General features: G+C 42.3%; 3 protein-coding genes, 1 long non-coding RNA gene and 1 pseudogene across 12 annotated transcripts; 3 read left to right on the top strand and 2 right to left on the bottom strand.

Moving 5' to 3' along the window:
• Nucleotides 1-13,829: 13,829 nt before the first annotated feature.
• Prkaa1 (protein kinase AMP-activated catalytic subunit alpha 1) lies at nt 13,830-51,387 on the top strand. Its single transcript, NM_019142.4, is given in 9 exon segments — nt 13,830-13,956; nt 29,577-29,718; nt 31,562-31,655; nt 35,535-35,679; nt 36,703-36,790; nt 43,032-43,256; nt 46,014-46,500; nt 46,604-46,730; nt 48,149-51,387. Coding segments are annotated over 9 exon segments (1,680 nt in total). The 3' UTR covers nt 48,394-51,387.
• A 3,854-nt stretch (nt 51,388-55,241) lies between these two features.
• Ttc33 (tetratricopeptide repeat domain 33) lies at nt 55,242-99,443 on the top strand. 8 transcript variants are annotated; one of them, XR_015660049.1, is made up of 6 exons: nt 55,242-55,383; nt 60,684-60,905; nt 79,878-79,959; nt 84,812-84,943; nt 96,442-97,942; nt 98,003-99,443. XR_015660049.1 is itself a non-coding variant. In XM_087618283.1 (5 exons), the coding sequence occupies exons 1-5, from the start codon at nt 55,349-55,351 to the stop codon at nt 96,793-96,795; spliced, it is 825 nt and encodes a 274-aa protein (XP_087474409.1). In that variant the 5' UTR covers nt 55,242-55,348; the 3' UTR covers nt 96,796-99,443.
• Nucleotides 77,003-77,323, bottom strand: LOC147996097 (small nuclear ribonucleoprotein G pseudogene; annotated as a pseudogene).
• Nucleotides 99,444-104,696: 5,253 nt separating the features above from the next.
• LOC148006654 (uncharacterized) lies at nt 104,697-108,103 on the top strand. Its single transcript, XR_015674129.1, has 3 exons — nt 104,697-105,416; nt 105,622-105,907; nt 105,981-108,103. It is a non-coding gene; the product is annotated as an uncharacterized LOC148006654 (long non-coding RNA).
• A 1,730-nt stretch (nt 108,104-109,833) lies between these two features.
• Nucleotides 109,834-122,701, bottom strand: Ptger4 (prostaglandin E receptor 4). 2 transcript variants are annotated; one of them, XM_087635590.1, is made up of 3 exons: nt 122,635-122,701; nt 120,784-121,715; nt 109,834-111,620 (listed from the first exon to the last, which is right to left on the bottom strand). In XM_087635590.1, exons 2-3 carry the CDS (start codon nt 121,657-121,659, stop codon nt 111,030-111,032), a joined length of 1,467 nt encoding a protein of 488 aa, XP_087491716.1. In that variant the 5' UTR covers nt 121,660-121,715; nt 122,635-122,701; the 3' UTR covers nt 109,834-111,029.
• Between the last annotated feature and the right edge of the window lie 12,539 nt (nt 122,702-135,240).

A 135,240-nucleotide genomic window follows, 5' to 3' on the forward strand; every position in this document is an offset into this window, starting at 1 on the left:
CTTCTGAGAAGCCTGAAGCTGTTTTATGTTGTGTACCTTTCTGCTTAAGAAACACACCTATAGGATAGAATGTTTCAATTTCAGAAGAAACTGTTACACAACATGATCTAAAGTTATGCTAAAGGAAAAGACATTCTGAAAGAGGCAAGACTGTAACAACAGAGCTTTTTAAAACTGAGAATTTGGATGAGTGACGAAAGTACTCTATATTCATAGCTCACTCCTCCACTGGTACTGTACGTAATAAATTTACTGAACAATCTCTAAAACATCCTAAATGTTGTTCCTTATACCCAGACAAGTGTTTTCATGTCACATCAAGGGAACTTTTCTTTGCAGCAGACAGAGACCATTATAAAAACATTACAACCAATTAGAATGCAGAGTTGTGGAGCTGATGTATCTACAACACAGCTCCCTGCACCTAAGGCTCAGGGATCATTGCAGAAGAGGGGCAGGAAGGTTGCAAGAACCAGAGGAGTGGGGAGTTTGTTTGAGATAGTGTCTCCTAATAATGTCAGAAGCTGTACAGGTAAAGTTTCACCAACATGACTGCCTAAGCATGAGCTGAATCCAGACAGTAGACACTCTAATTTGGAAGAGGAAAAGCCCCAAAGGCCTCAACCCTACACAAAGGCAACTAAGGAATGCTCAGAGGGGGGAAAATAGTCTTCACCAGGAAAGCACACCAACTGATGATCTAATACCAAATAGCCCTGCAAGCATACGTACAAGTAACATTATACAGACTGAGCAGAGTGTATTTATGTATTTCGGAATATATATACACATATGTAACAGGCATACACATATATATGTATATATGTATATTCACATTGTCTTAGGGTTTTCGTTGCTATGAGGAGACACCATGACCAAGGCAACTCTTATAAAGGACAGCACTTAATTGGGGCGGGCTTACAGGTCCTGAGGTTCAGTCTATTAGCATCATGTCAGGAATCACAGCATGATCCAGGAAGTCATGGTGCTGGAGGAGCTGAGAGTTCTACATCTTCATCCAAAGGAATCCAGGAACAGACTGAATCTCTCTTCCCCACTGGGTGGAGTTTCAGCTTTAGGAGTCTCAAAGCCCACCCCTACAGTGACACACTTCCTCTAACAAGGCTACACCTCCTAATAGTGTCACTTCCCATTGGCAAAGTGTATTCAAACCACTATACACATATATGTGTATATGTATAGTAAATATGTATATATGTATGTATTATACATATATTTATATATGCATGTAACAACAATATTTTTCAAAGGCTATGAATTTTTAAAAAAGCAAGGAGGAGTATATGGGAGGATTTTGAGGGAGAAGGGAATATAATATATTTTAATTATATAATTAAAACATACTACATTATATTATTATATTTAAAAATAAAATAAATAAATAAATCTTAAAATTAAATAAACTCACCAAGGTTCTGAGTTGTTACATAGTTGACATGGCTCCGTCAGAGCAAGTGCATCCCATGTGATCCCAGCTTTTCTGGATGTAGAGCAGTCCTTTCTTCATTCCCTTTTCATGCTAGTCAGGTTTCTCGGACCAAGCTGTACAGGATGTGCATTGAAGGATTGAGTGGGGCAGCCTTGCCGGAGGAAGTATGGCAAGCTTTTCTTGTTTTCAGAAGACTGCTGCCATTTTGAACTAGCTCCCTCGCTTCCTGTTTGAGTTAAAGATGTGACCTCTCAGCTGCTCTTCAGCTGCATGTGTGCTTGATGCTTCTGGCACATCATGGACTCTAACCCTCTGGAACCATAAGCCCCAAATAATTCTTTCTTCTATAAACTATGTTTATTATGGTATTTTACTGCAGGAATTCAAAAGTTGATAATACAAGAAAATGTGAAAGTTAGCAATTCTATCCACTGATTACAAATGTTCCTTTCCATTCACACTGCTGTAACTAGTGAATTTAGTCTGTCTGGGAGCTGGTCTTGTTGACTTGATGGAATTTAGAATCAGGAGACACACCCAGAGCTGTGGGTTGGTCAAGGTGCTTCTAAGGCAAGATTGAGTGTTGTGCAGAAGGCCTAGTTATAAGGGGTAAAAGCAGTGCATCAGTACTGCTGGCATCTTCTGCTGAGACCAGACTTCAGGTTATTTGACTTTCCAACATGGGATCAATCCCAACAACTCTCCAGAGATCTCCAGGCCTTGAGTGACAGATTTGAACTGCCTCATTGACTATGAAGCTTGCCAGTTCTCTTACTCTCTAGAATGTAGATAGCCACTATCAACTACCCAGCCCCTATCCTATAAACCAACCTAGTATTATAACCTTTTACAATATGTTCATGTACACTCTATAGGTTCTGTTCCTCTCAAGAATGCTAGCTAACACACACTGCATTTTACAGATAGGAGAAATGTATTATCGGCATTGCAGAGGCTGGAAAAGCCAAGATCCAGAGAGCATGATGGTGATAAGAGTTTACTACTTCAGAAAAGCAGCACCTTCTTGTTCTCACATAACAGAAGAAAAAAATAGCTGTCTGGGGACTTGTGGCCTAATCACCTTACAAAGGTGTCATTGGGAGTTAGGTTTCTATATGTGAATACTGAATGAAAAGAATGTTCCTGATGGAAAAATGAAAGTCATTAAATCTTTATGTATTTAGGGTTTTTTGTTTTGTGTTGCTTTGCTTTTCATACAAACTGTGTGAGCTACCTATGAAATCAAAACTATGTGTACTGGCTGGTTTTCTGTGTGTCAATTTGACATAAGCTAGAGTCATCAGAGAGGAAGGAGCCTCAGTGGAGGAAATGCCTCCATGAGATCCTGCTGTAAGGCATTTTGTCAATTAGTGATTGATGGGGAGAGCTCAGCCCATTGTGAGTGGCTCCCTCGCTTTGCTGGTAATCTTGATTTCTCTAAGACAGCAGACCGAGTCAACCATGAAAAGTAAGCCAGTAAGTGGCAGCCCTCCATGACTCTGCATCAGCTCCTGCCTCTGGGTTCCGGGCCTACTTGATTTCCTGCCCTGACTTCCTCAGGTGGGGACTATGATCTGGAAGTATAAATCAAATAAGCCTTTTCCCAACTTGCTTTTGATCATGGTGCTTTTGTTGCAGCAAAAGAAACCCTAACTATGAATATGTATATATAACATATAATATTAGAAACATATTTCCTGATCCACAGTTGGTTTCACTCTATGGGAAGGGTATGGAACCTTTAGGAGGTGCAATATTGCTGGCGAAAGTCCATCACTGGAGGCAGGATTTAAAGATGTATAGCCTTGCCACCATTCTTTTCCCTCTTGTTGTCCCACCTTCCCCAGGATGGTACTGTAATTCAAACCAAACCCTTTGATCTTTAAGTTGCTTTTGTTGGGCTATATTATTAGAACAACAGAAAAGTAACTAAGACAAAAATTGGCACCCAGAGTGGAGTGTTGATTGATGAAACTGACTGTTATTTGTGGGGGTGGTGGGGATGTAAAAATATTTAGAATCTTAAGTTGGAAAAGTCATTGAGTGCTCAGGGAGTAATGGGTTGTTTGTGTGGGAGCTTGGAAGATAAGAATGTTGAGTTCAAAGGGCTGGAGAGATGGCTCAGCAGTTAAGAGCACCCGACTGCTCTTCCAGACATCCTGAGTTCAATTCCCAGCAGCCACATGATGACTCACAACCATCTGTAAGGAGATCTGATACCCTCTTCTGGTGTGTCTGAAGACAGCTACAGTGTACTTATATATAATAAAGGGATAAATCTTTTTTTTTCTTTTTCTTTTTTCTTTTTTTGTGGAGCTGGGGATCGAACCCAGGGCCTTGCGCTTGCTAGGCAAGTGCTCTACCGCTGAGCTAAATTCCCAGCCCCGGGATAAATCTTTAAAAACTAAAAAACAAAATAAAAAAAATTTGGAGGGGTTGGGGATTTAGCTCAGCGGTAGAGTACTTGCCTAGCAAGCGCAAGGCCCTGGGTTCGGTCCCCAGCTCCAAAAAAAAAAAAAAAAAAAAAAAAAAAAAGAATGTAAGAATGTTGAGTTCAATACAGATGATGCCCACTAGGCTGTACACTGTGAATTTCAGAGGAAAAGGAAAACTCTGGACTTGCTAGTGGCTGTATTGTTGCAGTTTTCCTCTTAACTAGGTTAGCACCCAAATAATTGAGACTAGTATATTTATTTAACAAGCTTTAAGGACACAACAACTGAGCAGTATTACCCCATTTTAATCCTCTAAACTAATCTGGCTTCTTCCTAGTCAAAATCCCAGTGATAATTGCATTTTAGGACTGATCTGGCTCTTTGGGCTCCAGGTGTCTCCCGAACTCTCTCCCTGTGGGGAATCTGCACCTAGTTTACTCTCCTTCCTTCCTCCCCCTGGCTGGGAGGAAGTCCAGCCCTATTCTCTTCACCACCCAGTCATTGACTAATCAGCGTTATTGACCGATCAGAGAGTAACAATCCTCCATCATGAAGGTTTTTTCAATTTTACAATGGTCTTTTTTTTTTCATCTTTATTAACTTGACTATTTCTTATTTACATTTTGAATGTTATTCCCCTTCCCGGTTTCCGGGCCAACATCCCCCTAACCCTTCCCCCTCCTCTCCTAGGGCTTCCCTTCCCCATCCTCCCCCATTACCGCCCTTCCCCCAACAATCCCGTTCACTGGGGGTTCAGTCTTGGCAGGACCAAGGGCTTCCCCTTCCACTGGTGCTCTTACTAGGCTATTCATTGCTACCTATGAGGTCAGAGCCCAGGGTCAGTCCATGTATAGTCTTTGGGTAGTGGCTTAGTCCCTGGAAGCTCTGGTTGGTTGGCATTGTTGTCATATGGGGTCTCGAGCCCCTTCAAGCTATGAAGAAGAAACTTTAGTTGAAGAACTGCCCATATCAAGTTGGCCTGTGCATATTTATGTGGGCAGAGTCTCTTGATTAGTAATTTTTGCAAGAAGGCCCAGTCACAGAGGGCCATCTCTAGGGAGGTAGTCCTGGGCTGTGCCAAAACAAAACAAAACAAAACAAAAAACAAATAAAAAAAAACTAGATAAGCATAAGCAGCAAGCCGTAGGGTAATAGGAATTATTCCTTCATGATTCTGCTTCAGTCCCTGTTTGACTCTCTGCCCTAACTTCTCTCAATGATGGATTGTGTCCTGGAAGCAGAAACTAAACCAACTCCTTCCTTCCCCAGTTGGTCAAGGTGTTAGTCACACTGGCAGGACGCAAATTCTGTCATTTTTCAGATCCTTAGAATATTTTTTCTTGGAAGAGGTATTTAGTGTAACTTTGATCAATTACACCATTGTAATATGTCAATTAGATTGTTGTGAATAGGTGTAGTGGTCGGAAGGCAAATGGAATTTGATTTAAATATCCTGAGGTTAATAACTAATGCTGGAAATCAATATGGCATGGCGGCAGTTCCTTTTTAACCAGCTATTTCCCAAATAAAAGACACGGAAACCTTTAGAATTATAATAAGGTTTAATGCACAGGAGCTAGGCAGATATCAACCCTGTACACTATTTCTCTCTGTTTTCATGCCTTGAACCCCAATATGTCACTTGTCATATATTTTGTTTGCACTGCTCCTAGTTCAGACCAGCCCTTATGGTCATATCACCTCATGGTGACTGACTTCCTTCTTCTCTTTCCTCTCCCCTGTGGTCCCTACCTCCAACCCTGAGCCTGGGAGTCTTTGCCCCATGTACCACTTTTCTGTCCAGCTACAGGCTGTCAGCCACTTTTATTAACCAATCAGGGATAATTTTTGGGGGAAGGTTTACACGACAAAGGCTGGCATGGTGAGAATCTGCTCATCTTGACACAACCAGATCTTGGGATACAGAATTTAGTATTTGAATACATAGCAACAGACCAAACCCAACAGATAAGGATTGTGGTCTCTGAAAGAGAAATGTCCCTCATAGGCTCCCATATTTGAATACGTGATTCCCATTAGTGCCACTGTTTCCTAAGGCTAGGGTAACATGAGGAGCTGGAGCCTAGCTAGTGGAAGTATATGATTTGGGGCAGGCCTTGAGGTTTCTTTGTAGCCTGGCCCTACTTCCTGTTCTGTTTGCTTCTTATGTGCAGATGATGAAACACGGGAGCTTCCTGTTCCCTTTGCCATGACTTCCTTGCCTATTGCTATGTCGTCTCTGCCATAGAATACTCTATTCTCCTGGAACTGTGAGGCAAAGAACCCCTTTCTTCCATAAGTTACTTTTTGTTGGGGTATTTTGTTACAACAAAAGAAAAGTAACTACCGTAATGTCATATATGCTGAATATGTGGATCTCTCTATAACTTACATGTTGAAGTCTAATGACCAGTGCTCCAGTGATTTGGAGGGAGTGGTTGGGCCATGAGAGTGAAGTCCTTAAGAATGGTATCCCTGCCTCTATGGAAGTTCCAGATGGCTCTTGGCCATTTCTACCATGTGAAACAATAGCAAGAAGTCATCAACTGAGAATCAGGAAACAGGCTCTTGCCACACAGTGAATGTGCTGGCGTTCTAGAGCCATGAACAATGAACTTTTGATACTTGTTAGTCACCTAGTTTGTAGTGGTTTGGTAACAGCAATTTGCCTTCATGTTTGAAGACAATGGGTATCTACATAGACTATTGAGATATGGGTAGATTTATGAGTTAATATACTTATTATACACCTATTTCCCCGCTCTTTTAGCTGACAGGCAATGAGCATGCTCAGTACCAAATACCAGTCTACAAAAGAAGTGACTAAGACTGTCCAAGAAATAGATGATTCTAAGCCAATTGCAAGAACTACAAAAGATGAGTCTGAAGCATCCCAGAACAGCAGAAAGTGAAAAAGTGGGAAACTATTAAAACTAGTGAAGGACATAAAAAGGATATAAAAGTCTCCAGTGAAAGCTGAAACAATCTGAGCAACAAAAAATAATATTGAATTTAAATAACCATCAATTCACACTGTTGTCAATAAATAACTAGACAGGCACGGTGATGCACGAGTGTCATACTGGGACTAGAAGGCAGAGGCAGGAGGACCACTGCCACATCAAGGCCAGCTTGGTTGTCTTAGTTACTTCTCCATCGCTGTGACAAAACATCATGACCACAGCAACTTCTAAAAAACAGCATTTGATTTGAGGTCCCATGGCTCTGGAGGGTTAAAGGCCGGGTTAAAGGCCGTGACCGTCATGTTGGGGAGCATGGCAGGCAGGTGTGGTGCTAGAGCAGTGGCTGAGAGCTGACAACTCCCAGTGACACACCTACTCCAACCAGGCCACACCTCCTAATCTTCCCCAAACAATTCTACCATCTGGGTAACAAGTATTCAAATATATGAGCTTCTGGGGGCCATCCCCATTTAAACCACTACACTGGGGAACAAACTGGGTTCAAGGACAATCAAAGTCACACAGTGGGACTCTGCTTCAATAGTGGGTCAGGAGAGTGCTTGCTTAAGTAATAAGTAGATGGGAGAGAGGAGAGAAAGAATTCCAAAACAATTTATGTATGATAATCCACCTTTTTTTTTTAAGATGCCATCTCAAAAAAACCATTTTCTGTAATCCAAACTGGTCTGAGTCCTGCTTGTGATCTTTCCCATTCAGCCTCCCACATGCTCAGTGGATACTAAAAGCTACACAAGAAAGAGTACAAGTTTCCAATTTTTTGAATACTTTACTTTAGTGTGTGTGTGTGTGTGTGTGTGTGTGTGTGTGTGTGTGTGTGTGTGTGTGTATACTTAGGTGCTCTCAAAGACCAGAAGAAGGCATCAGATTCCTTGAAATTGCAATACAGATACAGGTCTAGGCAACCTTGTGAGTGTGCTGGGTCCTGAATTCAAGTCGTCTGGAAGGGCAGCAAATGCTCTTAATCTCCGGGCATGCCATCCTGCTATGGGTGTTGGGAGCTGAACTTGAGTCCTCTGGAAGACCAGTATGCTTCCTTACCCAATTATTCGCTGAGCCATTCCTCCAGCCCTCTGTTTCCAGTTCTTGAGTATGAACTTTAATTAATGATTTCTTTCCAGACATTGGAAAGAGGAAACAGAGTAATTTTATAAGAAGGAATGTGACAAAGCCAGGTAACCAAGGTCAAGGTTAACAGGACAAATCCCGCTGACAAGATGTGATTTTAACATGTGCGATGAGGCAAAACACGTTCCTCCAAGCTTTCCAGCAGTTTAGCTGTGAGAAGAGCACCAGGTGAATTTTAGTGAGATATTCTAAACATACCAGAGTCCACAACACTGGCAAGGATACCAAAACTAGGAAATGCCTGAGAGAGCATCACAACAGAGAGAAGACTAAGGGGGCACAGCCAGCTCCGTGGTGGGGGCTACTGCAATGGTGAACTAGGAGGTATTTGGTATTTGCACTTAGTTCCTGGCTCACAGCTTCTAACCCTTCTGTAGAAAAAGGCACCAGAAAGATCTTTTGTCTAATATTTGGTTATGAACCCCGTTCCTTACTGAGCTCCTGTCACCTCCACAATCTCCCATGTATATGATCTTAACAGTTTTTTGTTCTAATAAAGGGATTTTGGGATAATCTAATGATGGAGCATGCTAACCAAAGGAACAAACCCTACAATCAGAAAATTGACACTATCCACCCTTCTCCCAGCCTCTGTGGAGCACAAAGAGATAGCAGTTGAACCCATTGCTCCTGCCCATGTAATAAAGAATCCAGGAAAGTGTAAAGCACATGGTATGGATTGCTGAACATTTATGGTTTCCCTGAGGCAGTACGCTAGGAGCGGGACTGGGTACCCCTTCCTGAATTCTTTGCCGGATCTGTCGCTTGCATCTGAATGGGTCCTTTGTGATATCATTTATAATTAACTGCTAAGTAAACTGCTTTCTTTGGTGAGCTGTGGAAAACTAACAACTAGAGGAAGGGATTGTAGGCTATGGTTCTAATGTATAGAAATACAAGCCCTAACCTAAGTTGTATGGCTGGCAACTGGGAAGGGAGGTGGTCCAATGAGACTGAGCTTTTTACTTATGGTATCTGATACTATTTTCAAAAAGAAATTGTGAAAAATTGAATTAACTTATAAGGCGCCAGTTGGTGTATGCTGGAGAATCTAGTCAAAACTGTTTGATGCAGGGAACAAAACAAGTTGAAGAAATTCATTTTTATAAGCAAATATCACTAGGTCAGGTTGCTTATGAACAACAGAAATTTATCTTTTACTGTTCTGGAGACTAGAGGTCTGACATCCAAGTTCTGGTAAGGACCCACTGCTAAAAAGTAGACTGTAAGATTGTGTAGTCATCTTACATGGTGGCCCTCTGTGGACTTTATGGGCATGGATCCTATTACTGTGGAATTTACCCCCATGGCCTAATTGCCTCTTGAATTATAATCACAGTAAAGGTAGAATTTCAAAAGATAAAATTTGGGCATACATACATTTAGTCAGTAATATCTAAATGTAGTGAAACATCCTGGGGCTTATCTGACAACAAAAGTAGGAAGCAGCCTTAGTGACTGTTCTCATTGTTGAGACAAAATACCCAAGACAAGCATCTTAGGGAAGAAAGTTCATTTTGGTTCTCATGTTGGAGGTACAGCCTACTAGGCTTTGAACGCAAGGTAGCAGGAGCACCAGGCAGCTGGTTACATTGTGTCCACGATTAGCAGAGAGGGTTGGATGCTGGTGTCAGCTGGCTCTCTACTCTGACAGACAATAAGTACTTTTAACAAGGAACCATCTCTCAGGCACATCCTGCTTTTTTTTTTTTTTCACATCCTGCTTTTTATCAAACTTGGGTTATCAGGCTTAGGTCGCTAATGCCCTCATCAGGGAGCCATCTCTACAGTCCCTTTTCCTATCTTACTGTCCTGTCTCAGCTACTACAGTTACTGACAGACACTGAGGTAATATAAAAAGCAACATACTATAGAGTCTTAATATTTATTGTTATTAACTATAAGTTTACTAACTATAGAGTGATTAAGAAAAGACCAAGAAGAGGCAGGATGTCTTAGAAGCACCAATAGGTTCGAGAGTAAGAGAGAGAAACCGTCGAGTAAGCAGCCAGTCTCTGTGCTCTTCCACTGTGCTCCCCCAGTGCTGGGTCATCCCTGTGTGTTTTCATCAGGACCCATCTCATTTGAGTTAATAAATGCCATAGTACTAAAGCAGGCTTGCAGTTTATAGCATCTTCTCTTAAACTAGAGTGGATTCAAGCCACTTCTATGTAATTCCTGCTGGCTTATACTCCAATATGCTTTGCTGAAACGGGCTGGAGTTAAACTGATAGGTCAGCAGCTGGATGTTAGCCACAGGCTAACTTATCTTTGCCTCCAAGCTGGAAGACTGTTGAGCAGAAGCCCTCATGGTTGAAGGCAGGGAAATACAAAGCACTCTTTCAGTAAAATATCATACCGTTCACCATCTTCAACGGTAGGGACCATGACTTTTCATATCGTTGAAAAATGTCAATCTTCATAGTGACTGTAATTAAAAAGAGTTGAAAGAAAGTGAAGCTTTGGAGATGGATTGGCGAGAGAATGAGTGAAAGGAAGGTAGATGAAGGTGTTAGTAACTTTTTTTTTAAACCAGAAAGGAAAGAGAAGAAAGGAGTTATAGAAGGCTTATTTACTATTTCAGACACTCAGTTGGATGCAAGTTTTAACCCAGAAGAAGAGAAACAAAACAACACATACACACACACACAGAGAGAGAGGGAGGTGGGGAGGGAGAGAGAACCTTAACAACAACAAAGTCCCTCCAAACAAAACCTTCAAAACCCTGAGCATGTAAAGCTGCTTAAGTCTGAGCTGTGGTGAATAGATAAGACAATCTCTAAGTTCCTGCCTAACCGTCTGACTTACTATTTCAGACCTTCTACACAATTAGAAAATGTAGGCTTGATTAAAGACATTTTTTAAAAAGTAGGGTCTGGAGAGATGGCTCAGGGGTTAAGAGTACTGGCTGCTCTTCCAAGAGAGCCTATGTTCAATCCCCAACACCTTCATGGCAGCTCACAACTGTCTATAACTCCAGTTCCTGAGGACCTGGTACCCTCTCACAGACATACATGCAGGCAAAACACCAATGCACATAAAATAAAAATAAATAAATCTTAAAAAAAACCCAAACTAAGAATGAGCATAAAATTAGATTACAATAAAACATAATAAATGAAAATAAAAATAAACCATAACTGTGTTTCAGCAATAAAAGCAATAATCCAAACGTGAAAATAATACCAGGATACACTTATTAATTTATTTTAACTTAAGTATCTTTTACTTAGACAGATTAAACAACAAAATGTTATTGAATTACAAATTTTAAAATGTATTATTTATTAGATTCATTTTTGTAACTGAGACTATGGAAAGGCAAATCAAAGTGTCAAATTGACGTAAGATGTTTCGAAGGAAAGCCAAAGGTTTTTGATAAACATTTGTTTTTTTTTTTTGGTTCTTTTTTTTTTTTTTTTTTTTCCGGAGCTGGGGACCTAACCCAGGGCCTTGCGCTTCCTAGGCAAGCGCTCTACCACTGAGCTAAATCCCCAACCCCTAAACATTTGTTTTTATACTTTCTCAGAGTATTTTATTTTGATCCTAGGATTTTTGAGACTTTGTACTCTATGTGTTAAGTATTATTGTGTCTGATAATAACATTTTGTAAAAAAACCAAACCAACCCAAATCTAAAACCAAAATCTAAATCCAGACTCCCCAGAAACTTGCTTTTCCTTTGAGACAGTCTCAGTCCTGCTAACCCGGAGCTCTCCATGTAGTCCCATCTGCTTCTGCTCCGGAGTGCTGGAGCTAAACAAGTGTGCCTCTGTGCTTGATGCAGTAGCACAGCCTAAGGCTTCACAGTTTCAGGAAAAATTGGCAAGTGGTTTTACCAAAAATTTCCTTCTGCTCCTTGACACCATCCTGTTGATGTAACTGGACTGTTTTGTGATTATTTCTCTTTGTAAGCATTTACTTATTGTGCGCAAGTGTATCGTAGGCACACATGTGGACGTCAGAGGATAACCTAACTGGGAGTCCATTTTCACCTTCAACCATGTGAATTCCAGGTTCCAATTCAGGTCTTCAGGCTCTATGCTGTGTTCCTGTAACTACTGAGCCACTTATCCTGCCTTAGTTTGTGTTCGTTTTGGGAATCTCATGTAGTTCAAATCAGCCTCAATGTCCCTAGGTAGCAGGGGATGACCTTGAACATTTGATCTCACTGGTGATAATCTCCAGTGCTGGAATTGCAGGCATGAGCTATCATGCTCACTTTTCATGCTACTGGGGATCAAACCCAGGGTTTAGCCCATGCCAGGCCAGCACCCTACCAAAAGCTACAGCCTGAGACCACTTATTTCTTGTAGATTAAAATAAACAGTAGAACCTTCCTGGGTTAAATCTTATCCAGGATGCAAATGTGAAGTAATTTAAAATGTCAGTTCATGGGGTGGGAGAATTTAAAGGGTTTCCCCCTCCTTAAGAGAATCCAGAGCTATTTCTGCCTAATAGTAATACCTGTAAAATAGGGAATTGATTAGCCACGACTGTTCTCAGTTACTGGTTTCTACTTAGAAGAAGTTGTTTCTCAGCCCGTGGCTCGCGACCCCCTACTGTATCAATCCCCTTAGATCATCAGAAAACACAGATGTTTACATTGTGATTACTAAAAGTAGCAAAAATTGTTATGAAGTAGCGTTGAAAATAATTTTATGGTGGGAGAGGGGTCACCACCACCGCATTAAAGGGTCATAGCATTAAGAAGGTTGAGAACCACTCACTGCTCTAAGCTTAAAGTGGATTTCTTTCCCCTGAAGAGGTTTCCTTGGAACAAAGTGCTTAATATTACATTGCTTTAATGTCATAAGCCAGAAGATGGGAAAACTGGGAGTTTTTGCATCCCAAAGAAAAATGACATTTCTAGGCTCTTAAAAAAAGTACACCGTCATGGAGACTGACCTTTCTCTCCATTGGCAACGACAGAAATTCAAACTAAAAAATCGAAGGGTGGCATCTGTTTATATACGTTTATGATAATACCCTTATTTTGCCTATCGTTAGAACCGAGTAACAGATTCACTTCAAAATCCTATTTCAAATAAACATACTTTTCGGTGAAATGCTATGGCCCCATTTATAAAAACAACATACTCTCTTTTTTTAGTGCACTGAAAATATACATTTTATTGAAAATGTAACAATATTAATTTCGATACACCATAATTTCGGGATAACACGTCTCTTTCCGGAGTACACATAACTCACACACATTCCATCGGGGAAATTTGAGGGTAGTAAATTTCCTAGGAAGACCCTCTAGGCTGCTTGAGCTGTGCGGTGTCCAATAGTAATTTACTGGCTCAGAGTTTTCTTTTTTTAAACAGTGGGAAGTATTAAAAGTGCAAGTGGAAACATCCTTGGCTTCCAGATGACAGGGAGATGAAAATCAAGATTAGAAGACAGTGGTAGGGCGGTGTCCCCTGTCTTGTTTCAAAGCACGCCGCACTATCCCCGGGCAAGAGTACGCATGGTCCTCCTGGGAACTACAGAGGGGCTGTATCTTCTTCACCCGCAGACCCTCGAGTGAACTAGGGGAGACGGCGGCCCGCTCCGCTGCAGGGGAGGCCCTCCCGCGCGCAGGTGGGCAGGCGCGCGCAGAGGGATGCGGGGCGCCGAGGCGAGTACCGGCGCCGCTCCCGCCGCCCCGCCGCCTAGCCCGCCAGGGGGAGCGAGTGCGCTCGGCGGCCGGCTGCGGGGACTGCGGGGCCTGCGCGGGCGGCGGCCGGCGACTGCGCCCCACCGCGGCGCACCCGCGTCCCCACCCCCTCGGCGCCCGCCCGCCCCCGGCGCGGCCCTGCCCGCCCCCTCCGCCCCCTCCCGCGGCGCCATGCGCAGACTCAGTTCCTGGAGAAAGATGGCGACGGCCGAGAAGCAGAAGCACGACGGGCGGGTGAAGATCGGCCACTACATCCTGGGGGACACGCTGGGCGTCGGCACCTTCGGGAAAGTGAAGGGTGAGGACGCCCGGGCCAGCGCGGACCCCGCGAACGGCGGGCGACCGCGCCTTTTCGCACTCCGCATCCTTCCCCGCGCCCGCCTTCCGGGTGTCTGGGCTCCGTATTCCCGATCCCGGCGGCGCTGGGAGCGGAGCCCGAGGCCACCGCGGGCTGCAGAGCTATGGGGTCCGTCGCGGTGGGGTGGGGGCGGTCGCCATGGCGACGGCGCGGCGCCCGAGGGGCGGGGATGGCTCTGGGTGCAACTTTCCCAGGCGAGGGAGTTGGACACTGCGCGCGCGGGGGAGCCCGGCGCGGACGAGAGGGTCTCTTCTTCGGATCCCCTGTGCGCCCTCGGCGCAGAGCCAGCCCATCGCGCCCTGGCGGTCCTTGGAGTTGTCGCTGCCTTGCTTTTAGGAGGTTGTCGACTTATGTGCTTCTTCATTTTCCTGAATCGAAATGTGTTCTTCCAAAAGTAAGGTAGCTGTGAAGATATCTTTCAGAAATAATAATGCCCTTGTAAGGACTATTGATCTCCATCAGGACTTTTGATGGCTATGCATGCGAACTGGCGCTGTGTTTCCTATGCGTGGTTTACAGTTGGATGCAGACTCTGCTTTAAGTGTTTTCGTTTTCAGAAGTTTTGCGGTTTCTGAGAGCCGTACCTGGTAGGTAGGGCTTATGTTAGCCCAGATGGTATTTATTAGCTTATAGGTACAGTTTCCATTCATTCTCAAATATATTTATATTTTAGTAATTCAGAGCCCATGTTTTGAACTTTTTGTTTGTTTTGGTAGAATCCCCTGCCTTAGCAAAAGCACAAGTATTGTCTTCAAACTTGTAGTCTAGCCCACCGTCTGTGACAAGGACATTTCTGATTACAACCTTTGTGAGTGGACTTTTTTTTCCCCTTTAAAATATTTAAGCCTGCTATTAAGTATTTAGAGGACGGAAGTTTGGAGCTGATAAGAAATAATTCATGCATTGGTTTTGGAGAAATAATAGACTAAGACCTGCACATACTGAGCTCTTAGTAGATATTTGATTGAAATGAAGTTTGTCAAATTACACAGCAAGCTATCTGAGCTTCGTTCTCCCAGGAGGAGCAGAAGACCCCTTCCTTCTCTTTCCCAGTCCTAGAACTGAAAGATGCTGTGTAACTCTTAGCAGAGCAAATGCATAAATCTTCCTAAGGAAAATCAGTAAGCTAGACAGTGTGAATGAGGAGGGGGAGTACAGTCTAGGGCAGGAGCACTGATCACGGTAAGCCAGTGAAATGTTTGTGAACACTTTGAAGTTTCAGCTTTGTCTCTTTTTATGTATGTATGTATGTATGTATGTATGCATGCATGCATGCATGCATACGTGCATTCGAGAGACTGTTACAATGCTGTCCAGGCTGGCTTTGAACTTGTCATTCTTCCTGCCTCAGCTTCTCTTCCAGTGTTTTGTTTAGCTTTAACTAGGCATGTTCCTTGTTTGCCATCATAGTGCTTTTTAGTTGACACGTGCTGGTAAGAAAAGCTTATTAAGGCTCTGATTGAAATGATAAGGCAGGCTTGGACTCAGAAGGCTCCTTCCGAAGGTCCTGCTTGGAATGTGGCGTCCGGTCTGCCATTTCTTTGACATGGACGAGAGTGGATCAAGCAGAAAGGAAAGGAAGAGGAGATTGTTTTCAGTTCTGGGCCTTGACCTGTGAAGTAGCAGTGACTCGAATCTCCCTCCCAGTGACTCTGCTTTTCCCTAACCTTCACCGCTCCACCCACCCACACAGTCTTCTCTTGAAATACTATACTGTCAGTCATAAACCTCCTCAAACACAGAGGGCCAGTGTGAGTCAGAGGTTATATTCATGGTTATAATTAAACTTGTCCTTGAACCTGTTAGTTGATGTGGGTCTAAATATTCAGTCATTTCATTTAAAACTGTTAAACGGGATGCTTTTTTTTTTGACATTAGTAATAGAAACCATGATTTTTGCTATGATCCTCTCTTTACTAAGGAATGGCTGGACTGCCATATGTCATTTTATTGCATCAGAAAGGGGTTAGCATGACTGCCTTAGTTAGGGTTTTACTGCTCTGAAGAGACACCATGACCAAGGCAACTCTTATAAGGACAACATTTAATTGGGGCTGGCTTACCGGTTCAGAGGTTCAGTCCCTTTTCATTAAGGTGGGAACATGGCGGCAGGCAATGTGCAGGAGGAGCTGAGGGTTCTACATCTTCATCTGAAGGCTGCTAGCAGAATACTGGCTTCCAGGTAGTTAGGATAAGGGTCCTAAAGCCCACACCCACAGTGACACACCTACTCCAACAGGGCCACATTTTCTATTAGTGCCACTCCCTGGGCCAAGCATATACAAACCATCTTAATGACCATAGGATGACCCAGGTTTGGATGTGTATGTGTGTTGGGGAGGGAGGGGCATTTTCCTTTTTTTAGTCTCTGGCTACAGTGCACAGTTATGTGTATGCTTGCTCTTCCTATTGCGACACTATGAAGGAGGACTATTAGGTAGGAGAGGAAGCAGAAGGCAGGAAAGTGCAGAAAGGGGGTAAAAATAACCACGGTGTCTGGTCATATTGGAAATTTTTTAAAATTAGTTTTATTTTATGTGCATTGGTATTTGCCAGCATGTGTGTCTGTGTGAAGGTGTCAGATCCCCTGGAACTAGAGTCACAGACAGTTGTGAGCTGCCATTTGGGTGCTGGGAGTTGAACTCAGGACCTCTGGAAGAACAGCCAGTGCTCTTAACCACGGAGCCACCTCTCCAACCTCCCCCATCTCTAAGAATTTTTAGAGATAATTGCATCAGTCATAAATTCTATGTATGTATGTATGTATGTATGTATGTATGTATGTAGGATCGATCTATCTTTTTTTTTCTTTCTTTTTTTTTTTTTTTTTTTTTTTTTTTTTTGAGACAGAGTTTTTTCTTGGTAGCCCTGCTCCTGGAACTCACTCTGTAGACCAGGCTACACTTACACTCAAAGATCTATCTGCCTCTGCCTGGCTCGAAAGGTGTGTGCCACCACCACCCTAGCCTTAAATTCTAATTGAGAAAATGTACTTATTTTTTGAAAATTTTATTGAAAAAATATTTTTCAATTATTATGTATGTTGGTAAATTTAACATAAGAGAATTTAACAGAAATGTGATACTTATAGATGGATAAATCACCCATATGATATTTAGTGCTTCCGGGGGATATACGTGTGTTTGGTTTTCTTTTTTTTTTTTTTTATTTCTTTTTATTTTTTTAAGATAGTGTCTCATTTAGCCAGATTGTTCTCAAACTTGCTGTGTAACTGAGAACAGCTTTGGGCTTCGGATCCTTCTGTTTCTACCACCCTGGTGCTGGGACTACCAGCCTACGTGCTAACATGCCTGGTTTTATATAGCGTTAAGGATTGAACCCAGGGCTTCATTCTGCTAAGCCAAATGCTCTACCAACTGAGCCACATCCCCAGTCTTAGAAATTTAATTTTGGGGCTAAGTTGATAGTGGTTGTCTTGTTATGAAATAAACAGTAATGAAAATAATTGGGTTACTTAATGATAGCATTTGGAGGGGAAAGTTTAAGCAGAAAACTAAGGGTTGGGATAATGCTTGAATTATTTCTGAGGTATCCTTTTCTGTGTTTATTAAGGTGTTAGTCTCTCCCCCTTGTTGTCTCCCATCCCCCATAAACAGTTACAGAAGCATGGACTAAGAGAGTCCTGCTTCCGTGCGAATAGTACAGTGAAATTGTGACTTCATGAAGCAAATGAGTCACTTCTACATATAACATGTTAGTTGGTGAGCATTTCTACTTTAAGCCATTATTTCAGGCAAATAGATAATTTTCTCTCCCTCTGGAAGAGTATCTAGTGCTCCTAATCACTGAGCCATCCCTCCAGCTTGTCATAGTCGTTTTTAAGTACCTAAATTTTATGAAAAGTATGAGGTATTACGGTAGTTTTATAGATTTATGCATACATAATAGAAATATGTTAGTGTGTGGGAGAGGGACACTGTAATGAGAGTTAGTTGTCACCTCTGAGGAGAGATGCTCTGGGAGGAATCATCTAAGACTTCACATATGTCTGTAATGTGTTGCTTAAGTGGTTGGTATTGAGTATTTTTGTTTGGTTTAAAAAAAGCAACTTTGCCTTTTAATTTAGTGTGTGTGTGTGTGTGTGTGTGTGTGTGTGTGTGTGTGTGTGTCTGTCTGTCTGTCTGTCTGTCTTGTGTAGATCTTAGAGCAGAACTTGCTGCTGGAGATGGTTTTCTTTGCTTCTACCCTGTGGGTCCTGAGGTGTGAACTCAGGAAACCAGGTTTGGAGTCTGCTGCCTTACAGAGCAGCCTGGTGTTTTCTCACTGGCCCTTGTATGTTTTGGTATGCCTAAAAGAAATCCTTTAAGCTCCCATCTCAATAGGATTAAGCTATTTCCTTACACTTTTATTAGTGGAATTTTCTTCTAATTTTAGAAAGGAGACGGAAATGGCTCGGCAGCCAGAATGCTTTCAGGGGATATTTCCATCTCTGTGGCATCTCTAGCCTGTTAAAATCCTTTGTTTAAAAATAGGATCTTGTTGCACTCTGTATATGGTTAGATCATTTGTTGACAATGTTTTGTCGTTAAACAGAGGCCAAGGTAGAGAGAACAGTGAGTTTCTAGTTAGCTCATCTTTAGTTGAGTAACCTGCTGCTTTTTGGAGGTGGACCTTGTAGATGTGGTTAAAGCGGGTGTTGCAATTTGCTTAAAAGCAACATTTTAGCACTGTTGAAAACATAGTAACAGTCTGAAAAATACCACTTAAGCTTTGATAAAGGGCAGGGCCCTTAGGGAATATATACTCTTGGCAAAGTCCTTTTATTACATTCACTGATTGATGGGAACAGCAATTCTGGGGAGCAGCAATTACTTTGACTCCGCCTAAGTTTGCTCAATAGAGAATCTTTAGCCCAGTTTTGAGAAAAACAGTTTCTGATTCTGACATGATGCCATTCCCTCCCCTCTTCTCACTGCATATGGTTGGTAGGAAAGAGTGGATAGGTTAAAAGACTTAACAGTCAGAAGAGCTGTAGAACTTGATCAGAATAGCTATCTGTACCTTGACAAATTACAGACCCTGAGAGTTCCCGATTTCTTCATCCTTAAAATCACAGACTTTGAAGACATTTCTTGAGGCCTGGGATACTATGTTTTAAAAGTGTTACACTGTTGAAATGTTAATGTTGCCAATCATGTTCAAAGCAAACATTTCTGTGTTCCTACAGGTTAACATTGGCAACATTGTAACACTGTAGCTTTAAATGACTGAGTTAACTGGGAAGAAGGAAGGTGGGAAGGATGGGTAAATGGAAGGAGCTAATATCTAGACGTTGTTTGTTTGATTTTTGAAACAGGGTTCCTCTGTGGTGTAGGCCTGGCTGTCCAGGAATTCTCTGCAGACAAAGGTAGCCTTGAACTCTGCCTCTGAGTGCTGAGATTAAAGGCATGAACCAGCTGAGATAAGGCCTATGCTGAAAGAGAAAATATTTTATGATCATCAAGGTTGAGACATTGTTTTATTACCTCTATCTGTCTGTCTGTCTATCTGTCTCTGTGTATGTTAGTGCACCTTTTGTGGGGGAGGCAGGATCTCTCATCTTAAGTCAGAGCTCACACCTTTGGCTTGTGTAGCTAACCAGCTTGCTCTAGGGGATCAGAGCCAGTCAAAACAAGTGTAGGAGGACCTACTCCTCACTTGGCTAACTAGTGTGCGAGTTGAGGTCTAGCAAATGCCATCCCATTAGTCTAGTTTTGTTCTCTCTGATAAACCATGAAGGGGTAAAATGAGAACAAACCAGAGGGAAAATGCTGCAGTTCTTTCCAGGGGGGTCAATGCTCACACCCAGATCAAATGCCTTAGTGGCTGGGATGGGGAAGTAGGAGTGGCTTAGTTACTGTCTAGTCTCTTTCAGAGACGCCAAGACCAAGGCAGTTAATAAAGGAAATATTTTATTGAGTTTGAGACTCAGGTGAGAGGATGATTCACGACCATGGTGGTGGAGAACATGGCAGCAGGCAGGCAGGGCACTGGAGCAATAGCTGAGAGCTTATATTTGATTATAAGCAAGAGGTAAGGAGGCAGGGACAGAGATAAGACAGATAGACAGACAGACACGCTGGGCCTGTTATGGGTTTTTGAAACCTTAAAGCCCAACCCAGTGACACACCTTCACCAACATAGCCATATCTATTAATCCTTCCGAAACCATCCACCAAGAACCAAACATTCAAACTATCACAAAGAAATACTGTTTTTGTTTTTTTAAAAATAAACTATAGGGTGTCTCAGAGCCTTGTTAGTCTGTAGAAGGGAGAATGCATATCTTTTCCTGGGTTTGAGAAGTCTCTGTGGAGGCTCTAGTCCTCCACGTATTGTATGCATATATTGTACATAAAAAAAGCAATATACTGTATACTTGAACAATGTGACTCAAGAAACTCAGTTCCAGTACTTTTAGCTGTATGACTTTTTCCAGCCAATAGGAAGTACTTAGAGCATCAGAAAAGGGGCTGTGGAAGGTGACTCCTGATAGGCTGTGAAGGATGCCAATTAACCTCAAAAGCAAAACACCACAGGATCATCCACTTCCATAGGAAATCCTGTGGGTGAAACAGCTCCCTGAGAAGAATCATATGCAGGCGCCTTGTATGTCTTTACTTAAGAGGAACATTTGCATCCCTGTCCTCATGAATGCTATATTTTTGAAAACTTGGAAGTATATAATCCAGCGTAGAAAGCCTTTTTAATCTGACTGTTGTTATTAATGCGATTTTTAAAACTTATTATTTTTTAAGGTATGTTTGTGTATGTGTTTGTATATATGCATCTGACTGAAGGTGCCCATAACGGTCAAAGGTATTGGACTGATCCTGCTGAAGCTGGAGTAACAGATGGCTGTATGCCTCCTGTTGTCAGTGGTCCTATGGAGGAGCAGTCTGTGCTCTGAACTGCTGAGCCATCTCTGTAACTATCCCCCTTGCGTCCTATAGCTTGGTTTGGCCTTGGCCTCCCAGTTCTTTTGGCTCCTCCTCCAGAACGCTGGCTTTTTCAGTCAATAAGCCTATCATCACCTTGCTAGGGCTACAGCGGCAGCACTAAAGATTGGTGGCTTAAAACAAGAGAAAGTTCTCTTACAATCTGAAGGTCAGAGGAGTGAAAACTGGGGTCCGTAGGGCTGTGCTCCTTTTAATAGTCAGTGGCATATGTGTCCCTTACCTCTTAGTTTCTGATTATTCCTGGTTTTGCCTGGCTTGTAGCATAACTCCACTCTCTGCTTGCTGCTGCTGCTGCTGCTGTTGTTGCTGCTGCCGCTGCCGCCGCCACCGCCACCGCCACCGTATGGCTAGTCAACTGTTTCTGTGCTCCTCGTAAGAGAGCAAGCCCTTAGATGATTATGCTCACCCTGAATCTACCATCATACCATTTTGAGACCCTTTACTAATTCTATTTTTAAAATTTTTTTATTTTTATGTATATGTGTACACTGTCCCTGTCTTCAGACACACCAGAAGAGGGCCTCGGATCCCATTACAGATGGTTGTGAGATTTGAACTCAGGAACTCTGGAGGAGCAGTCAGTGCTCTTAACCACTGAGCCCTCTCTCCAGCCCTTACTAATTCTACTTTTTTTTTTTTTTTTTTTGGTTCTTTTTTTCGGAGCTGGGGACCGAACCCAGGGCCTTGCGCTTCCTAGGTAAGCACTCTATCACTGAGCTAAATCCCCAGCCCCACTAATTCTACTTTTAAAGAACTGTTTATAAGTGAGATATGTTCTGAGGTTTCAGATTGACATGGATTTCAGCTCGCCAGACTCTCTGTACTGTTTCATGTTTTATTATTTATTTGTGGACACAGGCATCAGTGTCGAGCATTTTCCTATATTGCTCTCTGTTGTTCAGGGTCCCCACTGAACCTGAAGCTAAGTCACTCTTGGGGCTAGGCTGACTGGCATCCTGGGATCTGCCTGCCTCCACCCTCTGGATGCTGAGATGACAGTGGGAGCTGAGGCTTTGAATTCAGGTTCTCTCACTTCCTTATCAGGAAGGTCTCTCTCACCTTTTAAGTTGTATGGTTTTTCAAAGGATTCTTGAAAGGATTTAGTTAATTTATTGTGTTGACTTTTTGGGAGGGGTGTTAGGGGGAAGGGCTTTCTATACAGATCTGGATGCCTTGGAGCTTATTCTGTAAAGGTCAAATTGTCCTTGAACTCATAGAGATCAACTGCCTTTAATCTCAAATTCTGGGATTAAAATTGTGTGCCTTCATGCCCCTTTTCTAAATTTTAGGATAACTTTTTTAAAAATACATTTAAGATTATCATTATTTAATGCTAATTTTTAAAATTTATTCTTTTCTCATACATTATATCCCACTGTACTTTCCCTTCTTTCTTCCCAGTCCCTCCTCTCCTCCTTACCTCCCGTCTTCCCCAGATGTCCTCTCCCCCATCAGGTTTCCCTTCAGAAAGGGCCGGTCATCCAGGGATGTCAACCAAACGTTATATCATCATGTTGCAAAGGCATACCTTGAGGGTAACTTTTAAGTTGATTTGAGAGAATGTATTAACCAAATGTCTCTATAATATGTCTTAAGATTTTTAAGCTTAAAAAGCTAGAATAAAAAGAATTGAAATTGAAAAAAACTAGAATAAAAATTTGAAATTGATCGGTGGGTTTTTAGTAGATCAGGCTTATGTTCTAATATAGGAAAATGATCAAATGAAAGAGTAAAATTTTAGAGTGATTTTCTTTTTTTAATTATGGAAAAATTCAATCTCTTGTTTTCAAATTTTCACCATAAAGCATGAGAAGATATTTCTGATATGTTCAACTTTCATATGTTTTAGTAGAAGGATGTATACATATACGTTATGCTATACAAGTTCTGCTTTGATTTATCTTGTTTTAAAGGTTAATTTTATTATTATCACCATTATTTGAGTTAGGATTTCATTCTGTTCAGGAGGCCTTGAACTCAGAGATCCACCTGCCCCTGCCTTCTGGGTCGTGGGACTGAAGGTGGGCATTACAGACCTGGTTATTTTATTATTTTTAATTCATGTACATGTGTGTGGGTCTGTGTATGCCTGTACTTGTGAGCGCTGGTGTCTGCAGAGGCCTCAAGTCTTGGGTCTCTCTGGAGCTGGAGCTACTGGGAGTCGTGAAGCAGTCCAGTGTAGGCGCTAGGAAAAAGCTGTTGTGGGTGCTGGGTACTGAACTCAGATCTTTTGCAGAAGCATTCTGAGTTCCTAACTCCTGAGTGATCTCTCCAGCTCCCAGAGTGTTTATAAAAATATATCATTACAGTCTGACAAGAGGGCTCAGTGGGTACCAACCCTTACTGTGCAGTGCAAGCTCATTGATCCTGAATTCCGTCCCTGGAGCCTGCCTGTGTGTTGTGGCACAAGGGTCCCCACACGCACACCCGGGTACCATGCATACAGTAATAATACACAAAATAAAGAATTTTAGAATGTCTAAAGAATGTTCTCACGTTTCCTCTCCTGGAAGGAGCATCAAGTTTTTAACCCAGTCTGAGTTGAGCTTTTGGCTGTGCCACTCACCAGCCATGTCCTTGTGGATAAGTTGTGTCTTTGTGTGCCTCAGTGCCCTGTAGAAGGTTGTTCAGAATGCCAGTCTTCCAAGGTTGCTGAGAGTCAGAGCATGTTTGTGTGCAAAGTGGATGTGCCATTGACTTAAGAGGTTTATGGCTTCATTGTATTACACAATACAAATCAGCTAGACTCATATTATAGCAAACAGTATTTGTTTAAGAAGAACTCGCATGATTTAAACTATAGTCAAATGGCTGTGCTGTGAAACACAGAAGTGGACCTTTCCCAACTGTGGCCATAGGAACGTTTTTGACAATTTTAGATGGAAAGCAGCCCCGTTGTAAAGGACTTGCTGCCATGTGTATGAGTGACCTGTTGAATATTAACTGTCGAGGAAATGGGCTGAACTTTGGAATCCAGAAGTTGTAGGTTTGGTGTTTGGAGTGGTGGGTTGGGATGGTGGGATTTATGCTGAGGAGAGGGTGATGTCCAAGGCTCTTGATAAGGGCAGGCTATTGAATACAAGTGAAGAGAAGGCACTGTTTGAAGAGTTAAGATCCAAAATGGCTATCCTGGCATCCAAATGGGTAGTTCAGGGCTGATTAAATAGGGATGAAGGATTGACTGGTTTGGGAATAATGGAAACTTATCCCTCAGTACCAATAGCTACATTGTCTGGTCACTTACTATGTGCTGGCAGGGTAGAAAATCTTTTACAAACACTGTTTCATGTATCCTATGGCTACTCTTTTTTTTTTTAAGATTTATTTATTTATTATATATAAGTACACTGTAGCTGTCTTCAGATACATCAGAAGAGGGCATCAGATCTCTTTACAGATGGTTGTGAGCCACCATGTGGTTGCTGGGAATTGAACTCATGACCTCTGAAAGAGCAGTCAGGTGCTCTTAACCGCTGAGCCATGTCTCCAGCCCTCCTATGGCTACTCTTATAGAGCAGGAGATTGTATTTACAGAGGGTTTTAAACTTGCAAGTCTGAAGTCTGCTAAGTACCTTCCGAGGGGGAACAACACCTGGGACACACTGCCTTCTGGGTTGGAAGGTATCTGGGTGTTCAGTCTGCTCCTGTGAAAGGCTGGATCTGCCAGTGCCTAGTATTGATGTCCTCTCCTTGGGCTGTCTCCCTCCCTCCCTCCCTCCCTCCCTCCCTCCCTCCCTCCCTTCCTTCCTTTTCTCCTTTCTTTATTTCTTTAAACTGAAAAAGAGTTTAAAACAATACAATTTGAAAGACAGTAGCTATAGGATCCCCTTCTTATTCTTTTCTGTAGCCAGCACTGTGGAAGCCTGTGTAACTTTATTCTCCATGTTGATAGGAAGGAACTTTTCTCATAGTCTTCCTACAAGAGTGCTGTATTGGAACAATACAATGGATGAATTAGTCATTAGGAGATACAGTCTTTTGTTCTTACATAATAAGCTGTAGTAAACGGAAACACATTTATGCATGTTTTCAGTTTACTTTCTAGTTCAATTTGGAGACCTGGTATTTTTCTTTTTAAGTGTGATGTCACCTTTAACTCAAGACTTTTTTTTTTTTTTTTTTTTGGTTCCCTAAAGTGTTCCATTGGTTCTTTCTGCCAGCCCCCTCACAAACAGCAACGAAAGGAATTACTATGTTAATTTTCTGTTAAGCAAACAGGAAAACCAATCATATCACTCTTTCTTTGTTGCTTCCTGACTGTTTAGTTCTGTGTGCTGGGAGGTTTGAATGACTTGCTGACTTGCTCTATGATTGCTAATTAGCTTCCTTCCACCCCCAGTTAACTGTCCTTAGTTTTTGTTTGAACACAGTTGAACTTAATGTGATTTTTTTGTTTTTTGGCATTTAAATCAGTAGACCCACCCTCCATTTTTATTGATATATGTGTGCAGGGACATATGGAATGGAGAGGACAACTTTGTGCGTGCTGCAGAAGCCTTTCTCCCTGCCCACGTATGTGAGAACAGGGGTTGAGCAAGGGTCCTCGTGCTTGGAGGCCTCAGGAGGCAGCGGTTTGCCCATGGAAGGCTCTCTGGAGTTTTCAAAGTGAGAACTTACATCTAAGCGCTCCTAACTATTTGTAGTTTGGTCAAATATTCAAGTATGAGAACGAACTGTGGTGAGCTTGATTGGTCGTTGGCCTCATTCATTTTGCCTTTTTAACCGAGGAACTTCTAGTGTTTGCAGGCAAAATACTGAAATACTCCTTGCTTGATTCCTCTCCCGTGGCACCCTTTATTGTTAAATTCTCAGTTTTTAGTATCCTACCATGAAATATGCCATATTACTGCCGAGTAGCACTGACTTTTAAGTGATGTGAACTATTCCGTTGTAGAATTTTTTTTAAGACTTATTTTATTTATATGAATACACTGTAGCTGTCTCCAGACACACCAGAAGAGGGCATCAGATCTCATTACAGATGGCTGTGAGCCACCATGTGGTTGCTGGGAATTGAACTCAGGATCCCTGGAAGAGCAGTCAGTGCTCTTAACCTCTGAGCCATCTCTCCAGCCCATGTTGTAGAATTTTTATTGTACCCTTTGTATTTGTGTATTCTTAAAAAAATAGTGTATGTTTGTGGGTATGTATGTATATGGGTGTGCACATGGGTATGTGTGTATGGATGTGTGCATGTATATGTGTGTATATGGGTGTGCACATGGGTATGTGTGTATGGATGTGTGCATGTATATGTGTGTATATGGGTGTGCACACCATGTTGTGTTGGTGCAGATCAGAGGACAACTTTGAAGAGTTGGTTTTTTTTTTTTTCCTTCCACTTTGTGGTCCCAGGAATTAAACTTAGGTCATCAGGCTGAGTCTAGCTAGATTTTTTTTTTTTTTTTTTTTTTTTTTTTTTTTTTTTGAGAAAGAGTCTTACCTAAACCAGTTGGCCTTAAACTCATGGTAATCCTCCTGTCTCAGACTTCTAAGTGTTGAAGTCTTATGTATCCCAGGCTGACCTTGAACTGACTATACATTGGAGGATGACTCAGAACTTGTAATCCTCCTGCCTCTACCTTCTGTGGGCTGGTGCTTCAGGGGTGCACCATCACACTCAGTTACACAGTACCGGGGTTCAAACCCAGTGCTTTGGTCTGTGTTGTGCAAATACTTTACCAACTGAGCTACACCTGCAACTCTGCTTTGTTACTTTGAGACAGGGTCTTGCCCTGTAGCCCAGAGTAGCCTCAAATCCTTGGCAGTCTTCTTGCCTCAGCCCCTAGTGCGAGAATTACAGGTGTCTGCCAACACTCTGGTTGCTTTCCCTATTTATTAGTTTGTTTATCCACTTTACATCCTACCACAGCATTGCCTTCTTCTCTCAGCCCCGCTTCCCTTCACCTCAGAGAAGGGGGAAGTCCCTCCTGGGGAACCAACCGACCCTGGCACCTCTCATTGCTGCAGGACTAGGCACATCCTCTTCCACTGAGGCCAGACAAGGCAGCCTACTTAGGGGAACAGGATCCCCAGTCAGGATAAGCTCCTGCCCCAGTTTTGGGGGGACCTGCTTGAAGACCAAGTGGCAGCAGCCCTAGGTTGATTCGTGGTTCAGTCTCTGGGGTCCCCCATGGTCCAGGTTAGTTGACTCTGCTGGTTTTCTTGTGGAGTCCCTGTGCCCTCTGATTTCCTCAGTTCTTCCCACTTCGAAAGCTCTGTCTAACGTTTGGCTGTGGGTCTCTGCATCTGTTTCTGCCAGATGCTGGGTGGAGCCTCTCAGAGGACAGTTATGCTAGGCTCCTGTCTGTGAATCCAGGCTGACAGATACAAGCATAGCCTGGAGCTCCAAGGTAGTTGAAGGAGGAAGGCAGGCCAGCAAAGTGTCTAGCCTGGGTCAGCTTAGACTCACTGTGTAGATCAGGCTAGCCTGCCTCTGTCTCTGAGTTGCTGAGATTAAAGATGTCCACCTAGTTTTTTGAGATAGGGCTTCTCACGGGCCTGGAACTCATGGACTAGGTTAGATTGGCTGGTTTTATATATTAAATGCTAAGTACGTAATCTCAAATGAGTCAAAGAGAATGTTCAGAGCCTCCTACCCTTCTTCCTTACTTGATGAAATAAATCATACCTGCAGTTCTGGACAAACCTCAAGTGTTTTTGAAAAACATTTATTAATGTGTGTGTATATGTGTGTGTATGTAGGGGCATGTGTGCCACAGTGTGCTTGTGAGAGGATGGCCTTAGGGAGTAATTTCTCTTCTTCCACTGTATGGACCCCATACTTTGAAAGGTATAGGATTATCTCTGTTCTCTCAAAATAACCACGTTGCCTCCTTTATATGTTGTGCCTACATCTGCTGCTGTCCTGACCAGTACATCTGTCACTTTTGGGAGGTTTCTTAATTTTCCTCCTGCATTAGATTCCTGCTTTTTTAGGGTGGTGGGGTAGGGTGGGGTGGGCTCTTTTGGTGTTAGAGTCTATGTCACCAAGGCTGGTCTTGAGCTACCATTGTATCTAAACTGACCTGAAGCTCCCTGTCCTCCCTCACATGCTGGCAATCCAGGCATGCAGTACCACAGCTGGCTTTGTTTGCTGTAGACAGTGTTGAGGCAGTGTCCCTGTCCCATGCTGCAGCCCTCGATGGCCTGGAGTTAGCTAGCAGCAGTGTTCCCAAGACCAGGAAAAGAAGTCTGAGCTGGCACGCTCAGACGTGAAGCCTCTCTGTTGGTGCTCTGGTGTCCGTTCTGATTTTGATAGGCTCTGTGTTTTCCCATAGGTCCCTGAGAAAGGGCACACAGATACTAGACTTTTGGAGCCTTTGCCTCAGTGGTAGTATCTGAATTCTTCTGTGCCCATCAACTGTCTGGGTGGTCATGGGCAAGATGGAATCCCTTTAAACATGATTTATTTATTACTATGTTGCATGGGTGTTTTGTCTCTCTTTCTATATATCTGTGCACTATGCATGTACTTAGTGTCCAAAAAGGCTAGAGGAGGTTCTCGTCTCCCCTGGAACTGGTTACAGATGACCAAAGGCCACCATGTGAGTGCCAGGAATCTAACCTGGGCCCTCTCGAAGTGCAGCTGATACCACTGAGCCGTCTCTTTAGCCTAAAATCACTTATTTTTAAATTTGCTGTTTGAAAATGGAAACTGCGTCCCATTGATCCAAAACTGAAAGCAGACCAAAACAACAGCAGCCAATCACAGGGGCTGTTAATGATAAGGAATCATGTGGGTGTCATAGGGAGTTCATTTACGTAGTCTTGTGCATGTGTGTGTTCCGTGCGACCCGTCAGGCCTGAGGACATGGCCTGCTTTACCATTCTCTGCCTTGTTTCCCCGAGATGAGATCTCGTACTGAATCTAGGTAGTGAGCCAGTAAGCACAGTAGTCCCCATCTCTGCCCGCCTGCCCTCTCTCTCCCAGCGTTGGGCACATAGGATGGCTCGTGCTAGGTTCTTTTCCTTTTTGTTTTCAAAGCGTGGGCTGTGGGGATTTGAATGTTGGGCTTCCTGCTTGTGTAGCTCTTACTCTGTGAACCATCATCTCCTTTGGCCCTGCAGGGCACCTATTCTATGTCATGGCTTTTCCTTGATTTTCTTGTAAAAAATAGCCCAGGCTTCCCCTTAGTTCTCAGTCCCCTGCCTCTGCTTCTGACTATTGCAGGCATAAGACACCATGTCTGGATCCTTACCATAGGATTTCAGTGGTGGCATAATACTTTCTCTGTGTGTGAACACCTATAGAAAGTTTCCAAACAAAAGCTAGTTTGAACTTATGTGTACAGAAGTTTAAACATTAATAGTAAGTTAAAAGGGTTTGAATACCTGAAGGCATACAGGAAGAACAAAGACATTTTTCTTTCTCTCTCTTATAATAACTGTTCCAAATTCCCTTTTCCCCAAATCTACTTCTAGTGAGCAGTTCCCTGCCTGTGTCTCCTCCTGACTTAAGGCTAAACTTTCAAGGGTAAAATTGGGGAGGGGGGCAGCAAATGTGCTCCAGTATTTTGAGTGTTAGCTTACTATTATAACACACAGAGGATATTATCAGTCAGAACTGGTACTAACATTTTAAAATTATTCCTTCTGTAGTGGGCAAGCACGAGTTGACTGGACATAAAGTTGCTGTGAAGATACTCAACCGGCAGAAGATTCGAAGCCTGGACGTGGTCGGGAAAATCCGCAGAGAGATCCAGAACCTGAAGCTTTTCAGGCACCCTCATATAATCAAACTGTAAGCCTGGCTCGTTAACCTGGTCCTGCTACCGCTCAGCCCTTTAGTTAACCAGCACAGCTCGTTAGCCTGGTCCTGCCTCCGCTCAGCCCTTTAGTTCACCTGCCTGACCTGGCAAACAGACAGGGGCCTGGCCTTCTTCCTGTTTCCAAGGCTGGAGGTTTCGTCCTGCTCCCATATTTGACCCCGGTTCACAACAGTTACAGAGCCCGCCCTCCTGTTTTAACAAGGTTCATATCTCCCCTATTCCTGTTCTTCCTGTTGTCTGGAAAGAGGCCCTTCTGACAGTACTCTGGGCTACCGTGTTTTCTTTTTCTTTTTTCTTTTTCTAAAGATTTATTTATTATGTATACAGAGTTCCACCTGCATGTGTGCCTGTAGGCCAGAAGGGGGCGTCAGATCTCATTACAGACGGTTATGAACCACCATGTGGTTGCTGGGAACTGAACTCAGGACCTCTGGAAGGGCAGACAGTGCCCTTAACCTCTGAGACATCTCTCCAGCCCTGTGCTACTGTTTTTATGGACAGTACCAACTGTTGGGTTTCTAATAAAAGTTTCTGTACCAGGTGCCAGGCCCTGTTTGGGCTCCAGTACCACCTGGAAAGGAAAAAAAAGAAAGGCAAAAAATTCTTGAGCTACAAATTTCAATTCTTTTTTACTTGCTGGGAATTAGGCTCACGAGAGACTGTACACTAGCAATGCTTTTCCCCCTACCCTGCTTGTACTTGACCATACTCACACCAGACGTTGAGGACTCCAGTTTCTCAGAAGGATAGTAATCCTAACGGTTGTTTGGAGGAAGCCCCAGTTAGGCTTATTTCTTACCTCCTGTGTTATCATGTAGGCTATAATTTAAACCTGCTGGGACCTCTCTATTGAACCAGCTGGTTCAAAAATTGTTTCGCTTTTATCTCTCATTTATTGAAATGTTTTGATATATCATACCTAGTGATGGCCCCTAACTGTACACTCCTTGCTTGAGACCCATTCTCTGAACTCTAGGCCCCATGCCTGCTCCTTACTCATTGGGCTGTCCATGGGGTCTCTCAAAGAACCCCGTCAGGTCTCATCTCCCCACCATCTCCTCAGCTCTGCTTGCCACACCATCCCAGTCAATTGTCACTAAACCCCGGGGGAGTAGGGGCATCGTTAATAATCCTGTTTATCCCTTGCCCCTCCGTCTCTTCCACCAGAATGTGTCTCTGACCTTTGCTCCTTTATCACCATCACACTGGCCTGAAGTACCACACGTCTCACTGGCTTCTTCTGAGCGTCCACTCTGCGCTCCATGCCACCACTGCTTACGCTTTGACTATGCAGATGGCGTGACTGCTAGCCTAAGAACGCTCTTGGCTTTCCATACTCCTGTAAATAAAAAACGAAGGTTTCTTCCCAGCCTGTGGGGTTCTGCGTCTTTGGTCTCTAACGACTGGCTTCACATCCTGTTTCTCTCCAGCTTCTTTTGCTCTTCCTTACCACGAGTGCACCGGGCAGGCTCCCAGCTGGGCCCTGGCCCCTGCTCTCCCTTCCCTCTGCCCATTCCACCTTCTTCTTCCCAGGAAAGGTGGTCCGCTCCTTCCTTCCTTCGGGCTCCGTTCTGGTGTACTCTGTATAGAAGAAGGGGTTGCTTTCTTTGCTTCATCGCATGCTCTGCCACTTACTATCTGTCTGTCTGTCTGCTGGCACCAGGTTCAAGTCCATAACAAAACCAGGAGATTGGCTTTGCTCCCCACAGACTTGTAGCAGCCAGCACAGCGCCTGGTGTATTACATGCTTAGTCAATCTTCACTGAATGGTGAACACACGTTTTAACGTTAGTAGATCATGTTTTCTCTCGCCAGGTACCAGGTCATCAGTACACCGTCTGATATTTTCATGGTCATGGAATATGTCTCAGGAGGAGAGCTATTTGATTATATCTGTAAAAATGGAAGGGTAAGCAGTTCTTGTTTAATCCTGTACATATTTTGGTAACTCCTCAGTAACCCTTATCGCACTAAAACGTCAGTGAGCAGTTTCCAGAGGTTTGTTTAGTAAGCAGCTCCCTTAGCATGGATTTGTGCAGACTCACAGGGAAAGGATCTCAAAGATGGTCCCTGAGCCCATTTACATAGACGTGGATATCAAGCCCACCTGTTAAGTATTTCTTCAAGGTCACATGACTCATCAGTCCCACACAGAGTTCAAGTAAGTCCCTAAAACTCACAAATCCTTAGATTTATGTTTCTGGCTATATAAACTTTTTTTTTTTTTTTTTGAGACAGGTTACACTATGCCACTGCGGCTGCCATGTAGATCAGGCTGGCCTCCAATGAATGCGTAGAGATCTCCCTGCCTCTGCCTCCCGACTGCTGGGATTAAAGGTGTTCCTGGCCTGTGCACACTCTTTTTTTTTTTTTTTTAAAGATTTATTTATTTACTATATATAAGTACACTGTTGCTATCTTCAGACACACCAGAAGAGGGCTTCAGATCTCATTACAGATGGTTGTGAGCCACCATGTGGTTGCTGGGATTTGAACTTAGGACCTCTGGAAGTGTTCTTAACCTCTGAGCCATCTCTCCGTCCCTGTGCACACTCTTAATATGTTTTCCTAAGTGTTCCTTACGCCATAACTCATTGAGTATTTAAAAGATGTAGGCCTTGTTGTTCAACCCTGGTCACATTTAGGTTGCATTATGTTTTGGTCTGTGAACTCTGATGTACCTGGAGTAGTAAGAAATAGGGATTCTGAAGGAGCTAGAAATTAGACCTAAAGAGTTTAGTGTTTAAAGGAACCTTGGAGACATTGAAGTTATAAATACAAATCCTGAGCACTGTCTCCGCCCACCCTGACTCCCAGGTTATCTGACGGGCATAGGCCCTTCTAAAAGACCCACATCTGGCAGAGGAAAGAGCTCCCCTCGATTTCAGTCTAAGTTATTTGCATTGTTCATTCTTTCATATTATGTAGTGTGTCTCTTTAATCAGATCAGACTCATTGAGCACGTTAATCTTTATTTTTCAATGTGGTTAATTTCTGTTTAGTTTTCCCTTTCCCATTCTCCCAGGCCCCATTCCTATGCATGGAAGGAATTCTTCCTGAATTAGTCAGTACCTGCCTCTCTCTCTTTTTCCCCTCCTGTTTGTCATTTCTAGTCATTTGCTATGCATTGTGGAGGTGGATTTAGTGTTACCTTTTGAATGCTGAATTTTGAGCTGTCACGTTTATATTTCAGACTTCTGCCATATTTTCTGAAATTCTCTTTGGATAGCTGCTGTTTGGCTTCACAGACATAGCCTTAATTTCTTGAGACGACATTTTGGTTTTAAATGTCTTTTGGTTCCTGCACTGCTCCGTTTTCCGTGCTTCTGCTCACCTCACTCTTTCTTCTGCTCATTTTACCCCCCCCCCCCCCATGACTCACTCTTCCTGGTGATTCTTAGCTGTCCACTTAAATTTCAGAACAAAGTTCCAAATGTCAAGCTCATGTATGTGTGCCATTTATGGTTTTCCCAATTTGGTAGGGTAAATTCTTTGCTAACGAGAACAGGGATTTTTCTTCTTTGTTTAACTTAGCGTCTGCGTTTTCCTATTTTCTTGAAGGTATTGGTTTAGCTGTTGGAACTGAGTTGGGAGGTGGGGTCAGGTCTCTTCTGTTCGTGTGCGCAGTCTACATCTTCCTTACAGTGCCCTATTCCTGCCACGGAGGCCTTGAGGCCGACCTGGCTTTGCCTCGCCTTTGTAGCCAGAGGTCTCACTCCCCATTGGTGAGGAATCCAAAGCTTCCTGCAGAGGCCTGCTGGCTTGTTTCTGGCCCGCCCCTTACTCTGCCTCAAAGAGTTGAGGCCCTCCTACTTCCTCAGCTTTCCCAGGGATCCACGTGCAGATGAGTTTATTTTCCTCTAGGACTTGGTTTTGCTTTTCTGTTTTTGCTGAGTTTTCATCTGCTGTCCACACACTCCTCTTGATGGCTGCTGTCTCTCTCTCCATCCTTTTGTTTTATGGGCCCTGTGTGCTGCTGACAGCACCCTAGTGCTGTTTCCGGGAGTGACACAAGAGAGTCAGTGTGTACTGCTTGTCAGCTGGGAGTATGCTTTGCCTTGGCCCATCTTCCTTCAGTCCCTGCCATTCTTTATTTTAGTAAAGAAAATTCTCTCCACCTTTGCAGCCCCTCTGTTACTTCTTATCGTTGGTTAAATTTTCTCTTCCTCTTGCATAGTTAAAAAAATAAACACCTATAGAGCAAATAAAGGTGTGAGATTGCCAAAGTATCGATGTACTTTTCTTCAGGAAGGGCATGTGAGACTTCAGTGTAAGGGGCTGCTACCCTTCAGCAGCAGGTTTCACTTTGTACTCAGAGCACTGACTGCTTTCTCCTGTCCCCACATTATCCATCATCAAGGTGGAGCATTCCGGATCTAGAATGTTCACTCATGACCTACCGGAGGAGCGCATGGGAGAGTCCTTGCTTATGGAATCCGTAGTTTACCTGTTAAATACTCTGTCCTGGAGCATGTGTAAAGCCGTGCCACTTATCCCTTGTTGAGCAAACATCAGAAAATACAGAGATTTGAAGATTATTTTTAAAAGATTATGCTTAAAAATTTTAATTGTAGTATAAGCTTTTTATACCCCCCTTCCCCCCATTCAGTAAACAGGCAAAATGTAAATGTGCTTTTGTTTAAATGAAAGCATCTTGGGCCTAGAGAGATGGCTCAGAGAGTCTGCTGTTTTTTTGTTTTTTTGTTTTTTCCCCAGAGGGCTGGGTTCCTGGCACCCATGTTAGGGGGGCTCACAAATGCCTCCAACTCCAGGTCCAGAGGATCCAGTGTCCTCAGCATTCTTGCCTTTGTGGGAACCTGCATGCATATGCGCACACACGCGCACGCTCGCACACACAAACACACACACACACACACACACACACACACACACGCACACAAAACTTAAAAAATAGCTTAAATTTCAGAGCACAGGCCATCATTGCGTTGTGGTTCAATTACAGTACTTACTGTCACTTGTTTACAGTCTGTAGCTGTCCCCCATACTAGCGTCACTTTCTGTATCCTCTTTTTCTTTCCCTTCTCACTGATTAGATTGGCTCTTTGACAGCTTCACCCATGTATTCCTCGCCCTCTCTTTACTCTCCCTCCCTGTCCCCTCTTGTCTCCCACTCCTGCCTTCCCTCCTTACAGATCCCTCTTTACCTGCATCACTTTGTTCTGCTCTGTGGCCCACTGAGGTTGACAAAGAGCCTCTGCTTGACCGTGGGTTTGGATCTCCCCATTGGAGCACTTTCTGTATTACTTTGTGACTTTCTCCCCACTTGTTAGGCTGATGGGTTTTTTTGTTTGTTTGTTTGTTTTGTTTTTGTTTTTTTTGCTTTTGGGAGGGGCTTATTTTTGTCTGCAGGAATAAGACCTTCCTTTTATTCATTTCTGTATTGGGAATGTCTCACCTGTATAGCATATCAAATGTGCTCAATAAATATTTATTGAAGGAGGGAAGGATTAAACATCACTAATTGGAAAACACGCCCAGATTCAGGTAGCAGTTGAAAGTACTAGAATAGCCCATGAGCTACAGAAGAAGATGGGTTTCTCAGTGTACTTTATACACATAGGGTTAGAAAGCTGAGTCGCTGGTTGATCCTTTGAGCCCTTGCTGTTTAGTGTAGTGTTGTGTGCCTTACTTGTCCATTTCAAAAGTACCTCCTGGGTGGAGTTCGCCTGGAAGTTTCCATGCTTTGACAGGTTGTAGGCTGGAGAATTATAAGTGAGAATGTTTCCAGTGAGAGGCACAGCTTAGAGTGCTTTTCTGCTTTTCCTAGTTGGACGAAAAGGAGAGTCGACGTCTGTTCCAGCAGATCCTTTCTGGTGTGGACTATTGTCACAGGCATATGGTGGTCCACAGAGATTTGAAACCTGAAAACGTCCTGCTTGATGCACACATGAATGCAAAGATAGCCGACTTCGGTAAGGACGGTTGTAACCTATTTAATGAGTATAAATAACAGTCTTCTGATAGTGTTTATGGGATAGACCAGAAACCCACTCTGCAAATGAGCATTCAAAAGGGAGAACAGTAAGGTATGCACTTAATCTTATGTCTTCAAAGCTGGTCATAAAGAGATTTAATTATTTTGTGTGTGCACGCTCTCGCACACACGCACACACACACACACACACACATGTCAGAGGATAGCTTTTGGGGGATGTTTCTGTTCTTCCACCACGTGGGTCTTAGGGTTGAATTCAGGTTGCTGAGCCTACTTGCCAGCCATGGAATTCAGTGTTGTGGTCATAAATATTTCAACCTGTAAACATTAGAGAGATCACTTGAGAAGAAGTGACTGTTATTTGTCAAGAAGGTGGCAACTTAATTTCTAATATATTCTTTTTGGTCAAGTATGGTGAAAATGGGAAGCGGGATGGAATTACTGAGATAAAATTGAAATCTAGAAAGATGAATTCTATGAGGAAATTATTTTTAAAAAATTTAACATTTAAATGCTGTAAAGTTGGTTTTCAGATGTGGCAGCACATGCCTTTAGTCTAAGAATCCCAGAGATGGAGGCCGGTAGACATCTTTATGTTCATCTGAGTGTATTTTGCCTAACAATGTCTGTATTAAAATGTAAACATTTCAAGGTTATGCTAGTACTCAAAACCACCACTAGTTTGGTACCTACACATTAAACTGTAGATATTGAAATATGTTGTACATTTTTTTATAAGGTCAGACTATTTCGGAAATAAAGACTGATCACGTTAAAGTTTTTTTTTTTTTTTTTTTCCGGAGCTGGGGACTGAACCCAGGGCCTTGAGCTTGCTAGGCAAGCGCTCTACCACTGAGCTAAATCCCCAACCCCTTGTTTTGTTTTTTTAACAGAAAAATGATGGCTGATCTTGTTAATACAAATTTAGGTGTATTGTTTAATGGACTTACTTTCTTTCTGTTCTTGGGAAATCTTGAGTGGCCATGTTTTGTCATTTCAGGTCTTTCAAACATGATGTCAGATGGTGAATTTTTAAGAACGAGCTGTGGCTCGCCCAATTATGCTGCACCAGAAGTAATTTCAGGAAGGTAGTGTTTGACATTATGCTACTTGTGATGCATTTGTGCTTATTTCTCTCAGCTTTTGATAGTCTGTAGGGTCATCTGGAGTACCAATGAGGATGTAAAAGAAACTTTTATGTACCTGCATTAACTGTCATCTCTACTGCTTCCTGCCTCAGTCGGCTAACCTAGGCCCAGTCCTGGAAGCTTCTAGCCTCAGCTTCTGAGACTTACTGCTGAAAAAGCTCACCCCTTCCTTGTTCCTTCTGATCTATGGCTAGTTTCAGCTCAGCCGTTCTGACTCAAACTCCTTTCCACAATAACTGATTCAACCTGGCTTCTCTGGGCTTCTCGTGAATTGCTCTGTATGACCTCAAACTAGCTCTGTCCATCTGTTCTAATCTTCTGGTTCCTTCTCAGGCTCTGGCTCGTTCTCCTCTGTACCCTGTCTCTGTTTGGCTGTCCTGGTAAAATGGCCTCCTCTCTCTGCACTGCCCTTAAGTACTTCCTCTCCCTCCTTGTGAGAGTTTGGCATATCTTATTTTGTCAGTTCTTTCTCTGATTTGTTATTTTGTCTGCCACTTAATTAGAAGTTACTTTTAAACACGGGTGCTTCCTTCCATAAACTAACTTTGCCTTCGTTGTTTGGGATTAAAGGTGTGTACTAAGGGCATGCCTGAATTCCAAGCACAGGAAGTAAAGGTGTGCGCTGAGGCTGGGCCATGCCACAGCTGGAAGCAGCTTATTTTCAGGAAAGAACACAATCTTGGGGTTCACAGTGTGATAAAATACCTTGCAACAGAAAGAAGGGAACGCATTTTCGTACTTGCAGATTGTCTGTTTTAAGAATAATACACAAGGAGCTGGAGCGATGGCTTGATGGTTAAGAGTACTTGCTGCTCTTCTGGAGGACTGGGGTTTGAGACCCAGCAATAACATTTGAGTGACTCACAGTTGTCTGTAACTTTACCTTCAGGAGACCCAACACTCTTGGTTTCTACAAGCAATTGCATACATGGGTGTGTGCATACATACCCCAATGCACACGCACATGCACATGTACACAAATAATATAATAATAATAATAATAATAATAATAATAATAATAATAATAATATAATAACAATAGAGATAGAAAAAACAGGGGTATAAACTAACAAATCCATATATAGAGAGGGGAATGTTGGTTTGTAAGTTATGTTAAAGTAGTTAGAATTTAAAGCTAATCAGTTGTAAAGTAGATAGGTAACTCATTGAAAACCTGACTATTGAAATACTCTCGATAAATGGTGTTCTTAGACAAAAAATCATCTCCTCTATCACAAATGAGTATAATTCATTATTTCTACTTTTTATTAATTTAACCTGAAATTTTAATGAAATTTTTTATGTGTTTTTGATCTTTATTTTATTAAAGTAAAATGTAAAGCTTAACTAAAATAAGTAGATTTTTGTTATTTTGTCTTTTTTTTTTTTTATCCTCTGGAGCTGAGGACTGAACCCAGGGCCTTGCGCTTGCTAGGCAAGCGCTCTACCACTGAGCTAAATCCCCAACCCCTAAGTGAATTTTTAAATTATTGACTTACATCTACTTTGCATGGTTCAATTAATGTACAAGTTAATACTCAAAGGAATGAGTATTTAAGTGACATTTGATCTTAAGAACTTCAAGTCTCTGAAGAAAAAAAACCAAATTAGATCTCAGAAGATGATAAGATCTCCCATGGTCATGGATTGGCAGGATTAACATAGTAAAAATGGCCATCTTGCCTAAAGCAATCTAAAGATTCAATGCAATCCCCATCAAAATTCCAAATCAATTCTTCATAGAGTTAGGAAGAGCAATTTGCAAATTCATTTGGAATACCAAAAATCCTAGGATATCGAAAACTCTTCTTAACAATAAAAGAACTTCTGAGGAAGTCACCATCCCTGATCTCAAGCAGTATTACAGAGCAATAGTGATAAAAAACTGTACTGTATTGGTACAGAGTCAGGCAGGTAGATCAATGGAATAGAATTAAAGACCCATAAATGAACCCACACACCTATGGCCACTTGATATGAGGGGAAGAGCCTGGAACACATGGGCACAGGGAATTTCCTGAACAGAACACCAATGGCTCATGCTCAAAGATCAAGAATCAACAAATGGGTCCTTATAAAATTGCAAAGCTTTTGTAAGGAAGAAGACACTGTCAATAGGACAAACCAGCAACCAAAAAGATCTTTACTAATCCTACATCCAATAGAGGCCTCATATCCAAGATATACAAAGAACTCAAGAAGATAGACTCCAGAGAGACAACCCTATTAAAAATGGGGTACAGAACTAATCAAAGAATTCTCAATTGAGGAATACTGAATGGCTGAGAGGCTTCTAAAGAAATGTTCAACATCCTTAGTCATTAGCGAAATGTAAACCAAAACAACACTGAGATTCCACCTCACACCAGTCAGAATGGCTAAGATCAAAAACTCAGTGACGACAGCAGATGCTGAGGAGGATGTGGAAAAAGAGGAACACTCCTCCATTGTTGTGATACAACCACTTTAGAAATCAGTCTCGCAGTTCCTCAGAAAATTGGACATTGAACTACCTGAGGATCCAGCTATACCTCTCTTGGGCATATACCCAAAAGATGCTCCAACATATAACAAAGATACATGCTCCACTATGTTCATAGCAGCCTTATTTATAATAGCCAGAAGCTGGAAAGAACCCGGATGCCTTTCAACAGAGGAAGGATTACAATAATGTGGTACATCTACACAATGGAGTACTACTTAGCTATCAAAAACAATGACTTCATGAAATTCATAAGCAAATGGATAAGATTAGAAAATATCATCCTGAGTGAGGTAATCCAGTCACAAAAGACCATACATGGTATGCACTCACTGATGAGTGGATATTAGCCCAAAAGCTCGGATTACCCAAGATACAATTCACAGACCACATGAAGTTCAAGAAGAAGAAGAAGAAGAAGAAGAAGAGGAGGAGGAGGAGGAGGAGGAGGAGGAGGAGGAGGAGGAGGAGGAGGAGGAGAAGAAGAAGAAGAAGAAGAAGAAGAAGAAGAAGAAGAAGAAGAAGAAGAAGAAGAAGAAGAAGAAGAAGAAGAAGAAGAAGAAGAAGAAGACCAAAGCACGGATGCTTTAGTCCTTAGAAGGGGGAACAAAATACTCAAGGGAGGAAATATGAGACAAAGTGTAGAGCAGAGACTGAAGGAAAGGCCATGCAGATACTGCCCCACCTGGGCATTCATCCCATATACGTACACCAAATCCAGACACTATTGTGTATGCCAAGAAGTGCTTGCTGACAGGAGCATGGTGTAGCTGTCTCCTGAGAGACTGCCAGAGTCTGACAAGTATACAGAGGTGAATGCTAGCAGCCAACCATTGAACTGAGAGTGGGGTCCGCAATGGAGGAGTTAGAGAAAGGACTGAAGGAGCTGAAGGGATTTGCAACCCCAGCAGAAGTACAATAATATCAACCAACCAGAGCTCCCAGAGCCCCCAGGGACTAAACCACCTACCAAAGAGTACTCATGGAGTGACCCATGGCTCTAACCGCATATGTGACAGAAAATGGCCTTGTCGAGCATCAATGGGATGAGAGACTCTTGGTCATCTCCAATGTAGGGAATGTCAGGGCTGGGAGGCAGGAGTGGGTGGGTGGGTGGGGGAGCACCCTCATAGAAGCAGGGCAAGGGAGGATGGGAGAGGGGGTTTGCCGAGGGGAAACCAGGAAAGGGGATAACATTTGAAATGTAAATAAATAAAATATCCAATAAAAAAATGTAACGTGCTGGGTATTGCTTGCTGGTAATTCTAGACCTTGAGAGGCTGAGGTCACTCTGCTATCTCTCAAGACACCATCTCAAAAAACCAAACCAAGCCAAACCAAACCACACAGAAAGCAGAACAGTTACAAGTGTAACAATGTGTAGTGTCATCACAAATAGATGGCATTCATGTGGTGGCTTCATGTTTTTGTTTTTTTTTTCCCCATCTTTATTAACTTGGGTATTTCTTATTTACATTTTGATTGTTATTCCCTTTCCTGGTTTCCGGGCTAACATCTCCCTAACCCTTTCCCCTCCCCTTCTCCCCCCATTGCCACCCTCCCCCCAATAATCACGTTCACTGGGGGTTCAGTCTTGGCAGGACCAAGGGCTTCCCCTTCCACTGGTGCTCTTACTAGGCTATTCATTGCTACCTATGCAGTTGGAGACCAGGGACAGTCCATGTGTAGTCTTTAGGTAGTGGCTTAGTCCCTGGAAGCTCTGGTTGCTAGGCATTGTTGTACATATGGAGTCTCAAGCCCCTTCAAGCTCTTTTAGTCCTTTCTAAGATTCCTTCAACGACTTCATGTTTTATGAGGAAGGAAAGTGTCTTAGAAACTGAATTAAAGATGTGTTCCTCTAAAGGTTAAATGTGTCGTATGCCTGTGGCCTGAGCCGCACATGGATGCTGAGGCAGAGCCACATAGGTAGACCTGGTATGGAGGAAAAGCGAGGTCGGGGAGGGAAGAGGGTTTTAACAAGGGAGATGGAGAGAGAGAGACTCAATTTATGTTCAGTCTTGGCCTAGATCTGCTAGAGACTGCAGTGTAAGACTTGAACTCTGAACTACCCTCTAGCACTGAAATAGGGATCTATTCTCACCAGTTAGCTTTTAAATCGTGCGAAAACAAAATTTAATTCTTGTTTTGCTGGCTCAAGTTTGTTCTTTTGTTTTTTTTTTTTCCTTCTATTTTAGTGATAGAAATAGAGACCGTTTGTTAACAAAGAGAAAGGCATGCCCAAATTTGGAAGTTGGGTAGCAGTCTGGGAAAAGATATTTGCTCAGAAGTTGTAAAATTTAATTTAAAAAGCAGACTTGAAGTCATATATGTATGGTGTTTGTGTGAGGGTATGTGGACATTCGTGTTGGTGCTGACAGAGGTCACAGCCACCCCACCCCACCCCTCAGAGGCAGTGCTGCAAGGCACCTCTGTAAGAACAGCCTCAGTGGCTGGGACATCCTCCAGCCCAAAGGATTTGTTTTTTAAAATCAATGCCATGGAGAGCCTGGGTGATGCACCTCTGTCATCTCTTTACCCAGGAGGTTAGACAGCAGGCTGATGTGAGCGCAGGCCACATCCTGAGACAGGGCTGGCTTGGCTAAAAAGCAAAATGCAGTTGCAAAACAAACAAGCAGACAAAGAAATAAAAAACAAGTAGAAATCAAAGCAAACTTAAAAAGACAACGCTTCATCATTACCGGGAAAGCCTCACCAATGTTCACAATCACATTTTAACAAACTGTTCAAAGAAAAAGGTAATTAAAAAAAGGTAATTTTGAGAATTCATTTGTGTTTTCTATCTAAATTCCTTTGGTATGAAAAAAATCAAGAAGAAAAGAGATAACTCTCTAGCATGCATAAAATGGGCCCTTACGGAAATGTAATTTGTTCGGTTTGGATAGTGGTTCATTGAGGTCTGCGTGAGTAGGAGCTCTGGTTTTGAAAACAGTGTTTACTGCTGTCCATAGGAAGCACCTTCGTCACTTTAAGGATCCATTTGCCCCCTGAAGGCAGACTCAGGATGGTTCATCTTGTTTGCAGCTAGTTAAGATTCTTGTCTAGAGTGCCTCGTGTAGAAGCACTCACGTAGAGTATTCTGTGAACTCCACTTCCCTTGCCTCACTTCTGCAGCTCTAGCTTCTTGAACTTTGATGTGAGGGTTTTAGGAGACATGGGCTCAGAGTGTATCTACAGACTTGAATCTTGGGTCCAGCCAGACGGTCAGACATTTGCTGCCAAGTGACCAGAGTCTGACCTCTGAAGCCTGTGTAAAGGGAGGAGAACTGAGTCCACATGGCTGTCCTCTCAGCTCCACACCCACGGTGGCACACGCACATGCACATGTACACATCCACAATAGCATTTACTTAAAAAAAATTATCTCTGTGGCTCTAATTCAGCACTGATCATGATGGCTCAGGGTTTGAGCTTATTGGTAGGAACTTTGAGGGTCATAGTAAGGTAGTGCAACAATTTGACCCGTGCGTCACAAGTTATAAAACAGCTTATTTTTAAAAAGTTAATACTGGTAAGACTAGAATCTTTATGTGCTGTGTTCAGCGGTTGCTATAGATACCATATTCTGACCACTGGTTTCTTTAAAAATTATTTTCTTGTATTCCTCATAAAGTATTTGTATTGAAGACCGTTGATGGATGGTGTTGTTATTGTGATTAATAGTTAGCATTCTCTATGCAGATTGTACGCAGGCCCTGAAGTAGACATCTGGAGCAGCGGGGTCATTCTCTATGCTTTGCTGTGTGGAACTCTCCCTTTTGATGATGACCACGTGCCAACTCTTTTTAAGAAGATATGTGACGGGATATTTTATACCCCTCAGTATTTGAATCCCTCTGTAATAAGCCTTTTGAAGCATATGCTGCAGGTAGATCCTATGAAGAGGGCCACAATAAAAGATATCAGGTAACTCACTTTACCTATCCACCTATCTACCCATCCACCCATCCACCCACCCATCCATCCACCCATCCATCCACCCACCCATCCATCCACCTATCTACCCATCCACCCATCCACCCATCCACCCACCCATCCACCCACCTATCCATCCATCCATCCATCTATCCGTCCATCCATCCATCCATCCATCCATCCATCCATCCATCCATCCATCCATCCATCCATCTATCCATTCACCCATCTACTCACCTACCCACCCACCCATCCACCCACCCATCCACCCATCCACCCACCCATCCATCCATCCACCCACCCATCCATCCTTCCATCCATAGTTCTGTTGAGACTATGTAGCCCTGGCTGTCCTGGAGCTCACTCTACAGACAAGGCTGGCTCTGTCTGCCTTTGCCTTTTGAGTGCTGGGATTAAAGGCATGTGCTGTCACCACTGCCCAGCAATATCAGATAATTTTAAACCAATGTATTTTTCTACCTTTTCAAATCTCAAGACACAAGAAAAATTTCATTTTATTAATGAGATGTTTTTCTTGTAGCAATACACATTGAGTCATAGGAGATTGCGTTTTACAGCTCATGCTGCATTGTGTATGATGGTTTAACCTAATAGCTTAAATAAGGCAGGGCTGATGGTGGCCGCTGTGCTGCTCAGGTTGTGGTAAGTCACATCTCAGGAACACTCCGTCCTCCCTGGACACCTTATTTTGTCACCAATATACCTTTGTTTTTCTTCTTAATTCTTTCATCTTTTGATGTTTTTATTTTCCTTAATTCTTTGATCTTCTGATGGCTAGTGCCTTAGTTAGGGTCTTATTGCTGTGAACAGACACCATGACCAGTGTAAGTTTTATAAAGGACAACATTTAATTGGGGCTGGCCTATAGGTTTAGAGGTTCAGTCCATTATCATCAAGGCAGGAGCATGGCAGCATCCAGGCAGGCATGGTGCAGGAGGAGCTGAGCTCTACATCTTCACCGGAAGGAAGCCAGAAACAGACTGAGCATCTCCAGGCAGCTAGGAGGAGGGTCTCCAAGCCCACCTCACAGTGACACACTTCCTCCAACAAGGCCACACCTTCTGATAGTGCCACTCTCTGGGCTAAACTTATACAAACCATCACAGCTAGACTGTACATTTTCCTGATATCGGAAGTGGAAAGAACTAAAGACAGACCATGCATATACGAGTAGCAAGTAGGAAGCCTTAAGGCACATGGAACTTTCAGTTGGTTCTTTCCCACTTACTTCTTATGCTAGAAGTCCTGTTGAAGCTGGGTATGGTGGTGCACACCTTTAACCCCAGCACTTGGGAGGTGGAGCCAGGGAGATGCCTGCGAGTTCAAAGCCAACATGGTTTACATAGTTCAGGGCAGTCAGAGCTATGTAATGTCGCCTGCACTCACCTGCATATAGACAGCAATTACAATGTAAAGAGAGACTTTGTTTCAAAAAACAAACACAGAAAGACCTGCTGAAAAGGAGAGCCCAAGTGGCAGCACATGGCAGATGGGAAGGGGAACTCAGGCTATTAAATCAATAAAATGCTGTACATGGTGGTGCACACCCATGATCCCAGTACTTGAGAAGCTGAAAGAGAATGACAATGAGTCTGATTCCAGCCTGGGCTACAGTGAGGATTCTGTCTCAAAAAACCAGTCACCAGTTGGAAACAAATTATTATTCTTTTCTGTTTCCTTTGTTTTTGTTTTTAATGTTTGTTTATTTATTTATTGTATATGGGTGCACTGTAGCTGTTTTTAGACACCCCGGAAGAGGGCATCAGATCCCATTACAGATGGTTGTGAGCCACCATGTGGTTGCTGGGAATTGAACTCAGGACCTCTGGAAGAGCAGTGAGTGCTCTTAACCTCTTGAGCCATCTCTCCAGCCCTGTTTTTATTTTTTGTTAAAAGTTTAAGTTTTAGTATAGTTCTTGTTATGGTTCCATATCCTTTTATATACACAATTATATAATACAAATCGTCCAGAGGATGGTCTTTTGAGTCATATGCAGCTGGGTTGTAAGGATGAGGATAGATTTTCCATGGGTGAATGGTTTGTTGTAAAGCTAAGCTTGCATAAGAACCCATAGGATATTGCACACTTTTTGTTGGTAACATGAAACAGTGTAAACAGTGAAGCCACACAACACAGTTTCTTTGTGGGCTGGAAAAAGACTGTACTCTGTCATTGTCATTTGGGTAGACATACATGCCTTTTCTTTTTTTCTTTTTTCTTTTTTTTGGAGCTGGGGATCGAACCCAGGGCTTTGCGCTTGCTAGGCAAGTGCTCTACCACTGAGCTAAATCCCCAACCCCCATACATGCCTTTTCATTTGACTGCCTCGATCCTTAAACATTAGTGGCAGGGGCTGGAGGGATGGCTCAGTGATTAACACCACTGGCTGCTCTTCCAGAGGTCCTGAGTTCAATTCCTAGCACCCACATGGTGGCTCACACCCATCTGTAATTGTAGTCCCATGGGATCCAATGCCTTCTTCTGGTGTGCAAATTGTACAAAGTACCCATACACATAAAAGTACATAAATAAAAAATTAGTGGCAGATTTTAATGTTTTTCTCAGCATATTCAATGAAGTATGAGCTAGAAGGGAAAACAGTTTAAAGAGAAAAGCTGTAGTAACGTAGCGTGAGTATTAATTCATATCCTAAACTCTTGAAACTACTACTTTTATTTTCTTGGTTTTACTGAAAATTCTTCTTCCAACATTGCTGTCTCTCTTAGGGAACATGAATGGTTTAAGCAGGACCTTCCAAAATATCTCTTTCCTGAAGACCCGTCTTATAGTTCAACCATGATTGATGATGAAGCCTTAAAAGAAGTGTGTGAGAAGTTCGAGTGCTCAGAGGAGGAGGTCCTCAGCTGCCTGTACAACAGAAACCACCAGGACCCACTGGCAGTTGCCTACCACCTCATAATAGACAACAGGAGAATAATGAACGAAGCCAAAGATTTCTACTTGGCAACAAGCCCACCCGATTCTTTCCTCGATGATCACCATTTAACTCGGCCTCACCCTGAGAGAGTACCATTCTTGGTTGCCGAAACACCAAGGGCCCGACACACCCTAGATGAATTAAACCCACAGAAATCCAAACACCAAGGCGTACGGAAGGCAAAGTGGCATTTGGGGATTCGAAGTCAAAGCCGACCCAATGACATCATGGCAGAAGTGTGTAGAGCAATCAAGCAGTTGGACTATGAATGGAAGGTAAGGCAGGTGCTCTAACACATTTAGCGAGCATTGTAGACAAAAGGCCTTTGTAGAAGAACTGATTTGATATGCCTTTGTTTCCATCCGCATCAAATGCTAGGTTGTAAACCCCTATTATTTGCGTGTGCGAAGGAAGAACCCTGTGACAAGCACATTTTCCAAAATGAGTCTACAGCTATACCAAGTGGATAGTAGGACTTACTTATTGGATTTCCGAAGTATTGATGGTATGTACACGTAAAACCATGGAGGTGATGTGTTTGGCCTGGTTACCTAATTTGGTTTATAGTCTTTGTTTTTTGGTTTTTTTTTTTTTTTTTGGTTCTTTTTTTCGGAGCTGGGGACCGAACCCAGGGCCTTGCGCTTCCTAGGTAAGCGCTCTACCACTGAGCTAAATCCCCAGCCCCTGTTTTTTGTTTTTGTTTTTGTTTTTTTAATAAAAACTAAGTATGCAAAGTAGTAAGCTTCACTATGGCACTTTCTTCTCTTCCTCTCTTTCTATCTTTAGTCTCTCCCTCCCTTTGTTTGTATCTTGGAGGGGCTACAGAGGTCAATGTCAGGTGTCTCCCTTCTTCACCTTCCTTCTCACTTTGGAGACAAGGTCTCTCTGCAAACAGGAGGTTGCCCTTTAGGATACACTTACTGGCCAGCAAGCTCCAGGGTTCCTTTCATTTCCGACTTCCGGTGTTGACATTATGGGTATGCCCTTGCTGGTCTGATATTGACATGGGTCTGGGGATCAGCATCAGGCAGGGTCTGTATGCTGTGCGGCAGTCTCTCTATCTACTGAGCCTTCTCCCCGGCCCCCAGTCTGCACTATCATACCTGTCCTCTGTCCTCACCGCCCTAATTCAGCAGGAAATGTGACTTCCTATGTCCTGCAAGAGGGACATTTGTGAAACTTGTCATTCCTGCTCCATGTAGTATATGCTTTATAGATTATTATCTTGGGGCAAGGGATTTAGTTCAGTACTGAAGTTCTTGCCTCACTGGCTTCAATCACCATCACCATTTTCCCCAAGGTAGAAAATGACTATTGTTCTGTAAAATCTTTAAAAGTATATAGGTTTGTTTTTCTCTTCTGCTCTAAGTGACATTTGAGAGAGTGCAGGGTAAGAGCACTGACCTGAGTAGGAAGGGTGAAGCGCTTGAGTGGCGGGAGCCTGAGTTGTGGGAGCTCACTGCCCACTTGGCTACTTGGGCAAACCCCTCGTTTCCCAGGCTGCTTTATTTCAGGAAAACGATTCCTGGGTGAGATTAAGTTCCAAGACACCTTCCATATTGCAAGTGATCGATTTTGTATCTTTTGTTTTGTTTTGCTTTTTAGACAGGGTTTCTTTGTATAGTCCTGGCTGTCCTGGAACTTACTCCATAGACCAGGCTGGCCTCCAACCCACAGAGTTACCTCTGCCTCCTGAGCAATGGGATTAAAGGCATGCTTGCCACTGTCCAGTGAGTCTGTGAGATATTTATTAGAACCCGTGTTATTAGTTTACTGGTTCTTAGTGTCAAAGTCAAGAGCACTCTATGATACACCCTGTGTTGACCGGCCATTGCTTGGAGAGCTGGTTAGTAGTCTCACTCAGGTGCTGATTAAACACTTGAGGGAGAAACATAATAAAATGTTGAAATTCTTTTCACCCAGATGAGATTACAGAAGCCAAATCAGGGACTGCTACTCCACAGAGATCGGGATCCATCAGCAACTATCGATCTTGCCAAAGGAGCGACTCCGACGCCGAGGCTCAAGGAAAGCCCTCAGAAGTCTCTCTTACCTCATCCGTGACCTCCCTCGACTCCTCTCCTGTTGACGTAGCTCCAAGACCAGGAAGTCACACGATAGAATTTTTTGAAATGTGTGCAAATCTAATTAAAATTCTTGCACAGTAAACCTAAAACTTTGCTTATTTCTTTGATGCAATAAGCATGCTTACTAAATAATAGCCAAATACTTCCACTTACCGAGTTATATGTGTGTGTATATATAACTAAGGACTGGCCTTCTGCAATGCAGCTTGCACAGGGACTGGAAAATGATCGATTGTTTAAGCCTAATGTGCAGAAAGGAATCAGGATCATTCTGTTAGCCCTTATTCAGTAGGCACACATCGCATAGTATACACACAGTGGACTATAGGCCTCAGGCTCACTCGATTTTTGGCCATTTGAATTTGCTGTAACAGGTCTCTGTTGACCATAAATTTACCATAAAGCCTTTACATATCAGTACATGTTGATGTGTTTTATATTAGCTTCATGAATTTATTGAGTGAGTTTGCCTAGAATCCCCACAGACCTTCCTAGATGATACAAGACCTAGGCGATGCTGTTTTCTGGGCTCCTTAACTTTCGAAATAGTTACTGTTTCCCATTTTGGGTAACATTATGAACTATTTCCATATTCCTCTTAAAATACTATTTTTATGTAGCAAGTCATTTCAGATAACAGTCTAATTTAAAATTTTTCTTTGGCTTGTAAGCCCCCAACCCACCAGAATTTATATGTTCAGACCCTCCGAGCCCTGAACTTGCTTTTACAGTTTCCCCCTTAAACGTTTTGTGTATGAAGTGCTGCTTTGGATCCAAGAGCCGAGTTGCTCACACTGTACCGAATCATGTTGCTTCTGTCAGTGCACAGACATGCTATCATGTCAGCCAGTATTGAATGTCATTTGATTGTGTATTTTTTTAAGTCAATCCAGCGCATAGAACGGACATTGTTTAAAAGCTCTGAATGCTGGGATTGGGTTTTTAACCCCTGATTTTATTCTGAACAATTTCTAAAGAAAGAAAAGTTGAAAGAATACAGTGACTGCATGTATATCTACTACTAGGCTCCTACAACCACTCTTTGGCCATATTTGCTCTCTAGAGCCACACGTGTATGAAATACAGATATGCACATATATATGAGTGTATGTTTGCTTTTATTATTAACCTTTGAGATGTTAAGATACATATACCCTAAATACTTCAACATCCCCTAAAAATAGTGATAATGTCCTTTAAAAAAAAAAATCTCCTGAATCCATTATAAAATCAATAATTTCCAGATAGTGCCTGGTCTCCAGATTTAACTGTAACTGCCCAGAATCCCATTAAAGTTACAGCCTGATTTCATTTGTAGTTCTTTGATCAGGTTAATAACACTCTTTTGAAAAGATGTAGAAGAAATCCTTTCTTCAAAATGGTCAAACTTATTCCAGGTTTTAATTAAGAAAAGTGAGTGGCTAAAGAAGTTTGATCTTTCTTCAATCTCTGACTTTTATGCCTCCTCTTTCAGTGATAGCATAGCGTAATAGGTGTAAGTGGAGATTTAAAGTCACAAAAGTCAGCTGGTATTGTATGAGCTAATAATTCATGTCATATTGACTGTATTTCGTTTCTTTTAAGTTTAAGAAATTGGTCAGAGGCTCCAGCTCATTGGAAAGGCTGAGTGAAAGGCATTGTGAAAATAGGTTTCCTTTAAACATTAATCACTGCCCCCCACCCCCCCCCCATGTAAGAGAGACCCCTCCCCCACTGCATTCATTTTAAAATACGTTGCCCCAATCTCAAATCTGTTTAGCACTTATGTAAACAGATGGGAACAAATTTGGAGGACATGATAGCTGCATAAAAGGTTACGCTACAGTTTATGCACTGATTTCTGGACAAAAAAAATGGCGCTTCTTTTTGTTTGGAGCTTGTTTTATTCTGATTCGAATGCTGTATAAAGTGATGGAGACTCCGTTTACATGAGTTCCCAACTGTATTCATACCTGTGTGTGTGCCCTCTGTGTGGGGCTCACAGATGTCACTTATGCTGTCTGAGTGCAGTGCTGTGTTCCCAATGTGTAGAACAGAAGACTGCATTTTTAAAGTTACAGATTTGTAAATAGAACTAAGTAATATCTCTATAAACTGTTTGGGGGGACGGGGCACAAAAGGAGGAGCCAATTAAATAGGACCTTCTAAAATTTGTTAATTTTGTAAACTTTGCTTCTTTTATAAGTTATTCTGTGATTCCTTTTAGTTACTGAGTTTTATTTTGAAGATATTTAAATATTGCACTTGTATAAAAAGTACGATAAATGCAGACTGTTGCAGTCAAAATTTTTTTTAAAGCTAGGATATCTGAAACGACAACTTTCAGTTCAGTATGTCAAGCCAGGACAGAATTTTCACAAATGTATTGTAGTTTGCAAATTCTTATACTGAAAATGTAAGGGGAGTCAATGCAAATGATTTTTAATCTTTTTTTTTTATCTTTTCAGCAATTTATATTTTTTTTGTGATTTTATGCAATCATATTTTTACTTCGTCTTGACAACTGAAAGCTGTATGATGTTTTTGCCAGAAAAGTACTGTATACATAGTTTTAAATATAACAGATTTTGCTGATATGTAAAAATTTTGCCATTAAAGTTGATTTCTCATGAAAGGAACTTTTCTATCAAGTTGGGAGACACGAGAGCTTAATATATCTAATTTAAAATAATTTCACCGAAATAAACACCATTGCTTTTACTTTGATTATATTTTTTCTTAAGATGCTTTTGTAGTGTTTTGGAGTTTTAGATAATTTTATATAAATTCTCTCCCTGCCTTGCACCATCCTTTGGATATTTGATACCATTCACCTATGAACTAAAGTGGCTGGGTGTGTAAGATCTGTATTCCAAGTGGCATCTTGGGAAAGAAAACCATGTTGTCTAAATTCTTCTTAACTCCTCCCCTCCACCGTTCATTGTGGGCTCTGACATGAATGAAATTCCACACACAGCCTAACTGTAAGTCGGTTGTTGGGAGGAGTCAATCATTGTGGTCTATGTATGTTTGCCCAGAGTAACCTGATTTAGAAAGATGGCATAATAAAGAAAACATTCATTTTTTCATCTGTTACACTGTCTTTTCTTCTTTAATCAAGATTTGGGGTGGGTGTGGGCACTTGTTCATCGCTGAGTATCTGGGCTCTCTCATGTACTGAAATATAGAATAGTGCTTGGTTATATTTTCGTATTCAGAATGCTGATTTTGTCTCATGAATTTGTATAGATTTCATCTAGAAATCAACCATGGAAACAAAATATTAGGATGCAGACAGTGAAGTTGAGGAAGTGGCTGTCACAGACCAATCACAAACACAGGACTTGAAGTCCATCGCTGCTAGAATTCAGTTACTATTTAATCTAGAACTCAAGAGTTCTAGAGGCTTTCGCTAGATTGCTAGCTTTCTAAATATTTAATCAGAAAAGCTTCATTCAGGATGTTATGAACAGCATGTAAAGTTCTTTTGGAGAGCTCATTTTTCTAGACATTCTCTACAACTTTACACAAGAAACTGGCATGTGGGGGCTGGGGATTTCGCTCAGTGGTAGAGCGCTTACCTAGGAAGCGCAAGGCCCTGGGTTCGGTCCCCAGTTCCAAAAAAAAAAAGGAACCAGAAAAAAAAAAAAAAAAAAAAAGAAAACGGCCATCCATTAAACTGTCCTGTTATGAATGAGTAAGCCTGTATTTGTTGTAAAGGCCAGTCAATTGTGCCAAAAATTTAGAGGCTGCTCAATGACTTGGGAGGCATCGCCAAGCCTTTACCAGAGTAGAGTGCACCATAGTTAAGCTACCCTAAGAGACTAGGAAGAGGAACAGAGCCTCAAGCACTATGTATTCAATCATATGGTCACCATGAGTCATTCATGACATATGTCATCAGGACAGTGAGATACAGGTCCTGCTCCAACCATCTTGTTAGGGATGGATGGAGATAAACAGACACCAAAGAACAAAAATGTAAGAATGGACCGGGTAGATACTCAGTGTTTCAGAGTTACAGTGAATGTGACCACATGAACCTCCATCCAGATTAAAGATCATCACCTCCCACAGAATGTCTATTCTGATTAATATAACCATGAGGTGCCACAAACCAACTCTGACATGGGAAGACCTCCACAGAGGTGTGAACACTAAGGGTAGAAAACACTGAAGCCCGTTTTAGAAGCTGGCTCCTAAAGTCATGCATTGGTTATTTTGAATATACTGACTTACTTGGCAACTCTTACAAACATTAATGAATGCAATCAAATTATAAATAAACATTGCATCTGAAGTCACCATTGATCTCAAAGTCTAGGCACACCGGGAAGCTATCAAGATTATTATATAAGGAGTACAATTTTGTCATTGGTAACAGACATTGTCAACTTTTTTTTAAAATGAGGTTCTTTTCTAATAAAGTGTGTGTGTGTGTGTGTGTGTGTGTGTGTGTGTGTGTGTGTACGCCATAGCACACTCCCTGAGGATAGATGACAACTGTCTTTCCAAGCAATAGGTTGTAGGGGCGGAAGTCATGTCATGGGGCTCGGCAGCAAGCATCCTTACCTGCTAGCCATTTCACAAGCCCCCTTGCTTTGTTCATTTCAAGAAAAGGTCAAAGACATGGATAATCAGATTGTCAGCAGTTCAAAAAAAAAAAAAGTTGTGTTCCACAAAATCGTGGAACTTTATAATAGCCTTAAAGAACTGATTTTATTGGGGTTAGAGAGATGGCATTGACTGCTCTTCCAGAGATCCAGAGTTCAGTTTCCAGCAACCACTTGGTGGCTTCAAACCATCTGTAAAGAGATCCAATGCCCTCTTCTAGTGTGTCTGAAGACAGGCACAGGGTGTTCATACATAATTTTTAAAAAATGAAAGAAAAAAAGAGAATTGATTTTATTCTGATGGGTGTGTGTGTGTGCAGGCACTTGCAGAGGCCGGAATGCAGTGTTGGAAATGCCCAGAGCTGTAATTACATGGAGGCTGTAAGCTGCCTGATGTTGGTGTTGGGAACTGAACTTTTATTGGTCCTGTGGAAGAGCAGTGGCCAGTGCTCTTAACTGCTCAGCTCTCTGTCCAGTCATTATAATGGAATCTTTACTCACTTCTGCAAGACATCACACTTCAGTGGCAGCAAAAGCACCTTGGTATCGTAGAAAAATGAATGCCATTATTTAGAAATAAATACCCTTGATGAAGCACTGATATTTGGCTTATTACAGTGAGCCTGGGAATCAGGAGTCTTGCCAGGTAACATAGCCAGGCCTCATTTCAGGAAGAACTTGTACTTCAGAGCTTCACCTGTAGGGGTGGGATAGAGGACTACATCACTACCATTAGAGTTTGTCGTCAATCACCTCAAATCGAAGTAGCAGTTCTATCACTGTGGCGTTTTAACAGTTGGTACCAATGCTCACTTTTGTGAAAAATGGCAATATGTACGAACTTTGGGTATGGAAGGGCCTCCTAATGCTTGGTTTCTGGTGAACGCCAGAAGAGGGCAACAGTTCCCCTGTAACTGGAGTTACAGATTGTTTTGAGTCTTTATGCTGAGTAGGGAACTGAACCCAGGTCCTCTGCTAGAGCATCAGGGCCAGCATCAGTGACTTTAATGCCAGTGTTGGGTAAGAGTTTTCTTCCAGGGAATATTTGACAGTTTGCAGAGAAACAAGTTGGTGGTCCTTTTGATGAGTTGTATGTAGGGAGTGTTTTTGTTTGGTTTCAGACCCAGGAACAAATGGCTTAGGTGCATATTTTACATACCAAAGCAGACCTGCTTCCAGGCTCTTCCAGAATCCCTCAGTCCCTACGTAGTATACACTGCCTCCCAAACCTGAATTTTCCAGCACAGGGCCTGGGCTGCCATTCCCCCAGAGGATCTTCACTATATAACCCAGACATTTTGTTTTCTTGCCCCCCACCCCACCCCCTTCTCTCTGCCTGAGAGCTTTCTTTTTTTATCTTCCTCTTCTCTCTCCCTTTTCTGGCCTCCTTCCTTGGGGCCAGTGAACTCACCTGCCCAAGAGCAGCTTCTCAATAAACCTGCATTTTTATATATTTTAATCTGACTCATTCTACCAGTGGAGAAATAAGTTATCAGTTTACCTCGATAAATAACTAACCAGTAAGAAATGCTGTGGTGAGTTGAAAAAGGGTGGTCTCTATCAATGGACCTTGCTTTGTGTAGCACAGCTATGTGGATAAATTTACCGAGTTTTTAGTTTCCTCAATGTGTACTGGTGTTAGCATCTGCCTGCTAATTTTCTTGTAAGAAGGGGACAGGTGTTACTTTCAGGCTCTGCTGTGGATTCCTACAGGAAGTTTGCCCTTCAGCCTGATTCTCCTTGATCAACTCTTAGTTAAGGTTTCTGTTGCTAGGATAAAACACTATGACCAAAGTCAACTTCGGGAGGAAAAGGTTCAGCTTCTAGTTCCTCAGTCTGGTAGGAAATCAAGGTAGGAACTCAAGCAGGGCAGTAATTGGTCCTTTAGGCTTGCTCAGTTTGCTTCCTTATACGGTCAGACCACCTGCCTAGGTGTGGCACCTACTATAATGGGTTGGGTCCTCCCACATCAATCGTTAATCATGACAATGCTCACATAGATTTCTTTGTAGGCCAATCTATGGAGGCATTTTCTCAATTAAGATACCCTCTTCCATAGCTATGTCTATGTTTGTGTTAAGTTGACAAAAACAAACTAGCACAGCTCCCCTTTGTACTTATTTTAGCTCAGTTTTTTTCCTCTTCTGCATCTCACGGACCCTCAGCGGCTAGGCCTGTCTAGGCTAGGCTGTAAGCCATTTACCCGAGGAATGTGTGTATTGCAAAGAACAGTTGCATAGCTTTGACTCTCAAGCCTGGAGTCCACTCCCGGCTGCATTTAGAGGGTGCTAGGGTCTGGTGTCTTTACTACAAATCCCATAGGTCCGAGGGTGCCGCAGTGACTTCTGGGATCAGTGGTCTCGTAGAAGGGCGCTAGCGGGTAAGAAATTCTTCTTTTCTTCTGTTCGCTTTGCTGAACTGTTAGAACGTCCCAGGATGATTTCATGGGTTTTTATAAAGAATTAGGAAGCACAGGCAGGTAAGGCAGATTAGACTCCAGACAGGATAATTTCCGCTTCCGGTGCCATAGGGCAAGTGGAATGTAAACACGGACCACGGAGTGGCTTTCAGGTAACCGGCTACGGGTAGGCAGGCGGTAGGCGGCAGGGGAGAGGGAAACAAGGGGTGAGGGTGCTGCACGAGGGAGAGAGGGACGAGGGTGGCCCGGTGAGGTCCGCAGAGCCCTCAGGGGTGCCTCTGTCCTGGGCACGGGGCGCCGTGGCAGGGTTCTGTGTGCTGGCCCTGCGGCCTGAGGTGCTGTTATAGCGGGCGCTCATTTTTGGTGCAGCCGACGCAGGGTGCAAGTTTTGGATACTGGATTTTCCTTTGGTAGCATTTTGAGGTATCCGGGTCTCTTAATTCTTCACCTCCGGATTCATCTCTCCTGTTCTGAGAGTCGTTGTGACTCTCTACCTCCCGCCGGTGTTTTTCCATCTTGGGTGCCACATCCTCTCACGCAGTCAGTACGAGAGGACGTTGACTCTGTCGCAAGCACCCGGCTTGTGCCCGGGTAAAGTGTCAAGTCGAGCGATTGCTGTGGAGATCATTGGATGGGATTTTTAGAATACAGGTGTTTCGAATTTTAATGCCACGCATCAATTCTGTAGAGCACTTAGACTTTAACTCCAGATGAGAATTAACACCAAACCTGTACAGTTGTGATTTACTCACTTGGTATGTTATCCCGGTGGAAAGTATTTAGAAACTTGGCGCCTTACCTGTCCAAATACAGATCAACCAAAGCTCCTTCTGTAAGCGGTTTTAGTGATAAGTTAATTAAAAACACAACCTAGAGGCGCAAGAAGCGCATAACCTAAGATGAAAACAGTTTAGTTGAGATGTAAGTGGCGTGTTATACAATTCCTCCCTGTAGGTTGTATAACTCAGTAGCCTTGGTTGTTGTTCACAAAATTATGCCATTATGCCAGTTGATTTTAGGACGTTTTAATCACTGAAAAGAGGAACCCAGAAACATTAATTGACAATTGTCTGTATTTTCTCCCCAGCAGCATTTAAGATTCAGAATCGAGTCAGAGCATTACATTTTCCTTGGGGAAGATGTTCATACATGCCTTCCCACCTGTAAGCCTGGTCAACTTCTATTCTTTAAAGCTCACTTTCCTGAAGCCTCCAGGGTGCATTGTCTGACAGGTCATTGGATCGCACTTGGTAGCACTTACCTGTATTGTATTTGAATTCAGTCTCCTCATCCACAGGCAGTTTGGGAGAAAATATAAACTTGGTATTGTCCTGGTAACACATTCATGCTTTTCACCTTAGTAGGTATGGGGGGTCCAGCCTCGACACAGGATTGGGGAGTTCTCAACTGGAAGCAGGGATATCTGGAAGGCGCATAATAAATATACACAGACTACTTTTGGGGTACAAATTGACAGGCAGTTTTTCAAGGCTTAAAGTTTCTCTTCTCTCTCACTCTTTGTTCTCTCTCTCTCTCTCACACACACACATCTCATGGGCAGGCACCTCATTCTCTCCACTCAGTCTCCACATGCTCGCACATGCTCACACATGTTCTCTCATACTCTCTCATGCTCCTACATGCTCTTTATATCCACCTCACATGCTCTCTTGTCTTTTTCTTGCCCCAGTCTTTTATTGATACCACAAAAGCAGGTAGAAAAAAAGACATTGTATAATCATTGCCAAATCAGATTAAAAAAAATAACTACATCCCACGAAGAATTAAGAATTAGGAAAGTTTCAAGCTTCCCCTATTCCCAGGCCTGTGACCAAAATAATAATAATTGCAAACTTATCATTATTTAAACTTTAACTTTTGACTTACTATACTTCAGATCTCAGAGCTCCAAGTTCTAGTTGCATTGTTCTGTGAAGCTCTAATGATAAATGACATGGGCAAAGCTATCAGGCAGTGGCCACAAAGAATCAAGTTAACCCTTAACTTAGCAGTTCTGCTAGCTTTTTGCTTCTGCACATTGCACACAATAACACTCCTCAGAGTCCCAGTGTTTTGACTCAGTTTTACTAGTGTAAGATTTTATGTATTCTATACTTGCCTATCCAGGAACCACTCTCAAATGTGGTAGGAAACTTATTTCATAACTTTAATAGATTTTTTTTCTTTCTTAGGGTCCCAATGTTGGCTCTGATTCATTTCCTAATAATTTCTTCAAACTTTCTTTGCAAGTCAAGCATTAATCTGGAACATCGTGCAGTTATTACATTGTTTCCAAGATGAGAACACACAGCATGCACCTGGGCCATTAGGGCTGTGCTGTGCTGTGCCCCTATGCCTCAATTTCCAATTGTTTAAGAATCATTACATCAAGGAACATCTAGTTTCACAGAACTTACCAGAGCAGAAGGAGAAAGAAGTAGGAAAGTCAGATAAAACAAAACAAATATGCATACCAAGGCCAACTGAAAGGCACTCATGCACAGATGAAATCTATACAGCCATTGTGCAGGGCTGAGGTTAGGAGAAATGGGTACTACCTTTTTTTACAAAGAGCTACTGTAGGCTACTTGAGATGTTGCTACTGTAGGCAGTACCTTATTACAGATGGCGGGTGCCCTGGAGGGATGTGTCTCCTGCTTCTCAGGATCCCAGACACCATCCTTTTTTACAAGGAGCTGCTGCAGGCTTCTGAGATGTCTCCATGCTGGCAGTCCCTGTCATGGTATGCTGTCCGTGATGCTGCTTGCTGTTTCTTCAGTATTAGGTCTTTTCTACTCTCCACAAGGACTGCGTTAGATTTTTCATCTTTCCCGTATGCATACATTTGTTTGTTTATTTACTTTTCCTTTATGCTGAGTAGATGGCTACAACTTACTTCCCCGAGTAGTGTGAAATCTGGGGGCATGAAATCCCTATCTGCTCCTGAACTTTAGAAGTGTCTTCTTGTCCCTCCCTCTTCAAGTTGGAACTTGTCAATTTCTGATGGTCTCTGCCTCCATACTCTAACAGCTTCATTTCTCTTTTGATTTCTATAGCCTTCTATTCAAGGTGTCTGTGGGGAAGAAGGAACATGCTCCAGAGGCAACAGGGTGTGTGACAGAGAGCCTCCCTCTGGGACCTAACCGGAATCTGACCTCAGCATTTAACAATAGTAGCTTAGGTTGGGAGATGGGGAGGGTGGTTGGAATCTCAGTGATTTGTTAACTTTGGTTTTCTCATTGTTCTCATCCTCATCCTTCCCCCTCTCCTAACAGATTTGACCAGTATTTAAAGTGAACACACCAGTAAACACACTAGGTTTTGTCATTAATATATCTGTTACACTGTCTGGTGCTCTGCATTGGTAATGTAGAAAGCAAGTTCCAAATTCTCATTACCTTCAGGAACAGCCTTAAATACAACAGAGCTACCACCACCACGGCCACCTCTTCTTCCTCCTCTTCCTCCTCCTCTTGTATTCTCATATCCTTTGAAGGCAATCTTAAGCATCCATTTTCCCAGCCTGTTCACTCTGTGCCTCTGGATTTGCTATCTATAGAAGCCACACTTTCATTTTTACACATGTCCTTGTTTTCTCCTGGGATGGATGTATATAAAGTGATGTTTCAGACAGAGGAAATGCATTTCCCCATGTGATGATGAGTCCAAGGAGGAGGCTTCCATAGTCCTAATTCCCTAGGACTCCATTATGTATCCAGGATTTCCCATAGTACATGGTTCAACTATATCAGACTATGTACTCACTGTTATGTGGTTGCTGTGATCTGTTACATTTCCTCTTGTTCAGTAGCAGGCCTGTGACCTACAATTCCCTCTGATAGCCACCCTCACTGTGTTGCTGTTCTCTTCCTGTTCCTTATATTCCACTGCAGTCATGTACATCAGTGACCTTGGTATTGCCACATACTTACTGCTGTTGTCCCTCCTCCTCCCTCCCTCTCATAATGTTTGTTGTTTGATAATTTCAAAAAGACCTGAGTTCATTGCTTTCTCCTTAGGGTTACAGATTCCTCCAAGAATGGATAAAATCTAACATGCTCCTGAATGCACACAGTATCTAAGATCCCCCCATCCCCGCCCCGGAGCTGAGGACCAAACCCAGGGCCTTGCATTGCTAGGCAAGCGCTCTACTACTGAGCTAAATCCCCAACCCCTGTCTAAGATCTCTATACCCAGTTGTAGGGATTACCGTGTATCTTAAAGCCCAGCTGTGTACTCATGAGTGACTGGGTTTCTTAGTCCTGTTGCTAAGTACTATCGAAGACTTCCAGAACTGACTTGTTCTACTACTCTTCCTTCCCTTAACCTTTGTATGTCATGCTAGGCTTACAAAGCCATTTTATATTGTTTTTAAACTTTTTTATTTTTGACTTTCCCAATAGTTTTGTTGAGCCATTCAATATGTAAACCTTGTAAAACTCTCCTGTAGTCAGGTGTAGTAGTGCCCACTTGTAAGTTAGCATATGTGAGGTAGGAGGCTAATGAGCTTGAGTTCATCCTGAGCTATTATTCAGAGTTTCAGGACAGCTGTATATATAGTGAGTCTTGTTTCAGAAAGAAAACAAAAACCACTCAAAGCATAAAAATTTGTATTAAGGAGAATTTCAATATTTATAAAAGGGGGAGAGGAGCAATGAGTCATCCATGCTTGTCTCCCAACTTCATCAGGGACCTTCGAAGTGATCTGTGTCACCAGCTCCATGCCATTTCTCACCATTAGTGACTTTGAAAGAATTTCTAGGTATCATATAATTTCATAGCAAATACATTGCTGTTCTTAAAGGAAAAGGCTTATTGAAATTCATACTGTTATTAAGACAACTAAAATACAGGAGTGACTTATTCATACTGTCATGTCTAGTGTGCATTCCTCAATGTCCTTTTAATTTTTTTTTAAGTCAGGAGTAAAAGCAGATATGCACACGAGACTCAGTTGTGTCTCATCAGTCTCTTAACCTAAGGGTTGCCATCTTTCTTTCTCTCCTTCCCATCCCTTCTCCGATTTGTTCATTTCTTGAGGAAACTGCTTTGTTTTTCTACACTGTGCGCCTCCTCCTACCCACATCTGAGGTGTTATTGAGCATGCTTCACCGTATTGTGTGTTCTGTATGAACTGACAGAGGCCTGTTGGGATTCAGGGTTAGTCTGTAAGAGCACAGCACTCCCATTAGGAGAGGAGGTTTGCAGTAGTGTCCAGATGTCACCTTTGAAATTAGTAGTCCTTGGTGACTCTTCCCTCAGTCCACAAGTAGGCTGTAAGAGGCTATAGTCTCCTGGTAGTCTGTGTCTGTCACTACTAGAATACGTTCATAGCAGTTTATGTTTCTGGGATTTTACAGAATGGCTTCCTTTGGGTGGAAGAGGAAAATTGGCGAGAAGGTGTCCAAGGCCACGTCCCAGCAGTTTGAAGCTGAAGCAGCTGATGAGAAGGGCACAGCTGAGAGTGAGGATGGGAACTGGCTCCACGCCAGCAAACGGAGGAAGGAAACCCTGCAGGAAGGCTGTAAACAGAGGAGTAAGCAGCTGAAGGACGAAGGGGCTCATCTGGCTGAAAACAAACGGTATGGTTTTGGATTTTTAAAACAGATTTATTTTATGTATGAGTGCTTTATCTGCAGGTACACTTGCGTGCCAAAAGAGGGCATCAGATTCCAGTGTAGATGGTTGAGAGCCACCTCGTGGTTGCTGGGAATTGAACTCACAGTTCTCTTAACTGCTGAGCCATCTCTCCAGCCCCAGAAAGTTTTCTTTTCTTTCTTTCCTTTCTTTTTTTTTTTTTTTTAAATGGCGGACAGTTTACTTTTTCTGGTTCATGATCTCTAATGGAATCAACTGTTGTCTGAGGTAGGCTTTCTGTTACTATGACAAAACACCATGGCTAAAGCAACTTTGGAAGGAACGGGTCTATTTCTTCTTGCTCTTCCAGGTAGCAGTCCATCACTGAGGAAAGTCAGGGCAACAGCTCCAAGCAGGAGCCTGGAGGCATGGCTGAGGCAGACATCATGAGGGTGCTCTTACTGGCTTGCTCCTCGTGGCTTGCCCAGCATGCCTTCTTATATTACTTAGGGCCACCAATGTAGGGGTGCCCACAGTGATCTGGGCCCTCCCACATCAGACATCAGCCAAGAAAAGATGCACCCCAGGCCTGCCCACCGGTCAGTCTGATGGATACATGTTCTCAATTGAGGGTCCCTTTTTCAAAACTACTGTCGGGTCAAGTTGATATAAAACTAGTCAGCACAGATTCATGTTTTAAATATCTGATTTCATTTCTTAAAAAGACAGGTTTCAGAGTCACCTGCAAAATTGCCGTTTATAGTCATATGAAGATCTATACACTGCTTTATTTTACCCTCTGTTGTTCGTCTAGAGAGGTGTTAGGGCAGCATAGCACAGTGTGCCCACAGCAGGAAACATTCTTACTTACTGTCCTCTCACTTTCTCATTGGCTTTTGTTCTGAGACAGTCTTGCTGTGTAGCCTAGCTGAGCCCACCCCGTCCCTCCACCAGTATCCGTAGTGCTAGGATTATAGAGCCATGCTGCCTTACTACTTGCTTTGATTCTTAAGTGCTTTTGTAAATGTGGTGGGTACACAGGACCTTGATAATAGCATCTTTTATTTGTAGCCCTTCCCTAGCTGAATTTCTACATATGTACCTGTTTCTTCCTTTATTTTCCCCTGGATTTCCTATTTCCTTTCTCTTTATCTTGCTTAGATCTTTCAATGGGAATGAAATTTCTTCACAAGTCAATAGAGAGACAAATGTTTCATAGTATGGGATGAAAAACAAGATCAGAAGAAAATAAAAATGGACTTTAATTAATTAATTAATTAATGATGCCTGTAAGAGTCAGGCCCTTTGCAACTGGTTCCTATAACCCGGGTTGCCCTTGACCTTTTGACCCTCCTGTCTCTACCTCCCAAGTACTAGGATTACAGGTGTGAGCCATTGTATCTAGCTTTATCTGGTGCTAGCAATGCTAGTCAAGCTCTTCCTTAACTGAGCTACACCCTAGCCTAGAAAAGTCTAAGTATAAAATATACAGTTAATAGAAGAAATCTCGAGTAAGAAAGATTTTTTTATTTTTTATTTTTTTGCCTTTTCAGTGTTTGAAACAAGATGTCAAGGTCTTAAAGAGCTCAGGCTGCTTGGGACTTGTGATCTTGGTTGTCCCTCCTGAGTGCTGGGGTCATAGGCAGGTGCCACCATCCACTGTTCCAGTGCAGCTTTTTTACTTTGAAAAAGGTCCTGTCTGTATTAAGTTGATATATTCTGTATGCCTAGATTAAAGTTTTTATTATCAGGCATTACCTATACATAATTAATGGGTTCATTGGCTTCATTGTCTTATGTGTATATAGCATATATAATGTATTGTGGTCATAGTCTTCTTCCTGCAAGCCTCTCTTACCCTCCCTCACCCCAACATTGCAGAATCCCTTGATTTTTTTTGTTCTTTTTCTCTTTTGATGAGCCAGTGAATTTCATTAGGGTTGCCCATAGGGTGAGTGGCTACTTATAAGCACATGGATCATTTTAGTGTTTAAATTACTAAAGAAAATGTCTTTACCTCTTCTAGCAAGCATTAGTTACTTATGGATCCTTATGGAAGTGTGAGCCCTCATGAACCCCCTCCACCCCAAATAGCAGTCAACATTGGTTAACTTTTTTTGTTTTTGTTTTTTTGTTGTTTTTTTGAGACAGGGCCTCATTATTTATATATATATATATATATTATATATAATATTATATATAAAACATCTCTAGAACTTTCAGTAAGCTCCTGTTCACTTGCATTGTTGTGTTGCCTTTTCTTAAGACTGCACTAGTATGAAGAGGAAAAAGCCATTGGTTCCTGTCAGGACATTCCCTTAGGATTTTCTGTGGTCAAGGAAAGATAACAACTTCAGAGATTAATAAAATAGCTCAAAGTTTCTGCCTACATTTTAAAAACATTGAGTCATGTCACTAAAATCAGCTCGGTCAGAAGCTAAGTTTAGGATCATGAAGTTTTTTTTTTTTTTTTTTGTTTTGTTTTTTTCTGTTTAGCATTTGTTTCAGAATAATGTATACATAGCTTTTGGAAAGTAAACAGGATTAAAGGGATCGAGTAGAATTAAGTAATTTGGCTATTTAAAACCAAACAAAGGTAGAAAATATATAATGGTTTGAAAATGCCTGAAAATATTGAAGTTTGACAGCAGCAATGTAAGGAGTAGCAGTGAAATTTAAATTAGAAGCAACCCAGTTCTCCTTGTCAGATCAGCTTTATCGTTATCATGGCCTTTAGCCACATTGGCCTTTTTTTCCGTCCAACAGTGTGTGTATACACATACATGCTTCTGTGTGGCTGTGCATACATATTTGTTGTATGAGTGTGGAACCAGACTTACACAACAACAGGCATTTTCCCAACTGAGCTGTCTCCCAGCCTCTCATCCCTGTAGTTCTTTGTAATGTGTGAGGAGCTTCTCCGGTGTGTTTTCCTGCCCGTGGGCTGTTCTCAGTTCTCTCTGATAGGCAGGCTGCTATGCAGTAGCACTCTGAGGCCCCCTCCCTCCCTCCGTCCCTCCCTCCGTCCTTCCCTCTGTCCCTCCCTCTCTTCCTCCCTCCCTTCCTTCGTTCTTTATTTCCCCCTTCACAGCAGTTTGCTTTTACTTTTTGTATTTCTACTATTTTCAAGTTACTTTACATAATAAATTACTTGTTTATATGTCCCTGTGACTTGCTTTCTAAATTCAGATTTTCTCACAGAGCTTTATTGAGCATGTAGAATTATTTAAACACATGACTATGGTCTTGTCCAAATAGGTTGCTGTCACTTCTCCCCTAGAGAAGGCTTCCTTCTTTGGTTTTCTACTGCCTGCTTGATGGTAGCAAGATTACCTTAGACTCACTTTGCAATTTGAATTTTCTCTTCTTATTATTGATTCTTCACAACAGAAGACTTACTTCCGTGTCCAGCCTTGAGGAAGCTTGGTGCTTTTAATATGGGCAATTGAATATAATGGTTATAAGTGTGGATTTTGAAGCAAATTTAGCTCTGTTCAGATCTTATCCTAATTATCATTTCTTTCTGTATAAATTTTGGGCAGGCTGTTAACTTCTCTACCAGTTTCAGGTTTCCTCGTATATAAATGATGACATACGTCTTAAAGACTATTGAAAGATTTCAGAACAAGTACATATAAAGAAAATGTAGCATGAATAAATAAATAAATAAATAAATGTGTGCTAGATATTATGTATTAGAACTTTATGGTACTGGTTTATAATAATGCTAAGCTTTTAAGAAATTAATGTCTCCAAATACTATTTTTGTAGACTTATTTCTGACTAGGATTTGTCTTCCTAAGGTATAACAGTTCCCAACATTTTAAAATTGGTATATAATTTCAACCACTAGATGGTGACACTTGCATAGCTAAGTAGCTTTGTTCTTGTGGCGTGGGTGTGTGAAGGCCAAGTGTAATTAGAGTTTATCATGAGAGTTATTTAGGAAAGTATAACAGTGACAGTGAATTTGAGTATGTTTTCACAGTGCGATGCGTATCCTTTGATTCCAAGTTCAGTGTATTTGAAGCCAGTGGTTATGCCCCACATCTTAGGAAAGAGTGGCTGCAGTCAGTGTAGTACGTGCATTTCCTTACTCTCATGTCCTTGGAATGCTCTACATCTTGATGTTGTAATGAGTATCAAATTCTCATGAAAGATTTCCCCCTCCACTTATACAAGGGGACTCATCCATTCTCACTTCTGTCATTTTTCCTATCTCCCGGTGTCTGTGTTACCTGTTCCTCCCACTTGTCCTTTCTCTAACATGCTGGGATGCCTGATAACTTGTGTTGCCCTACCATCCGATCTCAGCTCTTTTAAGTTTCTCTTTGCACCTACTTGGATGCATAAAAAGCATCAAACTTACCAAGCAGGACATCTGTGTTTTTACCTAGACATCTGCTGCCTTCCCATATAGGTGAAAGGCACTGCCATTTCCTCTAGTTACTTTAGCCCTACACCATGAGTCAACTCTAGGGCTTACTCACCTTCTCAGAGCTGTTCTGCCCCACTTGCTTGTAAGTCACTGCCTGTCTGGTAGCTCGCTCTGTTTCTGCAGCCATGCATTTCTGGCTGCTACTATTGTAATAGACTAGTGAGACCCCATTTGTAATGTTGATAGAAAGGCTCTTACCCCTTGACACTGACCAGATGAGACTTGGTGAAGTTCTGGAGAGAGTGGTGAAGGTTAAGGATGTGTGCAGCAAGCTTTGACTTGTGGGAGAACAGCACATAGGAAAGAGTCTGGAGATTACCCCTCACCCTAACCCCCATTTATGGGCTGCTCCCCAGGCACCCTGATTTCGTAGCTATCACTGAAGAAGTTTCTCAAGATAGTGGTCATCTAAATTTATTTGTAGAGCTGTTGGCAGCTTCCCATAGGCCTGTATTTTCCTCCTCCCCTTCTGCCTCTGACCTCATGTTGTTTCCTTGAGATCCCAGTAGAGTTAGCCAGGAAGCTTTGACCTCCTGCTCTGTTGTCCAGGTAACCAATGGACATCATTCTAGATGCCTTTCTTTGTTTCATTCCTCAGGCCTGGCCCAAGTTGAGTCTCTTATACTGTGTATGCTCTTATATCCACTTTAAGTTTTCACTGCACTTACCCTGGTCTTACTGGGAGTTATCTCACCCCTGAATTTCTTAATAAACCTGTATTGGTCTCCTTGGGCATGTTGTTATATCCTGATAGTTATTCCACTCCCTTGATCTGGACATCTTTTAGAAATGTAAATCATGTCAGTGTTGATAAAGCCTATGGATTCTCCACCACAACTGCATTAAGCCAACACCCCCAGCCCTAGCCTGTTAGGTTTCCTGTGCCCATGGCTTGGCTACTTCTCCAGTATAATCACTTCCTTTCTCCCTATGTTATAATCACACTGGTTTGACTTTCTGTCCTCTGAACATGAAGTGCTTAGTCTTGCCTTGGACTCTTGTCTTTGTCTGGAATGGACTTTCTTCAGATATTCAGATGTTTGTCCTATCTTGTCACTCAGGTCATATACATTCCTCAGAAGACTCTCCTGCTCACCTATCACCCACTGTGAGAAGATACTTGATCCTTACCTGTCACATCCTTCTTTAAATCATGGAATTTACGTTTGAGTCTTTTTCTCATGTCCTTTTCTCATGCCCATAAAGTACTTTAGAAAGTTCTAGAAGAATAGTAGAGACCTTTTCCATCCTCATCCAGAGAAAGTGACCTATAAATATTTATTTAATATGCTATTAATTAAATAGCTCATTAGATTTGAGCAGCAGTAAATGAGAAGTACGATTGGGAGGAAAGTAACTGAGCAGGTGACGTCTCATCTGGTGAGTGAGCCTGCTATCTGACTTACTTGGCTTGGTCACCAGCTGTTCTTTGTCTCATTGTCCACATTAGCTCACCCTGCCCTGTGTGATCCCTGAGCTATTCACCTTGCTTCCTTCCTTGTGCTGGTTTAGTTCCATGTTGTTAAGGCTGCCTTTAAACTGGCTGAATCAGACTTTGGTCATTTATTAACCACAGTGACTTTAAACCAAGTTTTTATCTTTTAATGTTTCCTATCCAGCAGCTGCAGTAGGGCTGTGTCTCTTCAATCTGTTCCAGACTAAAGTTGAATTAGGAGATAGGCTGCGGGAGTTGGGAGAGACCACAGACCGACTTAGTAGATGCCAAGTGTCCTCTGCCCCCCACGTGGAGGAACTAAGTGGTGCCTCTGTTGAGCTGTAGGAAGGATCTCCTATGACGTGAACCAGGGCATGAATGAGAGCCAGAGGGGGCGGGGCAGCTCGGGGATCTGTTAGGAGGGCATCTGTTAGGAGGGGATCTGTTAGGAGGGGATCTGTTAGGAGGGGATCTGTTAGGAGGGGATCTGTTAGGAGGGCATCTGTTAGGAGGGCATCTGTTAGGAGGGGATCTGTTAGGAGGGCATCTGTTAGGAGGGCATCTGTTAGGAGGGCATCTGTTAGGAGGGCATCTGTTAGGAGGGCATCTGTTAGGAGGGGATCTGTTAGGAGGGCATCTGTTAGGAGGGCATCTGTTAGGAGGGGATCTGTTAGGAGGGGATCTGTTAGGAGGGGATCTGTTAGGAGGGCATCTGTTAGGAGGGGATCTGTTAGGAGGGCATCTGTTAGGAGGGCATCTGTTAGGAGGGCATCTGTTAGGAGGGGATCTGTTAGGAGGGGATCTGTTAGGAGGGCATCTGTTAGGAGGGCATCTGTTAGGAGGGGATCTGTTAGGAGGGGATCTGTTAGGAGGGCATCTGTTAGGAGGGCATCTGTTAGGAGGGGATCTGTTAGGAGGGGATCTGTTAGGAGGGCATCTGTTAGGAGGGCATCTGTTAGGAGGGCATCTGTTAGGAGGGGATCTGTTAGGAGGGCATCTGTTAGGAGGGCATCTGTTAGGAGGGGATCTGTTAGGAGGGGATCTGTTAGGAGGGGATCTGTTAGGAGGGCATCTGTTAGGAGGGCATCTGTTAGGAGGGGATCTGTTAGGAGGGGATCTGTTAGGAGGGCATCTGTTAGGAGGGGATCTGTTAGGAGGGGATCTGTTAGGAGGGGAGCTCTGTGTTGCTTGCTTCACCCTAACTATCGGACAGTAGCTCATTTGCTCCTGAAATATCTGTATATTTAGGCAAGAAAGGCCTCAGCTGGCAGCATGGAGTGTAGTTTGAGAAGGAAGTGGTGGGTGAGAAGGCAAGCTTCTCTACTCTTGTGTTCTATACAAATCTGTGTGAAGTATGTTTGTGCGTGTGTGCATGTCTCAGTGTGTATGCATGCATAGCTGCCTAATGCAAAGAGTAAATAGAGTGATCGTTACTACGCGGTGAATTTCCTAGTTTATCTTGTTCTTTGTATATGAACAGCTTTGTTGGGTGGAGATATGGCCTGGGCATCTTTTTTTTTCTTTTTTTCGGAGCTGGGGACCGAACCCAGGGCCTTGCACTTGCTAGGCAAGCGCTCTACCACTGAGCTAAGTCCCCAACCCCTGGGTGGAGATATGGTAAGCCTTCTTCCTTTGCAGCAGTGCGGGCAGTGACATTTTGAATAGTACAACCTTTTGACAGCTGTTTTCCTCGTAGGATCTTAACATCCCTGGCCCCATGTGGCCCCTGCCACTAATTCCTTAAACACATGTGACAGTTGAACAAAAAGACCTCCATGAATTTCCATAAATGATTACTATATTGTAATAACTGCTTCTAGTTTCTTTAGGCAGAGCATAACATGTGAGTTAAGGACATTTGGCTAACACAACAAACTTCCATCAGTACCTAGGCCAGGCGGGGATCGGTGACTAAACCATTGCTTGCTTTAGAAAGTAAATGTTTTTCTTTTCTTTTTTTTTTTTTTTTTTGGTTCTTTTTTTTTCGGAGCTGGGGACCGAACCCAGGGCCTTGCGCTTCCTAGGTAAGCGCTCTACCACTGAGCTAAATCCCCAGCCCCGAAAGTAAATGTTTTATAGTGACAGCCATGGTCATCTGCTTATGTCACGTCAATGGCTGATTTATGATACAATGGTAGAGCTAAGTAGTCGTGACAGAAACTATACTGTTCACAAAATCTAAAATACGCACTAGATGGGCTATCAGCGTGTCATCCTTTGCTCTAGAGACCAAAGCCCTCCAAGGGCCTTAAAAGCTGCAGAGATGTTTGAAACATTAAACATCTCAGAACTAAGGCCTCTCTGTGCTCCTAGAATTCCCTGTCCTCCTGCCCCCTCCTCTCTTCTTTTCTCCTCCCCCACCCTTTTCTCTTCTGTGTTCTTTCTTCCCTACTCACAGTCCTCTGTCTTAGGAGGTTTCTAGTTCCCATTGCTGAAGTGATGAATGGACTAAAGTGAGAATGGTGACTACTTGCGTTTCTGGGGAGAGCTTGTTTTTACAGCCCCTGCACACCGTGCTGTTACTTCCTGTTCCCTCTCAGCATATCTTCCATGCTTAGCTCTCTTTGCAGAAGTCTCATGGAGCAGGGAGGACAACTGGAGTGGATAGAAACTGTGATATTAGTGTCTTTTAAGTGCTGACATTTTCTATGGGCTTAAAAGAATTAGAACACACACACACACACACACACACACCCCAAACCCAAACACCAGCTCAGGCCAGTTGTTGTAACTATTGTGGCATAGTCAGGAGGCAGAGGCATACATTTCTTAGTTTAAGGCCAACCTGGGCTACAATAATTCTAAGCCAGCCAGGGCTGCAGAGTGAGACCCTGTCGAAAAACGACCCCAAAAAAGCAAACCTACTTTGATTTCCAAGTTCAGAAGAAAGGACACAGAAGGACTGGAGGAAAATTAAGTAAGACATTGTTGATGTAATTGTAGAAGGACTGTGGCCTTGTCAGGGCTACGTTACATACTATACTACCTTGGGAGGATTGATGCCAGGAAGCTTGGGACTGACTGGTCCTGTAGCTGCTCTTTGCTTTTGCTTTGTAAAAGCAGAGCAAGTCATGCCAATTTTATAGGACTTTGAGTACTACCAACCATTGTATGTTAAATAATTCTATTATCTCTCTCCATTTCAAAAAGTCATAAAACACACATTAAAAAGATAAAAAATAACCCATAATATTCTTTTTTATTTATTTATTATATTTATATTACACTGTAACTGTTCAGACAACCCATAATATTCTTAAGAAATGAAAGAGGTGGGTTGGGGATTTAGCTCAGTGGTAGAGTGCTTGCCTAGCAAGCGGAAGGCCCTGGGTTCGGTCCCCAGCTCCGAAAAAAAGAAAAAAGAAAAAAAAAAAGAAAAAAAAAAAAGAAATGAAAGAGTTCCTCTGAGGTCAGTCAAGTGGTATCGCGGCTAGTGTGGAACCATCAGCAAAGAATAGCAGTGGGAAGACCAGGGTGTTTTAACTCACTAGAGAACATCCTCGTGCATTGAAAGATGACAAGGTAGAAAAGACAGTCCTGATATTGGGGTGTGTTTTCGCTAGGAGCTCCATCCAACAGGCATGGTAAATGACTAGACTCAGGGTAAAGCGAGCTGAACAGAGCAGAGGTGTGCTGAGCAGTGTAGACAAAAGATTGGGCAGAAATGCAAGTGCTAAGGGAAACACATTTGCTACCCCTGTATTAGAAAGTGTATTGCTATAATATTTGTAAGGAAATTGTGAATGGGAGGATTACTGTGAATTCCAGAGAAGAACTAGAACTGTGAAGTTCCCAGCTTTTCCTGTTACACTGGGAACATTGTTTAGAGGTTTGGGAGTACTCACAGTCTACTAAAGAGGGAGAGCACTTGCTTTTCATGTGATACATGGTTACTGCCTTGTGGATAAGTCACAAAAACTTAGGACAGAATAGTTGTCACCGACTGTTTGATACTCTGTGTAACATTTGTGAGAGTTTTACATAAAGTATGTATACACAACCAGAAATTGGCACATTTCTGGCTTTTGAATGGCTCATGTATTTTTCCTCTGTTATCCATTTCATAAAGTCACATTTCTAATGTTCTCCTGAGATGCACTTAACATTTTTGAATATAGATTTTGTATTGTAAATTTCTGGATGTAATTTGTAATCTACGATTTGCATATTCATCTGATAGATGTCAAAGTCTTCAGAAATCACAAGGATAGATTCTCTCTTACATTTTTAAATTCTCCAGATAGGGTGAAGTGATGTCAGGACAGTGAGCTCCATTCCTAGCCCAGGTTAAATTTTAATCGTGAAATTTAATGCTTCAGATTAGACAGACGCAGCAATTTTCTAGTCATGTCCTGTTGTATGTCATCCCGTGTTTTTACTCTAGACTACTCTGTGTCTACCTTACTCCTCCAGAAATGTGGGTCCCTGTTAGGGAGCTTAGTACCCATTCCACTGCATGCACAGCGCTTGTAACAGACACTGAACAAATTCACAGTTCCAGTTTAATCAGTTATTTAGAGAGTGCTATTACAGATATTACCAGAATAACTTTGTACACATTCATTTTTACTTATTATACATGTGCATGGTGGGCACATGCCATTGTTCACATGTAGATGTCAGAGGACAGCATGAGGGATTTTGTTTTTTCTTTTCACCCTATAGGTTTTGGGGATCAAAGTCAGATCATCCAGCTTGGGGAAAGCACTGTTACTGCAGAGCTATCTTGCCAGTATGTTCCTGTTCCAATTTGATCAGGGGGCTTTTCTGATGAAAAAGGGATTGGGTTTAATTTAAGGGAAGGAGTGATTCTATTTATGTTTTGCCATTTGCATATTTTATGGATTTACCATTAAAATAAGCAGATTTATCATTAAAAATAAGACAAAGTGCATGGTCGAGGGCGAGATACCCTCTTCTGTCTCTTCTTTCTCTACCTGAGGCGTGAGTCATTAGAGCAGAAGAACTAACCCTTCCCCTCACTGGCTGCAGCACTCAGGAGAGCTTGCCCTGCATCTCCCCTGGGCCTCACAATAGAGCTGGTCCTGGTGAGCCAGCCCCAGCCTTTTGGGCATGATAGTGGGAAGCGCTGACCCTTCCCTACCCTTTGCCAGCTGTGGCATTGGGCGGGCTAGCCAGAGCAGTGCTGGAGAGCTTGTCCTAGTGGTGCTGGCTCAGGAGAGCAGGTGGACTGACCACGTCAGCTGCACACCAGGTCCAGATCCAGGGATTTGAGTTGGCTACCCCAGCATCTACCCCACCTGTAATCTGCTACAGCATGTGAAGAGTCCTGCCCTGCAGATCTAAGGCACCAGGACTTCCATGACACAGGGCAACAACAGGACATCTGAGAGGTTCCCAGTGAGCATCTAGTATTAATAATGTAGCAGAAGGCAGAGGCCTCAAAACAGACCAATGACTCATTGCAACGCACTCGTGCAAGTAAAGATGTACGGACAAAAGGGTATACTGTGAGACACACTGTGACACACTACAGTTCTCATGACAAGATTTTTTTTTTTTTTAATTTTAGCTTATTTTGAGTGGAGGGTAGTTACGAAGGGATGGGGGAGATGAGAAGAATTGGACTGGATGATGTAAAATTCACAACGAATCAATGAAAAGTTAAATAAGACAAGACAGCTTGCTGTGATCATGAGGTTTATTTTTTATCTTTTTTTTTATTTGGTCAAAATTATTCTGTGACATTGATGTTAATTTCTGTTGACCTACAATTTTTTGACATGTATGAAATGAATGAAAATGTAGTACTGCATATATTTAATTATCCCTCTATCAGAAGCCAAACTTAGAAGATTAAAACTGTGACTTTGTACATATTTCAGAAAAATATATTCTGTAATACAGAGGTTCTTAACCTGTGGGTCTTGACCCCTTGGGGGGGTTTGAATGACCCTTTCACAGAGGTGACATAGCAGATATTTACTATTTATAACAAGAGTAAAATTACAGTTATATAGTATCAATGAAATAATTTTGGGCTTGGGGTCACCACACCCTGAGCAAGTGTATTACAGTCACAGCGTTTTAAGAACCGCCGCTCTAGTAGGTGTACAGAGGATGTGAGAAGTAGCCAATTGTGGTCATTACAGTAAAACCCTACATGTTTCTTGTACTGGTGGATGCTGCAGCATTGTTTAAATTGCTTTGGAAACTCCCTTTATCCCGTGTTGTGTACACCTTTGTGCAGTGTCACAGTCAGTCTTATGTAGATAGATGGTTTGGTTCTGTCCTGCTTAATTAGGAACTTCTGAAGGCATTTGCCCATTTGTGTAAATAAGCAGCTTACATGCTGGAGTAGATTTGTGGTTTAATTCCCATAACTGTATAATTTCAATAAGCGATATCTGCTTGTCTTAGTTAGGGTTCCATTGCTGTGAAGAGATGACAACTATGGCACTCTCATGAGGACAATCTTTAGTTGGTGCTAGCTTAGAGTTTCAAAGGTTCAGTCTGTTATTACAGTTGAAACCATGGCAGCCTCTAGGCAGGCATGGCGCTGGAGGAGCTGAGAATTCTACCTCTTGTCCGAAGGCAGCTAGAAGATTGGCTTCTATGTGGTTAGAAGGAGGGTCTCATTGCCCATCTCAACAGTGACACACTTCCTTTAACAAGGCCACATCTACTCCAACAAGGCCACACCTCCTAATAGTGGCACTCCCTGGGCCAAGCATGTTCAAGCCTCGATACTGCTGAACCTCTGAGCAGGTTAGGGTTTACTTTAGGGCTAGTACACCATACTAGACCTTTCAGTCAGCACTACCACTGACCAGTTTCCTGTCTCCTATATGTGCTTGTCTTAGCTGCATATTAACTTTACCTACTTAGTAAAATGTATTTTCCACATCGTATACAGTGTATTTAGATCAATTATATCATTCACTACATCTGCCCTCCAGCCCCATGTGAATCCCACTCCCTTTCACTAAAATGTATTTTAACTACAGTCAGTCCTTGTTAGTGGATACTCACTCTATTCTCAGCTGAGGTCTACCCTTGTTCCAGCTGATACTACTATAATTTTTACCCTCTTTGTGGTATTGGACACTTTTTTATAGTTCTGTGCTTTCTGTTGATTATGTTATTTAAAATTACCCCTAGTTCTAGTGTTGGACTGCTCTATTAAGAGGGTGCATTGGATCACATAAAAACAATGCCTGAGGAGAGAGCACCGAAGCCGGGAGTTGACGAGAACAGATAGAGTTATATTTCAAGGTTCTGACTCAGGGCTTCACGCTTGTGTGGCAGGTAATTCATCAAACAGGGTATTTTCCTAGCTCTAGAAAATACTTTGTTAATGAGAAATTATTTAAAGCTAGTCTTAACTTAAAATGTAAGCATTTGATACTTCTATTTCTTCTTATTCTTAAAAGGATTCTTAGTGGATTTAACAAAATTTTCCTGATGTGATAGTATGCCTATAATTGTTTCAAAGTTTAGTACCAGCATCAACTTAACACTAAGATTAAGTAGAATTAAAGTGCTATTTTTAAATTTCAGGGCCATGTGTATTTCTTTCTTTTCACTTTATCCCTTCATCACTGTGCTAAATTCAGGCTAGATTTTATGTTTTTCCCTAAATAGTATCAAATTTGTTCATCTCTGTTCTTGCATTCTCTACTTAGATTTTTCCAGATTTTCATATGGCAAGTTGATTTTTATTTTCAGTGATGGCCCAAATAATACTATTTCAGACAAGCCTTTTGTAGCTACTAGAACAGTGTGGGTGAATTTCCCCTGGCACTTTTAGCCTTCTGTCCTCTATATTTTCTTTACAGCAGTCATCTTTATTCAAGTACTCCTTTCATGTCTGTTTTTCTTATTAGAATGTAGGTTCTGTGTAAGTAGACATTTTGTGTCCTTCATTATTGTATGCCCAACCTGTACCTCCGAGTGTGTGTTCACTGTAGATTTGGCTGAAGAGACCAATATGCCTCTAATGAGAGAAAGCATTGCTTTGGGGCTTTCTTACATCTCAGAGGTTCAGTTTATTACCGTCATGGCAGAGAGGATGGTACCATGTAGGCAGGTTGCTGGAGCAGTAGCTGAGAGCTACCTTCTGATCCCTAGGCACAAAGAACGAACAGCAAGAGATTGAGAATGAGAACGAGAACACTATGTATGTGCAAGGGCCTTCCATGATACTTTGAATCTTCAAAGCCCACCTCCCAGTGACACATTTCTTTCAGCAAGGCCACACCCGCTCCAACAAGGCCATGCTTCCTAATCCTTCTAATATTTTCAAATAATGCCACTTTCTTGTGACTAAGCATTCAAATATATGAGCCTTTGGGAGCCATTTTTCCCATTATTTACTTATTCACTTTACATCCCAAGTGCAGCCCCCCTTCCTTCCCAGTTCCCTCCTCACATACGCTCCCTCTTCTCCTCTGAGAATGGGAGGCTGGGGGCCTCTTTATTCCAAGTAGCACAGCCATATTTTCTCAGTAAGGTTGATTTTCTCAATCAACGGCTTCCTGTTGAGTTTCTGTGCTGTGCCCTACTTCCTTTCCTTATTTTATCAGTTTGCTCCTCTATACAGTTTCAACTCTTCAGTTTCCTATTTTCAGATTCCACAAAGAGGAATCTGATAGGCTTATACTAGTTGGACCAGGTCAGAGAAATTATACAAAGTCAGCTAGACAGCGGATTGGCTTATTTGGATTGCATTTTTTCTTTGTTCTAGTTAGCTATGACTTGGGTGAAAGAACTTGTGGTTGCTTTCCCTTGAAAAAAGGAGTGGTTAAAACCCCATATTTAAGATCTACCAATAAAGAACGGTATTACTGAGTAACTGTATTGTTTCTTAGAACTGTATGATATTCAGCCTTTAAGCAAGTATGCTATAGAGAGAATCCTGTGGTGCAAAGGCATGAAGAAAGGTTTCATGTGTGTATAAAAAGTACAATGCATTTAAAAACTGAAATTTGTGATTTCTTGGGAAAATACCCAGAATTGTGCTGACATACAAAAGCTATGAAGTTAGGTGGAACTGGCATGTTGCCCACCGTCCTGTGCAGCCCAGCCACCATGCTCATGTGGACTTAATGGGCTACGGAGAAGAGAAGGAAGGAGAAATGGGAGGAAACATGTTAGTGAGAGAGGGTTGCTGCAAGAGGGCAACGGGGTGGATGTGACTGTATTTCATGCAAGAAACTCTCAAGAATAGAAAACTTGGTAAAATGATACTGACAAAAAAAAAAAAAAAAACTGAGATGAATAATGCAGTGGTCTGAGTAATGAGGAGCAAGATAGCCGCACTGTGTTCTCATTGTTAGAAAGTAATTCCTGCAGCCTTTCACCTAGAATTAAAGTGTTCAGGTAGCTGTCTTCTTATTGAGGAATTCTGTGAGCTAAAGGCTATGGAGGAACTGAGCTTGGTGGAACATTCCTTTAATCCCAGCACACAGGAGTCAGAGGCAGGTGGATCTGAGTTTGAGGCCAGCCTGGTCTATGTAGTGAGTTCTAGGCCAGCCAAGGCTACATAGTAAGAACCGGTCACAAAAGCTTCTCAAAGCCCAAAAAGGCTGCAGCAGTAGTTTAGGCTTACTTATTTCTGTATGATTTGTCTGGAGTCAGAGGTTGCCACCTTCTCTGAGCTGAACATTTAACTTGTAGTTAAGCTTCGAGCACAGCAGCAGTTGTTCATTGTAACTGTAGGTTGACTGCCACACCTTTAATGACTATAAGGCAAACTTTGTAAAGCATACTCCCTCTATGTATTCTGTGCTTTGTCAAGATGGTGTGAGACTTAATGTGGAGTTTGCTGATAGCCTTGCCGGCCAGCCCACCTGAGGGATCGTCCTCTCTGTCTCCACAGTAGTGATATTTCAAAGCTTGCTGCCACGCTTGGGTGTTTACGTGAGTGCAGAGGAACTGCACTCAGGTCCTCATGTGTGTGCAGCAAGGACTTTCCCAGTGGACACCTCCCTGCCTCTGGGAGTTTGGTCTTTATGTACAGCGGACTTTCCGCAGTATAGTGGACATGTTCTGAGCTTTGGCTCATTGGGTAGATCTGTGGGTGAACCCTAGGGAGTATACTTACAAAAACTTACATGGCTGTTGAGAAGGATGCCCAGAGAGGAAATAGGACCAAATGTGGCTTAGCCTGAGGCTCTCATGTTGCACTTTTTTCCCCTGAGTATCACAAAATTTATTTAGCAAAAAGTTTCATATGGCAATTTACAAGGCCTAATTCTACATCACAGTCAAACAGTCTTTTGGGGAGGGATGTGGACACACTGCTGAACACTGGTTAGACTTTCCAAGGCATCTAACATGATGATGCTGTTTCCTCAGAAGACCACCATCACAATTTGTTCTGTTGCCCACTGGTTGCCATATCCACACACTCATCAATCACGAGGTTCATAAAGGGATCACAGCCTCGCAGTAGTCCTTGTACACGCCTGACACCATTTAACTTCAGTGATAACTTCCTGTCCATAAACTTCAGTTCCAGAGGGTGGACTTTGCTCATGGTGACTATTCAGTGGGCTCAGAAGTGCCTGATGTTGCACTTGATGCCTTCGAATCCTCCCCCACCCTTGTAGCTGCAGCACTAACTCCTTGGGCAGTTAGCTTCTTCAGTCTTCGGCTCTCTTCTGAAATGGAGATAATAACTAAGGCTACCCGGGGTTCTGGTGAGGGTCAAGTACAGTAACGAATGTAAAGTAATAGCATTGTACCCCGTGCTCAGTGACCGTTAGCGTTTGCTAATATACAATTCACAGATCTCTTTGCTGTTTCCAAGTGCAGTGTAAAGATGAGAAATATGTTTAAGGCCCATGCAATTATGCATGTGGTATAAAGAAAAATAATTGGACTAAATAACAACCTAGGTGATTTAGGTCAGTCCCTTGAGTTGGCTTTGATGTGGTTAAGCGAGTCAGTGAGAACAGGGTGTATGGAGTTTCACTTCTGGTGTATGTACAATATCTTGTACAGTAAACTTGTTCTCCTAAGTACAAGAAATGAACTCTAGAATAGCACTAAAAAGTTAGTGGGTTAGATGGGGAGACAATTCAGTTGATAAGAATAAGCATAAGGACCTTTGACTGAATCTCCAGCTCTTGCTTAAAAGCTGTACTTGTGTACCTGCAGCATTGTTGGCTGAGACATAGTGGATCCCAGGAGCTCACTGGCCAGCTAGCCTTACAAAACCTGGATTTTTCAGGCTCAAAAGACCTATCTCAAGAAAATAACATTGAGACCAATAAAGGAAGATGCTGTCCTAATGCCTAAACACACAACCGCACACACACACACACACACACACACACACACACACGTTATATGATTATAATTTATATTAGAGAATATGTATCAGTTGCAGTTATTACTGAGTACTGTGTATTGTACATACATATAAATACTAAGAAAATGAAGGGTCTGAAAAACAACAAGAATGATTTAAAAGAAGAGAGTTCGTGATAGTACATGACAGAGATTGTCAGTGATTCACAGGCCTGGGACTGCAGACCTGTTCAAGTACTTGGAAATAGGAGCAGTGATCATTAACATTGCCTAGAGAGCAGAGGGAGCAGTGCTCTCCCTCTGAAGACTTTGCATTAAGTGTACTAAGGGCAATTTTAGAGTTGCTGAGTTAGTTTTGTTGTTTGCGGCTACAGTTGAAGATATTAATTGAGTACCTGGCTATCAATCTTAAAATAGAAGGTAGTAGTATGCATTCATATTAGTCTTGTTGCTGTGACCAAAGACTTGACAAGAAGCTACTTTAGGGAGGAAGAGCTTATTTTAGCTCCCAGTTTGATGGAATGCTGCCCATCGTTGTAGAGAAGGCATGGTGGGAGTGGTTCCACTGAGGCAGGAGTGTGCGGTTGGGACTCCTCAGGTCTTATACCCTGGTGGAACACGACAAAGAGGGGAGGCAGGAAGCAGGACTGATATTTAAAATTTTTTAGGTCAGCCCGCAGTGATCCATTCCCCACTGAGGTGCTATGTCGTAAAGGTTTCACAACTTTTCCAAATAGTGCCACCATCTGGACCAAGTGTCTATGCATAAGTATATGTCCCTTTAAGGGACATGACACCGTCAAACCACAGCACACTAGAAGTTATTTGCATATTTTGGGCACATTTTACCTATCTCTTAAGCTTGGCAGGTGCTTATTTATGAACAAAAATAGATATTTGACCTTTCCATGACTAAAAACAATTTGGGGAGGAAAGGGGTTATTTTGCTACATCTCCATATCACTGCTCATTGTTGAATGAAGTCTTGACAGGAACTCAAACAAGACAGGAGCCTGGGAGCAAGAGCTGTAGAGAGGCTCAGGAAGAATGCTGCTCACTGGCTGGCTGGGCCCACTTAAAGAGAAGGACCACCAGCCCAGAGTGGCCCCACCCACAACAGCCTCAATCCCTAATTTAAAAAATGCCCTACAACTTTGCCTGCTAACAGTCTGGTCTTATGGAGTCATTTTCTCAGTTCAGGTTTCCTCCTCTCAGATGAATTTAGATGTCTCAAGTTGATATAAAACTAGTCAGGATGACCGTCATCTCTGCAAGGTAGATTGCTATAGCAGAACCTAGGTGTGAAACTGGGTTGCAAGCTTTTAAGACAAATCCTTAGTAGTATATATCCTATCATTGAAGCCAATTAAAAAAGAAAGACATTTGATTTCTCAGCCCATAAATCTTTCAGATAATAATAATGATAATAATGATGATGATGACGACGACGATGATGACGACGACGACGATGATGATGCTGATGCTGATGATGCTAGGGTGTGTGTGTGTGTAGGTCAGAGGACATGTTTCTAGAGTTAGTTCTCTGCTTCCACCTTTAGGTGGATCCAGGGATTGACTCAGGTGATTGACTCCTTGTGCTAGCTAAGGCTTTGGAATCTTAGAAGGCAGTTTGTAAGATCTCTTATTTATATTTTGCCCTTTTCTCTTGTTTTTTTTTTCTCCTTTCATTTCTTTAATTTACCTATGCTTTTAAAACAACATTATTAGCAATCTTTAATAGAAAGTTTTCTTAGTGATTATTTTCAAATTTACCGTGTACTCTGAAAGAGTTAAAACATGATGCTGATGTAACGTTAACAACTACAGGTATCAGGAGGCGATTCGGAAGTGGGATGAAGCACTCCAGCTAACCCCCGAGGACGCCACCCTTTATGAGATGAAGTCACAGGTAATAACGCTAAGGAATCTGACTTTTACTATGTGATTGTTCTGCGACTGTTCAGTGAGCAGCGATGGGCATTTGTCTGCGCTCTCATTCTCTTTTCTAATACAAGTGTTTTTAAAAATTTTAGCATATTACATATAGTTTTGTGTATAAAATTAGAAATCCATTTGCTTTTGCAATGAGCTCAACTATTATTTCAACCTAACTTTAAGAAGATACAACATATAGATAAAATTACTAGTTACTTTTTAAATAGATGCAAACTTTCTACATTGTTTATAAATTAATTCTCTACTAGTATCTCTTTTTGTTTTTTCAAAATGAAAATTCATTGTGTTTTGGAAGATACTTAAAAAGTGTTATGGGTCCATTGCTTCAGCATCCCGAGCTGCTACTGAACATGTATTAGTCACTCAGTGAAGATGCCTGAGGAGACCCAGACCTAAGCCTGACTAATGGAAGAGGAAGAGGTTGAGACTGCTTTCCTGTACAAATTGCCCAGTTAATGTCACTTGATTATTAATAATTTCTACTCAAAGAGATCTTTTTAGGGGGCTCATTTCAAAATTTCAGGTGCTTTGGATAAATTAAATGTGAGAGCTTAACAGAAACAAGACTTTGGGAAGGGGCTATGTATCCGTTACTACTTCTGCACACAGGATTAAGCTCTGACTGTTATGGATGCTGGAATGAGAATGACCAGGGATGACTTGATCAACAACTTTGGTACTGTGCCAGGTTTGGGACCGGAGCCTTCATGGGGGCTTTGAGGCTGATGCAGAGATCTCTGAGGTTGGCCACTTTGGTGTTAGTTTTTACTGTGTATTTGGTTGCTGAGAAAGTGACAGTGAGCACCCACAGTAAGAATGGTGCCCAGGATACCTGGGAATCCTCATCATTTACAGTGCACACTGTCACGGGGACTCCATGGACCTTGGAACAAAGGCTATTGTACCTCCAAAAGAAGACCAAACTGAGTACTTGGAGGAAAGAATAATAAAAAAAATATTAAGAAGTAGTCTCTGTTTATTGGCTAACCTATTACTCCTTTGTAGAGGAGTATGGTAGAGAAATCAGTGATCAGTGAGACTGAAGACAAGAAAAGTCTGGTGACAAACCTTAATAGAAGTTGTTCATTCAAAAGGAGGAGGAGGAGGAAAAGGACAAGAAGGAGGGGGAAGTGAAGAAGTGGGAGTGAAGAAGAGGGAGGGTAGGAGAATGGTGTGGTGATTTGAAAGAATATGGTCCCATAGGCACCTAGGAGTGGCACTATTAGGAAGTGTGACCTTGTTGGAGTAGGTGTGGCATTGTTGGAGGAATGTGTCACTGGGGGGTAGGCTTTGAAGTCTCAAGTGCTCAAGCCAGGCCCAGTGTGATACTCCCTTTCTGCTGTCTGCTGCTCGATCCAGATGTAGAATTCTCAGCTACCTCTTCAGCACCATTTTTGCTGGCATCCTGTTGTGCTTCCTGTTTTGGTGACAGTGGACTAAATCTTGGAAATGTAAGCTAGCTCCAATTAAATGTTTTCCTTTACAAGAGTTGCTGTGATCATAGTGTCTCTTCACAACAATAGAAACTTTTAACTAAGACAAATGGTGACAAGAAAAAGAAAAGGTACATGGATCAAAAATCACTCAGCAAAACCAATCCTGTTTGGGGCAGAAATCCTGAGGATATTAGTAATGAATGTGGACAGGTCTACAAGTGCTTAGCCAATGGTTGGGAAGCACGCTTGGCAGGGAAGCACTTTTCTGTTGAAGGGCATTTGCTTGTTTTTATCCCAAGACCTGGTTTTGGTCTCTTTGAAAGCAGAGGAAAAAAAGAAAAAGGAAAAAGAATCACATTAAGTTGTATGCCTACTGTTTCTATCATGGGTACCTGAAGAAGTTAATCCCTGAGTATATGATTGTCATTACAGGGGAGGCATATTCCAAAGATCTCCCTCCAAGCAGTTCCTGTGATAAGTTGTAACAAAGCAATATTTTGAATGTTATCAAAATGAATTTGGTCAAAAATTGCTTAGAACTGTTCACTAAACTGGCAGAAGATAAAGTTTTATGAGCAGTTCTTGAAAAATATAACTTGGAAATGGTTGAAGACTCAAAACTGCAAGAACTTCCCAGAGCTGTTTAGAACTCCATCTGCTCTGGGGATGCGATGGTTGTTAGGACTGCTGTACCACAGTAAAGGGAAGCCAGAAAGACATCTACTCCATCACCAAGAACTTGTGCTTACTTTGGCCTTTGTTAGGAATGATACGAACAGTAAAGCCTGTTGATGAGTACTATATCCAACAGTTGAGGGAATCTGAGCCACCAAGAGGGAGAGCATGGAACTTCTAGAAAATAAGAGGAAAAAAATAGGGAGAGAAGAAGACAAAATTTCTGTAAAATTATAGAAAGAACCCTTGGAAATAAAGTTGGAAAAAGTAGTCATATCAAACTTATTGGTAACTTCGCCAGAATGTCTGTCCCAAGTACATGAGTGGACAGTGAATACAGAAGAATCAAGCCTTAAAGAGACAGTTCAACAGCGAGTTACTTGGATATGACACAGCGCTGAAGGATCTGGTCATCTTCTGCCCGAAACTGTACTTGTGGCTTCAGACACATGTCAACAGGATTTCCAGGGTCCTCCGACTTGGTCTAGGTATTGTTGAAGATGAAGGACCACCTACCCACGATACTCTTGCCCCTGAGACTGAAGAGAGGACGCTCCTAGAAGGAGATGAAGGAGACCAGCTTCATCGGAAGAACCAGTCGTTACATTTTCAGTAACTAAATTCATTTCTTCTATTTTCCAGGATTTTTCTTTTGGTTTATTCTTGTTAACATTTTAAAAATAATTTTTCGGTTGGGGATTTAGCTCAGGGGTAGAGCACTTGCCTAGCAAGTGCAAGGCCCTGGGTTCAGTTTCCAGCTCCAAAAAAAAAAAAAAAAAAAATTTGTGACATGATAAAGACTACATAATGGTTCTTTCTACTTAGTCATTTAAAGAAAAGCTAGAAATGCCTTTTCTGGTTTAATCTTGGCTTACTTGAATAGGTTATTAGAACATTTGCTATAGGAAGTCATGTAACTATGTTAACTTTGTGATTGATATCAGAACTGATGGTGTAGCTCAGTGGACAGAGTGCTTGCCTATGAGGCACAAGGCTCTGGGTTCGATTCCCTGTACCCCATAAATGTAGTTTGGTGGTACATGCCCAAAAAACCCAGCTCTCAAGAGGTGGAGGTAGGAAGATCAGAGGTTAGTCTCACCCTGAGTTCAAGGTCAGCCTGGGCTACAGGAGGCCCTGTCTCAAAATAAGCAACAAGTAACTACAAAAGCCAGGATGATAAACAAACAAACAAACAAACAAACAAATCAAAAACAAAAAACCCAACCCAACTTTGTGATTGATCTCAAGCTTGATTTCTTGGTAGACCAGATCTCGCACTGAGGGGTTCTGGGATATATCGTTTAAAAGAAGCACAAATGTTAAGATGCAGTGAGTTTGTGTACTAGGGTTACCTTCCAGAGTTCCCACCCACGCTAGTTATTTCTTCATGCGCTAATCTTAGAAGTAAGTGCGTAAGCTGAATCTGCTTGAGAGAAGGAATCCCTACCAGGGCTTGTTGCCCAAAAGAAGTACCAAGGGACAAACCTTTAAACCTCCCTAGGCTCGAAAAGCCAATGGCACAGTAACTTAAGTGAGGCTTAAGAATGGAAATGGACTTCTCATGTCACATCTGCCCGAAAAGTAAATACAGACAGATGAAAAACAAGCGTACAGATGAAGGGGTGAAGGCCAGCATAGTTATCACCAGTAAAACTGACATATTAGACATACATTTCTAATATTTTGTGGAAAAATTCTATACAGAAAGCCTCCGAGCCCCTGAATTAGGTATCTAAGAAGTATTTTAAGTCTCAAACAGCTGGGTGTGGTGGCACATGCTTGTGATCCCAGCACTTAGACTAACACAAGGAGAATGGGGGGGTTCCAGGCCAGCTTGAGCTTCACAGGGAAACTCAAAGTTAAAATAGCAAAGTCTCTAAAAGAGCATTAAGTATAATTTTTGGCAAACAGTGAATTATTGCAATTGAGCCTTCATCTCTGTTAACAAGTGTTAACAAGTGTTATCCCACAATACTCCGGAACGAGAGTAACTGCTCTACCAGCTTCGAGTTCTTTCACAGATGAAGAATCCAAATAAAGTAGGTCCACTAAAGCAGATCTGTGAAGCCCTTCTCTTGCATGCTTTCAGGTTCACGGATAAAATATGTGTAGATTAAGGTAAGATTTATAGTGAAATATATGAAGAGTTTAATTTAGAACCTAAGAATGGTGCTTGTGTCAAGAATGTTCCAAAATGTTCATGAACCCAAAGATTAAGTGAAATAAGCTGTTTTCCATGGGTTGAAGTGAAGCACTGAGCTCTCCAGTTCTGTACATTTTCTGGTTTACGTGACTTGAAAACCTCAGTTCTCAGGTCTACAGGTTGTCTCATTTTCTCAACAGGTAGATATATGCTTGGGACTGGGTGCTGGTTAAACAAACTTAGTTATCTAGTTTTAGTAGCAAGACTCCTGTATTTCCTAAAAAGTACATGTACATAGTACATCTTGGTTTTGACCAGATGGACATAGAGACGGTTTATATTTTCATTTATTTTGGGAGTGAAGAAAAGTGTGGACTTTCCGGTAATGGATGTAAAGCAGGGAGTAAGTCGTGGAAATGCTGGGTGCCAGATTACAATACACTTTGTAAAGGAAAATCATCATCTGTGTGTGATCATCAGCCAGGATTTGTCAGTTTATCTTAAAGTGCTTATGGCAGGTTTTGTTTATACATCTTCTGGTTGGCACACAGGTCCTGATGTCTCTTCATGAAATGTTTCCAGCAGTACATGCGGCGGAAATGGCTGTCAAGCGTAACCCACACTCATGGGAGTCTTGGCAGACTTTAGGTCGAGCTCAGCTTGGATTAGGAGAGATAGTCCTGGTAAGGAAATTAGATTGTTATAATGCTCAAATTGAAGTATATTTTGATTTTCAAAATAAAATTTTTACAGGTGCATGTTATTGTTTACTGCCTCAGCCTGCTCTCCTGGATTCTCTCTACCCTCTTGTTTCTCCCTTACCCTACCCTGCTGGTGCACTTTCTTCCCTTAGACTGACTTACTTTTGTGTCATTTAATATATGCATAGACGACTTTATGAGACTGTATACAATCTAGGAACATTAGATGAGAGAACGTATATGATGTTTGTCTTTCTGAGCTCAGCTTGATACACTTAATATGATTGTCTATGGTTGCATTCATTTTCCTGAGAATAGTATGACGTCATTCTTCCTCCACTTTTTCCTCATCTGCTCTGATGTTGGACACCCAGGTTGTTCCCTACTTAGCTGTTGGGAGTGGTATTGCATAGATATTGATGTGTAAGAATCTCTGTGACATGTCTCCTTGGTGTCCTTTGAGTAAATACCCAGAGTGGTGTAGCTGGATCAAAGCTGGGTCAGATGATAGATCAGTGTTGAGTAAGTTACTTTGTTTTTCCTAAAAACCCTCTATGCTTTTCTCGGAATTTCACCGAGTTTTGGTTTATGTTCTCTGATAGCTAATGAGGAATAACATTCTTCGTGTTTATTGGCCATTTGTATTTCATCCTTTTCTAGTTTGACATTTTAAAGTTAAAGTTTAATTACATTGTTTTCCCCTTTTCTTTCTTGAAGCCAACCATTCCCATGTCCTTCCCCTTGCTCTTTCTCAAATTCATGATCTTTTTCTGTTATTGTATCTGCATGTAAACAGACATATATAATATATATAAATCTACACGTATATAACTCTACACGTATATAATCTGCTTGGTGTTCATTGCTTGGTGTGATTTCAGGACTGAGCACTTGGTGTTGGATAGCCAGTCAGGGTGCTGATCCCTGGATGACTGTTTCTCCTCCTCTCAGGATTCCTTATGTGTCTGTAGTTCCTTTGGTGGTCGTGGGTCCTGTGTGCTTTACCCCTTCCATGTCACTATGTCTGGTGGAGGTGTACTTGGTCTTGTTGAGGCACCCAGATTGTTGAGGTTTAATGGGTGAAGCTGTTCTGTTCTTTCTGGGAAATAGAGTCTCCAGGTAGATTTCCTAGTCCTCCGGGTCTTAGTCTTTTGTCCCCCTCTTCCTTGATGGCCCCTGGGCCTTAGGTTCAGAAGTCGAGTTGTGGATTTGAATTGAGGCTGGGCTCCTGCTGATCAGTGTTCATGTATTTTGGCTGCTTGTGGTTTTCTGTAGTGGTTTCCATCTGTTGCAAAGAGGAGTTTCTTTAATGAGTGGTGAGAGCTACACTTACTTGTGGGTATAAGGATAAGTATCTACAGTGCAGTTATAATTGTGCTGACTTGTTAAAGTGGCAGGACAAGGTTTCCTCTGAGATCAGTGACCTCAGTAGCCTCAGGAAGTTGGCTAGGTTTCCGGTACCAAGCATCATTGAGCAGGCAATAAATCCTATGAGATCACCATTAGTTACCACCAAGATACGAATATCATTATTGTACCCATAGGAATATTTGGCCATGCTAATTGTTGTAGTGCTTCCGAGGCATCACAGCAAATAGGACTTTTGGTTGCTTCCCGTCCACTGGTAGTTTACATACTCCCCTCCAGTGCTGTGAAGCTCATCCTCAGGAGGGGACTTTTGGGTCAGATCTAGCTCAGCTCTTCTGAGTCTTCTCTCTGAAGTTTATGATTTCTTCAGCAATAGGGAGTTAATGTTCCACCTCTGAGAGGCAACCAAAAGCAATAGCAATAACCTATAATGTTTTGGGACTCTCTTGGACTACTCTGACCAACACCTTGAAAGTGAGTTTCTCATGCCTGGTACTGGAATTTGTTTTTAGTCTATGGCTCTTGAGGGGAACATTATTAGTCCGAGTGGCATAATGGTATTTAAGCCATGTATGCATATGTATACAGAGACATGAATATGCATTGTCTGTAATTCTTTTTAAAGACATTTTTTTGTTATATATAAGTATACTGTGGCTGTCTTCAGACATATCAGAAGAGGGCATCAGATCTCATTACAGATGGTTGTGAGCCACCATGTGGTTGCTGGGAATGGAATTTAGGACCTCTGGAAGAGCAGTCAGTGATCTGAGCCATCTCTCCAGCCCGCATTGTCTGTAATTGTAGGTACATGAAATAGAATCACCCTTGAGGACATCCTTCAAATATCTTTAGTGCTGTCTTCCCCACCTCCCTCTCCCTCCATCCTTTCCCCTGTTCCCCTTCACATCAGTGCGTCTTCCTGCTTTCTAGGAAAGACTTGCACGGAATGCATCCATCCAGACTGAGCAAACAGGACTAGCAATGCAGAGGAGGAAAGGCTGGTTAGGAGAACTCTAGTTTAGGGTGACAGGATTGAGAAAGTAAGAACATGGAGGAAAGTGGGTCAACAACAACAACAACAACAAAGAATTGGATCACTGAAAAATATTTAGGATGTCCTGGAGAAGTTGGAAGGGAAAGGAGAGCAGGGAAAGGAGTAGTAGTTGTTCATGAACAACTGCTCACTCTTGTGGCCCTTAGCCTCCAGTGCTGAAATTAGCTTGGGTCTGCCTTGTTACTATAGCATAGGTCATTGTCACCTTTTGATTTTCTTGGTGGCTGTTTTTTTTTTTTTTTTTTAAATACATGTGCTTCATTTTGAAGAAATAAAATGATTTTTTTTTTTATTAACTTGAGTATTTCTTATATACATTTCGAGTGTTATTCCCTTTCCCGGTTTCCGGGCAAACATCCCCCTCCCCCCTCCCCTTCCTTATGGGTGTTCCCCTCCCAACCCTCCCCCCATTGCCGCCCTCCCCCCATAGACTAGTTCACTGGGGGTTCAGTCTTAGCAGGACCCAGGGCTTCCCCTTCCACTGGTGCTCTTACTAGGATATTCATTGCTACCTATGAGGTCAGAGTCCAGGGTCAGTCCATGTATAGTCTTTAGGTAGTGGCTTAGTCCCTGGAAGCTCTGGTTGCTTGGCATTGTTGTACATATGGGGTCTCGAGCCCCTTCAAGCTCTTCCAGTTCTTTCTCTGATTCCTTCAACGGGGATTCTATTCTCAGTTCAGTGGTTTGCTGCTGGCATACGCCTCTGTGTTTGCTGTATTCTGGCTGTGTCTCTCAGGAGCGATCTACATCCGGCTCCTGTCGGTCTGCACTACTTTGCTTCATCCATCTTGTCTAATTGGATGGCTGTATATGTATGGGCCACATGGGGGGCAGGCTCTGAATGGGTGTTCCTTCAGTCTCTGTTTTAATCTTTGCCTCTCTATTCCCTGCCAAGGGTATTCTTGTTCCCCTTTTAAAGAAGGAGTGAAGCATTCACATTTTGATCATCCGTCTTGAGTTTCATTTGTTCTAGGCATCTAGGGTAATTCAAGCATTTGGGCTAATAGCCACTTATCAATGAGTGCATACCATGTGTGTTTTTCTGTGATTGGGTTAGCTCACTCAGGATGATATTTTCCAGTTCCAACCATTTGCCTACGAATTTCATAAAGTCGTTGTTTTTGATAGCTGAGTAATATTCCATTGTGTAGATGTACCACATTTTCTGTATCCATTCCTCTGTTGAAGGGCATCTGGGTTCTTTCCAGCTTCTGGCTATTATAAATAAGGCTGCGATGAACATAGTGGAGCACGTGTCTTTTTTATATGTTGGGGCATCTTTTGGGTATATGTCCAAGAGAGGTATAGCTGGATCCTCAGGCAGTTCAATGTCCAATTTTCTGAGGAACCTCCAGACTAATTTCCAGAATGGTTGTACCAGTCTGCAACCCACCAACAATGGAGGAGTGTTCCTCTTTCTCCGCATCCTCGCCAGCATCTGCTGTCACCTGAGTTTTTGATCTTAGCCATTCTCACTGGTGTGAGGTGAAATCTCAGGGTTGTTTTGATTTGCATTTCCCTTATGACTAAAGATGTTGAACATTTCTTTAGGTGTTTCTCAGCCATTCGGCATTCCTCAGCTGTGAATTCTTTGTTTAGCTCTGAACCCCATTTTTTAATAGGGTTATTTGTCTCCCTGCGGTCTAACTTCTTGAGTTCTTTGTATATTTTGGATATAAGGCCTCTATCTGTTGTAGGATTGGTAAAGATCTTTTCCCAATCTGCTGGTTGCCGTTTTGTCCTAACCACAGTGTCCTTTGCCTTACAGAAGCTTTGCAGTTTTACAAGATCCCATTTGTCGATTCTTGATCTTAGAGCATAAGCCATTGGTGTTTTGCTCAGGAAATTTTTTCCCGTGCCCATGTGTTCCAGATGCTTCCCTAGTTTTTCTTCTTTTAGTTTGAGTGTGTCTGGTTTGATGTGGAGGTCCTTGATCCACTTGGACTTAAGCTTTGTACAGGGTGATAAGCATGGATCGATCTGCATTCTTCTACATGTTGACCTCCAGTTGGACCAGCACCATTTGCTGAAAATGCTATATTTTTTCCATTTGATGGTTTTGGCTCCTTTGTCAAAAATCAAGTGCCCATAGGTGTGTGGGTTCATTTCTGGGTCTTCAGTTCTGTTCCATTGGTCTATCTGTCTGTCTCTGTACCAATACCATGCAGTTTTTATCACTATTGCTCTGTAATACTGCTTGAGTTCAGGGATAGTGATTCCCCCTGAAGTACTTTTACTGTTGAGGATAGTTTTAGCTATCCTGGGTTTTTTGTTATTCCAGATGAATTTGCAAATTGTTCTGTCTAACTCTTTGAAGAATTGGATTGGTATTTTGATGGGGATTGCATTGAATCTGTAGATCGCTTTTGGTAAAATGGTCATTTTTACTATATTAATCCTGCCAATCCATGAGCATGGGAGATCTTTCCATCTTCTGAGGTCTTCTTCAATTTCTTTCCTCAGTGTCTTGAAGTTCTTATTGTACAGATCTTTTACTTGCTTGGTTAAAGTCACACCGAGGTACTTTATATTTTTGGGTCTATTATGAAGGGTGTCGTTTCCCTAATTTCTTTCTCGGCTTGTTTCTCTTTTGTATAGAGGAAGGCAACTGATTTATTTGAGTTAATTTTATACCCAGCCACTTTGCTGAAGTTGTTTATCAGCTTTAGTAGTTCTCTGGTGGAACTTTTGGGATCACTTAAATATACTATCATATCATCTGCAAATAGTGATATTTTGACCTCTTCTTTTCCGATCTGGATCCCCTTGATCTCCTTTTGTTGTCTGATTGCTCTGGCTAGAACTTCAAGAACTATATTGAATAAGTAGGGAGAGAGTGGGCAGCCTTGTCTAGTCCCTGATTTTAGTGGGATTGCTTCAAGTTTCTCTCCATTTAGTTTAATGTTAGCAACTGGTTTGCTGTATATGGCTTTTACTATGTTTAGGTATGGGCCTTGAATTCCAATTCTTTCCAGGACTTTTATCATGAAGGGGTGTTGAATTTTGTCAAATGCTTTCTCACGATCTAATGAAATGATCATGTGGTTTTTTTGTTCTTTCAGTTTGTTTATATAATGGATCACGTTGATGGTTTTCCGTATATTAAACCATCCCTGCATGCCTGGGATGAAGCCTACTTGATCTTGGTGGATGATTGTTTTGATGTACTCTTGGATTCGGTTTGCCAGAATTTTATTGAGTATTTTTGCGTCGATATTCATAAGGGAAATTGGTCTGACGTTCTCTTTCTTTGTTGGGTCTTTGTGTGGTTTAGGTATAAGAGTAATTGTGGCTTCGTAGAAGGAATTCGGTAGTGCTCCATCTGTTTCAATTTTGTGGAATAGTTTGGATAATATTGGTATGAGGTCTTCTATGAAGGTTTGATAGAATTCTGCACTAAACCCGTCTGGACCTGGGCTCTTTTTGGTTGGAAGACCTTTAATGACTGCTTCTATTTCCTTAGGAGTTATGGGGTTGTTTAACTGGTTTATCTGTTCCTGATTTAACTTCGGTACCTGGTATCTGTCTAGGAAATTGTCCATTTCCTGCAGATTTTCAAGTTTTGTTGAATATAGGTTTTTATAGTAAGATCTGATGATTTTTTGAATTTCCTCTGAATCTGTAGTTATGTCTCCCTTTTCATTTCTGATTTTGTTAATTTGGACACACTCTCTGTGTCTTCTCGTTAGTCTGGCTAAGGGTTTATCTATCTTGTTGATTTTCTCAAAGAACCACCTTTTGGTTCTGTTGATTCTTTCTATGGTCCTTTTTGTTTCTACTTGGTTGATTTCAGCTCTGAGTTTGATTATTTCCTGCCTTCTACTCCTCCTGGGTATATTTGCTTCTTTTTGTTCTAGAGCTTTTAGGTGTGCTCTCAAGCTGGTGACATATGCTCTTTCCTGTTTCTTTCTGCAGGCACTCAGCGCTATGAGTTTTCCTCTTAGCACAGCTTTCATTGTGTCCCATAAGTTTGGGTATGTTGTACCTTCATTTTCATTAAAATCCTAACAAGTCTTTAATTTCTTTCTTTATTTCTTCCTTGACCAGGTTATCGTTGAGTAGAGCATTGTTCAATTTCCACGTATATGTGGGCATTCTTCCCTTATTGTTATTGAAGACCAGTTTTAGGCTGTGGTGGTCTGATAGCACGCATGGTATTATTTCTATCTTTCTGTGCCTTGGTGGCTGTTTGTGATACACACTGCCTAAAAGTGTCAATTCGTGATGTTTTCCCTAGTCTCATCTTACTTAGTGGTTTTAATACTGTGACAATTTTTGTAATAGATGTTTCATTTGCATAATTTGGTATTTCTTTGCATCACTGTACTACTGTTTTGTGAACAGTAACTTTTTTTTTTTTTTTTTCCGGAGCTGGTGACCGAACCCAGGGCCTTGCGCTTCCTAGGCAAGCGCTCTACCACTGAGCTAAATCCCCAACCCCCATTAACTATTTTTATTATTTCATTCTATTCACTTTATACCCTGAACTCTATTCCCCTCCTAATCCCCCCCCCCCCTTCGGTCCCTTTCCCATGTGAGAGAGTGGAGGCCCTCCCCGGGTATCTCCTCACACTGCCACATCAAGTCTCTGCAGGACTAGGCTCTTCTCCCACTAACGCCAAACAAGACAGCTGGGTTAAGGGAACAGATTCCACAGATGTTGTCTCAATCAGGGTTTCTATTCCTGCACAAACATCATGATCAAGAAGCAAGTTGCAGAGGAAAGGGTTTATTCAACTTACACAGTCACATTGCTGTTCATCACAAAAGGTAGTCAAGACTGGAACTCATATAGGGCAGGAAGTAGGAGCTGATACAGAGGCCCTGGACGGATGTTACTTACTGGCTTGCTTCCCCTGGCTTGCTCAGCTTGCTTGCTTTTTTTTTTTTTTTTTTTTTTTTTTACATTTTATTTTATTTTTTTTTATTAACTTGAGTATTTCTTACATACATTTCGAGTGTTATTCCCTTTCCCGGTATCCGGGCAATCATCCCCCTCCCCCCTCCCCTTCCTTATGGGTGTTCCCCTCCCAACCCCCCCCCCCCAATTGCCGCCCTCCCCCCACCAGTCTAGTTCACTGGGGGTTCAGTCTTAGCAGGACCCAGGGCTTCCCCTTCCACTGGTGCTCTTACTAGGATATTCATTGCTACCTATGAGGTCAGAGTCCAGGGTCAGTCCATGTATAGTCTTTAGGTAGTGGCTTAGTCCCTGGAAGCTCTGGTTGCTTGGCATTGTTGTACATATGGGGTCTCGAGCCCCTTCAAGCTCTTCCAGTTCTTTCTCTGATTCCTTCAACGGGGGTCCTATTCTCAGTTCAGTGGTTTGCTGCTGGCATTCGCCTCTGTATTTGCTGTAATCTGGCTGTGTTTCTCAGGAGAGATCTACATCCGGTTCCTGTCGGTCTGCACTACTTTGCTTCATCCATCTTGTCTAATTGGGTAGCTGTATATGTATGGGCCACATGGGGGGCAGGCTCTGAATGGGTGTTCCTTCAGTCTCTGTTTTAATCTTTGCCTCTCTCTTCCCTGCCAAGGGTATTCTTGTTCCCCTTTTAAAGAAGGAGTGAAGCATTCACATTTTGATCATCCGTCTTGAGTTTCATTTGTTCTAGGCATCTAGGGTAATTCAAGCATTTGGGCTAATAGCCACTTATCAATGAGTGCATACCATGTATGTCTTTCTGTGATTGGGTTAGCTCACTCAGGATGATATTTTCCAGTTCCAACCATTTGCCTACGAATTTCATAAAGTCGTTGTTTTTGATAGCTGAGTAATATTCCATTGTGTAGATGTACCACATTTTCTGTATCCATTCCTCTGTTGAAGGGCATCTGGGTTCTTTCCAGCTTCTGGCTATTATAAATAAGGCTGCAATGAACATAGTGGAGCAGGTGACTTTTTTATATGTTGGGGCATCTTTTGGGTATATGCCCAAGAGAGGTATAGCTGGATCCTCAGGCAGTTCAATGTCCAATTTTCTGAGGAACCTCCAGACTGATTTCCAGAATGGTTGTACCAGTATGCAATCCCACCAACAATGGAGGAGTGTTCCTCTTTCTCCACATTCTCGCCAGCATCTGTTGTCCCCTGAGTTTTTGATTTTACTCAGCTTGCTTTCTTATAGAACCCGGGACTACCAGCCCAGGGACCACACCACCTACAATGGGTTGAGCCTTACCCCCCTGATCACTAGTTGAGAAAATGCCTTAAAATTGGGTCTCATCGAGGCATTTCCTCAACTAAGGCTCCTTTCTTTGTAATAATTCCAGCTTGTGTCAAGCTGACACATGAAACCAGCCAGTACAGATGTGCAACAGCTTTAGGAATAGCCCCCGCTCTAGTTGTTCATGACCCCCATGAAGACCAAGCTGTACATCTGTTACATATGTGTAGGGAGGCCTAGGATCAGGTAACAGGTATTGGTGTTTGCCCATGGGATGGATCTCAAGTTGGGCCAGTTATTGGTTGGCTATTTTCCTCAGTCTCTGCTGTATCCCCTGTGCCTGAATTTCTTGTAGACAGGGTAAATTTTCGGTTGAAAGTTTTGTAGATGGGTTTGGTGTCCCTATTGCTCCACTTGGATTCTTGACTGGCTACAGGAGGTGGCCTCTTTAGGTTTCATATCCCTACTACTGTGAATCTCAGCTAAGGTCATCCCTCATTGATTCTTGGGAACCTTCCCTATCCCAGGTCTCTGGTATATCCTCAATATACTTACCCCCAACTTCCCACCAGCTGCAGATTTCCATTCATTCTCATGGCCATCTGGCTATCTCCCCCACCTCTCTCTGCACCTGGTCCTGAACCTAACTTCTCCCCAATTCCCACCCAGATCCCTCCCTCCCTCCCTTTCTTCCTCCCTCCCTCCCTCTGACTCCTATGACTATTTTATTCTTTCTAAGTGGGATTCAAGTATCCTTGTTTGTGCCTTCCTTGTTTAGCTTCTTTGGGTCTGTGGGATGTGGTGTGGGTATCCTGTATTTTATGGCTAATACTCACTGATTAGTGAGCCTATACTATGTATGCCCTTTTGGATTTAGGTTACCTCACTCAAGATGATATACTCAAGTTTCACCCATTTGCCTGCAAAATTTATGATGTATTTATTTTTAATAGCTGAATAGTATTCCATTGTGTAGATGTACCACATTTTCTTTATTCATTCTTCAGTTGGGGAACATCTAGGTTGTTTCCAGTTTCTGACTATTTTGAATAAAGCTGCTATGAACAGAGTTGAGCAAGTGTCCTTGTGGTATGGTGGGACATCTTTTGGGTATATGTCCAGGAGTGGTTTAGCTGGGTCCTGAGGTAGAACTATTCTGAGGAGAAACTGCCAAATTGATTTCCAAAGTGGCTGTACAAGTTTGAACTTCCACCAGAAGTGGAGGAGTGTTCACCTTGCTCCACATTCTCACCAGCACATGCTGTCACTTGAGTTTTTATTTTAACCATTCTGATAGGTGTAAGATTGAATCTCAGAGTCATTTTGATTTGCATTTCCCCCATGACTAAGGACTTTCAATATTTCTTTTTTCTCAGACAGTCGAGATTTCTCCATTCAGAACTCTGTTTAGCTCTGCTCCATTTTTAAATTGGGTTATTTGGGCTGTTGGTGTCTAACTTTCTGAGTGCTTTATAAATTTTGGATTATTAGTTCTAGGTCAGGTTGAACTATTGTTAGGGTTGGTGAAGATCTTTTCTTAATCTATGGGCTGCCGTTTTTTCCTAATGACAGTGTCCTTTGCCTTCCAGAAGCTTATCAGTTTCAGGAGGTCTTGTTCATCAATTCTTTTTTTTTTTTTTTTTGGTTCTTTTTTTCGGAGCTGGGGACCGAACCCAGGGCCTTGCGCTTCCTAGGTAAGCGCTCTACCACTGAGCTAAATCCCCAGCCCTTGTTCATCAATTCTTGATCTTGGAGCCACAGCCACTGGTGTTCTGTTCAAGAAGTTGATTCCTGTACCAGTGAGGCCAAGGCTATTCCCCACTTTCTGTTCTATTAGAGTTAGTGTATCTGGTTTTACTTTGAGGTCTTTGATCCACTTGGAGTTCAGTTTTGTGCAGGGTAGAGTCTGTAAGATTGTATCATCAGCAAACAGGAACGGTTTTACTCCCCACACCCCATTTTTGAATGATCTATATATTTTTCTTTCCTAATTCTCTGGCTAGGACTTAGAGTTTAGTCATGAGTAGAAATGGGAAGAAATGGTTGTCTAATGCTAAATGGTCATCCCTGAAAACAAACATAAAAGTAACATTATATAGACTGAGCAGGTTACATTTCGGAATATATGCATATATGTGTACATGTAATAACAATTAATGAAAAAAGAGACCTTGAACTTGAAAGTGAACAGGGAAGTGCATCTGAGAGCATTTCCAGGGAAGAGAGAGATGATGTGATTATATTATAGTCTCTAAAAGTAAAAAGAAAAAAAAAAGAGCTAGGAAGAGCTGGACTCATTCTTGATCTTGCTGGAAAGACTTTCACTGGTGAGTGTGGTGTTGGATTTGGGTGTTCTGTGTATGGCTTTTACTTCTCTCTGTTATTAGATATCATTACCATTTTAATCATTAAAGAGATACTGAATTTTGTCAAATGGCATTTCTTTATCTATTGGTACAAACTGTATGATTTTTTTATCTTTTATTATGTGGTATATTATACTAGTTGTCCCATACTGAACTGCGTGATTAGCATCCGAGGAATAAATCTCATATGGCCATAGTTAATGATTCTTTTAAGATGCTCAAACCCTTGTAGCAGTGCCCTCGATTTAGGGGCTTTTAAACACCAGCATTTTGTTTGTCTTTTCCCTCACACATGTATGTGTTTTCTCTACTATAATTGTCTAGTTATTACGACAGCCTGTCTTTTTAAAAAGATTAATTGTAAAAATTATATTTGTGTGTATGTGTGTGTGTGTGTGTGTGTGTGTGTGTGTGTGTGTGTGTGTGTATACACGCATATATAACCATACTTACTTGAAGGTATATAATTCTACCTAACTTGTTGGTTTTTAGAAATAACCCAAATGAAAAAATCTCTTCTCCCAGGCAATTCGAAGTTTTCAAGTAGCCCTGCACATATATCCAATGAACCCTGAAATATGGAAGGAAGACCTTTCTTGGGCCAGAAAGCTCCAGGAACAGCAGAAGGTAGCACAGAGGATTGAAAAAAAGGAAATTCCACCGGAAGGACCAGACCTCTCACCAGGGGCGATTCCTGACTATGACTTTGAGAGCGATGAGATCGTTGCTGTTTGTGCCGCTGTGGCGGAAAAACAGAAGTCAGCGTCTGCAAATAAAACAATGGTTATTGTGTCAGCTTCTGGGACAGTTGAGATAGTAAACGAGAAGGAAGAGGGCTCTTCTGCCCCAGATGGCTCTGTCTTTATCAAAGCCCGATGAAGCCATACACAATGAAAAGGTGTTTGAACCTTTTCTTTCTTTCTTTTTTTTTTCGGTTGCTACTTAATGCTTAGATGATTGACATAGGCATATGTACTCTGGAGGAAAAGGGAAAAAAGATCCTGTTTTAAAGTGAGTTTTTTAGATGATACATACCAGAATCAAGTTGTGGAATTATTCTCAGTGAGTGGACTGTGTTATATACTTAAGGTTAGCATCTTAGGTGAAATGTGTTTTGATGAGAAGCATTTGACTTGACCTTATGGGAGTTTCCTTAAAGCCGCAGTTTGGAAAGGATGTTCTTGAATAGTGTAACTAGACAGGCCATTACTGCAGTGCCCACATGGAGACTTTGCTTTGTGATAGAGGAAGTGTGCGGCTTCTTCCCTCCTGTGAATCTGCTGCTGTCATCCCCCCATTTTTCTTGCTTCACTGGTGTAAGTTTTCATCAAGATGAATATTTCTGACGTTCATTTGGATTCAAAGTTATCACTGAATATGTTATATGTGAATATTTGAAATATTTTGAAGTTTGCCTAAAAATGCATGCAGATGTATATGTCCTGAACATTTCTTTGAAGATTTTGTTCTTGTTGTCCTAATGTTCTAATTTGTGCTTCCATTTTGACTGAAGTTAAGAAGTGGTAAGTCCCTCAGTACTTGGTAACCAGATACTGGTGTGTCAGCGACGGACTCGTCTTCCTCTTCAAGATGGAGTCATCTTTACCATAAGTCAGTCCTTTGTAAAGATGGATGGCATTTGCAGATCATCTGTCAGTAAAGTCTACTCCTGCATTATCCTGATCAAAAAAGAGTTTCTTTTCCTTTTTCTTTTAGTGGGGAGGTTAACCTAAACTAGCCCGCTGGATTAGCACCCGCCACTGAGCTAGATCCTCATACCTTTTGTTCTTATTTTTGAAAGTATGAAGAACCTTGAAAACCTTTTTTCCCTTTTTGGCTTTTGTTTTTTAGCGACAAGTTCTTACTTTTAGCCCATGCAAGCCTCAAGGTTATCTTCCTGACTCAGCATCTAGACTGCTGGGGATACAAGTATGATCTACTAGAGCTGACTAATACTTCTTGCTTGCAACTTTATAGTGCACAATTTAAAAACATCTTTCTAAATAGCTTTTTGGGGAACTATACAGTGAAATGAAAATAAATAGTTACAACATCTTTCTAAATAGCTTTTTGGGGAACTATACAGTGAAATGAAAATAAATAGTTACAAGTTCAAATCACTATCAAATCTCTTTAAAAGTAAAAAGACAAAGTTATTAGAGTGTCAGTATGTGACTGACAAGCAAGGAGCTGGAATGTGATTAATGTATAATCCCACAAATATGAGATGGATACGGTAAGGAAGAGTTCAGTGCGTGGTGTGGTAGCTAATGCCTATAATCCCAGCACTGAAGAGGCTAAGGCAGGAGAGTTGTAAGTTCAAGGCCAGCCTGGGCAACATAGCAAGCCCCTTGCCTCAGAACAAAGCAAAAACAGTTGAAAAATAAAACAACTCAAGAAAAAGTTTATTAGAAATTCTGAGTCACGGTCACAAACCAATGCTATTGCTGTGAATTACTGTTTTTATTGCATATATTATAGTACAAACATATGCGACTGTCAGGTGCTGTTCAACTCTGATACTCAGGCAGTTATGATTGATGTAACATTTTCTTTTAGAGATAAAAGTTATCTCTGTTGTATTATGTAATCTTAGCAAAAACTGTTGAGACATATAAATATGGTCTGTATTTTTATGAGGATGATATTTTTGAAAGTATTTTAACGGAATGTTCTCTAGTTTTTCTTCCATAGTTAGAGAATCAGCAGTTTCCTTAAGTATTATATTCACCCCCCCCCAATTATATCTTCAGATAATTAGCCCCAGGATAGCAGAGAGTTTTAGAATGATTAAAAAAATATTTTGTTAAATAACAAGGGATATTCTCAGAGAATAGCTAGATGCCTAGAGAATTGAATATGTCACATTTGATATGTTACATACAAATGTCTGTTTACTATATGATTTGTGAATAGTTTTCCATCTGTGTCTTGGAGAGTTTCCTCTTAGATTTTGAAAATTAGATTTGTATCTTTTTTTTTTAAACACTTTGCACATTTCCTCATACATGCTTGCTAGCTCCAGGAAGAGCTTGTCTTAGTTAGGAATATTTCTTCTCACTTCTTCTGAATTTTGGAAAGATCTTTATAGTCTTATCTGAACTTACCGCTTGTGATACTGAAAGATGGTTGTCAGTTAGAGATTGTTCTTGGCATAGAGTCTGTGCCTCAAGTCCCCGCGTGGCCTGCATGTCGCTCCCCACTGACGATCCTGTTGTTCAACTGTACTGGCTGGTATTGGTGGGCCATGCTAGTCCTCTACTATCCAGGTATAAGACACAAGATAGATGTGAGATGGGGGCAAGGGAGAATGAGTTATGAAGAGGAAGGAAAGGTTCATTTACCAAAAGGTGAAGAACCTTCCATGCAGGAAGAGAAACACACATCTGTTAATTTGCTGTGGTATGAGCAACAATATATAAAAGTTCACTAAGACGTTAATTCTAATAAAACTCAAATTTTATGAATCTGGAGAAAATGATACTCATAACAATATAATTATGTTTAATAAATGATCATAAACAACAGCATTAGTGATAGAATTATATTGACTATGGATTTGTGTTGTTCTGGCGTCAAATTGTATGGTGTAGATACTTACTCGAGCATTACACATTGAGACCATTCTGGAAAACTTGACACTCATGTTAATCTCTCGGATGCAGGTGCCTAGTGTATAAAACGTTGTATCGTAAATATCTAACAGTATGGGAAAGTTATGAGGGAGACATAACTCACATCTGCTGCAGCTGGACAAAACAGGCTGCTGATGGCATAAACATGTAAATATTTTAAATTGCTATTAGCTCAAACTAATGAGGGGTTAAAAGGAGTTATCTCGGAAAACTGGTATTTTCATGATTGTAGCTGGACAGCTCAGCCTCTGTCAGTTTGCAGGTTATACTTTGCACGGTTACTCACAGGCCGACTTCACTTTCCCAGCACTAAGAGAATTAATTATTAATCAGCTCTTACATTTCCTTCAGTCAGAAAGCCTTCAAACCGCACTCGGTAGCAGACATTCTAGGCTGGGTTTCATGACGCGGCATGCGTCTAAATGAGTTCGGAGTTAACACAAGAACCGTGATCATCGTCTTCCTTCAGTGTGTGTGCTGAAATGGGATTTTCTGAGATGAGATGAGTTTATGATTGTCGGCACTGTAGGCTAGAGAAGCTCACTTCTACCGCCAGTAATAAAGCACGGCACTTTATAAATTACCTCTTTACCGAAGTCAATTTAAGTGAAATGAAGATTTTTTTATCTGAAGTTGTGTCCCCTAGCCACATGCAGAATTGAATAGGACTATTTGAATGAATGCAGGAGCTGTGGTGGCCCTTTGGCTAGTACACAGTTCCTTAGTAAGTGTTACTGTGTGGTACTTGGAGGGTGGTGGGGGACTGGTCAATGTGAACGGACTTTGTTGGGGAAGGCAGGTTAGGTAGGAATGAATTCCTTTCATCTTACTTCTTAGCAAGTCCATTAACCAAGGAATCCTGGTCTGCCACCCACCTCCTGGGGCGATGAAGGACAGGATGTACTGGTCAGTCCCTTTCTCCTGTTCTCTGGGTTGGTCATGTCTCCTCCATCTGCTTTGTGAAGGGGAGCAGTGAAGAGCTGGTGGGTGTGGGGAGGATGATGCCTGTGCTTCAGAGCTGCCAGTAGGTCTGTGAGGTCTCTCGTTATAACCTTAGGTTCAGTATTACCTGGCCATTATATGCAGTCATTGGGCAGTCCCCAGGTCTTCTCTTAGGTAGTTCAGAGGCCACAAGGACACCTTTAAATGCTAATATTTGCTTTGGACTCATTTAGGATCCTTTAGGACCCCCTTAAATACTAATAAAGATTGAGTATATTTTAAAGTAAGCATGAATTTTAGAAAAACACAAAATGTAGAAATCCTAATTTTTGCCTTTTTTTTTAAGTTGTGGAAATTTTATTGAAAATGAACAACAGGATGACTTGCCTACCTTTGCGGAAGGTCTACTGCTTGGAATGGTAGGAAGCCAGAAAGGTGAAGGGAGGAATGTGGAGCGAGGTACAGTGTCCTGTGCTCACTTTTGTGACGACTGAGAGTTATCGCATCCCCACTGGCACTGCCACCATGAGGGGTTCCATATCCACCCAAAGTCTCCACACATTTTAAGCTCTCTGGTTCACCTCCACCCCGGTACGCTCTCTGCTTCCTGTGGCTGTAAGTTAGACGTTATTTTTATAGAACTATAAATAAATAAACAAACAGACATACACTATGTACTCATGCGTGTTCGAAGTTCTTCATGCTCAGTTGATCCGTGGTGTTGCTCGTGTCAGTGATGTTTCCTGCTCCTTAGTATTCTCTTGTAGCAGTGTACAACCGCTTAGCTGTTGGTCACGATGGGCATTCTGCTGTTTTGCTTTATTGTGAGTAAAGCTGCTCTCTACAAATTATTCATTCTGTTATAGACGCACTGCTTACTGTATCCTAAGTGATTAAGGCCGACCCCTGCTGTATGTGGACCGTAATATGAAACCTAAAATCTCCCTAACTGTTTTCCAAAGTTACCCTTCCGTTGTGTTCAGCAGTTGCTGGACCGTGCTCGTTTTCTCACCCCTCTGTCAGTCTTGGCATTGTCCATCTTTCTCGGTTAGCCGGGCTCATGGATGTTGTGTTCTGGTGATGTGGGGCTTCATTTCTTCCTTTTTTCCCTTTTTGACACAGGGTCATGTGTTCTACTAAGCCAGCTTTGAACTTGCAGTGTAGGTGGCGATGAACTTGAACTACTGATCTCCCTTTTTTCCTCCCTTCAGGTTTTGAGATTATAGGTGGTGTGGACCATCACACCTGGTTCATACGATGCTGGGGATTGAGCCCCGGGGTCGGTAAGCACTTCTGGTTGACCTGACTCCCAGTACCTGGTGCTGTTTTTTGTGAATGTTCTTGGCATTATCTTTTGGGGAGAAGTATAGATCCAAATTTCCCCATTTTAAATTTTGATTTCCTTACTCAGTTGTATAACTAACACTGGATAAGAATTCCTTATGAGTTACTGTTGTGAATATTTTCTCTCCCGTAGTTTTCTTCAAACACTATTCAGAAAGTAGACACTTTAGACTTTGATGAAGGCCAGTATATACATTTTTCTTTTCCTTTTTCAGTTGTACTTATGTGGTGAGAGATCCTCTAAGTCACAAAGAATTTCTATATTTTCTACTATATATTTTTAGTTTTAGCTTTTTGTGACTAGTTTTGTTGTTTGTTAAGTTCATTTTATATGTATTTATATGTAATACATAGTAAAAATTGAGGTTCAGTTTTTGATGTCTAGCACTGCTCATAGAAAAACAATTTGTCTCTACCTGACATAGGCTTATCTTGTACTTGGGAGCAGAGGCACCGTTGTGGCTTCCAGGACAGCTCAAATAATAAGCAAGTATATATGTAAATAAATAAATAAATAAAGTAAATTATGTCTTTTTGTGATAAAGTATAGTTATTTTACAAATGTTAAATCAGTTACATCTGGGATAAATTTTCTGAGTCATGATGGATTATCCATTTTAAGTATTGCTCAATTCAATTTGGTAATATCACATTAAGGATTTTGTATCTGTTCATAATGGGATATTGGCTTGTAGTCTTTTTTTAATGTCTGTGTTCATTTTCAAATAGGAATTATGCTGCATTACCCTAAGATGAGAAGCACCTCTACCTTCTCTTCTCAGAACATTTCTAGGTGTAATTATTGTTCTGTATACTTAATAGAAATTTCACACGAAGTCACTTAGGCCTGGCTTTTTCATTGGGAGATGTTTAATTACAAATTTACTTTTAAAAATAGCTATAGTGCACGTATTATGTGATATTGAATGATACTGTTAAAGTTCTGAAAGCCCTTTCATGGCCATGTTGATATGCCTTACAGTCCTTTGTTATTTTAAAGCCTCATTCCTGTCCCCTACCACTTTAAAAAGATTTTTTGAGATTATGACACACAACATCATTTCTCCCTTTCCCTTCCTCTCTCTAAACCCTCTGAGATACCCCTTCCCATTTTCTTTCAATCTATGGGCTCTTTTCACTGATTGTCACACACACATTCTTTAATATAATCTGTCCAGGCTGTATAATGTTATTGTATGTGTTACTTGTGTGTTTTTAGTGCATTTGACTCTGGATAAACAGTTATCTGCTCCTAGCTTTCCTCAGTTGCCTGTATTTGCTTGTGGAGGAGTGAGACCTGCGGCTTTTCCCCTGTCCAGTATGGCATGTCCATCGGTGTCATCCCTGTTCTATGTTTGGTCAGTCATGTTGGTGGGGCTTTATAAATGTAGCGTCTAATGTTTCTAGGAGACACAATCTTGCAACAAATCCCTTGATCTTTTCGTTCTTTTTTTTTGTTACTTTATGTGCATTGGTGTTTTGCTTGCATGAATGTCTGTGAGGGTGTCATATTGCTTATACATTGGTTGTTAGATCTAGAGGTTTGGTCAGATTCATTTCTTAGTGGGAGCAGGAGTCAGGGAGGAGGGTGGTAGTTAAATATCATACCAGCATGTACCGATTGCCCTTTTCTGGTGTACTTTCCTTGTTGCAGAGATGAAACACCTCACAAACAAACCTGAAGGAAGGGCTTGCTTTGGCTTCTCGTTTGAAGATGGAGTCCACCTTGGAGTGGAACGCAAGGTGGCAGGAGCTTAAGGTCACATCGCATCTGCTGTCAGGAAGCAGAAAGAGCTGAGTTCTGGTGCTTAGCTCACTTTCTCCTCTTTGCTCAGTCTAGGACTACAGCCTAGGGGACAGTGCCACCTCCATTTAGAGTGGGTGCTTCTACAAACACCCCAGAAGTCTGTGTCCCAGGTGATTGCAGATAGCATCAAGTTGATGAGATTAACCATCCAATCTAGGTCATTATTTCACTAGAGATCATAATCTCAGTAATAATTCTGATTGTCTTTTGTTCCCAGAAAAAACTGAGAACAGATTCCCTAAATCAACTCTATTTTCTTTCTCTGGGAAACAATTTATTTAGTGAAGCCATTTAGGAGGAGTAAAGACCTGGTTCTTTTTTTTTTTTTCTCATTAAAATTTCAAATGTGAAGTTAGCATACAACATGGTTGGTATGATTATGACCCTGTCACACATATGCCATTGTACTTCGTTCTTGTTGTTCATTCCTCCTAATGGACCGCCTTGTTCCCCCTTCCCTCAGCCCAGGTAGTCCCCCTTTCTGTTTTATTGTCATATACAGTCCATGAACTGTTGTACTCACATGGCCTCCCTCAGATCTCTTCCTCCCATGGTCCTCTAGTTTTATATTTCACACCTTCTGCACACAGATACCCCCAAACCACACTCACTCTCTCCCTCTCCTTCTTCCTCTCCCTCTCCCTCTCTTTCTCCCTCTCCGTCCTACATATTAAAGGAAATAAGAACAGCATTTGTCTTTCCAAATCTAGCTTCCTCACTTAATGGAGTGATCTTTGGTTCTGTCCATGTTCCCACAAACAAGTCTTCCAATGGTTTAGCATTTGAAAAACAGTGTGTTGGTTCCCTAGCATTCTCCAGTGGAGACCAATGAACTGTTTAGTTTTGTTGTATCTTATACTGCCCTGCATTAAGACATATTTTGGTATGTTTTGTTTCCCAAATTACTATGCAATTTAATTTTCAAGGTAGTTATATTAATTTTGCACTTCTACCAACTGTGGAAAAATCTCTAGTGTACTTGGTATTCTCAAATTTTTTATGGTTTTACTGTCTTTTTATTAATGTTTATAAATAAGACATTATTTTTTCTTGTTGTACATAGATCTAGCTTGTGGCATGCTTATTCACTACCTGTCTCCATGTAATTCATTGTCATTTGCTTCAGTCTATATTCATTGTTTAATGACTATATATATAATTGCTACGTGTAGTGGACTGAGGTATATCATACTTATCTTTTCATTCCTGCATCCCTCCTTGTTTTTCCTGGAGTCAGTAAGCATTTTTTGATTTCTATGTATATATTACAAAACCTCTCCAACTTTAATAAATTTATAATTTATAATTTAGTAATGTTAAATATCAAACTATCTATCTTCAAAACAAAAACTTAGGCATGGCTTAGTGTTCTCTCCCTCTATGTGGCTTCATTTTGTCCTTGGTCTGCTGCACAGTGGTCATTGACTGCTCTCCCCATGCATGGAATTCTGTTCTCATTTGAATTAGATTCTGTTTTATGCTTCTGGAGAAAGCAAAGTACTCACGTAATTGTTGACATTGTGAATGCACGTTGTTTAAGACACAGGTAAGTTCCACGTTCTCTTCTGTCCCCCTTTTCCATGGTGGGACTGGAGAGAGTGCCACAGCAAAGTATTGAGTGAATGAGTGAATGAGTGAATGAGTGAGTGAGTGAATGAGTGAATGAGTGAGTGAGTGAATGAGTGAGTGAGTGAGTGAGAGTGAGTGAATGAGTGAGTGAGTGAGTGAATGAGTGAGTGAGTGAGTGAATGAGTGAGTGAGTGAATGAGTGAGTGAGTGAGTGAATGAGTGAGTGAGTGAGTGAGTGAATGAGTGAGTGAATGAGTGAGTGAATGAGTGAGTGAGTGAGTGAATGAGTGAGTGAGTGAGTGAATGAGTGAGTGAGTGAGTGAGTGAATGAGTGAGTGAATGAGTGAGTGAATGAGTGAGTGAGTGAGTGAATGAGTGAGTGAGTGAGTGAATGAGTGAGTGAGTAAGTGAATGAGTGAATGAGTGAGTGAATGAGTGAGTGGGTGAATGAGTGAGTGAGTGAATGAGTGAGTGAGTGAGTGAATGAGTGAGTGAGTGAGTGAATGAGTGAATGAGTGAGTGAATGAGTGAATGAGTAGTGAGTGAGTGAATGAGTGAATGAGTGAGTGAGTGGGTGGGTGAGTGAGTGAGTGGGTGAGTGAGTGAATGAGTGAATGAGTGAGTGAATGAGTGAGTGAGTGAGTGAATGAGTGAGTGAGTGAATGAGTGAGTGAGTGAATGAGTGAGTGAGTGAGTGAATGAGTGAGTGAGTGAATGAGTGAGTGAGTGAATGAGTGAGTGAATGAGTGAGTGAGTGAGTAAATGAGTGAGTGAGTGAGTGAGTGAGTGAATGAGTGAATGAGTGAGTGAATGAGTGAATGAGTGAGTGAGTGAGTGAATGAGTGAGTGAGTGAGTGAATGAGTGAGTGAGTGAATGAGTGAGTGAGTGAGTGAATGAGTGAGTGAGTGAATGAGTGAGTGAGTGAGTGAGTGAATGAGTGAGTGAGTGAGTGAGTGAGTGAATGAGTGAGTGAGTGAATGAGTGAGTGAGTGAGTGAGTGGCAGAGATGTTGATGCTGATTTGAGAACTAGAGGTCGAGCTCTTTTCCTTTACCCAATGTGATACTTGCTTGGCTCTAAAGTACCAACTGTGGCCCATGGCAGCTGCATGTCCAGTGTTGCTAGATGATCTCTCTTGCTGTAAAGCTTTGTTGTCTAGTTCCTGTTCTCCTGGACCTGGAAAGCAATCATGTGATCAAAACTTCAGAGTCAGGCTCAGGCTTGGATCTGGTAGTCAGAAGGTATGATGCAGGGGGATGGTAGAGATCATTTCATTAATTTTTGTCCTGAGACTAGTTCAGGTAGTTTATAGAAAATAAGTGTTTAGTATTGCATGAATTTTTCTAACTTCATATTCAAAGCTAAAAAGTATAGCTAACAGTAAATATTGTTGTGCCTGGATTTTACCATGGCCTTTTGTGTTGTGTCTCCACGTGTAAGCCCGTGGAGAGAAATGTGTGCCATTTGGGAAATACCAATGATTCCAAGACTCCTGGCCCATTGCATTTCAACAGTTTTAGCGATCACATTTCTTTCTCAAACTTGACCCAGGTGATTGCATTTACCCTCTTGTTCACTGTGTCATACTAGACAAGACAGGACTCTGTACCAGACAGTTAGGCCATCAGAATTTTCTCACGTAGAAATCTAAAACCAAGTAGTCTGAGCAAGGGTTCTACAGCAAGGAACAGAGCAACACAACAGTCTTTACCATGTAGCTGTTAAGTCTTACAGTCCACCATGGACTAGAGACGGAACAATGATGGCTTTCTTTCCCTTGGCTGCTCTTAAAAGTATATACTAAATTCAACAATAAATGAAATTGTATATCTGTCAAGTTCATTTGTTGACTCTCAATGTCCTTAATATGGCTGTATTTGTAGATTAAGTGTTTACAGGAAGGATATCAACATGAGATCCTTTCCAGGGTGCCTGGTGTTTTTATAATGGGGTGGGGTGGGGTGAGTGGAGATTTTCATACAAATGGAAATACACACAAAGGCCATGTGGGAATATATTGGTAAAGTTGTCAAACCAACAAGAGAAACCTCAAGAAAGTCAACCCTGCCAACACCCTGCCAATAGAACTTCGAGAAAATAAATTCCTGTTGGTTAAGCCATACCCTATAGTATTTATTGTGACAGCCTTGGAAGATTATTGTATTTTAGATAAACCACTAAAAATTAAAATTCTTCAATGGACATTTCTCTGAAATAGAAAAGTAGCCAATTTCTATATATATATGCTTTCAAAATATCAATCAATGGGGACAGTAATGTTGACAAGGTTACTGAAAAATCAGGGTCTTATATGTTGCTGGTGGGAATGTGAAATTGTATAGTCATGTGGAAAACAGTTCAACATTGCCTCAAAACACTGAACTTAGAATTACTGTTTGTCCTAGCACTTTCATTCCGTTATGAGCCCAAAAGGTTTAAAAACATTTATACACAGAAAAGTTCTTAGCATTTTTACAATAGCCGAAGAATGAGATCAGTGAAAACTGATCAATTAGGAAAATGGCGTATCCATCTCATGGGCTGTTACTCAGACATAAAGAGGGCTAAAGTACTGATTAAAGTCATATTAGCGACTAATGAAAATGTTACTCTACCATAAAAATGGACAACAGAAATGCCAGCTATTACATTATTTTCCTTGTAGAAAATGTTCACAATAGAGAAATCAATAGGCATATACAGATTTTCAAGAAGGGGCTGAGAATAATGGCTATTGATTGCAAGGGGCAATATGATTCCTTGGGATGATGAAAATGTTTGGGAATTGGACATCAGTGATCGATGCGCTTTTTTAGTTGGACATACAGAAACGTTTTAAAGGATGTATCTATTAAAGAATAAATGTCATAGTATATGATGTTTCAGTAAACAAGAGTAAGCCAAATCAGTGTTCTGGAGAGCGAATCTGAGGTAAACATGAGTGAGATATATCTTGCTTATTAGTAATACTAATTCATGAATGAGATTTTTGCTTGCTCCATGGACATAGGTGAAGCTATATACACATTAGTTTATATATAAATCTAGGGATGGATGGTCTCTATGGATTATGTTCGTGGAGGCAAAACAAAATCCAGTTTAACACACATTTTTTGAAACCAATTAGGCATTGGTTCAGATGGTAACAGAACTTTGGAAGTTTAAGCTTCATGTTCCTTTCTTGAGCCGTTCTTACCTTAAAATCCCTGAGGCAAGGCCTGCAAAGATAATGTCTTTCTTTTCTGCTACTTTCTAAAGATGTCTCTGAGCATGTGCAAATAGTAAACCGTGACTTCAAGCCTCTAGGTTGATTGTTGTTAAAGTATCTCCTAAAGGGTTGGGGATTTAGCTCAGTGGTAGAGAGCTTGCCTAGCAAGCGCAAGGCCCTGGGTTTGGTCCTCAGCTCTGGAAAAAACAAAACAAAACAAACAAACAAACAAACAAACAAACAAAAAAGACAATCATTAAAAGTACCTCCTAAAACTGGCAGCATCTGTGTGCCCTGGGAATGATTTAGAAATGTAGATCCCCACACCTACTGAATGGGAACCGTGTTGGGTGTGCTGGTGCAGTTCTGTAATCTCAGCACACCACCTGAGTTACAGGCCAGCCTGAACCACAGAGAAGGATTCTGGAGCAATGTGGGGAGGGTGGAGGGGGGGAGCAGGAAGTGAGGAAGAAAGAAAAACAGGTTCTATAGGTGACGTATGCAGGCAAACGTCTTAGGAACACTGATATAGAGGAAGCAAATAGGAAGTACTAATGTCAATAGTTGGTGATAATTATTTGGATCTTGAACATGAAGCTAGTTAAGCCCCATATTGGTTCTCCCACCAGTGACATAACTGGTGAAATGGAGTACTAGTCTGTCACTTGGTTCCCAAGTAAGTAGACCGAAGGCTTTTTATACTGTGCTTGACAATTTAATAATACCATTTTAAAATTATGTTTAAAAATCAGTTTAAAAAATTTAATTTACCTCGTTAAGGGGATAATCAATCCCTCCTATCTCTTTAGCACAGTTTAAGGTGGACCTTACTTCCTGAGGATATATATGGTCCCTTGGTCAGGTGACTGATTGGGCCAACAGGATTAACTCAGGAGACAATATCCATTCTCTATGTACTTTTCCAGAATTCCCTCCCTCTATTCAGTCGCTTCATGGCTGCCACAAACTTCTTTTGGGTCTGCCCATCTGTTGGAGTCCTCACCCAGAAAAGCGTGACTTTTTCCTTTTTTATTTTTTTCAGATGCTGGCTAGAGCCTGGGTGTGCTTTTTTGGTACTTAGGGGTTCCTTATTTCCGAAAGTGCCTCTTCCTACCATGCGGCTGCTTGTGTGCGATGTGGCTGACATCCGTGCCCACTTGACTGAATGGCACAGCCTTTACTCTCTCTTCCTTCCTGGGCAGCTGGTGAGATTTACAATTTGCTGCCTTGGAGTTTTTCTTTAAAATCTAATAAAAGGGTCTTCCAAATTCAAGCAAAACAAAACCAACAAACCAGCTACCCAGCCAACTAGCCAACCCCAAACCCTTTAAGTTTAAAATGATGTAGGTGTCCCAAAACAAAACAGCAAGGAAAAGATCTGTTGATGTTTTCCAAGATTGAGACTATGGAACTCAGATTGAACGCAATTGTTTATTGTAATCTCCATAATAATTTCAGTCTGTTCAGCTACTCTTTAAAACCATATCAGTGTCAGGCTCAGAATTTAATCATAGCCAAGCAGTTCACAAGGACACGTTAAGCAACAAAACATGCTTGATATTTCTCTGAGAAAGCTCCTCCAAACACAGGTACAGTATTACTGGGAGTTACACGAAACTGTCAGTGTGTCTACACACACACACACACACACACACACACACACACACCAGAGAGGGAACCACACTAGAGAGTAAGTACACAGGCTTTCAGGACAGAATAAGCTACTTAGACGTTTTATACTATACACTTTCCTAATGGGTAGCTAAAGACTTTTAAAAATAGTATGTTACATCTTTAAAAATACCAATTTGTGGGGACAAAGGGTGAAAATATTTACCAGCAATGTTAGGTGCTCCTGAAATCACAGTTTCCTGGATAAATAAATGTAATATTACGTTTTTATCTTTTCATTATTATATATAGCTTGGAAAATATATTTTAGGATGTTTATTTTTCACATCTTAATATTTTTCTTTGATGATACTAAACTATTTTAAAAATTTATATCTATTTTATAGATATTAGTTTCACTCTGTTTTCAACACCTTGGCTTCAACTTGTTTATGGAAAAAATTAACATCAACAATATTAGCTGGTTATATTGGCAGGAGAGGGCGTATCATATGTTTTTTTATACCTTGTATTAACAATAAACCTTCTCACAGAGAAGAACATAAATACCTTAAATTATATTTCCAACAATAAAAATTCACATTTCATGCTTTAGTGAGACACTTAAGTCAGCTGTAAGGTAGTCCTCAGAGTATGGGGTAGAGCCCTTCCAGTAGCTGGACCCCTGGTATGTGCCAAATTGAAGCTCTTTTGCTATGAAAATAGCATAGTTTCTGCCATCTTCCTGTCCAGTAGAAAATGCTGTCAAGTTGCAACCATAATCTTGAGTCACATCAGAATGACAGCCAATGTGCTTCAGGCCTGGGCACTCAAGGGCCTCAATCTGCAGCCTTGAAGAGTCCTCAGGAGCTCGAATGTTCTTTAGTAGGAGTCCCAGATGAAGACAGCCCTTCTGAGTACAGCTAAACACGTGTATGTCTATTGCACAGGATTTTATAAGATTCCAAAAACAGTGCTTTCTCCCCCCTTTAAGCTACTATATACATTTTTCAGATAATTTCAGCGTTTCACTGGGGAACGTGACTTGCAGAGAGTTCCCCTTAGAGGCAGGCTCCTCTCTCTGGCTCCCACTAACCTCATCCACCAACAAGACACTCTCAGAGTCCTGGCCCTGGGAGGAGTCTGAGGTCTCTGAAATTCGCAAAGTTCTCAGCGAGGTGGTGTCTGCTTGGGTCAGGCCCATGCCATGCGTACCTGGAAGCAAATTCTTGCCTCCGAGGCTGCTTTCAGTTAGGTCTGGCAGGTATAGGAGGGTCTGAGAGGTGCTGCTGATCTCCCTCAACTCCCGCGAGAGGAAGGAGCGGGAGTGGCCAGACATGGCAGAAGATGTCCTCCGACTCTCTGAGCAGTGCTGTGCTGAACCGTCTCTGCCAGAACCACCAATGCGGCAGAAGAGGCACTTGATCTTTTCTATGGCTTTACTGAGCACAGTCTTCCGAAGAAGGATGTAGATCCAAGGGTCCAGGATGGGGTTCACAGAAGCAATTCTGATGGCCTGCAAATCCGGGTTTCTGCTGATGTCTTTCACCACACTTGGCTGATATAACTGGTTGATGAACACTCGCACCTGCATAGATGAGAGAACCATGTTGAGCTTTTATAATTAGGCAATTTGGCAAAATACTTAAGTGCTGAATTTACCTTTGCAACGTGACATGATGTAGCAGCTCTTAGGTGGCAATGCCTGCTTTGCAACAGCGGTTTACACAACAAGCCAGTTACTGTATTTTGAGAGACTAATTCTGTAAGCCGGTCAATGGTGTAACCATTACAAAAGGCCGAGTTGCTTATGCTTTACCCTAAGAGAAAATACTTTGTACTTTTGACCCCCCGTCAGTATCTCCTGTCACCCAGAATCACTGGAGAATCGTATGTTTTCAGTGAGGTGGTATCTGCTTGGAGTCAGGCCTGGCTCTCCTTGCTCTCCCTAATAGCTACCTGGTATTCTTGTCTCTGAACCCAGAGCTTTCTCTAACCTTGTCTTTATCAGCATTTCTCACTGGAGATAACATTACAGCAAACTCCAAATGCCTCCATCCGCCATCTCTCCTGTCCCTCCTCCAGACTGTCCCAGAACAGTATTTCTGAAGTCAATGTCCTGTTGTTCAGTTCAGCTGCTAAAACCTTTTCAAGATAGGGTTCAACCCCATAAGAGAAACAATGCCAACCAACCAGAGCTCCCAGGGAGTAAACCACTACCCAAAGACTATACATGGACTGACCCTGGGCTCCAGTTGCATATGTACCAAAGGATGGCCTTGCTGGGCACTAATGGAAGGAGAAGTCCTTGGTCCTGCCAAGGTTGGACCTCCAGTGTAGGGGGGTAAGGAGAGGTGGATGGGGAGGGTTACAGCCTTATAGGAGGGGGGGAGGGCTAGGTGGCTTGTGGACAGGAAACCTGGAAAGGGAATAACATTTGAAATGTAAATAAGAAATACCCAATTAAAAAAAAAAGTAAAAGATAGGGTTCAGCTGAATTCACTGACATTCCACAACTCCAATGAGAAGCAACCCTCCTCTGGGTTTCTAAAGTCTTTTAGCTAGTAGCCAAGTACTCGGAGACCAGTGTGCAAACAGGGTAGTAAGGATGTCAACTTGCTGTGGTACAGCTTAAGCTATGAAGGCAAGAGCCATGTTTAGCAGCCTACCATGTACTAGGCATGGTATAAATAGATGGACTACATACCAGAACACCCTAGCAGCTTTGCTATTTGGGAACCTTAATTTGAACAGTTAAAAAAACTACTCTTAAAATCCTGCACTGACTCAACAATATTTGTTTACGTATCTCATCATTTAACAATGAACACGTATGATGTTTGAGGTATTATGACAGTTTCTGGGAAGCAACAGTTGTATGAGATGCCCCACGCCACTTGGAGGCAGACAGCAATGTATGTAGTGCAGAGGACAGGGAAGGAAGATCAGCCATCACCACACAGCAACCAACAGGACCAGGAAAAGTGCACACAGGGCACAGCTACTGCAGGTGAGCAGGTGTGGGAAGAGTCCTTTAGGAGAAGCAACAGCATTGGGTTGTGATGGAGGAGGGGCAATCTGCCAGCTTCCCAAGGAAGGAAATAAGATTCAGCAGAGAGAAAGCTCCCTATGCAGAGTCACGGAAGAGTGAAGTGGTACGTCATCTTCGAAAGCCCGATGATTCACGGAAATGAGCAAGGCCATCGTAAGCCTAGGGAATATTATCTAATTCTTTAGTGGAGAAAGTGCTTGTCACTACTCTTGAGTTTGTTCCTAATGTATGTGGTAAAACCTACTTGTAACCCAGGTAAAAGGAAGCTTTGAGATCATAATCATTGCCCGTTTGTGGGAATTATTTTAGGTAAGGATAACTCTCGTAGTTAGGGAAGAGGAATAAGTGTTATAAAGGGAGAAAGAATACTCATGAAGAGCCTCAGTTAGAAACAAATGCTTGTGACAAGATTTGATGATTTCACTGGGTGGGGCTTGAGGTTTAGTAACAATAAAATAACAATAATAATAATAATAATAATAAATGATTCAGGCTGTATTGCTTACCAGGAAAGAGCATGGATATGTTAAGAAAAATAGCAATTTGGGTAAAAGCTTAAAAAATTAAAGACATATTTTAAATTAATTTGTAAAACTCCGTTTAGATACATCTTATTTCTTGGTGATCTAAGCCAATGGTACAGTTTCTGTCTCTTTGTTAATCCCAATTAGGCAACTGCCCATCTGCCCTTGATAAGAACGTTCTCAGTAATTTTCTTTGTCATTGTTTTTTCTCACTGGTTTTGGAAATATATTTATTTGGTTGTAAAACTTGACCTAACCTAAACTTCCACCTGCTCCAATATGTTAACAACTACTCTGCAAGGAGCCAAGAAATTGTGAGTTCTAAAGATTTGGGATAAAGGATTATGGACTGCAAGTCTTGTAGAATAAAAGACTCAACTGGACTTCAGATGACATTCATATCTTGTTCTCTTGAAGGTGGCTAAGTAAAAGAAAAAAGGATGTAAACTAAATAGCAGGATATGATGATTTGTCTTAAAATGGTCTTAGAGTCTCTGCCGGAACAACTGAAAAGCATTCTTAGTTGAACAAAATCTTTACAAATACTAGTAAAAACCTGGACTTGCGATGGTGCTCGTTAGGACAATGCTTGTGAAGCACACACAAGATCCTTGGTTTGTTCTCCAGTGCCTCAAAGACAAGCATACAAACAAAAAAGTCCTTAGTGCTACTCAGTAGCTGAGCAAATTTCCCCTCTTTTCTTTTCTCAGATTTCCTGAAAGGCCGTGCGTGCGTGCGTGCGTGCTTGCGTGCGCATGTGTGCGTGTGTGTGATCTTTACCAGGCTGGCCTCAATCCTTTGGCAATCTTCCTTTCTCATCTTCCCAAGGGTTGGGATGAGGAGGTATAAACTAGAGACTTGAAAGTGCTGAGGAACTCTGCAAGCTCTCTATCTTCCTGATAATCAGGTCTGGTCTGGGCTCTATTTTCCAGACAAATTTCATCTTGTTTTCTTGTTCTACCAGTCTGGATTTATGTCTGAAAATTTATCCTTAGTAATGGAGTCATTGCTAGGAAGCAATGTGGTCTCTATTTTATTCACACTCCACATTATGTTTCTAAAGGTCAAAGAAGTGTTGGGCTGGAACCCACTGGTTAGCCCTGTCTGTGGCAGGGTTTGCGGGAACCTGACATCCTAAGCCTCTAGAGGGCAGTGTTGCTCTACCCCGGAGCGGCTACTGCTGTATCTCCTGGACTGGTCTTTGCAGATACTTTCCAATACTTTCTTTCTAAGAAGCTTTGAGAACAGAGGCTTGGTTAAGTTTCAACTTTGAATTATGTATATTAATATGTTTTTATATTCGTAGCTTCTCCACCGAAACCTCAACGGAAACACAGTTACCTCCGAAAAGAGGAAATTTCTGAACAGGTAAAACAAAAAGCTGTAGTCACTTAAAGGAATGCAGGAGGAATTCACATTGTGTTTTCAAGTTTCTGTGATATTTTAAAAAGTCACTGTTGTAAAACAAAAATGAGTGATGTAGCATTTAATTTTATTTTCAGCCATAATTAAATCAGATGACTACAGAAGGGAATGTAAACAAAGTATACATTTAAAGTTCTATTGTGGAGTTCCACTGGGGCTGGGGGTAAGGGGAGCTTATCATTGGCACAGGCCCCAGGGTTTGATCATTTAGTGTCTTTCAGGATGAGTATAACATATAGCCTTCTGGGCTAGGATGGGATTCAGTGGCAGATACAGCCTAGCATGCATAAAGCCTGAGGCCTAATTCCCAAAACTGCAGAATAAATTCAATAAGTACTTCCAAATTCTAAATTCATATAAAAATTTCTGAAAAGCCCTTCGAATTGTTTTCAGGGAATCAAATGGAGCAAGCTTGACTTTGCCTCCAATGCTCAGTGTGGTGTCAAGAAAGAGGAAAGAAAAAGAGACAAACCCAGAACCTTTGCGCATTTTATAGCACTTGAGTAAGTATAGCATCTCTGGCTTCACTTTAAGGTCCACTTACTCTACAGAGTGAATTCCAGGACAGCCAGGGCTACAGAGAAACCCTGTCTTGCGCAACCAACCAACGGACCAACCGAAAAACCAAAGAATAACAACAACAAGAAACCAACTCCAAAAGGCCAGTTGCTTTCCTGTCCCTGAAGAGCAGTGACAGGGTTGGTAGAACCATCTACAGCAGTGCCATGTGGGAGGTAAGGATACTTTTACACACCCCTTCTCCAGCAAGCCCTAGCTAGATGTTATATAAATGCAGAAGTCCAGGCTGCCTGCAGCTATGGAAGCATGTGTTACTGATAGAATAGAACCTTTGAGCTGGAGAGGGGAGAAAATCCTAAAAACCTCGCTGGATGTAAACAAGGCTCCGTTCTCCCACTTCAGACACAAGCAGCTGCAGACCTTGCGAATGTAACTTGTGCCTAATGTTGGCAGCAATTCTACGGGTCTGAACGTCTTAAGACTGATTAGACATTAAGCCTAGGAGCGCTGGAATAGAGCTTGGAGAGGATCCAATAAAAACTAGAAGGTATGACTGCAGGAAAGTTAATGGGAGGATGTAGGATACTATGGTAGAAAGACCTAAGATTTGACAGTAGACAAACTTTTCCATAGTTTGGCTGTGATGTGTAGGTGTTTACCATTTATACCTAAGTGGTTTGGGGTTTTTTGTTGTTTGTTGTTGGTTTTGTTTTGAGACAGGGCCTCTATGTACCCCTTACTGGCCTGAAACTTGCTCTGCAGATTAGGCTGGCCTGGAACCCACAGAGCTCTGCCTGCCTTTGTCTCCTTAGTGCTGGGTTTAAAGCTGTGAGCCAGCACTCTGAGCTGAGCATAAATTCTTCTTCTTCTTTTTTTTTTTTTCCGGAGCTGAGGACCGAACCCAGGGCCTTGCACTTGCTAGGCAAGCGCTCTACCACTGAGCTAAATCCCCAACCTGAGCATAAATTCTTAAAGTGCTTGGAGCAACACCTAGACTAACACATATTTCATCACTTACTATTTTCTTTTTAACCCATATGTGGAAACATGGACTACTGATGACTGCAGGTAAAACACAACTTTGGGGTACAGCTGGTGGCTGGCATTAAAAACATACTTATGAATAACCTGCTTGAAGGGAATGTTGAATCGAAATATTGAACTCTTGACTAATGGAATAATCGATTGTCTGAATTGAAACACAGTCCAGTAAATGGCAGGATCTCTAACTGGATTTGAGCATGGGGCTACTTGTTCTGTTGCAAGCACAGGAAAGGGATTATCTCTGTGTGCTCTGTTATCTCACTGCCTCGTGAAGAGGCTAGAATTGACACAGCTGTTACTAGAAGTTCTTACCACACCCCTGTAAAACAAATGTTCATGCTCTTAACTGAGTGCAGGTATGAGTCTGTATTCCTTGTTCCTTCTAGGCCACTAACTGGCCATTCGTTGCATGCAAGTTACTCAGTCCCTACTGGTTAATATCTGCATTGCGAGCCTATTTTAAAAGTTTGTTTGCTCCCCTAATTCACAGCTTCAGCACTTCAGCTCTAAGGGAGAAAAGGTCCTCTTAGAGATGTTCAATAGAAGCAAAGCTTGAGATATCAGTAAAGAGGATGAGAAGAATTGAAGACAGATCCGTTTCAGGCCATCCAGTTAGACACAGTTCTTCCTCTGTTGCTGGGGAAACTGAGGTGGAGCCGGCAGGGACAGGAGCCCAGCCCTCTGAGTCGATTCCAACAAGCTGCTGGGTTTGGGCAAACCATGTTTTTCTGTACTGCTCGGCAGTCCTCCGAGGGCTCCTAAAGGTCCTGCCATTTCACTCTCTGAGTCAAACATTGCTTCTAGGAAGTGCAGTTCTTTTAAAAACGTAGTCGCATTTTTTAGAAAAGTGATGGATCTCATGGGTTTTGCTGCAGTGGCATCTAAATTAATCACATTCCTGCTACCTGCGCCTGTGCTTTTCGCTCATGCGAGCATTTAAAGGGCCCGCTGCCAGTTTGCCTCCTACAAAAAGCGTTCCTGTTTACGCTTTTCATCTGCTTTTATAGGCTGTTGGTGATGCCTTTATAGACTTTCCAGTAAGCAGCCAGAGAAACGCAGGGAACTATTTCCCTAAGGATGGAAAATTCACCTGACTGAGGCAGAAGATTAATTAACTTGCCGTACTACTGCTTGCTCCAAGCAAGAAGAAAAAATAAAAGAAAAAACAAATAAGCAATAAATATGTCCCTGGCTTCCTGCGTGTAGGGGGAAAATGCCTTTCCAAATCTGACAGTCTGGCTCTTTAGCCCCGAGGCAAAAGGTCTGATTATGACTGTTGTCTCAACATTAGCATTATAACCGCAACATTAAGTACCAGAAATTGATCTAGCTACAGTACTTAACATGATGACCTTAGGAGTTTGTTGATTTCATGTTTCTAAAGGATGCAAGATATTATATTAAGCATGCTTTAATTTCTTGTCTTTCATTTCTTCACCATCTCCTGCATTCAGCAACAATAGCCACCCAACCCTGAGACCGGTTATTAATAGCAGAAAGGACATGGCGACAAGAACCATGTTCCTACCAAACGCTGCCTGGGCTACAGTGTATGCTTCCACTTTCTCTATTCATTGGTTAGGACCCACTTGGAGAATTTTGCAGATCTGACACTTTCATTAGTCTCTCTCAGCTCTAGTTTTCAAGCTCAGCTCTACTTTGCATAACAAATTAAAATTCACTTTCCATACTAAAGTATCGACTGTTCTGTAAGACCTCATCTAGCCTCTTCTTCCCACACCTCCAGAAGACACACACTGCTTTGCAGTGGCAGCCTGTTGGTACATACATTGGATGTGGCTCTCTGAGTCCAAGTCAGCTGTATTTGCTCTGCCGGGTGGCCATCCTAAAGCATTGGAAGTGACCTGGAGGCTTTCATTTCCTACCGGTGGGATGAGCGCTCGGTCTCATTCTATAATGTCAAAGCAGACATTTCACCAGTTCCCTCTGAACTGAAAACATGTGCGCCCAACTGCTCTAACTGACAGAGAGTTTGCAAAGCTTCAATCTCGGGCATTCCCAGAATATGGGGGCGGGACTGTAAAAACAGCCAAGAAAGACTGTTAACTGTGACAGTTTCTTTCGATCCTTTCAGTAAGCATTGCATTGCAGGTGACCACATGGGCTCCATAGCTCCTCAGTACTTGTCACAAACTGTTTTTACTTAAACTGTCTCTGAAAGAGTAGATTTGCCTAGCCCAAACTCAAGGTCAGCAATCAGAAGCTACTCTTATTTATTTGATTACTTATTTCTCAGGAAAGCAAGCAGGGTTCTGACCAGCAGGATCCCCCCTTAGCTGAGTCAGTTTCTGCGCTCAGAGATTGTTACTTAATATCCTCTATCCAGCACTGACTTTCGACAGCATTTTTTAGTTAAAATGTGATCGACACGGCAGCTGTAGATACAGCTCTGGGTCCTCACACACTCAGGCTTTGTCATAAATGTCCCTGAACCCGAGGGACAGGCTAGCCCATAGAATTGGTTTTGTACGCCTCCCCAGATGACACAGGGGGATACTTTATTGGTAGCTTCATGTGAATTGTAGCGTCACATGCTCACTTCTAACCAAAACATTTGGAGAGTCTGTGCACGGTTACTAATGGCCTAGCTCCGAGTCCTCCGTTCTGTGAAGTGGACCTCCTGTAAATCACAGCTACTTACTTTGTCCTTTACTGTCCCATAAAATAGAAGGTAGAGACTAGAGGCCCCAGCTCTTCCTTTCCAGATCTCCCTTTATTCTGAGCTGCCATTACAGACAGTAAAATATATTTATGTATTTTGAGTGTAACTTAACTCTGTAAATTACATTAGTTTCTGAGATAGCCTCGAGGCTCTTCTGACCAGTCCTATTTACGTCTGTTTATACACATTGGCAAGAAGCTACTGTATGCTGGCTCTCAGTCGCCACTAAGTTTTCTTCCATTTACAGTCACCTTTGTAAGAGATAAAAATATTTCTATATCAAAGATACCTGGTAGTTTTAATAAGAGAAAGTAAAGAACAGGAGCCCTTACGTCTATTGCTACTCCCCCCCCCCCCCCAGCCCCGGACATAGACAACAATCTCTTTTTGAATAGGTGGTTTAGAATTTCTAGGAATGTAGTCTTTTGAGAGATAGAGCTCAGAACAAGATAAATTCTAGATGAAGAATAATGCTTGACCACTGATTTGTTTCTGGTGCGTTCTGTCAGTAACATGTAAAAGCAGAGAACTTTTACTTTTTGCTCCTCTCTGCTTATAATATTTAAGACATTACTGAAGGCAGCGTTAAAGAGTGTGTTCCTCAGAGATGAAGCGCACCAAGACACCAACAGATGCTCCACAAAGGTCCAAATTAGAAGTGTTCCAGCAAGACACTAATACTACAGTGGTGGGGACTGGAGTTCCAAAAGGGAGAAACTGCACCGCTCCTGGTCATTGAGAATGCACACCAACTAGTCTGTCATGCTTTCTTAGCTAGCAAAAAGAATAAGAAACTTGAATTTGGACCATACCCAGTTCAAGAGTCTGTTCAAGGTTTTGGGTGGGTAGGTGGTGGAGGGGTTAAGGGAGGCGGGGGCTGGGTGGGGGCAGGGCGCAGCATGAATGTGTCTACAAGATTATTCTAAGGACTCTTCTGTGAAGTGAGTCCTTAGGCTTTTTAAACGGAAAAGCATCTCGTCTATTCTAACTTTAAAATGCTGCATAATCTAGGAAAAAGTAAAAGGGTTGCAGAAATCAAAACGCTTGAACCCGCACTCTCCTTCAGAAATGAATTCAACAGTTTTATCTCCCTTAGTTTGCTGACTCTGGGCCACAGAGTGGAGCGCTAGAGTAAGTAACGCTAGTGTGTTGTCCCCACCCCCCATCTAGCTGATCCTGCCTGAAGGTTCAGGGAAGATACAAAGAAAAACATGGGTCAATCGGGGAACCTGGGGAGGGGGGTTGTCCAGGGGACCTCAGAACTCATGCTTTCGGGGGGGGGGAATAAATTCGGGGGACCTAGGGGGAAATCACCTGCTGAGTCTCTTAAAGGTCAGGGCTTAGAAGGAAAAACCTGGGTCTGCTCAGAGAAGCCTTGAAGTGGTTGTTTTCAGCCCAGAACTGGAGAAAACTGAATCCCCAAGGATTCAGGGCAACGGAGGGGAGCAGGAAGGCGGATGGACGCGGGAGAAAGGCCCAGTGGGCCCCAGCCCCAAACACTTACCACGAGCGGAATGGAGCAGATGAGCACCACCAGAGAGGTGGCGATGAGTAAGATGACCATCTGGATCTCTGCACCCGCGATGCGCCGGAAGCTCCTGCGGCGGCGAAAGTCACTGAGGCGCTGCAGGGCTGGGGAGGCGGCCGCGTGACCCCGACAGGCCACCGAAGCCACCGCTGCTGCAGCGGCCGCGTGGTGCTGCTCCGTGCCCAGCGAGGTGCGGCGCATGAACTGGCGGTGCATGCGGAGCAGCGCGCCGCACACCAGCACATTGCAGAGCACGGTGGCGAGGATGAGGAAGGAGCTGAAGCCCGCGTACATGTAAGAGAAGGCGGCGTAGGCCGTTACGTTGGTGGTCCAGTCGATGAAGCACCAGGTCCCCGGGTACTGCCGCTCGGACCTACCCAGGCCCATGTTGGGCAGTGCGCAGAAGAGCACGTTAGATGCATAGACGGCGAAGAGCGTGAGACCGGCCAGCCGCTTGTCCACGTAGTGGCTGTAGAAGTAGGCGTGGTTGATGGCCAGGTAGCGCTCAATGCTCATGGCACAGATGATGCTGAGACCCGACAGGCCGAAGAAAAGTAGGATGAAGGTGCTGTAGTCACACAATGCCTGGTCTCCGGGCCACTGGCCCTTCATGTATGTGGCGATGGTCACTGGGCTTACCAACAATGTGCCCAGTAGGTCAGTGACAGCCAGCCCACATACCAGAGTGTAAAAGGTAGTCTCCTTCTGCTCCTTGCGCGACTTGCACAATACTACGATGGCCACCAGGTTGCCCACCACCCCGAAGATAAACATCACTGCGGGAATGGTCACTGGGCTGTTCAACCTCTCCGGAGTGGAGGAGAAGGACGCGTTGACTCCGGGGATGGACATGATGGTGGTCAGTAGTACACAGCTTTGGAGCTCACGGTTCGATCTAGGGATGGTATCTAGAGAGAGGAGAAGGAACGATGAGCCATTTACAACTTGCAAGGTGTTCGACCTCTTGGCCAAAAATGCTGTGTCGCGGACAAGGAGAGCAACCAGATCCGACTTCCTCATCCGTAGCTACTCACTTAACTGTAGCTACTTAAATCCTTAAGCTCTGGATCCGTTCTGTCAAGAGCACCACTCTGCTGACATTAATATTTATAAGCTGGTAACTGCCTTTCCCACCCCCACCCCCATACTCAGATCATTTCCCTCGTCAAGATGAGCAAGACCCTTCTCAAGGGAAAAGTGACTCTCTAGTGATATTCCCCACAGAGTGGATAAAATTCTCATCGAAACAAGTTACGGACATTTGGGGACATTATGGGACATTCTGTTCTTTGGCTTCCCGGAAGAGCGCCTGACCACGCAAAGACCTCCATCCAGACTTACCTGTAGGGTGGGGTGCGCCCCACGGTTCAGGCCTCAGTCGTTCTGGACCTACCACCAACCTCAGCCATCAGTCTCTTCTCACTCAGTGCGGAACTTGTCAAGCCTTTGCCGCTCTCGGAACCGGGGATCGAAGGCTGCCAACTTTCCGGAACTGAGGTCAGAGTATCTCGCTTTCAAAAAAGCTTGGAAAGCAAGAGAGGCTAGCGGGGATGGGTCAGTGAAGACCGGTCTGGGGTTTCCTGTTTGATTTACTAACCCCTTCTTCTTTCAAAGACCAGTCTCTGCTTTGCAGAGCCCGCAGGTCTAGCGCGGGAGGTCAGCGTCCAGGTGTGTCGCCACGCGTGCAGGTGGAACGGAGCGTAGGTCCCGGCTCCCTCCTCCCCAGCCGCGGGCAGAACGGACAGCTACCGGAGGCGGCGGCTACCGCTGAGGCCGCTCCTTGTGCTCTGGGGGCGGCACGGGGTCCACTGGGCCTGGGGCTCTGACCTGGAGCTGTTCATCTTCCTCTCCCGCTGCCGGGTTTCGAGCTTCGCTCTCCGCGTTTCCAGCCTCTGAACAAACTTTTCTCCACCCGCAAGTTTCCCTGGAGGGGGCGGAGACAGTCAGCGCGCGGCCCGGGCTTCCATTGGCTGACATGGAAAGGGGGCGGAGCGAGACTTCCTCTAGCACCGCCCGGGAGCCGGGTGATGGAGGGCGGGGCGGAGAGGCTGGAGAGGGCTGGAGGGACCTGCATGGGTGCCACTGGGCTGTGGGTGCAGCTTCAGTTGCCTTCCCTCCCTCGGAGGTACGGAGATCCTGCGGACCGATTCCCCAGGAAACCCCAGCTCGAGCTTTGTCACTCCGTGCTGGGCATTTAGTTGAATGATGCTGGGACCGGTGTCTGATCTACGTTGTTCTGCTGGGTGGAGTGGGTTTATTCTCGCACCTTCCACCCGCAGATGGGTCTTGGGATGTCGGGACGATTGCTTTAGGGCTCTACCCGGGAGTCACAGAGCGGAGAGGAGAAGTGGGTGTGTGGTTGTCCATGGGTGTGTACGCCCGAGCGCTCCGGGTGGGACTTGGCAGAGGCATGGGTGGACGGGTGAGTAGGTACCAGGCTTGGGCGGGGAGAAGACGAAGAATCCATCCTCTCACCATAAAAGGAGTTACTTGGCAGTGCCCTAGCTGCGTTCAATAGGGCACCAAAGCGGGGGCGGGGAGAAAGGCGAGCGACACGGAACTGCAACTTCTCGCTTAGGTGGCAGTTTTAGGGCTTTCTTTTGGAGACTCGTGGCCCTCAGCTACACCTGAGATTTAGTTGAGGGGACTGTTTAACTGTAGACAGCATTCTTCCTCAGGAGGGCTTCTGAGCTGAAACAAGCTGGCAACACCTTCCGCTTTCTTGGTTAGGTTTCTGCTGGCTGCCTTCACCTGCAGGATGAGAAGGGGTTTGAAACTCAAGCAAATAAACGGATTTTTCCAGGCGTTGCCTCTTTGTTAACTCAGAAAAGGTCTATTTGCCTTTCCCCACGCTTTGGTTTATAGTTTGTTCAGTTTCTTTGATGAGGAACGATCATTTTTTAATTATCGACTATTGTCCTAAAAAACAGAATTTAAGATCGGAAAACACCAGGGGGCAATTAAAACCGTGTCACTAGATCCTTTAAACACTACACAAGAGAGTGTACTATGGTTTTCCAAACAATTCAAATTCTTCGAAAAACCTCACTCCATCGGAAACACTCACGGTTAGCATCATCTTACAGGGTAACTAGGTGGCTTGAATCTTGTATGAGACAAGTAGGTACCCCTCTAGTGTTACTTTATGAATAAAAAAAAATCTGCTAAGAATTTATCTGATTCTTCAGCAAGTCTCAGAAACAAACGAGTAATGAGAGAACCCGATTTCAGCTAGAAAAGTACTCAGAATTGTGTTTACTTGCATAAGGGAACATGTGGTCATAGTAATACATTCCGTGTGCAAGCCTTTTCTTCATGAACATCACAAAGGAAAGCATTCTTAGCCGATTAAAAAAGGGGGTGTTGATTGTTCATTTTTTTATCCCCCTCCCCCGATTGTTCATTTTTTGAGTCTGCTGTTACCACTAATGTCAAGGGGTATTTCTTTCTTTCTTTCTTTTTCTTTCTTTTTTTCTTTTTTTTTTCTTTTTTTTTGGTGTCTGTATGTCCTTTAGGTAGTAATCTCTAGAATGGTGTCAGCATAGGACACAAATCAATACCAGAAAAATAAAAACAGAAACTACCCTACACCCCATTCCTCACTAGCCACATTGCATGATTGTTACTCATGTTAACTGGTTGTCCGGAAAAAAGGTGAAGGGACAAGGTGGCATTTCCCATAGCCTGCTAACATATTCTTTCCAGTTTTTTTCCTCTTGAAGCTCCTGAAATGAACAAGTTAAGATCTGTGTAGTTCAGGCTACAGGAAATAGTTTCAGTTCATACAGATGGCCTTGGCTAAACTAGATATAAGTCTTGGAAAGGGATTGGTTGGGAAGGGAAAAGGGATTGGTTGAGAGGGAGACAGAGATCCAGGAGGTAAGTAAGAGAAAGGATGGAAAGAGAATAACAACGCATTGTGTATAGTTATGAAATTTCAGAGAAAATTTTAATTAAAAGTTGGTGGTGTTAAGTTTTCATGATGGGGAATATACTAAGCTGGGCATAGAGGTTTAGACCTGTATTCACAATATTTGAAAGACTGAGGTGGGAAGATTGAGTTCAAGGCTAGTCTGGGCTTTGTTGTGAGATCTTGTTTAAAACGTACCCAAAAAGCAAGATTATTAAATATCTTGAGGTATACTATTGAGATAAATTAGTGTCTATTATTGGTTGTGTTATCAACGGAGGCCTTTTAAACTTTCTTCCCAATAGCTTTCAGCTAACAGAAAACGAGACTCCAGTTTACAAAGCTAAAACAAATACAATGAAGCTTACCTATACCTTCTTTTGGTTGACCATTTTTAAAAACACAGTGTCCCTTCTTATGTACCGTAAGAAGTCGCCTCCTCTTTCTCCTTAAGATGTATTTATTTTCAATGCGCATGGGTGTTTTGCTTGCACCTCTGCCTGTGCACCACATGTGTGCCTGCTGCCTGTAGAGGCCAGAAGAGGTAGTTGGACCCCCCGGACCTGGTGTCCCAGAAAGAAGGCTGTGGAAGCTGGGAATCAAAGTTGGATCCTCGGCAAGAACAGCAAGTGATTTTGACCATCTCTCCTGCCCTGGTTCAGCATCCTTAAAACTTAAAGTGAGTCTTCGGAAGTAAAAGTTGAAAGTTTCATCTTCAGCCATATTGTCTTCAGCATGCCTCTGCTTAGGAAGCTAAGCAGGGTCAGGCAGGGTTAATACTTGGAAGGGAGCATTGAAAGTTTGGGAAACATTTTATTTCCTTGGTTTGGAAAACTGGGGCAGTGGAGTCCAGTTTCCCTCACATTCTGCCAGGAATCCACATTGCAAAAGGAGAGACTTGCCATAATCCTGTGGGCAACTCTTGTTATTGTTTGTATATTTCAATGAAGAGATCTTTATTCTAATCTGTGTTCTTTCTTCTCCCTGGCAGTTTCTGTCTTCTCCCTACCTCTCTGCATTGAAGGTCTGTCCTTTGAAACTGTCATTCATCCCTCCCTGGAGGATGAAATAGTTCAAGAACTGATGGTTTGATTGTCCTTTTCTAGTCAATTGTTTGGCTGCTCTTTCAAGTCAATAACTTGAAGCAAGAAGCCATTTAAAACCGAAGACTGTGTGAGGCAGGCTGCCACCCACACGCACTTCAGCTGGTCCGAGCTTCAACAAGTCTGGATCTTCCTTGGATGAAAGGGATGATCAGGAAGATGAATCAGATCAGGTCACAACCTCTTTTAAAATTTATTTTATTATTAACTTTTAGCTACCTGTCTGTGTGCAGATGTGTGAGGACTATGGGCACGTTCTGGTGCCTGAGGAGGTTAGAGGCTTTCAGTGTTTCTGGAGCCAGTGTGAGCCATCTGTCAAAGGTGCTAGGATCCGAACTCTGGTCCACTGGAAGAGAAGCAAGAGCTCTTATCTGCTGAGTCATCTCTGCAGCCGGTGGCTTTAACCCTTTCATGAGATCTTAGAGCATTCCCCATGTACTAACATTCACACAGGTAAAAATAACAGGAAGCCAGTTGTCTTTCATGACTCAAAACAGGACAAATGCATCTATCTTCCTCAATAATACAGTAACCTTAGACACATTTGTCTTCCAGTGGGTTCAGTGGATTACAGACAGGATGCTGACCTGATACTGGGTCTGGAAAGAGGCTCACACAGTTGTAATCCTAATGGTGCCCCAACCTTTTTAGTGGTGCAAGTGTGGGCTCCCCTAATTGCCTTCATTTCCTAAGTGTGAGCTTCATGCTGAGTTTATTGCCTGGAGTTGTGACACATGTCAGTGCTGTGACTGACTCCCTCACTGTCTTTATGTGTCAACCAACTCCTGCTGGGAGGGCAGCTCTCCACAAGTGATTGCTTCAGGTTGCCTCCTGCTCCAACAGCTGCACTTTGCAAAGGAATGGCTTTCTCCTCTTTTATTGTTTTAATTCATACACTTCTGTCACACCTCTATTGTGGTTTAGGCCAATGGCAAAGGAAGGAGATAATTTACCTTTACTTGTCTGTATTTGAAAATATGGGGGGGGGGATGATAATACAGATACTACATTATTATTTCAGATAATAATAATCTCTTCCAGAGGAGGGAGGGTCTTTGAATTCAATTTCAGTTTCTTCTCACCCAAATCTCTGTTTTATAACACGTTAAAAGATACACAGCAATGAGGGTTTACCTTCCACTTCCTGGGAGTAACAAAATTAAACAGTAAGAAGCTGTATGTTTTGGGAGATTCTTGGACAGACTTGGCCAACAACTCAAAAGAGGGCTTTTCGTGTCTGGCATTGGGGTTTATCATGGGGTCTTTGGCTCTTGCAGCGAGCACTGTTGACATAGATGACAAAAATTTACTAAAACTAAGTATTTACACATAAAATTATGTGCCCAGACATGAGCTGAACAAGGATGACACCATAGAGGGGATGGAAAAAGCCCACGAAGTCTCAATCCTACACAAAGAACCAGAAGAAACTGAGGAAAGCTGGGAGCAGGAGAGGTGGGTGCTCTCAAGGAAGGGCACAACAATTAGTAGTCTGTTGTTGGTTTGCTTGGGGACGGGGGATGGCGGGTGGGGGTGGGAAGGGCGCTGTTCTGGACTCAGTTAGTAGGCGGTGAGAAGGCAGTGGGCAGCTAGGGGCCAAAGTCAGGGCCATGGAGCAGGAAGTGACTCGCACACCCAGCTGTTTGGGCCAGGTAGAGGTCCAGTGACTTAAAGCTTCTGGAGAGAAGACTCTTCCCTGGAGTGTTACAGCTCAGTTAGACAGGCAGTCTCAGACGATCTTTGGTGAAATAACTTGTGCACTTTATTCCTTGTGGATGGAACCTTATAAACATTTGGGGGTGGAGTGGGATTGAGCGGCAGATCCTTTCTATTGGCTTGGTCTTATCTGTTAGGGATGCCTCGTCTGCATGTGGAAGGACTTCTGGGGCTGTCCCTATGTGACTGGTTGCTGTAGTCCTCTCAGTGGGTTTCATGGTCACGTGTTCTGGGACAGGAAAATGGTCGGGAGTAGATTTAAATGCCCACCTTTCTCAATTATGAGAATTGCTGGGGTTCCTGAATCTGCTCGACCTTACCAGGTTTTCTGCCTGGTGGCACGGTCCACTGTGACATAGTCTAGTAGCAAACAGATATGCAAATAATATCATAGGTACTAAACAGGTTATATTTAGGAAGGAATATGGGTATGTGTATATACATGCATAGATTTACCGAGTATAGAGAGGTTGAACAAATTACTAAGGATTACAGTACTGATAATAGCATAACAAAGATTTTATTATAGGCTTCCCTGGTCCCCAAACTTATACTCACAACCTCTGTATCTCCTAGCCCAAGCTGCACCTTCAAATATACCACTTACTCTCTCTTTTTGTTCAGTCTCCCATCCTCACTAGGTTTAAAAAACTAAAATCTGGGCTTAAGGTTGTAGATCACTCCTGTAACCCATAGTCATTTTAAAAACGAGTTTATCTCATTAAAATAAAAAATTCTAAAACAATATCTAATAACCCACTATTAGAGTTATTATCATCTGCGGGTATCCATACTTTTGTCTGGGCCTAATCCTAAATATGCTAGGAATAGTTAAATATGAAAATTACAAAGAGAAACTTAAGGTGATTATTCAGATAATTTTGGCACCCTCTTTTATTTATTTTGGTGAGAAAATTTACTTTCATTGATGGACTCCCATGAGATCTTCCATAAACATGTGTTAACGGATGCAGTCAGGCTCTGTGCAGGCAATCCTGGCTGCTGGGAATCTGAGTGCAGCGACTTTCTTATACCCAAGAGACAATGGTTCAAGACTCTCCTCCGGATCATTCAGCTCTTACCTTTTCTGTTCTTTCTTGATCATCCTTAAAGGGGTGACACAGATGCCTGTGGAGGACTGAGTGCTCAAGGATCCCTTACCTTTTTTTGCATTAATTAATGGTTGCTGCAAAAAGAGGTTTCTCTGCCCAGGGCTGAGAGCTAGCTCCACTAGTCTGTTACCTCACTTTTCTACGGTGGTCTTTATGAGAAGAGTTACAGGTTACAAGTTACGGCTTGCTTGCTACAAGTTATACTTGTTTATTACAAGTTACAGCTTGCTTGTTACAAGTTACAACTTCCCCTTTTGTAGATTTACCCACACTTTCACCTTTAGAGAAAGATTTATGATTCAGTGATTTCAAGAATGTTTTTCTTATCAGAAAGTGTATGCTCTTTGCAGGTAATCCCAAATGAGCTGTGAGGAGGTTTGCTTTTAGGATCTGAACTGGCTGGTTTTGGCTGTCAACTTGACACAAGCTGGAGTTATCACAGAGAAAGGAGCCTCCCTTGAGGAAATGCCTTCATGAAACCCAGATGTAAGGCATTTTCTCAACTAGTGATCAAGGCGGGGGGCGGGGGGGGGACCCAGGCCACGGTGGGTGGTGCTGTCCCTGGGCTGGTGGTCTTGGTTCTATAAGAAAGCAAGCTGAGCAAGCCAGGGGAAGCAAGCCAGTAAGTAACATCCCTCCATGGCCTCTGCATCAGCTCCTGTTTCCTGACCTGTGTGAGTTCCAGTCCTGACTTCCTTTGGGGATGAACAGCAACATGGACATAAGTTGAATAAACCCTTTCCTCCCCAGCTTGCTTTCTGGTCATGTTTGTGCAGGAATAGAAACCCTAAGACAGGGTCCTTGGAGAATAATTTTCTTTGCAGAGCTGGTATCAACCTATGATCCTTGAGCTGTTATGTAAGTTTGTGTGACATTGTTCGTGTAGAGAAGTCGGCTGTCTCACATCTCCTGTTTGCCTTTCTGAAAATTCAAGATAAGATTATTCTGGAAGCTTACCCACAATGCTGCTATTCCCCTGGAGAGAATGCTCTGCAGCAGGGATGTTCCCATCATGCTCCGGTATCAGGGCATTTGTGGAGTGAACTGTGAGTCAGCTGCCTAGGAACTCAGACAGCCAGGGTTCTAAACAGTGGTTAACAGTATTTTTCAGAGACAAGCTGGCCGAGTTTTACAGCATCTTTGTTCTCTTCTCCTCTCTCGTTGCCTCTTCCCTGTTTTGCTTTCCTTTCTCACTGTTCCTTAACGGTCTTCATAACTGGCCGTTAGTGAACACTAGATCATGTTAGAGCACAAGGAAGAACACAAGGAAATGTGCAAAGTACTTACTGAATAATTCCTCTTCTCTCCCCCCTCCTCATTTCACAGCGAGCAAGTGAGGCTGCCGTGACAAAGCAGGCCAAAGTCATTGTTCTAAGGTCACAGAGCTCAATCGTTCTGTGATAGGGAACATGTGTTACTGATCACTGGATGATAGGACTATTCTACTCCTAACTGCCTCACCTGTCCCTAAAAATAAATCAAGCCACCGCCACCACCACCACCACCACCACCACCACCACCACCACCACCACCACCACCACCACCACCACCACCAGCAGCAACTGAAAAGCACCACATCTCACCAAACTGAATACAGGTGACACTTTTGTGAACAGCAGTGGCATATTTGTCTTATCTACCCACTGTCCCTCTCTATACCCCCAAGAAACTGTTGCTGGAAGCAGGAAGCACAAAGTCCTCAACTTGATACGATGGCCTGTATTTTAATTTGCTGTGGTATGCATAGACGGCGACCAGTTGTGAAATTGCTGATAGGGCTGATATTGATTTCTGTGACAGTTAAACCATTAAACTTCCTTGTGACTCTTGGGTTTGTTCGGTTCACAAACACAGCCCAAATCAACAATCCAGCATAGGTTGGGCCAGTGCATAGTGACAAAGACGTATGTGTTGCCTGTGTTGTTCATGTTAATAAGGAAAGTCATTGAAAATGTGCAGCCTGTACTCTGGGACTGCATTTCACCCTTCATTTTATCTTTTTTTTTCTTTTTTATTTTTTTCGGAGCTGGGGACCAAACCCAAGGCCTTACGCTTGCTAGGCAAGCGCTCTACCATTGAGCTAAATCCCCAACCCCTCATTTTATCTTTATTAATTCTACAAGGGGAGTAAACAGCAGTAATTTACAGAAATGTATACTGAGCCTTAGAAAGACTTTCTGAAAGTTCTTCAGGATGGCAGTGGGAGGAGACGGGAGGAGAGTGGTTTCCTAATACTCTGTTATAGGAAGGCATTTGTAGTAGGAAGAAGAGGGGTGTGGGGGAGCAACCAAGCCTCAGCCATTCTTAAGTGTGTGACTTCCTGAAAGTCTTGTGCTGTGAGTTTTTACTGGGCATATGATCTAGGTTCTTTGCTCTGTCAACAAATGTCATTGCTATGGTTACCTCTAATAACAATAACGTAATTCCCCCCTCTCTCTGCGGTTGGTTCTCTCTCTCCTGGTCTCTGTTCTCCCAGGCTTGCCTCCCAACTTGCTACATTGTTACCAAGGATGACTTTGAACTCTTGCTTCCCTTGATTTCACTGCTCAACTCCTGGGATTACAGGTGTCTACCATTACCACTAGTTTATGTGGTGTTGGGGATGAAAACCAAAACTTTGTACATGTTAGGCAAGAAGTTAGAGGAGCCACACCCCTAGAAGTTTGCTTATTCATGACTTTAATATGTACATTGGGTATGTGTTAGTGCACACACTGTTAGACTCCTTAGATTCTTCAAGAAAGTAGATGAATTTCCATTGAGATGAAATGAAGAAAATTTTCATGTATTCTTTTTTAAATTAAAATCAAGTTATTTAATTTTATTTATGCATATAGCGTGACCCTGTGTGAGTTTATGTGCACCAGGTATGTGTAGGAGCCTGCAGAGGACAGAAGATGATGCCAGATCCTCTGGAACTGGATTATAGGGGATTATGAGCGGTTGTGTGGGTGCAGGGAACCAAACTCTGGGCCACAGTATGCTAAGGGCATTAAAGACCCTTAGGCACTCAGCCCCTTGTACATCTCTTCTATGAGGGCAGATTAAGAATGGGCGTGAGGGATTAGCATCAACTTGGGGTCATGTGGAAGATGGGACACAGCATCTAAGTTTTTGTATTATGCATTTTATATTGGAGACTTTGCTAATTAATAATCTCACTGCTTATTTCAAGGGTCGTTCAAATTTATCGATAGAATTTACGTATTTCTGGAAGTCCCAAGTTTGTAAGATGTTTCATCATGAATGAAGTGAGTTACCTTACTACAAGAAACTAACTCTTTGGAAATGTTAGAAAGAAGTTATTCTTTCCTTCTACTTCACAAATACTTGGATTGCGTCTATAGGAATAATAAATTATTAAAAAGAACAACTGTTTTTTCTCATTTAAGGGCTCAAAAAAGAGCTTGTATCATTTTGAAATTAATGCAGCTTTGAGCATCATTTCAGTGGGAATGTCTCGAAAAAGAGAATGTCAAGGCCAGATCAACTTCATAAGTTCTATTAAAGAATCTCATTGCGCGACAAAGCGACTGAAGGCTCCAGGGGGTTTAAACATTTTTAGGCAGCAACACTTTTAAGTTTGCTTCCATTAGCATATCCCAGGTTTATTTGCTCATGCTCTCTTTCTTTGATGACACCTACCAACAGGGAGCAATCAGGACAATTCCCTGGGACACACAGAGCATATCTTTGCAAACATGGCGAAGGATACTTTACTTTTCTCAGGCAGATAGAGGCTGTCATTTTAGGAGACAGATACTGGTTCGGATGCATTAACAAAATATACGTCTCATTTGCACTTTCGTGGATTTTGTTGCTTGGGATGGACCTAATATATGTCAAAAAGTAGATATACATTAAATGTAATGTAAATGCCATTAGAAATAATATGTAAATGGGGCAAGAGCATAAAGGTGGTGGGTGAATGTCCAAAGATCAGGTAATGCTTGCTAGCTTGATGTAGAACTGCAAACCTGTGTGCTAACCAAATAAGTACGGTGCTTTGAGTCTCTGTGCACGAATCTGGATTGGATAATCCAGTTGTCAGGAACTGGAAGTCAGGGTAATTACTTAGCGCTCTATATCTGCCTCAAAATAATCCTCTGGACTGGGGTCTCAGGCTCCTTTTCTGCCCATAGATGCAGGTAATGCAGTAGACAGCATGTATACAGCTGCACCCATCTGTACCAGGAACTCAGTGCCCATCCACAGACCCAGCCCACATTAGTATGGCCAGGCTGTCATACTCAGAGGTTGGCTCCAGGTGGGGCCTGAGGCAGAGCTCTAAATTATTTGGGGTTCCTTTAGGCCATTTCTCAAAGTTGCTGAGCAGCATTGTGGATCTGTATCTCCTTCCTTGAGTGTAGCATCCTGCGTAGTCCTGTCTGCAGAGGATGTCCCGACGGATGACCAGCTGACTAGACAGCTCGCTTATTTCCTGCCAAAGGCTTTGTTGTTTCTTAAGAGCTGACCTCAAGATACTGAAAATTTGGTTCTTCCTGTCTCATCGTGTTGTACATTTTGAAGTCTGCTGGTCCTTTGCTCTTAGGTTTGCCCCTAAGCCTTCCGTCTGTCTCCTTGTTTTGATTTCTTTCAGTCGGCTGGCTCCCGGGGTTACTGGTTGCACTATGAGTAGGATGGCATGACCCATACTATGTTTTTAGGCCTGCATATTGTTGTGACAATATCACGTAAGGGTTCTGTGCACAATCTCTGTCAGGTTGTCACCCACACTTGTGTGACCTTACATACAGTTATTCAACCTCTTTTCCTTGTGGGTTAAGTACCTTTAAAATTTGGCACAATAAATACATTTAAAATGAAAATAATAATTTTGAAATTCATGGAATTGATACAGGGAAATCATGTTTTCAGTGGCTGGCGTGTTGCCCTCAAAAAACTGTTGGCTGTTATGCCTTATGTAATTCTCGGTCAGATTACGAAGCTTATTCCTGCTGGGATTGTCAGTCAACTGTCTCAATCAGAAAAGAATGTCACTGTAGATATGCTCTTTCTGTCTTCCCCTCCCCTTTCCTTTTCTTCCTCTTCCTTCCTCTCTCTCTTCCTCCTTTCTCCCTTTTGCTTTTGTTCCGCAAGTGCTTTACCACTGAGCTTGACTGCCAGTTCACAGGGATCTTGCCCGGAGTCTCCTGGTTGGTATCCTGAACTTAACATCTGTGTATTTGAACTAACTTCCTTCTACTCAACTTATATACTGTACTATGTCAATCAAAATTTTTCCTTTCTGACATGCACATCATCTTGATAATGTTCTGTGAGCATTTTCTCCTGTGGATTATATCAATAATTGAATACTGTAAACTCTATAGTTTTCTTACATTTATACATTATTATGTATTTGTTTGGTTAAACAGCAGTGATAGAATATCTGTGTGTGTACCACTCAGAATTAATAAAATGTTACTAGACACTTAGAAGACCCTGTACCTAACTCCTCAGTTGCTTCAAGAATTTTATAAGTCACTGACTTGCTTTTTAGGTTTTCATATATTTCAAACTTTATTTTTGAGTTAGCACACAAAGCAATGGTTTTCATGGTGGCATTTTCACCCATACGTGTCACCATACTTTGTTCCTAATTGCCCCCTTCCCCCACTGTGCTCCAGAGTGTTTCCTATTCCCTTGTCTTACTAGGTCTCTTTTCTTTCTCTTTTTAAATTTTTTATTGGTTATTTTATTTATTTACATTTCAAATGTTATCCCCCTTTCCTGTTTCCCCTCCTGAAACCCCCATCCCACTCCTACCCCTCTGCTTCTGTGAGGGCGCTCCCCAACCCACCTAAGCATTAGGTCTCTTTTCTTTGCTGTTTTTTTAAAATTTTATATTAGTTAATATAAACTAAGATATGCTAAAATTACTTAGTAATTCACCCACTGTAGCTATTATTTTTATTTTTTCTTTTGAGATTATAATTATATAATTTTTCCCTCCCTTTTCCCCTCTAAATCCTCCTGACTTAGTTCCAATTTCCATTGCTGTGAAGAGACACCATGACCAAGGCAACTCTCATGAAGAACAACATTTAATTGGGGCTGGATTACGTGGTTTCAGAGGTTTAGTCCATTATCATCATGGAAGGAAACACGGCAGCATGCAGGCAGAGGTTGTGCTGGAGGAGCGGAAAGTTCTACATCTTGACTCACAGGCAGCTGAGAGGAGACTTTGATTTCAAACTGGGTGGAGCTTGAGCATAGAAGACCTCACTTCAAAGCTCACCCACATAGCGACACACTTCCTCCAACAAGGCCACACCTCCTCCAATAAGGAGACACCTTCTAATAGGGCCACTCCTGATGGCCAAGCACTGAAACACATGGGGATCAAACCTATTCAATGCACCTCTCCACATATCTACTCTTCTCTCTTTCAAACTCCTGGCCTCTTTTCCTCATTAATTGCTATGTGTTTTTAACATAACCTGCTCAGTCTGTATAATGTATGTATATGTATGTATCCGGGGCTGACCATTTAGTATTGGATAACCAGTTGGTGTAGTCTTCCCTTGGGAAGATTGATTCTCCCACTCTCAGAAATCCTTAGCTTCCTGTAGTTCTTTGTGTAGAGTTG

The sequence above is a fragment of the Rattus norvegicus genome, chromosome 2, assembly GCF_021556685.1.
Source record: "Rattus norvegicus strain SHRSP/BbbUtx chromosome 2, alternate assembly SHRSP_T2T, whole genome shotgun sequence".
Classification (NCBI taxonomy): domain Eukaryota; kingdom Metazoa; phylum Chordata; class Mammalia; order Rodentia; family Muridae; genus Rattus; species Rattus norvegicus.

Coding starts and splice junctions, on each gene's coding strand:
- Ttc33 (XM_087618283.1), top strand. CDS start 55,349: ATGGGTTTTTATAAAGAATTAGGAAGCACAGGCAG. Junction 79,960..84,811: donor TTTATGAGATGAAGTCACAG/GTAATAACGCTA, acceptor GTTGGCACACAG/GTCCTGATGTCTCTTCATGA. Junction 84,944..96,441: donor GATTAGGAGAGATAGTCCTG/GTAAGGAAATTA, acceptor CTCTTCTCCCAG/GCAATTCGAAGTTTTCAAGT.
- Ptger4 (XM_087635590.1), bottom strand. CDS start 121,659: ATGTCCATCCCCGGAGTCAACGCGTCCTTCTCCTCCACTCCGGAGAGG. Junction 111,621..120,783: donor TCTGCTCCATTCCGCTCGTG/GTAAGTGTTTGG, acceptor TCATCTATGCAG/GTGCGAGTGTTCATCAACCA.